The sequence below is a fragment of the Gymnogyps californianus genome, chromosome 3, assembly GCF_018139145.2.
Source record: "Gymnogyps californianus isolate 813 chromosome 3, ASM1813914v2, whole genome shotgun sequence".
Lineage (NCBI taxonomy): Eukaryota > Metazoa > Chordata > Aves > Accipitriformes > Cathartidae > Gymnogyps > Gymnogyps californianus.
In genome coordinates, this window is record NC_059473.1 from 52,683,945 (window position 1) to 52,811,665 (window position 127,721).

The 127,721-nt window shown below is 43.4% G+C and overlaps 4 protein-coding genes across 4 annotated transcripts; 1 reads left to right on the plus strand and 3 right to left on the minus strand.

Annotated features, from left to right (window-relative positions):
* The first annotated feature begins 7,206 nt into the window (after positions 1–7,206).
* On the plus strand, positions 7,207–21,075 carry LOC127014731 (solute carrier family 22 member 2-like). The gene is made up of 11 exons (XM_050894260.1): positions 7,207–7,653; positions 9,178–9,281; positions 12,582–12,736; positions 13,563–13,731; positions 14,563–14,677; positions 15,234–15,340; positions 15,507–15,721; positions 17,621–17,729; positions 18,415–18,527; positions 19,504–19,603; positions 21,009–21,075. Exons 1-11 carry the CDS (start codon positions 7,207–7,209, stop codon positions 21,073–21,075), a joined length of 1,701 nt encoding a protein of 566 aa, XP_050750217.1.
* A 4,623-nt stretch (positions 21,076–25,698) lies between these two features.
* Positions 25,699–36,109, minus strand: LOC127014725 (solute carrier family 22 member 2-like). Its single transcript, XM_050894253.1, has 11 exons — positions 35,699–36,109; positions 33,320–33,423; positions 32,086–32,240; positions 30,072–30,240; positions 29,021–29,135; positions 28,809–28,915; positions 28,482–28,696; positions 27,933–28,041; positions 27,443–27,555; positions 26,269–26,368; positions 25,699–25,765 (listed from the first exon to the last, which is right to left on the minus strand). Exons 1-11 carry the CDS (start codon positions 36,107–36,109, stop codon positions 25,699–25,701), a joined length of 1,665 nt encoding a protein of 554 aa, XP_050750210.1.
* A 3,329-nt stretch (positions 36,110–39,438) lies between these two features.
* Positions 39,439–99,128, minus strand: IGF2R (insulin like growth factor 2 receptor). Its single transcript, XM_050892964.1, has 48 exons — positions 98,998–99,128; positions 90,762–90,895; positions 84,628–84,752; positions 82,835–82,933; positions 82,289–82,418; positions 81,067–81,187; positions 79,066–79,180; positions 77,366–77,528; positions 77,031–77,211; positions 76,045–76,148; positions 75,479–75,643; positions 75,032–75,172; positions 74,537–74,683; positions 73,500–73,631; positions 72,943–73,090; positions 71,554–71,731; positions 70,856–70,971; positions 70,274–70,436; positions 68,512–68,691; positions 67,654–67,755; positions 66,820–66,921; positions 65,992–66,166; positions 64,438–64,605; positions 63,716–63,859; positions 62,841–63,019; positions 62,390–62,477; positions 60,691–60,897; positions 60,176–60,306; positions 59,361–59,458; positions 58,379–58,515; positions 57,564–57,754; positions 56,772–56,898; positions 56,281–56,403; positions 54,996–55,258; positions 53,118–53,330; positions 52,041–52,190; positions 50,759–50,920; positions 50,024–50,231; positions 49,478–49,624; positions 48,774–49,008; positions 47,661–47,797; positions 46,533–46,647; positions 46,142–46,288; positions 44,543–44,727; positions 43,858–44,044; positions 42,593–42,757; positions 41,904–41,973; positions 39,439–41,472 (listed from the first exon to the last, which is right to left on the minus strand). Exons 1-48 carry the CDS (start codon positions 99,126–99,128, stop codon positions 41,071–41,073), a joined length of 7,431 nt encoding a protein of 2,476 aa, XP_050748921.1. The 3' UTR covers positions 39,439–41,070.
* A 14,265-nt stretch (positions 99,129–113,393) lies between these two features.
* MAS1 (MAS1 proto-oncogene, G protein-coupled receptor) lies at positions 113,394–114,503 on the minus strand. The gene has a single exon (XM_050894850.1). It carries the CDS (start codon positions 114,501–114,503, stop codon positions 113,514–113,516), a length of 990 nt encoding a protein of 329 aa, XP_050750807.1. The 3' UTR covers positions 113,394–113,513.
* Positions 114,504–127,721: the final 13,218 nt, after the last annotated feature.

Below are 127,721 nucleotides of genomic sequence, written 5' to 3' on the forward strand. Positions count from 1 at the left end.
AGAGAGAGTGAGGGCTTCAATGAGTTTGGGCAGGGTAGGTCCGGCTGGGTAGGTAGACCTCAGCAGAGACTCCTTTCCAGGCTGGTCCCGGAGTGGATGTACTCTGCGGTGGTTCACACACAGGTGCTCTGCCGGGCTGATCTGCGCTGCCAACAGACTGCAAAGCTGTACCCAATGCAAAACAAATCTGACAGTTACCAAACAGGGAGAAAATACACTGCAGACTCCCAGACTCAGATCTTACCAAGAACATCCTGTGTGTGTAGGCGGGGGATTCTGCAATTGCCTGTCTCGTTAGACCACATTCACACCAGTGATCCTAACAGCTGCATGGTAATACACAAGGAGCAGGGCTGTCAGAAATTCAGAAAACCAGGTCTCATAGTGTTATATCACTTTTTATTCTATTAAGGCTGGCTTGAGACAACCCAGTGCTCCAGGTAACGGTATTTTGCTGCCTCAAGGATTGAATGGGATTTCAGCAGGGGTCAGGCCAAAGACAGAGGCTGCAGGAGGAGTTGAGGGGGTCTGCTGCAGGTGGAGGCAGGGCAGAGAGGTGAGTTTGGGGTCTTCGAAGAGGACCAATTGGTCTTGAAGGACAAGAGCAGTCTCTCCCCATGCCCTCCTGTTCCTCTCCATCTTCCCGGAGTCAGGACACTTTCCCCCAGTGCAGTCTTGTCTGACGAGACAGAGGGTCACCCTCTCCTTCACACAGCCACCCATCCCTCAAAGAAGCACCCCCTTCTCCACCCTCCAGTGGGACCCTGCTGGGTAGGTGCTGTCCCCACTGTGTAGAGGTGGAGAAAGCCACGGGCCAGGGCAGAGCTCCAGAAAGCAGGGATCTGGGACCCCCTGACGCTGGAAATAGTTCTGGCATGTGCTGCACCCTTGTCACTTTTGCTCTCCTCCCAGGCTGCTCAGGGCAGCAGTGCTGGGAGCAGAGCCTCGCAGAGGTGGGAAGGGGGCATCCCCTGCTCTGATCCCTGCAGGCAGGGCAGCCTCACCCCCTGCCACCACTTTTGCCCCTGCTCTGAGCTGGGGTGAGGTGCCAGGGGTGGCTCCATGCCTCACATCATGCTGTGCAGCTGTGATACCCCGTCTGAGCGCAGTAGTAAGTACGTGATTAATATGTGCAATCTAGGAATAAATTAAGCAATCGCACTCCCAAGACCTTACTGCAAAATTAAATGCTTGCAAATAACTATGTATTAAAGTCTTGCTGAACAGGGCCAGTTCTCAGCCTTTGGAGAAACGTCAGTGTCTTTTGGCTGTCCTGACAGCAAACCTGCTTGCTACTTGCCGGTTTGCTTTCTCATATGTTTTTTTTCTTCCCTTTCAAATTCACAGGCTTTCTTTGAGCTGTGCTTCACCTGAAACCTACTTAACTTGCCTCTTCCCTCTTATCCAAGGCACAGAGCAACTCCCACTCCTGCAGGGCTGCTGGTTCAAAAGGAGCATCTATATGCAGGAGAGAAGGAGTCAATGTGTTTAAACCACCCCAGGGGTGACTATGCCCAGGCTGAGAATGGTGAGATACTGCCTCAGCCCTTGCCAGGTAACTATGGGTGCAGTTACCCAGTACGTCATGACAGCGAAACCTACCTTCGTCACCAGCAGAAACATATGTTATGCCGCAGCCTCAGTCCCCAGGTTCACTCCATCCTCGCTTGTTTATCAAGTCCCTTGTGTAGGATCTAGCCTTGTAATACCTGTACTGTTTGCACTGCTTGTCTCATGTCGAGTCCTGCTACCCTTAAGCAGGTATCAGCAGTTCAACTACGCAAAAGAAATAACAAATCTAAGACTTAGACTGCAAGTCCTTTGGGGATGGGGCTTGTTCTTTCCAGCCATACATGGCTGCTCACCAGGAAGCTGAAGCCCTGGGACCCATGTGCTTCCCAGTCACATTGGTGGCTGTGACGGCAGGCTGGGTTGACATGAGGATAACGGCGGACGGCCTGTGCTGTGCCTATGCTGTACTGCCCCAGAGCTGGGAAGACTGGTCTGGCCAGGTCCAGCCTTGGCTCTGCTGCTGGATGTAGTCACCCTGTCCAGACAGCTCTGGGAGGAGTTTTGTGAACTGGATGGGTGGGTGGGCTTGGGAAAAATCTCTGATCAGCATTTAAAAAAACCTATGTGTTTTTTCTGAAGTGCCTAGCACAACCTCCAGGCTCTGTGCCAGTAGTTACAGGGCTGCCTGGACTCCTTTGCTCCCCTTGGTAACCTGTTATCACTGCCCCCTTTGATAAGAGCGGCTGTGCAATCCTGAAGTGCGTTGCGGGGTGACCTTGCCGTCTCCTTGGGAAGTCAGAGCAAAGCAGCAGGACCCTGGGGACCATGGCACAGGTTCACAACAAGCCAAGCTGCCCCAGGGCTGATTCCCTTTCCCTAGGCAGCGCGAGCATCCCTCGTCCGAGCCCAAGCAGCTCCTCACACAGCACTCTGGCAGGTCATGGACCCAAATGCCAGTGGCACAGCAGCTCAGCAGCGCTCCCGCCCTTGGCAAAAGCCATGCCACCTCATGACTGCAGAAACGAAACTTTCAGAGAACAAACTCCAGCAACACATCACACTCTGTGCCACAGCAAAAGCCGAGGAGTGAGGACTGTCCACTGAGCTGTCTTTGTCATCGAGGGAGATATTCCTAGGTTGCACAATACTAAGTGGTAATCAGTGTTCAATGAGGAAATGAGCTCAAGCTATGACTTTTGGATCTAGATACAAATAATCAAAAACTAGAGGGTTTTGCCAAATATAGTGTGATTATCATCTAAGAAAACTGTGTTAGTAGCATGTGAGCCAACCACAAAGTACACTTTGTTTCAGTTATAAAATACGTTCTCATGGTGCAAATAAATATCAAGTGCAAACACATGTTGTTTCAAATAACTTGAGCAGCCTAAAAACAAGGTGTGTAGGCTCCCTCTATAGTCAGCTCTTAGATACTAGCCCTCAGTGCTGATCTGAACAGCTGAGATCCCACAACGCAAAGCACTGGTGTATCACAGACTCTTTGGCAGCCAAATTTGCTTAAACATTTTTTGACAGGCACCTTTCTCCCAGTACGATTCACGAGAGATCAAGTGTTGTCTGGCCACCTGCAGTCAGCCCCACCATGAGCTCAGCAATTTATGCCCTGGTTAATTTGTCAGAAATGTGCCCATGTGTCAACACCTTGTCCAGATTAGCTGTGTACTGCGGGGTGCTCCAACTGCTCTGGGTGCACAGATCTGCTATTAACTACTGCTGTAGGCTCCTGCTATACATGTGGATATATATCTGGAGGTACCCATCCTTCTCCATTGACTGGACAGGCCTGGACAACAGATGTAGACAGCTAGCTCAGTCTAGATGCTCAGCTTTTACAAGGCTGACATTAGCCCAGGTGAAGCCCTACTAAAAGCTACAAGACAGCTGGTCTCCCCGTCACAACAAGGAGGACATCCTGCTTCTTCCCTCTCCTTTCCAGCTTCCCTCTTCTAGCAGCTCCCAGCCATGTGGTCCTGTTCCTTCCCTTGTGCTGATTCTTCCTCATCCCTTCACTGAGCCCCTACAACTGACTACTGCAGGATAAATCTACCCAGATATTTGCTAGGATCAGCTTCTGCCTACTGAGTGAGTTGACTCAATTCATGGAGTACAGGACCAACAAGTGCTAGAACAGGCTGTAGGAAAGGGGATGGGGAGTGGGACCTTCACACCAAGAAATCGGACTGGCTCAGCCTGTCTCACATACCTGTACCCCAATGCACAGGTAGTGCACCCCAGTGGGAGCATGACTCGCTGTTTGTTTGGATGTTTCCAGTGATTCTCCATCACATTCCTCTGAATCTAGTCTGTCCTGCTCACGTCCATGGTAGCACGTGGTTATGGCAGACGGCATCGTGCTCAAAGCTCTCTGTTAAACATCTATGTTCCTTTTATACTCACAGGAAACAGAGCTATGATAAGGTAAGCATGTACATAGGTACATGATAAGATACCTATACATAGGTAAGCACCTAAGCAAAATCATTACTAAATGACATGGATGAAAGAATGACTCATTAGAAGGAAATCAATGCAGAAATGTTTACTCATGCAAGAAGGCTTGTAGGAGAACACCTCAGGAGGCACCTGAATGGAAATGTCTGTCTGAGGCACCTCTAGTAAATCATTTCAGCCTAAACTCTCAAAGACCCGAAAACCAATATCTCTGAAGAGCTAGCCTGTTCGATCTCTCTGCCTCAGTTTCTCAGTCTTCAGGAGTGATTTCATGAGAAGATGCTTTCAGATCTTTGAATCAGGGCTATTGTTTAACAGCCAAGAGTTATATATACTATCATTATCAGTATGCATTGGTTTTATGGATGGATTAGATCTGTCTTGTATCTGTAATTTTTTTACAGCAGTGTTTTAAGCTTCGTTTTGTTCACATTTCACCCAACTCTGTGAGCACAAATCTAAAGCTCAGGAAGGTCAGAGTACAGGAATACTTACCCCAGCTTTTGGAAGGCTGACATGTTTTAAAGCAGGCATGGTAATGCTTCACTACTGTAAACTGAAGGGATTACTGATTATACGCAGTAAACCTGTCACAGCTGACACTGTTTCACGAACCTGCCATTACAGGGCAATATGGGTCTTCTGTTGGAGGCACAGATGCCCTCTGCTAACAGAGGCACTCGGGCTTTGCTTACTTTGCTCCTCTGGCTGCCTTACGCATTATATGCTGATTGAAGTCGTGCTGCATCTGTGCTAATAAATAAAATGGGCAGGCCCATTTTTTATTGCTGGAGGCATGGGGCATGGCATGGCTTACATCTGTATACATCGTCCGCAGTCAGGGTGATCTTTTCCCTCCTGCCTACCAGAAACAGCCTGTCCGGCATCACCACCCCAAACTTGCCTGGGTGTTGTGAGGACTGTGGTAACAGGCATCAGGCAAAACAGTACTAAGGAGGGTGGTAAAGATTAAGCAGTGTGGATATGGGACAGTGCTTGAGCCCATACACAGTCCTGTTTAGTTTCTCAGTACGGATGTCACCCTGGCAAGCTGTCACGCTGCCTCCGTTCACGTGCGCTCAGATCCACCAGCAGAACTGCATGCATGCTTACTCCCTGCTCTGTCCCCAGTGAAATGGAAAAAAACCCTGCTGCAAAACATCTTAAAGAGATCATGTGAACACACTCAAGTGTGTCCAGGTGACAAGAGTCGCATGCCCTTATGTTGGTGGGACAGACCGCTCAGTTTCCCTAAGAGTGGTGTCGCCATACACAGGATATTTGAGGGCAGCTCAGATGTCAATAATAAAAATGTCTGGACGTCATGCACCATGTGAAGCTACTCAGTGGTCACTCCCACTGTAGGACAATACTTTGCTTACTAGCAATACAAGAGAATAGTCAAGTGACACTGGAGGTTTTCCAAAAGAAGTAACATCAATCTGCCTCAAAAGCAGAGGTACAACCTTCTGCCAGCATAACTGGCATATGAAGACAATACTTGCATTGGTCTTCCTTCTCGGTCTCCCCAGCAAGGAACTACACCAGGCAGAATCAGGAAGGGGAGTAAAGCAGATTTCCAGGATGCTTTATGCACTTCTTGTTGCATTTAATTCAGTTTTGGCTGACCCAGGTTTTAGCTGTTAACAAATGCATCAAATATGTGTACTGCTGAGTAGTCTGTGTGCAGGTGGGCGCAAGGTTTAAAAGCTGCTAGTGCAGTGAGCTCCTTGAGCATTAACGGGGGAATAGCCCATTCCCTGCTTCTGATGTAAAACAGACCTGAACAGAGATAAGTAAACAGTTTAGTTGTAAACGGTCAAAGGTCTGGTCTTTTCTTAGCTGCGAAAGATGTTTATTGCAAAGTAGCAGTCCCATTTGTGATTCATGACAGTTCCTAGGTATGCTGGTCATTGTTATTATTAAAATATCACATCACTTATCAATCACCTCTGTTTTCCTCCAAGGTTCATCGTTTAGTTTTGTGCTTCATAGAACTCAGAGAGGTCACCGAGCACTCCTCAGGGAGAAATTAACTCAGTGACAGCAGCCTGCTCAGGGATTCCATTCAGAAGCACTAAACAAGCTACAAAGTCTTTACAGTCTGGCTTAGAAAGAGGGGTAATAAAACCTGTCTTCAGAAAATTTGCAGGCAGAAATCTTTGCCCATAGATGTTTTTTGTCCAAATCCACATTTTTGTTGTTCAGCTGCACTGAAGCTCTTCCAGTCCTCCATCATTGCTTACATTATTTGACAGAAGCTAATTGTTTACAGGGCAGGCAAACCGGGAACAACATGAAAGGACCTTATGCAACCGCAGCTATGGGAATACGACATAAATCATCCCCCTCAGTAAAAGAGGCTGAGGATGTCTCCGTTGCTTAAGCACACATTTACACATTAGCATTGTCTAATAAATTCACATGAAATAGCTGTAAAGTGTTCATGAGACAGGACTGTGGTTTATGGCAGCCTCTGCCCGCCGCCTCCCCAGGGTGCAGGGCAGGAGGCAGAGGGCAGGGTGGGCATGCGAGGGCTGGTGATGGGTCTCGGCACCACTCTCAGCCCCTTGGGTGTGGGGCAGCCGCGTGTGAACCCCTGCAAGTTTGGTCCGGGCACCTTGGACTCAGAAGTGCCAACTCGTACTGTGGCGGCTGGTCTGCTTCCTATTTGGGGCACAACACTATTCTTCAAGCTATTAGGTGTCTAAAAGAAATCTGCCCTGTTGTGTCTTCTCTGCATTGTCCTCTTCTACAGCCCCAAAGCAGCATGCAAGAGGTCATCTATATCCAGTGTAATTTTGAGTATAAAGTTCTTCAGTTGTATATATACAAGGGAGAGGACAACATTGCTTTCATAGTATTTATGGCCTTTGAAAATACGGGACAAAGGAATTATCACCTACCCCATACTGTGCACTGACAGACTCTCAGTGACAGACTGAAAGGGCCATAATCCAAGACATCAGCTATTGTATTTCAAGCGTGTCATATACAAAACAAAATAACAACAGAGGCCAAAACAAGAGAGCCAAAGTTTGTTTAGAAATGGCATTTGAGAAACAAAGGTGGTGATGCATGGCTTGACAATTGACAAACTTAATTAATTATTTGTTTGTGAGTTTTGAGCAAACACTTCGGCTGTTATTTAAGCATGCAGTGAAGGGCAAAGCCCTGGAAAGCAGCTGAGTTAGATATTTTAATGAGTTGCAACATACAAAGATGCCAACTCTGGATGACATTTTAGAGCAGATTGGAGAATTTGACTTCTTTCAGAAACAAGCCCTCTTTGTCTTATGCCTGTTTTCTGCTACCTTCGCTCCCATATACGTGGGGATTTTTTTCCTGGGATTCACCCCTGAGCACCATTGCCACAGTCCCGGGGTGGCTGAGCTGAGCCAGCGGTGTGGCTGGAGCCTGGAGGAGCAGCTGAATCACACGGTTCCTGAGTGGGGCAGCCACGGGGCCAGTTTCGGCAGCCGCTGCAGGAGGTACGAGGTGGACTGGAATGCGACGGGCATCAGCTGCACCGACCCCCTCGGCAGCCTTGTGGGCAACCAGAGCACCGTCCCCCTCGGCAGCCTTGTGGGCAACCAGAGCACCGTCCCCCTCGGTCCCTGCTGGGATGGCTGGGTCTACGACTCCCTGGGGACTTCTCTCGTGACTGAGGTAAGACACAGTTTGTCCAGCAAAATCACTCTTGCCTGCACACCTTGAAGCTAGAAGATGCTGGATTGGTAAAATTTGCTTTTGGTGCACAGCCTGAGCCTGACTGCTAATAAATACTGAGTATCAGGACTTGCTAGGGACTTACAGCAAAGATTTATATGGATAAATAATGGGAAATTATGGCTTTTCCTGAGAGGATAATACTGCAAGCTTGTCATCAATCAGACAACAGCTATTCTCATAATTCAGTATTTCAGTCACCAAATTGAGGGTAGCACCCCATAGCCCAAACTGAGGAACTGCACATTTGGGTGATAATCTGAACAGATGCTCATGTACAATGAACAAGAAATAGAACATGGGGTTAAATTTGTCAGATAATGAGTTAGCAACAGCAGCGTTCTTTTCTTCCAACTTACAGTATCTAAACCAGATAGTTTAGAAAGTGAAAAACTGTGCAAACCAGTAGTAACAGTCTAAAAGCCATGTGGAGACCTGAAGTATAGGAAGGACCTCAAGAGAGATCTCTTCTACTTCTCCTCCAGTCCCAAATCTGTATTAACTATACCTAAACCATGCCTAGCAGATGTTTCTGTAACCCGTTCTTAAAAAGCTGCGATGCAGGATACTTCACAGCTTCCTCGGGCAGGGTATTCATATTCCCTTGCTTTGCTATTGTCACCATTACAAAGCAACTCCACCTCACTTTCCCTTGGGACAGATGGGTTGGGGCAGAGAAGAGCACTCCCAGCCATCCTCCGCATCAGTTGAGGCAGGGAAACCGACCTGAGCTGTTTGGTATAGCCCCAGCAAACTTGTCCGGGTTAGAAAGAGATTAAATAAGCAGCCAAAGACATTCATGCTTCTTTCTGGGATGAAGTCTAGTTACACCTGAATGAGTATTTCCAGCTGTGGAGAAGTTAACATCAGTTTGCCCTCCTCCCCTCGCTGGGTGCAGGTTGGTAACCCGTTAATCGTAAATCAAAAGCAAGTTACAGAGTACCAGTTCACTGCAGAGAAAAGTCAACCAAATCCTGGGCGTTTTGCCAGTGCTAATGAAGAGTGGGACAGCCATCCCTTGGCTCCCCCCCTTGCAGGGCTCATGGCAGCCCCACCACCTCTCACACCCGGCACTGCTTTCACGCAGCCAGATAATACATGGTTAGAGACAGGCCTTGGCATCTGGGAAGGAAACGATGCTCCAAGTGTCCTCCAAATTTCAAGCAGATGGGTGGGGAGGAGAGGGTGAGATTTTTTCTGAACTTTTTAATTTGTTCATTCAAATTTTCTCTCCCTTTCTCACTCTCCTTATGTGTCATTGTGCAATCATTTTCCAGGGTGTAATTTTTCCACAAGGTTTGGGAAAATCTGGACAAGATGTATGGCAGATGTCAGCTTAAGAGATTAGAGGGTTTTTTTTCTGGAGCCTGTTTTCTGGTTATGTGTCATTAGTTTCCTTCCTCCTCGAACAGCCATGATTTGTGTTGAATGTTCCCGCGCTTCTAACTGTGGTTGCCCTTGCAGTTTAACCTGGTGTGTGAGGACTCCTGGAAGCTGGACCTCTTCCAGTCATGTGTGAATGTTGGGTTTTTTATTGGCTCCGTGAGCATTGGCTACATAGCAGACAGGTACGTAGCATGTAGACAGGTGTGAGAGGAACTGTTTCCTCTGGTTATCTGCTTTCTGCATGTTGCTGAACAACACTCACGATTCAAAGAGGAAATGAATGCAATTAAAACTTGAATTAAAAAGGCCCATGTGTCACTTACAAAGGAGTGGATGGTGGTTCCTAAGCCCCTGCTTTCAAAGGCTGTTGTGACCCAAGAATCCATGGAAATGCCATGGTGTTTCTCCACTTCTACAGCCTCTCGGTGGCTCCATGAGGAATTTGCACATTCACAAGTGAAGAGGTTTTGTTTTCTTTCACAGTGGCAAACTGCAATGCGAGCTCAGAGTTTGAGATGAGATTTTAACTCATGCACCAAGAACTATTTACCCATCTTTGTGATAATTTTGTTTCACATTAATTTTAACAGTATCCAGTGGCCATAAATCAGTTTCAAAATAGGATAGTTTTTCTCAGATACAGAAATAGAAGAAGTTGCTCCTTCCTAAATTTTTTTTGGTCCCTCTTTTTCTCTGTTGGCTCTGTCTGTAGCCAGATCTAGACCTTATTATCCCTCATCTCCTCTTTTCCATCACAAATGTCATTGTGCCATATATCTGCCCAGTTTTTTTAGGTTAGACTCTGAACAAATTTAATGCTTTGTAGCTGACCTTCCTGTGCATGTTTACCAAGTTTTTCAGCAAAATGGCAAGAGAAGCTGAGACTGGAATTTGAAGAGGTGAAGGTAACACGGGGTGAACAATCCTTCTGTAGAGTCAGTCTGTCTTGGAATAATGTTTTTTTTCTTTGTATTCTCAGAACATAGGAGAGCACCATGAGCAATAGCCTTTTCCTCCCATGCTGATCAGGCCTCAAAATCATCTCTGTTGGACAAATATTGCCACCGTTCCTTTCTTTTCACTCTCCTCCTCCTCCAAGGGGGAAGGTCTATGGGAAGGGGCACAGCCGTCCCTCATAGTACTTCTGCAGTGTCACAAAATAAGGATGGGACTGTGTGTCTCGCTGGTCCCTGCTCCCACATTTCATTGCAGGCAAATACATCATCGGTTAGGTTGTGCACACCACCTTTGTGGGGAAAGTGGCTACCACAGTCCTAGCTAACCCCAACCTGTCCCTCCACATGGACAAACCTGCTTGCAAAGAAGCTCACCTATGCATGGATTGGACAGACCGCTTTCCAGTCCTCCGTAAACCGTTGTCTTACTGCCAGTGAACCAGACCATGGTTTTTTTAAGCTTTCTGCTTAAACGGATTTTTCATCAGAAGATAGTGATTTATCAAAGTAACTCTTTCTGGACATATCTTGTGTGAGGCCACACCTTTGGCAAAAAGCTCTCTCAGATGAAAGACATCGAATGGCTACAGCAGTACCACAAAGATCCTACATCCTGTCTTCAGTCCTGGGCTGGAGTCCCCTGTTTGATTTGAAGGACAAAGGTTGACATGCTTATGTCAATCTTTGCTTTTCTTCACAGGCATTTTGAAAGATCTTGGTTTCTTTTTTGATTGGAAACATATGTCAGCCCCCCACCTCCTCTTTCCCTTAAACCCAAATTCTTGTTTTCTGGCTGATCTTCTAGTGAATTTGAAAGTATTCCATCCTTTTTCCCAGAACTGATGCTCAGATAATGATGCACAGCTTATGGGAGCAAAGGAGAGGATATGTAACATCCGCTCATCCAGGCATGATGGAACATGAAACAGCAGTGAGCAGATCCCGTGATCATCAGAGGCATCACTCTTCAGATCACCTTTTCAGCACAGAGGTGGATTAAGCAATCATGTTCACTAGCAAAGGCATTTCTTGGCAGCGTATAGCTGTGCGATCCAATAGAAACCGGAGCTCCCAAACCTACAGCCATTTATATCTGAAATGGTCTCTCTCTCTGTCAAAATGCTGAAGGATCTTTTTACCAAGGCTTGTTATCAAGCAAAAGTATGAAAAGACATGAGGGAGTAGGATATCATTGCTGTTAAGATAAAGCACATGCATGTCATAGCGTCAAGGGGTTTTCTATTGCTCTGCTCACTGCCATCCTGCCCCAGTTCACTGCGGTCTCTGCTCTGCCAGCACTCAAGAGCAATACAAAATCCCATACCCAGAGAGTGTTGTGCTTAGGGCAAAAAAAACCCCAGAAGCCTCAAATTTAGTGGAGGGAATGGGAAAAAGGCCCATGAATTCTGTTTCCTGGATTTGAGATATCCATCTTCTCGTCAGACAGCCTGAGTGCAGCTGGAGTGCTAGTTTTCCCGTGCATGAGATTGCTGCAACCTGGTGTACTCAGGACAACTCCTGCAAACATTTCAGGTGCTTCAGGGGAGGTTTCTTAAGCTCTTTCCAAATGTGCTTCTCTCTGAGGGATTAGACCTACTCATTTACTTGATCGGTCTCTGGGCACACATCCAAGCGCTGAATTTGACATTCAAGAGTCATAGGTGTCTTGGAAATGGCACCCCTGTGTCCCTAGAGAGCTCCCAAGGTCAGTGCTAACATGCAGCATTGCACCTCTGCCATTCAGAGCTGGAGCACTGGGAAAGGACCTTTGTGGGAGAGGGCTCCTCTCGTGGTCTGATGAGGCTCTTTTGGGCTGGACTTTAAGGCTAGTCAAAAATGTCTGTATGTCAGGCTCATGACAGGAGGAAAGTTTGAGCAAAGGGATCTGCTGATGTTATTGAGGAGAACAGAAGACGTCTATTTTGGCTGGCATTTATTATAATGTTATTTTTGTTAGTGGACATTGAATAATTTAATAGCTTTTATAAATCATTCTTCTAACTGAATATATATCTCTCAGCTAGAAAACAAATGCCTTTCCAGTGTTCCAGTAAGCTTGTTTCTTCTGGAAACAATTTATTTCTGACTATCAGTGAGTCACAGTGATACAGGGAATGACAAATAACAGGGAAGTACAAAACCCTCTTCAAGAAGAGCTCAACAGTCAGCCAAGGTTGATGAGAAAATAGGTAAAGGTCACAGTTATTGAACAAGATCCCCATTAAAAAGCTATTGCAGCTTTGAAAGATGGGCTGAAGAGCCATATCAGAGCATTTCTTGAACTCATTAGCTAAGTCATTAACCAGAAGTGAGCAACGACCTGAAAACACAGGACAGGGGAGTGCCCTGAGCTTCCATTGAGATGAAAAATGTTGCAAAGGGAAGAGCAGACACAGACTCCTACTCAAAATGAACACAGAAGAGGGGGATAGGGACCATCTCCAGCCTCTTCAAACCCTTTGGTTTGCCACCCTACCCTGCCAGCAGCTGAGCCTCTTTCTTCTCTTTTCTTCTTTCCCTCCGCAGGTTTGGCCGCAAACTCTGCCTCCTGGTCACAGTCCTCGTCAATGCGGTCTCAGGGGTTCTCATGGCCTTTGCACCGAGCTACACCTGGACAGTGATCTTCCGCCTGATACAGGGACTGGTCAGCAAGGGGTGCTGGCTGACAGGCTACGTCCTCAGTTACGGCAGCTTCCAGTTACACTTTCTGGGCAGGAACCCCCTGCTTAGCGGCAGGGCTGACCCCCGCTTGTGCCATCCAACTTTTAAGGAACCGTGTGTAAAAAGAGCAGGCAGTGGCACTGTGCTATTTACTGCCAAACTGCACCTCTTTGCTTAAATGCAGGTGTTTATGACTCAAGCCTGAACCAGCTCACAGACATAAATGAAGTAATTAGGAGGCAGCTCTGAAAACTAGGGAGCGTTCATGCCTAGAGAGGCACATACCAAAACGAAGGACAAGGTCTAGAGACAAGAACTAATTGAAAACGCTGTGAAGATGTATGACACTTTTCCGGGAAAGGCAGCAAGTGGTGCTGTGAGAGATAACACTTGTATTTCACAGCCTTGGTGCCAAAACGATTTTTGCTGTCCTGTTTCACATGCTTGGCGGGTAGGGAGGCTCTGTTCCCAAGCCGTGCAGGAGGAGGGAGATGGAGGCAAGCACGTGCCAGCTGTCTATTTCATTTTCCCATTTAGTTCTTAGCTAGAAGAAGTGGGGGGAAGAAAGCAACATTTGCCCCGTGTTAATGGGTGAGGGCCTGACACCCTCGAAGGCAGGGACAAAGTCCCCAGCTGACCGGCAGAGGAGGAAGGGTCAGGACTTGTCCTGTGATTTACACCAGGGACCCAGACCTGCTCTGCTTTCCCATCCAAACCCATGCTCACACAGCACACCACAAGGGCAAGGTTATGCACAGGGGCTCCACGTGGTTTTAGCTGGCAGGAGTTACATTCCCCCAGCTCTACAAACCAATTTATTTTCGTTCATACGACTTGTCTTTGCAGTTGCAGAATTTGTTGGCTCAAACTACCGGAGGGCAGCAGCCATCACTTACCAGCTTGCCTTCAGCCTGGGACTCCTCGTCCTCACCACCCTGGCTTACGTGCTTCCACACTGGAGGTGGCTCCAGCTCGCGGTCACACTGCCCAGTTTCTTCTTCCTGCTCTACTATTGGTAAGTGCCCGCTCTCACAGGTCGCAGCAACACCGAGCCAAAAACAGGGAACTGTAACTGGGAGTTGAGGCTTCTCTGTAGGGATCGGCCGTAGTGCTACACGTAGGATTTCTAAGACGACTTCGGATCAGATCTGGCATTTTTCTGTTGTTCTGTTCCTCCTGCCCAGGGGTTTAGTCTGAATCACCAAAGAGCAAGGGACTACCTGCAACATGTCGTAACGCTTCTGTGTTTGGAGTCCTTGCCACCCATCACAAACTAATGAGTCATTATTTCTCAAACAGTGCTTGAGCTACTGTGAGAAGTGAGTTTTTCTTATTGTTGATTAAAATTGCTTTTTTTTTTAATGCAATCAACAGACTTTTCTTGACTCTTTGCAAATAAATTGAGTGAAAATGTTCCTTAGAAAATTCCATAACCAGATCAGGGAACAGATTTGGGAGGGGGTTTTTGTTTGGGTTTTTTTGAAAGTTTATTTTTAACATGGAGAAGCTGTAGGATCAGGTTTACAGCTGTTCTTTTTTACATCCACAGATTATTAGACATTTCTAAAACATGTCAACAGAATTTATCTCAGACTAATGTTTTCAAACTATAATAAACTGGTTTTAGCCTTAAAAAAAAAAAATCAGGCTATGTTGTCATTCAAGTGGAGCACAAATCAGAGTGCAATCACTGACAGACACAGCTACCACAGAGTTCAATACCACCCTTGGATATTCAATACACCATAGGATCCTGGCCTGAGAAACTCAGTTCCATTTTCATTTTCTGTGTACCAGTAACATGCATTTTCTTTCCCTGTAGCTGTCATGCTTATATGTGTTGCAGGTGTCTGCCTGAGTCCCCCAGGTGGCTCATAGCTCAAAAGCGAAATGACAAAGCTATGGAAGTTATTAAGCGCATTGCCAAGGGAAATAAGAAGGAGCTACCTCTCTCTTTCCAGGTGACTGCACTGCATCTGCTGCATATATGCAAACCTCGGGGCAAATAATGTTATGAGTTTAGGATTGTTTTGGGTTTAGAGTAGGGAGCAGCTTGGCGACCAAAAGCACTGCAGTTGCCTAAAGGAAAGGCAAGTGAGTTTTCTTCTCTTTGACTGCCTAGGACCCTCGCAGAGCGTATTTGGGAAAAGAGGCTTGCAAAAACAGCCAGCAGACAAGAAAAATTCTTCTTGAAGTAGTATCAATCAACAGTAAACTCACCAAATCTCATGACTGAAAATTCCAGAACATGCTTATTCATTATTTTTTTAACTGCTGCTTCATGCCATGCAACAGCCTCATACACATGGCTGCACAGATATGAAGACTATCTATATAAATTTTCATGTTTCCTTTCCCCAAAACACTCTGGAGAAGTTATTTTGCCCTCAGTTACTTAACTGGCAAATGAAAACCCTCATCCTCCCATTAATCCAGAGGAAAATATTCATTGCAGTGCTCACTACCCTCTCCCCTGCCCACTGTAATCTCTTGTCCCTCTGTTGCTTGTGCTCCCAGAATCTCAGCTCCGAAGATAAAGATGGAGAAAAGCTAAAACCTTCATTTCTAGACCTGGTCAGGACACCTCAGATCAGAAAACACACGTTCGTTTTGATGTACAGTTGGTAAGGGAAGGCTTTTGCAGCCCAAATGGAGGTGTGTGATTCGGTGCTCTAAATCCTCATCATTGATTTAAGCCTGTTTTGCTGCCGACCAACTGCAAATCTCAGTTCTTTGCATGAACTCTCTCCCAAAGGGCTTGGCTTCATTTGCACCCTGTTCTCTGCCCAGGTTCACGAGCTCCGTCCTCTACCAGGGCCTCATCATGCACATGGGAGTAGCCGCTGGGAACATGTACCTGGATTTCCTCTATTCTGCTCTCGTCGAGTTCCCAGCCGCCTTCATCCTCATGCTAACACTGGATCGCATTGGCCGTCGCTACCCCTGGGCTGCGGGAAACGTGATGGCAGGTGGTGCTTGCCTCGTTGCGGCCTTAGTCCCAGACAGTGAGTCATGCAAACCTCTGTCAATGAATTCTCTCCCTGTCTCTTGGTTATTGCCCTGGAAAATGGAAAACAATCCTTGCTAACCTGGCCCATGTCAGTATTGTGATCCAATGAAGACAAATATCATAAAAGCTAATGTATGTCCCACCATCAGCATTTATACCAGCTAATGAGAGGCTGGAGAAATGGGGTGAATTAAATTTCCAAAATGGCATCAAATCAGATGGCAAGTCTGCAGGTGCTAGATCATGAGACATGCCGTGTTAAATCCACAATTTTTGTCTGGTCTAAAATTTGGATTTGAATGCACTATTCAGGGTTTTCATCCAAAAATCTCCATGATTTCTGTTTCTGAAAAGGAAAAATGTATGGGCACATGCACACACTTAAACACCATCCAGTTACAGTAAGTGCTTTCTGCATCTACACATCAACAGTGCTGCTGCCATAAATGTAGGATGTTGAGCAACCATGGTGACAGGCACTTGGCTTTTGTTTAGCTAAGCATTCTTTCCAGGACCATAGTCTCAAAGCAATGTGTCCCTTAAGGGCCACTGAATGAAACATGTTTCCTTTTTCTTTATGGACTACAAGAAGACTGAAACCACAGACATAACAGTGCCAAACAACTATCAGTTCACGGGGGGACAAGGACAAAACCACAAAACGTTACGGAAAAATGTCATAGGCAAAAACCCCAAAGTGTCCAGACAATGGAACTCATTTTAACAAGCGCCTGGGGAGTGCAGGGGCTATGCAAGGGACTGCTGGGCTTTCCTGGGGGAGCACAGGGGTGGGAGTCCCGCGGCCCCGCAGCTGCTGCCTGTGCCAGGGCATGGGGAGCAGCAGTGCCTGGGTGAGCGCCTTGCACCGGGGACAGGCACAGCCGGTGAAGACGCTGCTGCCAGCCCGGCTCAGCCCATGCTTTAACACCCTGCCGGGCTTGGCAGCAGCACCCTCCAGCAGAGACCCCAGCCTTCCCCACTTGCCTGTGTCGGCACCGCCAGCCCCGAGCTGAGCTAACTTCAAAGCCCATAGCCCAAAGCCCAACCCTCCAGAAAAGGGCTGTTTTTCACCCAGGCCAGCTCTGCGGTGGCAGTGGGGCAGGCAGAGCCCCAGCTGGGAGGCAGGGACAGCTCCGGACTCCCACAGCTGCAACTGCAGCAAACCACATGCAGCAGTGGCTGGTGTCTCAGCTCTGAAGAGGCTCTGCCAGCAGGGCTTACCAGCAGCTATGGGTCAGTAAAATACTGCCCTGAAAGTTCTGTGTGCACTAATAGCTGAAACAGCTGAAGCCATGATCTGAGGTCAGTTTGGGATGTAAAAGCCCACATGGCACGCAGAGGTGTCCTGGATGGACTCTACGTGCAGGGCTGGGACATTCATTTATTTGCAGCAGACATCTGTAGCTCCAGGTGTGAAAGCAATTGTAGAGCACACATCAAGAGACAGGGGGGCAACACAAACTTGTCCCAGCCTGAAAGCCGTCAGAAGCCTCTGTGCAAAAGTACGGAGTATCTTGCTAATAAGGCAGATTTCAACTACCAAACAATGCAGCTGCCCTCTGTTTAGTTTTATTGCAAGCAAGAAATGGCGTCTTGCATAAGGTTTCAGTTAATGCGCTGGATAACCCAAACTACTTTGTATCATTGATTTCTCCTCTCTGTGGCAGCAACCTAGCAAAGTCTCAGGTCTTGGTTATTTGCTTGAATCACAAGACAATTGCATTATAAATCCTTTATTCAGTAAAATGGAACACCATCATGTGCTGTCCTCTTGGCCTTTCATGACAGCAAACTTACTGTTTCCTTAAATTAAAACTTTAATGCTGTTTTATGTCAAGAGCAGAAAAAAACGTAGTTTTGTATTCCAGCCTTAATGTGCACAATGTCTTTCTAGCTCTCTTTTGGCTTAAAATGACTGCAGCTTGCTTGGGCAGGATGGGAATTACCATGTGCTACGAAATTATTTGCTTGGTAAATCCTGAGCTATATCCAACGTTTCTCAGGTAAGTGCACCATCTTCTGTTAGCTGGTAAAAGCACTGGGTGTTTCTCTGGAAGAGACCATGAGAGGCCAACCCAAGGCTGTGGATGCAGCTGAGGAGCCTGTGGCTCATGCACTGCCCTGGAAAAGGAGTTTGCATGTATAAAATACACCTTGCCAAGGTGGAGGAGAGCTGCTGGGTGGTGCAGCAGAAACCCACTGCCTTCCCTGGCCAAAGCCCCTTCCCCGCTTCTGAGCCCAGCACTGAGGCAGCAGGTTTCTGAGGGGATGTGTAAGAAACCTTCCCAAACACCCTCCAGGCTCCCCTTCCAGTGCAGTTTAGTGAACCAGGAGAAGTCAAATGCTCATTAACATCTCTCCTCCAATATAGGGCTAGTCTTAATGTCTTGCCTTGTCTAACTCTCTCCCTCCTCACCCATTTCATTTTGCAGTATTTCTCCACGGGAGAATGCTCTGCTTGTGCTCTCTTTTGATTATGTTCACCACGATAGGCGCCAGGCCTATCCCTGCTCCATCCCTCCTCCCATCAGCTGCAAATCCCCTGGGCAGGGTGCTGACCTGCTCTTCACACCCCACTCCCAGCTGCTGCGGGTCCTGCTGGGGCACTGGGGCGCAGAGCTGCGTGAGGCACCCCCAGGCAGCGCTGGTGACATCGTGTGTGTGCACGCATGTGTTCCTGCTTTGCAGGAACCTGGGAGTCCTCGTCTGCTCGTCCATGTGCGACCTTGGTGGGATCATAACACCCTTCCTTGTGTACAGACTAGCAGAGCTCTGGCACGAACTGCCCCTGGTCGTCTTTGGTAAGAGCTGTGAGACGCATTGGTTGGCCACAGTCTAGATGAATCAGTTGGGTGATCTATTTCTTGCCTTTTAAAAAAAATGCAGAGAGATGTATATACGTGTGTCTGTACACATATAAGGCACAGCTTGGTAAGTCTGTTTCATCTGGGTGTTTGGAAGTTGTGCCAAAGTCACCCCGTAGCCCTTTCTGCAGCGGAGGGGACCCCGTGTTTTTGGGACAGCTCTTTCAATCTTTTACTTCCTCCTGCTGAGCCCTTCCCAAGGGAGGAACATCTTTGGGTTCTGCCCCTCTCACCTGCACATGGTCATGGGACCATGTCCAAGCAGGATGGCCTCCTGTCTCCTTACAAAAAAGTCACACTCCACCTCTTGCTGGCACCTCAGGGGCTGAGTCTGTCAAGGATCCCATGGCAATTTAGGATGGCAAAGCAGCATGTCAGCCCTAATGTTAAGACTACCATCCTAAAAAAAGGGCTGCCTTGAATGTCTGCTACTGCACATATTCAGATCGGTGTGCCCACATGCACCATCTGCCCTGAGTATGGTCATAGCAGGCTCTAAAACTAATCAGAAGGTGAAATTGGCCAGGTGGGCTGGTAGCACCCTTTTGTGCTTGTCCTAATCTAGCCAAAAGTAGGGATGACAGCTAGCTAGTGTCACCCCAGTCCCATGCCAGCTGGACAACTAAAGCCAAAATCTGTTTCCTTTGTACTGTGTGCACAAAGCAAGGGAGCCAGACCACCTCTGGGTCTATGGCCCAGGACGGCTTTCCAGGCCTCAGATGCACCTCAGAAATATCTGCAATTACTGAAAAATGAGAATGACGTAGATAAAAAGCCAAGCTATTATCATTTTGAGGACCCCTTATTCAATTGTCAGGGTAGCTGTGTCTCAATGAGAATGAATTAGTGACTTGGAATCAAACTCAGGCGTGACCATTGCGTTACCTTTGTGATCCTTGTTCTGTGTTTGCAGCTGTGATTGGCTTAATTGACAGCGGCTTGGTTTTGCTCCTACCTGAGATGAAGGGAAAAACTCTGCCTGAGACCATTGAAGATGCTGAAAATTTGCACAGGTATGGCTTTAAGGACCCTCCCACAGAGGAGAGCAACTCTCCTTTACATCCGCAAAATCTGCTAAGAAAAAACAGTTATTGTACATCTCCAAGGATCTGTTGGGTTTTGTTATAGACGTATAAATACAGCGGATGACTGGTGGATAACTCATCCCTGGGTAGCAAGATCAGGCTCTGGGCTCTCCTGTATGATCTGACCAGAATCCACTAACACCGTACACAGGAGCCAGACAATAAGAGAAGGCATGGAGGGCAGTTTCACAGGCCATCTGAAAAGCATCAATCTGGGCTCCGGTCGCTCCTTAGGCAGCGCGTACAGCCACTCTGCCTTGAGAGGCGTCTGTCAGCATGGGGAAACACATCCTCCCTGCCACAGCCGGCCGCCACCAGCAGCCGAAGGTGGCTTTTGAGCAGGAGAGCACCTTGGCACAGCATCAGGAGCTTTTGGCAGCTCGTTCAGCCATCCTACCTGCCCAGGGAAGGTGAGGCAGAGGGGTGAAGGCACAGCTCCTCGGGGAAAGGCGAGCAGGTTGATGGCATGGAAACCCTACTCGAGCTGGCTGTTGTACCTGTGCAAAGTAAAGCCAGGGAACACAACCCTCAGCCACACCATCCTCCCAAAAACTTAGCGGTCCCGTCTAAGCATTGGTGGCTGCCAGCTGCACCCTGCATGTGCCCGGCAGTGCTCACCACCCCAGCCTCACCTCCCGTACACAGCTATGCCAGTGAGGGGACCGCTGATATCCCCGGAGATACTCACACCCGACGGGGACAAAGCTGGCTGAGGTGTGGTTTTAAATTTGGGGAAGCAGTGCAGGGAATGTCCTGTGGTTTCAGTGCTTTCTCCTTCTGGCACGACTCACACCTGCTGGAGCAACTCCCAGGGTGAGGGTAGAGCTCCATCGACACTGAAGGAGCCACTCGGATTTACTGAAGCTGATGCGGAGCCAAAAGACACTTGGTCTGGTAAAAAATTGGGTGTGGGAGGAAAAGGTCCCAGCCTGGCCAGAAAGGGATGGCAACATAGCACAGGGTAGAGCATGGAGAGGTTGCCTCTAGGAAAAGTTAGGAAGTCCATACATGCAACCACACACCCAGACGTTATGTTAAAAACCACCTAGAATAACAGTTTTTACAGTAGGAAACGCCAAAGTTAAAGTTACTAATGCTACTGTTGTGATAGGATTTCCAGACAGCAGCGCAGCTGCAAAGAGGCCACAGAAAGTCTCCAATTTACTCCTTATTCTACTGCTCTTCAAAATAATCTAACCTCATTTGAAAAATTGCCAAGGATGAGACATCCGTTAAACCTAGTTTTCAATGAATGTAAGCATATGGATTATTTGGTGGATCATGCTGTTAGTCACCAGAAGCATCATCTGTCTTTTCCCCTTTCCTTCCACAGGCAAGAGAGAAGCAAAGAAAAAATGATTTATCTCCACGTTCTGACTTCTGAAGCTGCCCCTAAGTAAGAATCATAGAATCATAGAATTGTTTAGGTTGGAAAAGACCTTTAAGATCATCGAGTCCAACCATAAACCTAACACTGCCAAGTCCACCACTAAACCATGTCCCTAAGTGCCACATCTACATGTCTTTTAAATACCTCCAGGGATGGTGACTCAGCCACTTCCCTGGGCAGCCTGTTCCAATGCTTGATAACCCTTTCGGTGACGAAATTTTTCCTAATATCCAATCTAAACCTCCCCTGGCACAACTTGAGGCCATTTTTTCTTGTCCTATTGCTTGTTACTTGGGAGAAGAAACCGACACCCACCTCGCTACAACCTCCTTTCAGGTAGTTGTAGAGAGCGATGAGGTCTCCCCTCAGCCTCCTTTTCTCCAGGCTAAACAACCCCAGTTCCCTCAGCCACTCCTCACAAGACTTGTGCTCTAGACCCTTCACCAGCTTCTTTGCCCTTCCTTGGACACACTCCAGCACCTCAAGGACCCGTTTTGCCCCGGATCTGCCTTTATTGGAGCAGGGAGGCAGAAGGGGGCTGGCAGAGCAGCCGTAGCAAGCCCAGCCCTCAACCCCACATGCAGGGGACGAGCCAGGCCAATGCAGTGATCTTTTCCCCATTGCACTCTCCCAGCTGCCAGCAGTCTGCGGCTTGGGGATTTCCTGAGCCAGAGGTCATCTGCCCACATTTCTGCTTCAGTCCCTTGTGGACCATCCTGCCACAAATTTTTCTGTTTGCCTTCTGAACACATTCATGCTTCTGGCATCCCAGAGCATCTGGCAGCAACAACTCATACGGCGTGAATGGGAAATTCATGGAGGAACTTTCTTCTGCTTGTTATAAAACTAAAAATCTCTTCGGGCTGCTCACTCACAGCTCATTTCTGTAGTGAGCTGGAGTGCATTCGTGAGCCCAACTCACCCCCTCCAAGCTACACCTGATTCTACATGAAAGCAAGCATGTAGAGAATAACTGATTTACTGTCACCATTCCCCCTACTCCCCTGAAAATCTTGGTACTGTTGGTTGGTCTATGGCTCCTGATGCCCAGCAAATCGGCCTCGTGAGACAGCTCCTGCTGCCCAGCAGCAAGCACCACTGCTACAAAGCCCTCTTCACAAGTGCAGGACATCCAGAAGCCCCTCTTCCCTTCCAGTTTACTCCTCTTCCAGACAAAAAAGTACAAAAAATAAGCGCTTCTAAGCCCAGACTGGCTTTCAAGCTTTGGCATCCCAGAATTTGACTGGATATCAGGCAAGCTGGAAAATGAAAAGGAAGGTGAAGAGGAGTTGGAGGCAGTGAAGCCTCAGGACATGGGGGACTGCGTGCAACTACAACATCATTAAGCATCAGTAACGGGGTGGGGGGAGAAAGCTCCATCACGGACACCCACTGGGAGTGGCATGAACAACAAGAGGACCCTGTGCCCTGCATATTAAAGCATATTCATGTTTGTGTTTATGCATGATTGTTTTCCTAATGCCACGAGTTTGGTTTTTTGCATGGCCAAACTCCAAAACAGCTGTAAGGGATAAGGACTGGGGGGGGGGGGGGGGAGGAGGGCGGGGGGGAGGGGCAGGGATGAGCCAGAAAAAGTTTATGGCTTTCTAAGTAGATCTCCCTCAATAACATGCTGGAAAATCACTGCTGTAGTGCTTTTGAAGGTTGAAGGGTCCTCTCCACAGCCCTTGGGAAGCACTTAAAATGTGATTCACATCATATTCATCAACTTGTGTCTATTCTCTGGATTTGGGTTTGTCTCCTGACCAGTCCCAGTTATGGGAAAAGGCCCAATTTCTTCATATTTTAAAACATTTACAGCATGTAGGATGACACAGTGCCGTACAGTAGGGATGGGATTGGAGCAAGTTGCAAATAAAATCTAGCACACTGATCACACAATAAACAGGGCAGCTGGAAACCACATGAGCTTTGTACTGCCCTGTAGGATGTGATTTTCTGCCAATTCATGAACACATGCACACAAGAACACCTTGACAAAACAACCATGTTAAGATTACAGCTTGCAGACAAGAAGCCTTAATGAGTCTCTGATACACCACAGAGCCTGTGGCCATGTTTGATGGGATAAAATTAGCACTGGAGTCTCCAAATAGCAGCTATGCTGACAGCAACAGCAGAGGACAAGAACAGTACTTAGAAAGTACTGCCCTGGACCACAACTGCAGCCAGGCTGTCCATCAGATGATGCCAGGGAGAACACCAGAAACTTTGTAAAAGTAAAGAGCAATTCTTTCCAAAATCCCGTTACTGAAGGTTGGTGGGTACCCTGAAACATGGAGATTTTATGTTCTTTTTAGGCACAGTCCTTATATAGTCCAGTTTTTTAGTAGTTGGGTGAGGGACAGTGTCTTCTTAAAAGGCCAGTCTCACTTTCATTAACCTGGACACAGCCCTGTCCAGGTGCTCCCTGGATTGCCTGGGCCAGCTCATGGTTGGGCCCTGAAGTGCTCCTTCCCAAGCTCCAGGGACAGCCCTGCCACTGAGCTGGTTACGCTCCAGCAGCCCCAGGAGCAAACAAGCTTCAGCTGCTATTAGGGGGAAGGGAAGCTGGCAAACTGTTGTTTTATCTTAGACAGCTTGTCTCATACCCTGGAGGAGATCCACTCCTACCACGCGCCCAGGACACAAAAGCTCTCTGCACTTTGAGAGCAACCATGTGCAGCTGGACCAGATTTGACATGTTTCATTGACTTCCCACCTCCAGGAAGTAATACATGAATGGACAAGGTCACCACCAAGGAAATCGATGAAGCACATTTGCCCTTGTGCTCATTAAGGTGCCACCAGAAGCAAACACCGACATAACTTGCAGGTGACTGCAAAGCAAAGGCACGCCAGAGCCTGCAACCTCTGCAGCTCCTGCTGTGGCAGTAGCAGTGCTTACGGAAGGAAATGCCAACGTGATAGGTAAGGGTCTTGAGAGTCAGGTTCTGCAGTTACTCATTTATTCATCCCATTATTTGCTTTGCTTGACTTCTTGCTGCCTCTCCCATTTCCTTCCTGCAGAGTTTTCAACAGGTTTCAAATCAATGAACTATGACAAAGACAGCTGTTCTGACAGATTTCTTTTGTTGCAGAGCGGAGACATCTCTGCAACCACAGCAGGACACCAGCTCCACAGGACACATAATTACATCCCCACTGTCCCTCTTGCCCATCTCAGGACCAGCTTGTTCCCCTCTGACCCTGAAGCAAATACTAGTTTTGCAACTGCCCGGGCCAAAGTCACGTCATTCCTGATCTGTCCCTACTCTTCCCAGAGCAACCTCGTCATGGCCCTGCTTTGCTGGACAACATGCTTCCCTGCCTTTGAGGCCCTCACAGCAACGCTGAACATTAACTGGGGCTCGGGCCAGTTGAAAGCAAGGGCAAGGTCACCATACTGCCACACTGGGAAGCAATCCTGGGGGAATTTCGCCCTGCATGCAAGAGTCCAGCAACACTTTGCTCAGCTGGGAGCTCTCCCCATCCAGATGATCACTAAAAGGCAGCAGTATCTTGTGCCCTGCTTACAGAATCCTTACTGAAAACTAACATTTCCCAGCAGTGCTAGGAACCAGGAACACAAACAGTGAAGGGGAGCCACAGTACTCTTGCACCTGTTTTCCTCTGCAACCACAAGTTTGTTACGGTTGCTCAATGGGATGGACTAGGAAATTTGTGAAAGGTGCTGGATATTTCCTGGCAGACCCAGTGTTGTCCCTAATGCTCCCTGAGGCACAGGACCCCTGGTGAAATCCCTGGTCAGAGTCCTGCAGGTCCCCAAGCCTGAGCCCAGCTCCCTCCAAACATGTAGAGATACAACTCTGTCCTTGCCCCAGTCTCATCCTAAGCTTCCAGTGGAACAGGACGCTGGTGGGCTCTCAGTTCCTCCCCTGGCAGCTGTGATGCTCTTCCCCTCTGACTGGAGTCTCAATATATTCTTTTTAATAAAATTCTGTATGTCTGTGTATGCACACATTTATAATGCTGTGGAGGCTTAGGAAAACAGTTTTGTACAAAAAAAAAAAAGTATAGATTATCTACTATGAAGATGGTATTTAAAAAGACAAGAAAATTTAGTGGTTACACATTGAAAACTGAACAAGGCTATTACCCTATGAGGGCTACTGTATAGGCATATAGACTCACGTAAACACCGTAACACACAAAGGATAGCAAAAAAAAAAAAAAAAAGTCTGTGCAAAGCTGCTGCGAGTTGTAACAAGATTGTACAAGATTTGTAGTCACCTCGGTTCCACAACAGAGGTAAATCTATTATATTGTGCTGCCCCTTCATCAGACAAAACAACAAAGTCAGACTCCATGAAGGCTTATAAAGTTTTGTTGGGATGGACCCCACCATCCCCAATTTAAGATCTGTCCCCATGTTGAGGTCCACAGCTGGTACAAAAATTTCCCAGCCCTAAAACATATTTATCTTATAGTGTACAAAGAGGGAAGCAGCTGTGTAGTAATAGGTACAATCCCATCAGAAACCCCCAAACATTGTAAATAAAGGATAGGCAGACAAAAAAAGAGGCAAGACTTTTGAGACAGTATTTATTCCAATTTGCCTTGCCATGCTAGTCCCCCTAAAGCAGACTGTCCAGGAAGAGTTACGCCTTCTTCAGTCATGTGCTACTTCTGACGTTTGGACATGGAGATAGATGTTTTTGGCCTTTGGAGCACTTTGCCTGCAAGAATAGCAAGATGTGAGCAGTAAACCATGAATGAAGATGTTCAGTGAGCACCTAACTTCAAGTTCTTCACTTGCTCTGCCTCTCCCCAAAGAAAATGAGCATCTAATCCTCAAATCCTCTAGGTCTGCTCTGGCTCCTCCGTAGACACTGGTGCTTCACTCACCACACGAGTAGCTGCTATCAAGACTGCCCTTTTTCTGTTCCACAGTTAGGTTTTTTTAAGCACAAATAATGTTTATAATAGTGTTGCAGCAGGTTTGAGAGACTAGTGCAGTTATTCACAGTAAAGGCCTATGCGCTTGTTTTCAGATGCCTAGGTAGACAAGTGTTAAAAAAAGAGTCCAAAATCTCTCCAGCTAGAGTCTGGGAATTAACTAGCAACTTCTTGGAAGCATAGGAGGCAGCCAAGTAATCCCCAGGCTTCCCCAAGGAGCTCTGGGCAGGGATTTTGCACAATTTCAAGTGAAAGCTGCTAGGAGTTCATCATCCTGACTCACCTGTGAAAGTTTTCAACATCTTCAACAGTCTCGGGCAAGACTCTTCCTTTAGTTTCAGGTAGAAGCAACACCAATCCACCCGCAATCAAACCAAGAACAGCTTCAAATCAAACAGATGCACAAAGAGCTTGTTAGCATGTATCAGTTTCCAGCACATACACCACTTTCTACTGCCTGACACAAAGGACTCGTAAATGGCATTTTATTTCGTTCTTCGTATAAGATGTGCACATCAAGGCTCTATATGCAAAAGTGTCATGCCGCCTCTGGAGGATGTGGCTGCCATGTGGAGACAGCAGTGAGCCAAGTTCAGTTGTGAGTTATGCACTGAACTAGGGCATCTCAGACTGGGCAGACAATTTTTCCTTTATAGAGGAAAGAACCCTTTCTAGTGTGAGACTATGCCCAGAAACGCATTCAATTTTTCTGCTATTCACATAAGATTAGAAAATACATACAGAATGTATTATCTCTTACACAATGTGATTAACTTCTCCACTGATAATTTCTTTTACCCACTTTGTACATGTTCGGCGTCTATGTTTTAAATCTACTAAGCACCCTCCTAAATGTCCTGTCAGTTAAAAACTGCATATTGCCATTCAAGACATTTTTCTATAAATAGTGTGCTGATCTAAAGATTCAGAAAAGTTTTGCAGACCCTGACCTAAGAGTTCAGGTCACTAGTCTGCAAACACTCATCTTGCATTTATTTACCAACCTCTTTCCAAATAGCTGGAGAATAGCCAGTTAACAGACTGTCGGAAAAGCTGAAGTGTAACAGCCACACTTGTACTCCATTAAATAGGCAATTATGTGAAATTCTAGGTTTTGGCTCCTGGACTGAGACAATATACCTCACAGAAGAACAGTAATTCATCAGATTTGAATCCATCAAATATTAATCTCATTTCTCAGCTCTTTGCCATCTGTCAAACCTGTATTCACCTCTGACTTCCTTTAAAATGCAAGGAACAATAATAAGGGCAAAGGAGACATGAATGCATAAACAAGCTCCGGGTTGTTATAAACTGAAGGCTATGGCTTGTATAGACAGGAAAGGGCTTCTGCTGAACTTGCAGCAACAGCCTCAGTGGCTTTTCTCTCCCTTTGAAACTTGGGCCCCACTGCTGCACCCCAGGAGTGGCCAGCAAGGAGGTAAGGTGGCACTTACTGAAGACTACCAGCGGCAGATCATGCCAGACTTCCACCAGTCTGTAGACAATGAATGGAACGATGACTCCACCAACATCGCACAAGGAGGAGCAGACCATCACCCCAAGGTTCCTGGTTCAACAGCAAAGGGATCATGTTAGCGTCAAAGTACTGCAGATGGAAGGGGATGGATCACAACTCTGACCCTTGCACAGGACAAATCCAAGCATTACGTGGGACTTCAGAACCCTCATCCACCCTGGATATCTCCGCTTTTCCCTTTATTTCAGTCACATGAGTTTTCACTTGCCTTAAAGTACATTTGTTTTCTTTATTAAGCTACCTTTTTAAAGCATTTTAATTGTGCTCCACCTACTTTATGTTCAGCAGTACTTGTGTAGCTCTGAAGCGTTTAAGGATAACTTAATTTAGCATAAAATGTAACATATGCATTGGCCTCAACTACATGTTTCCAGGCCAAATGCCAACGGAGAGGAGGATGCACCTACCTGATGTATGTTGGATACAGTTCAGTGTTCACAAAGCAAACCATTTCAAAAGCCATTGTGATTCCCATTCTCCCAATGCAAGCAGCAACCACTTTTAGCCAATGTATGTCTGCAGAGAAAATGCGTTCAATGCATTTAACCGTATCCCAGCGATTTAGCAGGTGTCAATTAATACACCAGTGTTATTTTAAGGGGCACCTCCGATCCCATGTCACTTGATGTTTTTAAGGGGCCTTGTTTCACCTGTGTGAATGAGGGAATGGGAACGGTCAGCCCCGCATGAGCTGTGGCACAGGGACCCTCCCAAAGAGGCACAGAGGACCCAGGTGCTTTGAGATTTATTATTAGCAGTCCTACTAATAGACCTCATTTCACTTCTGCAGCACAAGGAGCACCACTAAAAGTCAGGGAGGCAGCGCCCAACAGCGGGCGCGGGTTTGCGGACCTTTGGGGCTGGACCTCAGGGAAAGGGAGGGAGAGACGAGTGCTGTTCCCAGGGGGCAACGCCGGGGTGGGAAGCCACCGCGTGGCCTCACCCAGGTGACTCACCCTCTGGGATCAGGGCTGTGACAAGGCAGGCGGCCCCAGCCACCAGGTTTGCTGCAGCCCAGGGGTAGCGCCGCCCGACGCGGTCGATGGTGACGATGATGATGAAGGCGGCTGGGAACTCAACAAGCGCAGAGTAGAGGAAATCCAGGTACATGTTCCCAGCAGCTACTCCCATGTGCATGATGAGCCCCTGGTAGAGGACGGAGCTTGTGAACCTAGGCAGAGAAGAGCATCCCAGCTTTCTTAGTCAGAGAACAGAGGTCTATGTCCTGCTGGAGCATTCAAAACCAGAGCTTCAAAAACAGCTCTCCAACATTATCTTCTTACCAGTTGTACATCAAAATGAATGTGTTTTTTCTCATCTGTGGTGTCCTAACAAGGTCAATGAATGAAGGACTCTGCTTTCCACCATCTTCCTCTTCAAATTTAATATCCTGCGGAAGAGCCAGTACAAAGTACAGTAAGTTTCTGCTGGGAGGAACTGATGGAAGGGACTATCGTGATGCTTACTTACATGCACAAGCAAACCCTGAGCTCACCTCAAAACGGGAAGGCATCATTTTCCGATTTTTTTTAGCCATATCACTGACAATTTCCATAGCTTTGTCATTTTTTCCTTGAGATATCAGCCACCTGGGAGACTCTGGGAGGCACCTACAACACGAGTGGATGCTATTACATACCAAAACATAAAGTCCGCATAGTGCTCCCATGCACGGAGACTGTGGAGAGAGTGCTTTGGTTGAATAGAGGCAGGTGGGTTTTTTGTTTGGTTGGGTTTTGTGTGTTCCTCCCCAGCCCCTCATCAGGAAAAGTAGTATATCCCACTGCTGAAATGGGAAGAAGAGCAGTTGTGGTAGTGGCTTTAGTCAGAGATGAGTTTACTAAAGATAAATCATGGAAGGGCTTTGAGCGAGAGTAGTGCTATCATTTTATTCAGCCTGTTCACCACAAACGGGCTCCTCTTAGGGAGCCATTTTCCGGTTGTGCCATCACAGGTTAAGAAGAAGTAAACAAGCTAGAATTGGCTTACCAATTCACAAACATGGAAAAAGGAAGACAATGAATCTCTTTCTACTATTCCTAACTTCTCAACCCATCCAGACAATTTCTCAAATCCAAAGCACTCAAACTGAAAAATATCAATCAAAAAGAGGAGAGAATCCAAAATAAAGGTGAACCCATGTGCCTTCTTTTGGTTGGACCACAAAAAGCTCCAATTTTTCGTTAAATGAACAGGTAAACAACCTGTTACAGTTATGTTAACATTCAACAATCTCTCAATAACCATCTTTTCAGTGTAGAGTCCACTAAATATGTCAAGGCATTTCTTTTCCTTTATGAAATGCTTCATTGAAGATAATTTATGATATTAAAATCACTCTCCTCTAGTGTTTTTCAAAGTGGTCTTTCTTTTAAACAGAAGTCAGCTTCCTATTTCCCTCTCGTTTTTGCTGTGTACCTCCTCTTTGCACTAAGAGGTGCGCACAACCGAAAAGCAGTGCCAAATCTCCCTCAGTATCAAGCCTCGGGAAGCAGGAGAAGCTGGTTTTTGGGTCGTGGGCAGAGGTACAATGAAAGCCCATTTACCAGTAGTAGAGCAGGAAGAAGCAGCTCGGCAGGGTGACGGTGAGCTGCAGCCACCGCCAATGAGGGATGGCGTAAGCGATGGCATCAAAGACCAGGAGCCCAACAGAGAAGGCCGTCTGGTACAGGATGCCCACTGTCCTCCGGTACTTCGGACCGACGACTTCCGTCACTGCAAACACGCACAGAGACAGGTGAATGACAGCTCAGCCACAGCCGCTCAGCGCAGCAGTTACTTGCTCTGCAGGGACGCTGGAAGACCAATGCTGTGTTAACATCCTGAAGAAACTGCATCTCGCTCGAAGTATGTAAGAAAAGCTTGTACCACAGGATGGCCTACAGCTTCCCAGTCAGAATGGCTTCATGACTCATCTGCACTTTGCAACTGCACATGACAGGATAGACCCACAGGTTAAGTCTTGTTGATACAGAGCTAAAAGTAACTATTTCAGCAGGCAGGCACAAGCACACTCGCAATTTTGCGTCTGGTTTTGTGATTTCAAGAAAGCAGACCGATTAGAAAAAGAACAGAAAGCAGTTATTTAGCAACTGAAGGAAATGCTGTGGTTTGGAGTGATGGATTAGCTAATACTGCTTGGCCAAACGATGCACAAAGATATCTCCTCAGGCTCAGTAGGACTGAGCCAAAAGCAGCTGAAGGGTAGACAAGTGTCCCAGAAGAGCGTGACAGGAAGGTTGCTCTGTCCTTGTACCCTTCCCTGGGCATTCAGTATTGGCCACCCTTAGGGGGAAGATATAAATTTAAAGGGGCTTTGGAGCTGATTCTGGGTGACTTCTCTCTCATGAGAGAGTTTCAAGGAGAATCCAGAAGTAACGAGGTGTAACTGAGGGAGAATATCAGGATATGGCAAGTCATTGTCCTGATAGGGATTTTATGCTCTAAAATAGCATAAAGTTCCCCAGAAGAATTGATGAAGATTTCATTTGTGCCAGGAAAATATTTAAGAGGCCAAGAAAGCATCTAGAATATGCACAGGAAAGAACAATCATGTCTTGGCAGAAGACGGTCAGGACTGTGGGCTAGATGTTTTTATTTTATTTATATCAGACATCTGGATAACTGCATTAGCAAGATGCCTCCACTAAAAGACTTAACATTTTAGAGTGTTGACATTTACATTTTTATCACCATCACAGTGAACTGGATCACTCAGAGCTACTCTGTAGAGCCACCTGACATCCTAATCCAGATAAGGCTCTATTGGGAAGCATTTAAGATACTTAATTTGCTGCTTTGGTGATTGCTTGGTATTGGGTTTTTTTGACAAGCGCCTGAACTCCACACCAGAGAAATCCCAGGCAGCTCTACCAGCTGAGCTGGCCCCAACCCTGCTGCCACACAGCTGTGCTTCGCCGCCAGACATGATCAGTGCAAGGCGCAGGGAGAAGCACCAGCATAGCCTGGCTCCTCGCATTGCTTTGCAATCCCCCTGGGCTGGCCTCCGCTCAGACAAGTGCACAGATACCCAAACAGCTTGTCTTTTCCTCAGCAAGTACATGCTGTTCTTTGGTTATTTTTAGGCTGTAAAGCCTCTGTTTGGCCTTTAATGCTCTTTGTGTCATAAAAATGCCTGCAATTTTCCCCATCCTCTGCCTGCTTCTTTAATGGCCTCCTCTGTCATCACCCCATCTGTGACTGGGCTGGAGCGACTGCGGTCTGCCCTGGGACCGTCGCCTTCCCCAGCCGATGCCCGAGGGGAGGGAGAGGACCCTGGGGGCCCAGATCTGCAAAGGGGAGCTGCACCACAGGGGAAAGCCTATCTTGAGGTAACAGCCCTAATATACCACCGCTTGCTTGAGCTTTGAAGGCTACTGTCATTAGGGAGAAGCAACAGTGTTTTAAAAAATCCCAAGTAGTCAAAGAGGGAGAAAACTCCTTGATAAAAAGTGATGGGAGGCATTTTTAAAATGGCTTTTGTTCATTGTTTTGTTTGGGTTTTTTTTTCTCTTCATCTTCTGCAGCCAGTCTCGCTCCTGGGAAAAGGTCTGAACTCACCCAGGATGTAGCCTGCGGTCCAGCAGCCCTTGCTGACCAGCCCTTGCAAGAAGCGGAGGATGACTATCCACAGGTAGGTGGGCACGAAGACCAGAAGGATTCCACAGACAATGTTTGCAAGAATTGTATTTAAGAGGCAAAATTTACGGCCAAACCTGGATTGGAAGATAATACAAGTAAAGCAAAACACTAATCATGAAAACACAGGTGTTTTAAAGTAGTAAGAGCTTTGTGCATCTTTGGGAAAAAATCCAACTTTGCTATACAAGGGATAGATGCATAGTGACTTTTATTCTTAGCCCATTAATCACTTATCTGCTTTTCAATTCCCTGAAAAGTTACTGTACCAATTGCTCTGCAACTCCACAAAGGCTTTCAGGCTTCTCAGCATAAGAAAAATTTCCCAAGTTAAAGAGCAGCAATAGTCCCATATTTACATATATTTGGGCTGTGACTGTTATCTCTGAATTTCAGAATAGGCAGCTTAGTAATTTGGTTTTTATAATGGGGTGAAAAATAAGTATGGGTTAATATTATGATTCTGGTACGTCTGCATGCACCAGGGTAACAGATTTATATACCCCAATCTTAATCCCCAAAAATCTTATATGTATGGATCTTGCTGTGAGCGGGCTGCGTTTCACAGCTGGAGCAGCTCAGAGCCTGCTGTACTAACACTCTCTAGGCAGGAGGGGAACAAGGGGGAAAAAAGGCTTTCAAATATCGGCATTTGTTTCTTTTTAACTTTGGCCACCTGGGCAAGGGTGACTGTCTGCTGCCTCTGAACGGGGGTCCTAAGGATGCCAGGACACAGGGATTTCCAAACCGGCACTCCTGCTGTATCTATCTGGCAATCTCTGCAGCTACTATTTCAAAGTTTCTCCGAAGGAAGCAAGATGTTTCCAAGGCTCCAAACCAGCATTTCCTGGCTTTGGTTAACACCCCCAGGCTCTGGTGTGGCACGGTAGGGAGTTTTGGGCGTACGGTCCTAAAATAGTCCTCACGGGCTCTGCAGGACTCGCAGAGAGGGAGAGATTTGTGCAAATCACCAGGTATGACCTAAGAGACAGAGTACTCACTCCTAACACTGTGACTGAACATCCAGGTGGTTGACCTTATTTTGAGAAGAGCAGAGATGACACCAGTTGCACAACCTTTCTCTGCCTTTACCTAAGCTCAGCTGCTGAACACTGATAAGGGAGGTCAGAGGGTTTTACTGTTGGCCCACACGTACCTGTCAGCTATGTAGCCAATGTTTATGGAGCCAATAAAAAAACCAGCATTCACAGAAGACTGAAAGAGGTCCAGCTTCCAGGAGTCCTCACACACCAGGTTAAACTAAAAGAGCAACCACAGTTAGAAGCAAAATAGTGAAACGAGGAGCTGGCTCACATTCACAAGTCTCCTTCGCTTCAGTTAAAGCTTTAAACTTGTTTCTGGGTCAATGCCTGTTTTATCAGCACCCAGAAACCCTACTGACTTAATGAAGTGTCCAACATTAAAAACAGGATGAAGCCCTTGAGCAGTTTCCTGGTATTTCCCATTCATGTCTCATCTCTTGTTGCTGGAAAGAACATAACTATACATAACATAACATTACCTGTGAAGATCAGGACCCTAATTTGTGTTAGGCCTTGTTGATCAAATCAGCATGAACCTGATGATCACCCTGGGCTTTTCAAACAGCTTTTTTTGTGGCTGATGGTGAACGTTTCTAAGCAGTTCTGGTTGCCTCATGCCCTCACATGCCACAGCAGTCCCTGCAGACCCCTCAGGACTAAGGGTGATGCCTTCACTAAAGGTACCTTAGATGTTGAAGCCTACCTCATCCCACTTCCCATGGAGCACTGGCTCCCTGAAGGAGGGTGGGAGGAGGTTTCCGCATCTGCCCCTGAGGCCACAGCATTTTCTCTCTGCTCTGGCCTTTTGCTCAGGTGAACTCTCCTACAGCCTAACCTGCCAGGAGACCAGGCATTTTGCATCCAGGGCCAAGCTTTACACCACATGGGCACCCACATTTATTTGCCATCTAGCCTTACTTCTCCTTTCTTACTTAAGTAGATACATACACAGAAGCTACTGAAGAATGAGTTAATTTAAAAAGCTGTCCTAATGTGACTGAGAATCCCTTCCCATCCCGCTGGTAGCTAGGTTTATTTAAAGCTATGCATCTTTAGTCAACATAAAACCAGATATTCCTCCTGATGCTCTGTCAGGGTTCCCATGAGGGTATTCTTCCATGTGTCAATTTGTCCATCAAGTAAAGTAACACGCTTTACTCTGCACTATCCTTTCCTTCGCTTGGCTGCCAGAGCAAGGGACAACATAACAGAGCCCGAGAGCCTTCACAGAAACAGTCACATCCAGAAGCAAAACACATTGCCAAAATGTACAGAGAGACCTCTGACGTTTCTGGTTACCCTGCGAAGGAAGCAACCCGCGGGCCTGGCCTTGCATCACCTTCAGAAGAAAAGGGAAGACAACTGATGTGAGAGGGTGACTGCACAAATCCACACAGACTGCAAGTTTTCAGCTTCCCACAATCTCAAGAGATCATGGTGGGGGCATTGGACCACAGCATCTGCTCGAGCCTTTTGCAGTAAGATGTGCCTGCTGCGCTGCTGCTTTTTAGAAGTCCTGGCTCGCCCTCTGTTTGAGGGGTGCACGCCAGACTGTCTGAAAATATTTGGTGCCTCATTTCCTGACTTTAATATCACACAGTCCATACTTTGTGGAAAGAAGTACACTTACAGTACACTGTCTAAAATCTAGCTCCAACCTCTTACAAAACTATAAATGCTAAAGTTGCTGGAACACAGAATTTACCTGCTCTTGTGTTTGTGTTAGATGTATGGGGGGAAAAACCCTGACTTCCACCATCTCTAGAAATTTGGTGGAACTTTCTATGACGAAATCAAGTTTGTCATCCCAGATACTGATTTAAAGTTAAAGCACCTAAAACCCTAAAGTACTCTAAGTAGCTTAAATACCATTTTCAGTTTATTCACACATCTCTGAGAACACAAAACAGCCATTGGCTTTTCTGCAGTTTATTCCTGACTTAAGCTGTTTATTTGTGGGAGGCGATTACCTTTTCCCCCATCCATAGTCATTCAATCATATTTGAAACAAACTTTAAAAGACTTTCTTCATTTAAAAAAAGGGGGGGGGGGGCAGAAATCAAGACCTTCACATCTGGGCGCGGATCCCAGGAAGACTGGGAGGTCTGTGCAGTGCACCCACTTGGGGATCAGCCGGTTTTGTTTGCAGCGCTGCGAGCTGCTGCTCCCTCACAGGCACTGTTTACACACCTCCACCAATCGGACCTCTCATGTGACGGGACTTTCATTCAGAACTGGACTTTAGCTACCTGGGGATTTATTTGCTGAAATATGCTTTGCTCCCCAGCTGGAGATATAAACCTCCTGAGCAGCCAAGGCAATGGTTCACAGCAAGGACAGAGGGAAGACAACTTGCAAAGCATCCTGTGCAAGTTAGTAGCAAGAGGATCCCTCGTCCAGGTAAGCAGGCGTCATTTTAACACAGCCTCTCCCACGTCCCTCAGCTTGTCTGTAACTGAGGGGGCAAGGGAAGGGGGGTATTTTTTTTTTACCTCGGTCACGAGAGAGGTCCCCAGGGAGTCGTAGACCCAGCCGTCCCGGCAGGGACCGAGGGGGACAGGGCTCTGGTTGCCCACAAGGCTGCCGAGGGGGTCGGTGCAGCTGACGCCCGTCGCGTTCCAGTCCACCTCGTACCTCCTGCAGCGGCTGCCGAAACTGGCCCCGTGGCTGCCCCACTCAGGAACCGTGTGATTCAGCTGCTCCTCCAGGCTCCAGCCACACCGCTGGCTCAGCTCAGCCACCCCGGGACTGAAGCAGCGATGCTCGGGGATGAACCCAAAGAAGACGACACCCACATACACCGGGGTGAAGGCAGCAGAAAGCAAACACAGGACAAAGAAGGTTTGCTTCTGGAACCTGTCAAATTCTCCGACCTTCTCCAAAATGTCATCTAGGGTTGGCATTTTGGCATCAAAACCACCCCAAAAACCTCATCTAGGTCTTCTCTGCAGCACTGATACATTTGGTTGGCAGCAAAGCTATTTAAGTAACAAAGACATTTGACCAAAAGTCAAGACTAACTCCATAAATTATTAAACTACATGTTGCAAGCTTTATTTTTTAGGTTTCATTTGAAATCGGACCTTAATTCACCCAGGCAGAATTTGCATTTAACCCCTAATCAGAGCACATATGTTCCTTTTCTCCAGAAAAGCCGCTAACAGCCACAGCACTTCTGGTTTTTTTATTAGCCAAACCAGCTCCTCAAAGAAGAGGCATTTTAAGGAGCAAGTGTAGATGGAAAATTCTACCAACATGCAAGCAAATGAAAAGTTTAGTGTAGCAGTTGCTGGGCACCACATGTGAACAAGGCTTATCAGCCAGGTTCTATAAAGAATAGGTAAGTACACTATGAAGCGTCTCTACATGGAGCCACGTAACGATAAAGGAACAGCTTTCCCGCAAATTCCAGTATCGTGTATGTCTCACCCCTGCCACCACCCTCACTCTCCACACTCCTCCATTTCCAAGGAAAACCTACATCAGGGAACACAATTTTCACCTGACCATATTTTTGCAGTGATACAAAAGATAAAAAGCATTCACTAAGGCATTACGCACTGGGAATAGCTTTGGGAAGCCACAGTATAAAATATTTATGGCTAAAACAGCTATTTCTTACTGTAGAAGACCTGAAAGACTTTAGGTAGAATTCATTGTGGGGCACCCTCAAAAAAATCCAGTTAATATCAGGCTCCAATGATACTTCATGCTGTCTACGGCTAGACACTTGCTACTCTAACACCTTTTGCTGACAACAACTGCTTCCATCAGAAAGAAAAGCATAAGTGAAGGTAACATTTTAAAAATGGAAAAAAGTGAAAAATGGTCTGGAAAGTGAATTGCACGGTTTAGGCAACCAGGCAAAAAGACTGAAGACCTTCTCTCAATACACTCCAAAAAATAAACCAGCTTAGAAGGCCATTCTGGCCCGGGGACTGAAACAGAGTCAGTTCTTCACCTGGTCTCGCTGCCCATCAGCCACCAGAGCAACAGTGGCCTAACCAGCTGTGAAAGCTGCTTTGTGAACCGGCACTCCAAGACCATTCCCTGCATCACACAGATGTGCCCCCTCCTCTCCTACCTCCTCTTCTCAGGCAGGAATGGCTGAAGCAAGGTAACAAGAACTCCTCTCCTGCAGCCACTTACAGCTGTGTTACCCCAAGCCCAGCACAGCACCACCCCACACCAGACTTTCTCCTCCATGGCTGCAGGGGCTCCATATGGAGCTGGGGAGGGGGACGGGGGGACACAAATGCACAGCAGCCGCCACGCTCACAGCCAGCCCTCGCAGCCTTCCTCAGCGGGAGGATGTGTGCAGTCAGCTGAGGCCAAGGAAACCGAAATCAAAGCCTGCCTGGGAAGTGGGTGAAGTTTAAAGCCATTAGGCTGTATCTTAAAAACACACCCAAAAAAACTCACATCGCTTTTTTCCTAGCGGTTTTGTTTAACCAGTTGGTAATGGTGTGCATAAGTTCCAAGTGAACTAAAAAAGTTAGATCCAGACTGGGCCATTTTTCCTGATTTCCTACCACCCTCTCTGCAGTCCAGACAAGGGTTGGGTGGCACTGTGCCATGTGGGTGGGTGTCTTAGAGGCTCAGTTCCCGGGGAGTCGTGCTGTTGACTGGCAGGGTTTCTGCTCCTAGCCCAGCCATTTGTACGTACTCGTCTGGACCCCGCTATTCTCATAACACTTCCCTCCCTGTGGTTAAGCAGGGTATTCTACTGGAAAAATAGTCTGGTGAAGCAAGTCACGCATCCAGCTTTGAACAAGATAAGATTCAGTCAGCCGACCTACAAATGCCTAGATAAAAAGCAGGCAATAGTTCCAAGACTAGGCACTGAAGTCACTCACCGCTGTCAGCTGCATATTAGAAATATATCATTCATATTGCTCAGATAAGCACCCCCAGGCATAGTACCTCTGTTCTACCCAAGCCTCCTTATGCACAGTCACAACAAAGAGGCCATGCAGTGTTATGCCTTAAGACATGGGAAGTCATTTCATGCAGCAGTTCATGGATCAAACAACTCCAGCCTTGAAGACTTGGGGAAGAGAAGCAGCATTCTTCAACATCCATTGAGAGAACTGTTGCAATAATAACTGACAGTATGTGGTGGGTTGACCCTGGCTGGATGCCAGGTGCCCACCAAAGCTGCTCTGTCACTCCCCTCCTCAGCTGGACAGGGGAGAGAAAATACAACAAAAGGCTCATGGGTCAAGATAAGGACAGGGAGATCACTCAGCAATCACCGTCATGGGCAAAACAGACTCGACTTGGGAAAAAAAAATAATTTAATTTATTACCAGTCAAATCAGAGTAGGATAATGAGAAATAAAACCAAATCTTTAAAACACCTTCCCCCCACCCCTCCCTTCTTCCCGGGCTTAGCTTTACTCCCAAGTTCTCTACCTCCTCCCCCACAGCGGCGCAGGGGCACAGGGAATGGGGGCTGCGGTCAGTTCATCACACGTTGTCTCTGCCGCTCCTTCCTCCTCAGGGGGAGGACTCCTCACACTCTTCCCCTGCTCCAGCGTGGGATCCCTCCCACAGGAGACAGTCCTCCATGAACTTCTCCAATGCGAGTCCTTCCCACAGGCTGCAGTTCTTCACGAACTGCTCCAGCGTGGGTCCCTTCCACAGGGTGCAGTCCTTCAGGAGCAGACTGCTCCAGTGTGGGTCCCCTGCAGGGTCACAAGTCCTGCCAGCAAACCTGCTCCAGCATGGGCTCCTCTCTCTACGGGTCCACAGGTCCTGCCAGGAGCCTGCTCCAGCATGGGCTTCCCATGGGGTCACAGCCTCCTTCAGGCGCATCCACCTGCTCCAGTGTGGGGTCCTCCATGGGCTGCAGGTGGATATCTGCTCCACCGTGGACCTCCATGGGCTGCAGGGGGACAGCCTGCCTCACCATGGTCTTCACCACAGGCTGCACGGGAATCTCTGCTCTGGTGCCTGGAGTGCCTCCTCCCCCTCCTTCTTCACTGACCTTGGTGTCTGCAGAGTTGTTTCTCTCACATCTTCTCACTCTTCTCTCCGGCCGCAATTGCTACTCCCGTAACTTCTTTTCCCTTTCTTAAACATGCTATCCCAGGGGCACTACCACCATCACTGATGGGCTTGGCCTTGGCCAGTGGCAGGGCCATCTTGGAGCTGGCTGACATTGACTTTATTGGACATGGGGGAAGCTTCTAGCAGCTTCTCACAGAAGCCACCCTGTAGCCCCCCCCGCTACCAAAACCTTGCCACACAAATCCAATACACAGTATTAAAGATACACTGTCAAGCCTCTCATTCCCCCAAATTAGCCTAATGCTAAATACGAAAAATGCTGCTTTTAAGTATGACAAGATGCAGCTTTAGCTGAATTGATTTACAGCTTCATGGGTAACAATGTAAGAGGAAGAAAACCGGAGTCTGATAAAAGAAATAATACACCACTGGGGCTTACCTATATATTCTGATCTTTGTCATCAAACATCAGTTATCGTTTTGAGTGATGCGATTAAGATATTAGCAATCAAAGCAAAAAAGGGTATCACCAGGCTGATGAGCAGCATTACAGACTAGTGTAAAAAAGATTCCAGACTTGAGATGTGGGATTTGGAATACCCACTTCATATCTTTTATTGAAATTGCTGAATACTTTACACTATTTTGATTCAAAATGGAGTTTTTATAAAAAGAAACCATTGTTGAAACTGAGTAAGCCAGCCAAAAGGAACAATGAAAAGTTTCAAAAAAATTGTGACCAACGCATATACTTGTATGATGCTTTGAAACCCTATCATTGCCCATAATTTAATTTAGGAAACACTTGGAGAAGAGCAAGACTGCTAGAGGAAATTTGACTTGCATTCATTGCCAGCAACACTTCAAATCAATGACCGTGGCCAGGACCGCAGCATAAGAGCTAGAACTTAGGCTATCAGAAAACATTGGCCCAGATTTTTTTTCTTGTAATTAATACCAGAGAGAGACATTGTGCTGACTAGGGCTCCTCTAGTTGTTGGGCTTTTCTTGGTGATGACAAACTGGGCAGTGCAGATTGTATTACAGGAATTCTGCCTCTATGTCCTTGAAAACTGTGGTTCTCTGTGCAGTCGGCATAGTCCAGCCATAATCTAGGAAAAAAAAAAAAATCTTTGGGTGCTTGTCAGCTGCTTAGGCAAATACTGATGAAGTCAGTCATACGACCAGTACCAAAAAAAATATCATGCAAAGAACAGCAACCATTTCAGGCTAAAGCTATACAGAGTTGTACCTTTCAGTCAATACCTTTGAACCAATGATCTGTTTATATTAGAATGGATATTCAAATTTACAGGATAAATTAGACCAGTTCCAAAATTTACATCAAATCATCCCAACACACAAAAGTTATATTTTTCCTTGTCTTACGAAGGGTGAACCCATAGAATAATACCCTGCCGGCAGGAAGAACATGTTGCTATTAAGCAAACCTGAGTAGTGAGGATCAATAAATACAAGGAGTTAAAATGCTAGTAGTCGGATAACTTGAGTCTCAGGAGCCAGGGGCTTCATGAAGCCTTAATCCTTTCCTTTCAAAGGTTTCTCTTTTTTAAGCAAGCATTTAACATCTATGCTGAGGCTTAAAAGAAAAAAGTGTCCTGGCTAGAGAGAGTCAACATAACTCAGCCAACTGGATGTTAGAAATCCAGTCATTACTGAACAGATCATTGTAAACAACCAAGAAATCTTTCTCTTCTTCCCTTTTCAATGGTTTCTTGTTAAAGGCAAAATTCAGAAAAATCTTTCAGGCTGAAGTCCTCATATTTGGTTGAAAATGTTGTCCCGTTATACATAATCTCTCTATATTTTTGATTAGGCACAAGAGGGGTTATTAAACATTCAACAAGTCCTCATCACTATCATCATGAAACGATATTGTATTTGTAGAGTTCTGTGCCTGCTGCTGGCCTGGCTTGGCTTTTGCTTTCCTTTCCTTTCCCCCATTCAGCAAACAAGCTTTGTCATCACTTCCAAGACTGTGTGGCTTCTTTTGTGGGCGCTTGCTCTTGTCTAGTCCTCTTCCTGTCTGAATCTTTACATCTGGAATGGTTAACACTTCATCCTCACTGTCCAGGTCATCCACACGGAGAGAGGTAAAGGCTTCAGATGTAACAGACTTGGTAGTAACGTGACCATTCTCCTGCCCTCCTTTTGCTGTTCTTTGATTTGGTGCTGCGATTTCCTCCATAAGCCACTCTGTTTCATTCTCATTAGCTTCTTCTTCACTGTTTATCTGCAAGAAAAAAAAAAAAATGCAAGAGGAGACTGCGTATACCACTCTAGACGATGCCACACACTGATCTCCCCAATTGTCAGACCCCACACCACACATGGCCTTGGGTTTAACTTAGTCATAAGATAGTAATACTGCAATAGCATGCTGTTACTATCGCTTTTCACTACGTCCGAAACAGACTTTTCTCTTCCTGTACATTTACGTGTTATTTGGCTATTTAGGGACTGCATTTCCTCAACTCGATCTTCCTTTCCCATTTCACAATATAAACGTAGATCTCAGCTGCATGGCTTTCCTGAAGCCACATGGTATGTTTTCCATGCACTGAAGGAACTAGGAATTAAGGGGGTGTATTTATTTATTAAGAAAAGCTTCATATTAAGAGAACTTGACAAGAAACAAAACCTTTGATTTTGCCACTGTATTACCTTTGTGTACTTGTAGGAAACACCGGACGTTCTTCTGCAGCAGTTTGTTATCTTGTTTATTACAATCTCCCTAAAGAAGGGGAAGAATACTGCATTAGGGCGACTGTATCCCCCTTATTAGCCCTCACTTTTCTTCACTGGATTTTTAGCATCAACATACAGCATTTCTCCAAGCAAGCCGCAAGCTATCGCGTAGTGCGACTTGACTCTGAACCACTCTAATTAACAAAATTCAGTCCATGATGATGTACATCTTCCCCCTTATCACAGCTTCAGAGTGACTGTTCTGAAACACCTCTGGCCTTTATGTCTAAGGGCAAAAAACCCAAACTTGTCTGGAAAGCAGAGAATCAGCAGGACTTGCACTTGTTCCTTGCTGCTGTTCTATGGTTCCAGCTTGACACCATAAAAGGAGAGGGATATCAAATACTAACAATATTGTCAGATTGTTTTATCCTCCTTAATTAGCAGTTGTCCACAATAGAGACTAGCCCAATATAATTGTGTATTCCAGCCCTCTTTACATGGACCTTCAGACAGTAATGGGGAATTAGGAAAAAAATAGTGGTTTGACAGTTGATGCTGCCAACTGAAAAACAGAACTTAAATCTCTCAAGTTCACTACTTCCCTTTCACAGAGGAAACCAAGTCCTACCAAAAACTTCTAAAGCCCCCCAATCATTTCTTACCTCCTCTCTTTTTTGTAGAACAGCAAGATTATTAGGCATGCAGTGAGAACAACCAGGAGGACACTCAGCACAGCACCAACAGCCTGACTTCTTCTTGAAAGGCCTTTATGTACTTGGGCCTCCTGATCAGTCTGGCGCTCATTGCTTCCTGGATCATTGGTTGATCTAACAACATAAATTGGGAAGAAAAGGACAAGTAAGATCTATTGAGACCAGTTGCATCAAACTGGATTAGAAACGGCAGATTCAAAGAAGTTAAACACGCGACACCATCCTGTCAGTCCTACCTAACAGCTATAAAGAATTTAATTCAGGGGATTTCATTCGAAGTAAAAATCACTGAAAAAATAAAAATGTATGTACTGTGCCTACATCCTGGTATGCTTTCCAACAGTGTATAAAACTGATTACAGTCAAGACTGAAGCGCATGATTAGGCACTCTAGAGCTTACAGAGCAGCAGCTATCCACACAAAGCTGCTGTTTTAAAACCAAACCTGCACCTGAGCAAGCTGCAAAAGCTACAGCAATTATTTACCTTCCAGCTGACTATGGCACTACACAGACCTCAATAACTAATTGCCTGTTTAAACCAGAATAAACAGTTTCCCTGTGTTTTCAAGCTAGCAGCCAGAAAGTGAACAGTCCTAGAAGTAGTCGCTCCATTCTTCACAGTGAGGCTGCCTACATGTCAAGAATGCCAGTAAGCACCTAGATACAGTTACCCTGCTTTTAACACCGTCACCTCATTACTGCTTTTTGGATCTGTAGAGAAGCTGATCATAATTAATTGCAGAAATACCTCATTATTCCTCTAAGACCTGTAATGATTTTCACTCCTGCCTAAAGTAGGCAGATAGAGAGGAAGGCCAGTGTTCGCCATGGCTTTAAAGTTTTCCAAACAGTAAGGCAAGGAGGACAAAAAACCTTACCCAAATACTGGTTACTCCTCTCAGTAACATGAAACAGCATGTTCTGTTAGTTACAGTAGGTTTTACTTAGTGAGAACAACAACATCAATTCCACCATGCCTCTCCATTTCCCATGCAAACAAGCAGCTTTAGGTCCAGATCAACTTGGTAAGCTTTTCTTTAGTGGTCATATGCCAAACATTACATACATGAACACCAGTTCTATCTACCCATGAGTCTACTGCTTTTTTAGCTTTTCATTTTTTCCACAATCACTGTGATGAATAAATACAAAAAAGCCTTTAGCTGAGAAGTGCTGACAAGAGCTGCTTTCAGAAAATGGTTAACTACTCACATTAATGGACACACAGCAGATGTGTACCAGGTAAATAAATACTGGCAATCTGCTGTCTCATGAAGGAATTCAGGGATGCCTTCCTTTACTTGTGGACTGCAGTGGAAGAAAATGGTTGAAGACACAAACTTTGATTTATCTTTACCGCATCTGGAGTCTGATGAAAATATGACATCCAAGTCATCATCTACAACAAGAAGAAAACCTTATAGTTTACTACTTCCTTGAGAACACTCTATTAACAGTAGACCCTGGAAAGTTATGTATTTGTTCTACAGTAACAGCTTACACTTTGCAGTATCTGCAGGTGAGCTTATACTTTTATGTAGCTGATATCATCAGTTGCTATGGAACAGTGGGCTAAGCTCTTCACAAGAAAAAGTAGCTAGATAAAGGAGATCATTGCTTATGCAGCACAAGCACAAAGGAAAACAGGAGACCAAGTCTTGTATCTTGTATTGTTTCTACCAAAGTCTTTCAACAAGTGTTAAGCTTAAACCCTACTAAGGCCACATTTGCAACTGAGCTTACACAATAAGAAAAAAACAACCTAAATTCTGCTAGAAAGACTCTGGATACCTTTACAGAAATGAGTTAGCACAGATGTTGTGAAACAAGAACCATTCTCCAACGAAGCAATTCACACAGAGCATCAAGCAATTCTGGCTAGTGAGCAAGTACTTACCATCAACATAATATTTAGCTTTTCTGGCAGAACCAATTCTCCGAAAGCGACGTTCATTAGTTTTAACCTGGCAGATGTTTGCACCAGAGCATTCTGGGAAACTTGAGTTTCTTATACCAGAAAGTTGAATTTCATATACATATTTATCACCATTTGTCCGTATGTCACCAGAAGCTGCATACAACCTGAGGAAACAGAGGGCAGGTCTATCCTTAAGTCTAAACTCACAGATTTAGGTTATTCCCAAGACATAAGACCGGCAACAGTGGTAGCTGCTACCGCTGGTTGATTGCAGAGCAAGTTGGAGTGACTGATTCAGCAACTAGAAAAGATGCAGGACTGAGGCTTCCTCCCTGAACATTACAAACGAGGATTATATTTAGCATAAATATGATCTTTCTAAGAGAGAACAAAAAGCAAACTTTTCTAGTTATATTGCCCTCAATGGGTGTATGAACATGTAAATACCTCCAAAGGATTAAGATAAACCGGAGACAAAACCATGATTCAGCAGCTCATACAGAAGCTAGCCTACTGACCATAAGAACCACATTGTGTGCTCTGTAGCTATGATAAATAGCATAGCTTAGCTACCTTCTCCAGAAGGGTAACTAGTTCTACCTAAGTGTTACCTAAGTACTATTTACAATTGTATCCTTTCACGCTACTGGTCAGAGTGAGAATGCTCTGAGATTCATAGCTATTTGTTCTAGCCACCTGCCTGAAGGCTGAGCTTGCTCAAATATGACTTGCCTTTAATCTCATATTATACCAAGTTTTATTTTTGTCTGGACTTCCTCTTCTCCTTCATCCAGGCCTGTTTGATTTTTGGTTTTTCTCTGTGCGTGTAATGCTATCACCACATTTGCACAGCAGGTTTATTCACAACACTTCTGCTCAGTTACTCCAATCCTGCACACTAATGGTTTTTGCCCTGCAAGCAGAGTTTATTCTTCCCATAACACTAGTATGGCAGATTTCCTTCCATAACACTAGCGTTGACGTTAAATATAGTAGTTTATAAGAGATTCTGGACCAGAGTTACGTGCAATATGTAGTACAGTCAGCATAACTGCTGGTCTTGCCCTGCCTCTCCTGAGTTCAGTCATGCTTGACCATTCTGATTCCTCCAGAGCTGTTCTTCCTCACTTCTAAGGCTTCTGAAGCATGGATTCCTACTTCCATACGGATCATCTGAGCAGGAAAAAAGGTGCTATGTAAAAAGCCAAGGAGTACTCTAGGTGAAAAAAATCAAGTTCTCTGGCACTGAACTAATGTCTACACACTATGGAAGAGAGCAACCACCCACAATAAAGAGATCTAACATCAAGGTGAGTATGTGCAGGCTTTAGACTAGTCTTCAGTACACCTGGACATGCTCAAAGCTATAAGCCCAGCTGTGAGCTGCATGATTAATCAGGCCTTTAAGTCAGTCATTGGTACAAGGTGAATTCAGTGCTATTTCCACTTGACAGCTAAGAACTGTTAAGGCAACATAGAATATTCACACCAAGCTCTCTTTTCTTGCAGTACAGTTCTACAGGACTAAGGTGTTGGGGTTTTGTTGTTTCGGGGTTTTGTTTGGGTTTTTTTACTTACTTGTAATAAACATCCCCTAAAGAGAAGTTTTTCCCAGTTGCAGGATTAATAACTGTTCCATTCACCACTTCCACCTCCTGCTGCTTCACAGCACAAGCTGCACGTGTCTCCCAAGTGATGTAGTAAGCACAGTTTTCTTCATCAATCCTACCAAATAACAGACACAACTCATGATTCCAGGGAACAGTAACACGTGCTTAGTATCTTGAGAAAGGGAAGACACACAGATACTAACCCATGTGTGGGAATGTCCTGCCTAAGCATCATGCCAAGGATTAGTTTAGGGATTGTCCAACAGAACGGACAATCACTGTCCTGAGACTTACAGTTTACTAGAGTGGTACAAAGGAACAAACCATGAAGATCAGTGGTATGCTAATTTGTTACTCACCTCTGCAGCATGGGCATGCCAACTGTTTTTGCACACTTCAGTTCTATAATTGTTGTTACTTTCTTGTTTTTCCTACATTCCTGCCCACTGGAATAACTAATATACACTGTATCACCTAGAAGAGAAAAATGGTGAACCAAAGGTTTTTGTAAGCAGCTGTCAGAAATTCCCTTTGCTCATTCTCCAGACTTCATTCCTTTAGATTAACTTCCAGGATTTTTTTTCCCCTGCATAGACCATATATCAATGATAGCACTTCAGTAATTGAGGACTTCACACTGATGATCACAAGGAAAAAAAAAAAAAAAAAAAGAAAAAAAAAATCACTCCTCAAACACCTTTGTATTTACGTCGTACCGTGTGTTCAGGTCACCAGTATGGCCATAATGAGTGTTTACATTTAAGACGTCATTTTTTTTAAACATATGCAATACATCCCATTGTTTTTGTAGCTGGATGGAAAATTTCCCTCAGTTTCACAAACTCAGCAGCAATTTAAAAAAATATTCTTTAAACTGAAAACTTGAGTAAGGTTGAGATTTTTTTTATTCCTTTTCTTAAGAGTGAAGCCAGTTAGTCATCTTTCACATGCTGCTTTAATTGAAGAAGTTAGTGGACATAGAACAAGTCTTTCAAAATGGGATGAACAAAAATAATTCCCCCTCCCACAATTATAGAATCACAGACTGGTTGAGGTTGGAAGGGACCTCTGGAGGTCACCTAGTCCAAACCCCTTGCTCAAGCAGGGCCACCCGGAGCCAGCTGCCCAGGACCATATCCAGATGGCTTTTGAGTATCTCCAAGGTAGGAGACTCTACAACCGCTTTGGGCAGCCTGTGCCAGTGCTTGGTCACCCTCACAGTACAAAAGTGTTTCTTGATATTCAGATGGACAATTCACTTCTTACAGCTTTAATGACAGCACTGTTTATTTGCTTCAACGTCTTCTCATGGCTTAAACACCACTTTTAAGTTTGAGTGGTAGCATTTACTGTTTTTGTTTTTAAACAGAAGATTCACTGGTAAAGATATTTCAAAATAAAGGCTTCACCAAAATTTAAGAACCACTATAGCTAGGTTTTAAGATTTAACCATCTCTAGCTCTCTACAGGAACAAAAGTAACTCTACCTGTCACGTTCAGCTTCTGTGTATGAACAAGTCCAAGAACCTGAACGTCTCCATTGTTGCTTTTCCTGCAAATACTGGCTCTTTCAGGGCAGCCTGTGGGTCCCTCATGTACCCTCTGACAGAGATTCACATAGTACCTACAGAGAACATAGTAGACAAAACACCTTTAAAATTACTTTAGGCTAAACCGAAAGAGTGAGATATAAACTTTAGAATCCTCATGGGAAGCTAGCCAGGTTGAAAGAAATTAAATAATTAGCTGACAGAATAAAGCATGTACTAAGGTTTAGCAGATTACTTCTAACTATCATTTTCAAGTAAATGACTGTGCAAAAAAACCTGATCATTTACCAGATTAGTTCACTAGTTAGTTTTGACCTAGGTCAAAACTAGAAATTGGAACCGAGTCAAGAAATGCCCAACAGTTTTTTCAGCTATAAAGGTTATAGTACTATCCTAAATTCAGCATCTCTTCGGAGCTATAACAGTTAAGTTTTATTAGAACAGAGGAACCAGTAGCAAGGCGGTGAATGAAACAGTTTTGTTACCCCAGAGTTTATCATAAGTTTAGAATTAGATGCTCCCGTCCTTGCCAGTTCCTTTCTATTTGCTAACTGGAGGGGGGAGGCTGGAGAGGTTGATGATTTCCTGCCATTCATATTTTTCTCTAAGTTCATACTTAGAGGAATAGGGGGAAAAAGCCCTACTTAAACTTTTTGTCTAAAGTTACACACTTGAGTCAAAAGACAACTAAGTCATTAAGATTTTTGTTCAACACGATTAAGAATCAAAAAAATTGCATTTAAACTACAAAATTACTTTGTTAAGATAGCAGTTTAAATAGAAAGCCTTTAAAAAGCTTTTAGTTTAGACTTACTCATCCTTTAAAAAGGGTTACCAATAGAGGGAAGGGGTGAGGATTCGTCCTCTTCAGATAAAATTGGTTCCTTTCTGGTTTTTTGTCTAGATGCAGTGTTAAGCATCAACAGTTTTAAGACACTGCCAGCAGTTTAAACAGACTCTGAACAGGGACCAAACAGAAGTACTATGCCACATTACAACTTCAGCTGTATTGATTAGCAAACTGCTCCCTGGGAGTTGCTCATTACTCACGAGTTCCCATTGTGGAAAAAGATCCATGATCCTGTCAGGGAAGAGAGCATTCTCAAGTCATAAGTTCTGTGTTTTTGGACAAACTTGCACTCCATCTTCTTGGGAGGACAAACAGCCTGAGTCTTCCATTGAAATGTCACAGCACAGCCAAGTGTCTCACTCAGAAGGTATGGTCTCCCAACACCAGCATTTTCATCACATGTGAAGATAATGGTAGATTCTCTTCTTGCAGTTGCTATAAGGGGGAAGGTTGGGGGCGGGGGAAGGAGAAAATACTTTGCAAGAGGCTTTCAGGCATGTATGGATTTTAGTGTAGCAATTTTGCGGTATCAACAAAAATTTTAATCAGGTATTGTTTCAGATAGCAAAGAGGCACAAATGCTTTACCTAGCAATTTTATTCCCTAGGTTAGCTTTCATGCTTTTTAGAAAGCAGTGTTCCTTCCAAAACGACTGATCTCCATCAAAGCAGAGTCATCACTTATGACTTGAACGCTCATGATCTAAAGGCATGAACTTTTTATTTCAAAAGTATTTTGCTCACTCACTTGAGTAAAGTCAGGTTTGTCCCATAAATTCCGTGTCTTGCCACTCCTATCCCTTTACTTCCACTGTATTGCACCAGAGGTCTTTTGCCCAGCCTGATAATGGCTGACTCCCTGTGTTAGCTCAGATCCTTGCATATGAAGTATAGGAAGTTCTTACCTTTACCACAAAATCCCCACTTTCCATCTCCCTGGTAGTTTTCAGTTGTAGCACACCATGGCCTATTCTTTTCTTCTGTAATACATTCCTCATAGGTCTTCCCTTTGTACTTGAAGGGGAACACACACAGCTCTCCCTTTTCAGTCACTGAGAAGGAAAGGTATATCCTCTTAATAACATGCAGCAGAATAGCAGGCATATCCATATTCAGGACCATATCCAAAGCCTGTACTTCAATACTAAAGAAAAGTCATAGGCAGACAACAGAAATACTGAAACATTGAATCTAAACTCAATTAGAAAACTAGGATGTAGTGTACAGTTAGCTACAATCATCCCTGCAGCAAAGTTGCATTCTCTCTTCTAGGAGATACATGTTGATATTGCAGATTAGTACGGTGCATGTGATTTAACGAAACTACATGTTTCTATTAACGTATGCAAAATCCATGTTGCTTTCCTCCTATCGTAACAAAACCTCACATTTTAAGGGTAAAAAAAAGCTGACAAGTTTTCACATAAAGAATGGGTCTGCTTCAATCTCACCTGGAGGGCACCGATCACCTCCTGTATACTGCAAGATGACCGTTTCATCCTGGTGGCTATAGTCCATTTTCATTTCCTTTATGTTTCCAAAAGATGACACACCACTTTCAGATGTCAGACACACTGCCCCATCTTTGCATTTTCCCTGGGGCAAGTCTGCTGCCTTACTGCATACACCAACATGGTAACTGTTGGATCCAGAAAACACCTGTGTGGACATCCAGAAACATCACAAACAAGGCTGCCTCAGAGCCTACAGTCAATACTTACAAAGAACCACCCGAATGCTTTATAAACCAAGTCTCATGCAGTACTTGCATAATGCAGGAGGAAAATAAGATAACTAATTCTGCAAGTCTGGCCTTCCTTAATATGTCAAAACTGCAGATAAGGTACACCCACAGGACCAAGGATATACTCTGTCCAGCAGACTCGTCTTCATGTTCAGGATTCTGCCACAGGTAAAGATTTCTCCTTCCTTTCCCCATCAGTATATCCATGAATTTCCCTCTCAAAAACATTAACAACCTAATGTTATGCCCTCTAATACTATTCCCTCTGTCAGAGGCTAAACAAATATCAACACTGACCACAGCTGCAGCACATGCTTCAGTCTCCTCTCACATGCCAGAATGCTTAAAAAAAAACCCTGCTTCAGTTTTAAAATGTTGATAGCAATGGGCAATTTAAAAAAAAAATAATAAAAAAAAAAATCACAGCACCAGAAGGCATTACCTCAAATGATCTTTGAGAAAGGCTGGTCAGGTTAAAAGTATAGTGTAGCTGTTCATCAGTCACAGAGCAGCCTAAAGTTTTCACTTTATCAGGACAAACAACTGGAGTTTCCCACTCAAACACAAAATTGCAGTCAAGTTTCCTTATCATCTTTGGCTTGCCCTGTTACGGAAGAACACAGCAAGATACATTAGGCTTAATTTTTGGAGAGTTCGTTGTTCTTTCTGCATTCTGCCTCCCCCCTCCCCCCCCAACAGTTAACCTCAGTTATTACCAAGGCTACACTTTACTGACTGTAGGACAAACACCATGCCTTCATATTATAACCAGTACCAAAAAAGCTACAAGTGAAGTACATTCTACCTAGCTCCAGAAAACAATCGAAGCAGTAACTGAAGTACACAAGCTTTCTTATTAATTAGGGTTGAGATTTTGGTGTTCAGCTTAGTTGCAAGCAACAACAAAAAGTGTGAGAGCTGTCTCTCTCCATGGTAGAGAACATTAAGAAAGTTCACCGAGTTAAGGTTTAGAAAGAATGCTGTTTCCTTTGACATATTTTAAATAAAAATATGAGTATGGCCTGTGTAATATTCAGAGCTGCCTAGAGTTTCAGCTCATGCCCCATGTTGATGGAAAATGGTTCCACTGAGTATCTTCAACAAGCTCTAGTTCATCAAACATCATACCTAAGTGTTTCTCTACAGTTTGTTAAAGCATTCAAAGAATTGCAGAAGTGTTAGATTCACACCACCATGCAACCTCAATTTAGTGTTCAGGTGTCAACACAAAATAAAAACATAAGTATCTAAATGCAAATTTTTAAAGCTGTGTATGATTATGGAAAGGATTACAACATAGGGGAAACATTTCACAGTAACAGCTTTACAAACAGTTACGCTGGTTCTTGTGTTAGCTTGCAGTACAAGCTTTAGGACCTAGACAAGGTGCAATACAGCATTAAGTTTAATGCCAGCAATAAGTTATCGCTACATTACTTCAGTGGAATCTGATCCTTGAAACCATCAGAACCTGCTACTCTCAAGCCTAAAGTTCATGCACTCTATGAAATTTTACCTGATTAAGAATACACATACTAAGTATTTAAGTACTAAGTATTTAAGTAGTTAAGAATACAAATAACTAAGTATATTCCTTGTTGAAACCAGTCCATCCTTACATGCTAGAAAAATATCCTTGATTTAGTTTTAAACAAAGCTAACATTGGTTACTACCCACTTCCCATTGCACTCCAGTATCGACTTAAGCTTAATAGATGTCTTACCAGAGTAGTTCCTTGGCTGCAGTGAAATACAATAAGAGAAGTATAGTTCAATTTGTTGTTTATCTGGCAAGGAGCAGTGCTGTTGTAAGTGATGTAAACTTCATTTACTGCTTCATTTAACTTGGGAGGTTCAGTAACACGACCAATATCCTACACAAGCAAAAATATGTATTAAGAGACATATGGGACACACCTAGATTTCAGATTAGCCCAGCGATCCAGATCAATTCAGATTCATCTGTTTGGTTTACATGGGAGCACAACTATTGCACTTTTGAAAACTGCATTCTATACTCATAGAACAGTTGCTATATTTCAATCCTAACAAAACACAAGTTGAGCAGCTCAAAACACTCTTTGATTAAGCTTGACAAAAGCCAAGGAGGTTCTGCATCTTACAGGTAGCTTTTTTAAATCATTGTGCCAAATACCATCACATCACTTAAAAATAGTGTAGTATTAAGAATGGAGTAAGGTCCCTAGATCAGTGTGGAAGTTCATGGAAAACAATCTCAACTTTTTATGTGCATCTTCTACAGCTCACAAACAAGACCTGAAAAGGTAAGAACCTCCATCTCTCAAGGTAATAACACAGATAAGTTAAACAATATTCTGTCACAGGCTTGCTATTCATGCAGCTGTCAAGTTCTTAGATGTAAGTACTAAATGCATTTTGGAGCATACTAGGACATATCCTGCTTCATATTGCAACCGGCTATCATGGGATCAAGCACGCCATTTCTGTGCCACAGAATGGCAGACTAAGAGGCATTCTGCTTCCCAGTCTCTGTATTTGGCACACAGCACTACATGAAAAAATTCTCTGTAGTAATTTTTCATATTTGTCATGGTATGGAATCCTCTGACACTCAAAAAAATCACTGGGGTTCAGGACAGGAAAATACTTCTTTGTAGGGAAAAGCAATGAAAGGGAATTTTGCAGGGTAGATTTTAATTTTGTATTCCATTTCTTTAACCCATTGTCAAGCCTCTGGTTCAAATCAGGTCTCTAGGCAGGATACTGTTTTAAACTAGCAGGGAAATGCATGTTTCAGTAATTCCAGGCATAGTACTTACTATTGGTGATTCATTAACAGGAACCATGCAAACAGCCGCTCCAGGCGGGCAATTGACATCTTTGATAGGATTGAGAGGCTCACAAATATTGATGTAGAAGTCTGGAGAAACATCTGTTATATCTTCATCTACAAACGCCTCATAATACCCAGTGCGATGGATCAGAGGAGACAGGTCAATAACAGAACTGCCATTCAATACTGAGCACTTCACCTACAAGAAAGTATGTTTTATTGCTCTTATTCGTTTATTCCTTGCTTTGATTTATTGACAAACATCCTTGTCCTTCATAGGGCCAGAAGTGTGGCTGCATTTAAAAGTTTCAAATTTGATTTAAGTAAAACAGCATTTGCTACAATTTTTGTTTGTCTATAGATACTAAGCACCTACAAGCTGCACATGAAAAACTTCAATCATTTAAACATTCTTATGATATAAGAACAATACCAAGACGTAAAGCTCTGGCATGCATACTCCAGCATACATAGTCACTATGTCTTCATAAGATCAGTAGATCCTACAGTTCGTTCCTCTCCCCATCTCCCACACCTCATTGGACCGTCTCCAATAAACAAGCTTGGTTATAACAATGTAAAGTTATTGTATTGCAAGTTGATGGCTTGAGCACTGCGTTTCCTCAACCTATTTCATGCGTTCTTAAAGTGCATAACCTTACCAACGGCCTACCTGGAATTTGGGAAGCCTATTCTTGTTTAGATATTAGATAAGGAGCAACTAACAAAATTACCATTTAATTTCAGGACAAATAATCATTGCTACCTAGCTATCACCACACTAAAACAGTTAGGGTCACTGTAGATACACTCTGAAAAGTGATCAGAAATGCACAAATGATCACTGAACAGAGTTAATAGGCTAGAAAACACAATGTTTTTAGGCACTGTTGATTTGTATTGCAGCATGGTACATACTACTGAAGAGGAAACCAGAGCTATGTGTAGCAGAAATCTTACAAAAGAAGGATGGGACATGTGACAGTTCCTGTCAGGGAAAGGAAAACTGAAAAGTGCTTTTCCTAAATGGAAGCGAGAGCTATGGTAGTATTGACAGTGATGAGGAGGAAAAATGACTTGTCACAGAGAATGATCGTCCCACTAGAAGCAATCAAGGCAGCAAAAAGAATGATTAGGCAGATTGACAAAAGGTAACGTTCAGGTGTTAAGAAAAGATCTGAATTCACCCTATAGCTCATTTAGCTTTCTATTCCTATTGCTGGCTTTTACTCTGTGCACCCACTACTGGTAAAAGTTTAACTAGCTAAAATTAACTAAAGTAAGACTAGCTCAAAGTACTGTCTGGAACACCAGTTCATCTAGAGTTGACCAAATCACATTATTACAGCATGTGTTATACAGCAGAGGCAGATCCTAAATTCGTGCTATCAAGGTTTATCAGTTTTTGCACTGAGCAAATGGATCATACATTTGCCTGGCCTCTAGTCACTTGCTTAGAAACAAAGACTATCCCCATGTACAGAGATGCTGTCCATCCTCAACTCAACCTAAGCTCTGTTGGCCTGTTGCATTGGAGGATCTTAACCATCAATTCCCCAGAAGATGCCCTATAGTTTCCATTTGAGCTGTACAGAAAAGCACCTAGTTAGGTTCCACAGTGGGGTTATTCTGAAGTGTTAAAGTTTTTTACTTGGCTCACAATGTGGACCAGAAGTTTGGCAAGTATTGTTCATCCCTGCTGAAAAAGTCAGTAAGAAAAGCATTTGAGAATTTCTGTATGAACTTGGGTTCTGTACTACAGGAAGAGACCTTTCCCTCAAGGAATTTAAAACATACGCTGCTATTATGCCTAACCTCCCCAAAATGTAGTCCCACAAATGTTTTCCATAGCAGTAATTCTTACCTCTTCCTCACAAGCCAAGGAAGTATGCCAAGAGAAGTAACTAGTGCATGTCTGCTCGTCAAAAGACAGAAAAACAGGCCAGCTGTCATCTCCAACATCAGACTTGCATACAAAGCTAAAATAGCTTTTATGCTTCAGTTCAGGGTCTGCAGGGCAAGGATCTCCATCTTCATAGACAAGCTTTAACACCTGATCTTCATAAGTTAAAGTCTTACTCAGTTTTCCAGCATTAATTGGTTTTGGACCACCAGTGATGCAGACAGCTAAAGTAAAAAAGAAAAATGCACAAAACAGATCAAGTCTGATGTAACTGCCCTTCAAAATTGCACCTTGCAACACGAACAGCAGGAAATTTAAGATTTTAGTCTCACTTTAGTTTTCCTACAAAAGATAGGCTTTTTCACACCATCCGGAGTTGCCATTAAACTGAGCTGAACTGCACTGAAACAAAGACCAAATATTGTCTTTAATACTTCATTAACCAGCAGAATGTACTGCATCTATACACATTTAAGCAATCAGAGCACAGTGTTTGGTTACCACTTCTCTGAAAACCATGAGATTAACACAAAATGTCAGCCAGATTACATATAGTTTTATTAAGATGCCTCTTAAAAACCAAATCAATCCAGTATTTTCTTCTAACTACACAAAAATAATTTGTAATTCACAAGCGATACTCCTATTTTAGCATTTAAGATGCTTAAATATTATCTCATATTCAGTTTGACAGAAGAGCTAGCAATTCAACCTGCTAGTAAGCAGCTTAAAATACAAGTTAACTTCTACTGATGTTTCAGAAGCATTCAAAACAGAACAGAAAGCTAGAAAGAGGGTTGGCAAGGGTTTGAAGTGTGGACACAAGGCTCAGTGCAGATGTATTACAGCAATACTTCACCACAGAGCAATTTCTATGCTCAGCTCACTCTAGCTGGAAGCTTGTAACTTCTTCCTTTTCACAACAGCCAAGAGGTGCAGTAGAAGCATCTACAAGCCTGCCCTCATGTCCAAAAGAATACCTACCCATTCAGACCTAAAGGGATTGGACTGGAAGTGAGCCCACGTAAGTTTACGAATGGAGTTCGATAGGAATATATCGCTTCATTTCCTAAAACAGTTTTAGGATCTTTTCCTAGCCAATTCAGCCACACAGCTGTTCTCTTCACTCTTTAAACATCTGCAGTAAAACCTGCCCGTCACGTTTTACTGTAAACTTGAGCATAAGTATTTCCTTTGGGTACTCTATAGTCAGTGATTACAGTATCAGAGGGGATAAGATGCTTACCAGCTCCATTAGCACATGAACTTTTAGCTTCAGCACAAACGTTTAACTCAATTTTTCTGTTGTGTGAATCATTGATGGTATAGCCAGACTCTCGCTTTAGCGATGTCAAATCAAAGAGGTGGCCTGTAAGCAGATCAGGGAATAATTTAATCTTTTTTTCAGATTCAAAATCAAGACATTTCTTCATATTAAAAGCTTTCAGTAACTTAATTTAGTAGAAGGTCAACCAGCCTCTACTTGCCTGCTAGCTTAGAAAGGCAAACAGTTACTAATTCATGTTAATAATTACAGGTAAAACTAGTTTTGGGACTATAGACTATTTATGTTCCAAGGGACATTACAGTACTTTACGAGATATTTATACCCACCAATAAGCTTGTTAGTCACTATCCAGAGAATGCATCACACTGCCCTTTTCTAATGAAGTCCCTCAAGAACATAAACGCAGTAGTGCCGCTTCCACGTACAAAACCCTGAGGCCTCCTCCTTACCTGTTGCAGGATTGGTTACCCGGCAGTCATTTTGCACATTGCTTTTAAGAGGACATGCAGCAGCGGTGAACCATAAGAAGGTATATTCACAATCTTCAATGGCTGTTATAAGTTCTGGCTTTGATTCCTAAACATGAAACAGTGGAGAGAGCAACATCTCTACAGAGTGATACTATAAGATTTCATGCCACGGGGTTACCCCCGAAGTCTGTAGCTGAGCTCAATTCGAATGCCAGTCCTAGGACTTAACAGACCATCGTGGTCCAATGAATTAATCCAAGGACAGAGTATTTAACGGTGACTATTTCAAACACACAACAGTACAGAATCGTTATCAGGAGCAATAAAATTGATGAGAGGAGAGCTAAAGGCAGCCTAGCTGGGCAACAGAAAATCCAAAAGGTGAGGGTAAGACACCTCACCAAACAGAAGAGTACTTAATGGCAAGGCATACAGATGTGCAAGAGTTAAGAACTACACAACCAATAGCACTAGTTACTACTTGAAACACTTCCCAACCTGCAATACATTCATCTTCAAGACACAGACAGACAATTAGAAGCTATTACAGATGGTAAAATCTGTGCTAGCAGATTGTACAAAAAGATCTCTTAAAAACTGCTCAGCATCTAAAGGTCGAGTACTTATAAGCCAGTCTGCTTACAAGACTGGCTCCCATCCAACTACAGACAATTAGGGAATGGATAAGAACGGCCCACCATACTCCATGCACATACAGTGGTATGAACAACTCATGAAAACATAAAACCCCACCAGAAGGAGCCCACTTACAATTTTGCTTTCATCACACTTGAGGCGCAATATTGTTGTTTTCCTGCGAATTTTATCTGGACACTGCTCCCCGTTAATATATTTCAGAATAGAAATACCATTTTCCCACTGGGGACCATCAGCCACTTCCCCGAGACTTGTACATTTTGCACCCTCCATGAGGGAGGCAGCAGCATCAGAAGGACAGGAACCTATACACATGAACAGAAACTGCGTTATTACTCCAAATGTTATTGAGGCTTACTTGGCTGAAATAGAACTCCACTACTCTACTTTCAGGTATGTCACGGCTGATCTATCTCCAGACCACTGTCCAAACCATACTCATTGTGGTGTTTTTTCCCCCAAACTCACAAGTAGCAGCAACCACCTCACTTCACTCAAGGTCATGCAGAAAGTAGCAGCAGCTACTACTGGGGAAGTAGACTACTACACAGCGTGAAAGGCTAGAGTCTGTTACCTGGTCTTCCACAAAATGTGGAGTCAGTCAGAAGATGCCAGAGAAAATTCTGAAGTTAACATTTTGTGCGAAAAGATTATTTTAATCTTTAAGAGCTATAGCAGACTTTGGATAAGGATGGAAGAGCTAGAGTGCTGAAGTTATCAAGTGAAGATAAGAGCTGCTAGTGAATCTCATCTGCCAAGCAGATGGAAATCAGGCCCACAATCTACCCTTCCCTCTGGTGCTGAAATTACACCACTGTCTCCACATACTTTGCTTTGTGATTTTTTCACTCTGAACAACAGCCAGCAGCACTGTCCTACCACTTGCCTCCCCTAGCTACAGCGAGAATATATTTTTATCTTGCTCTTACGTGCAGCACCATATGGTACTAAGGGCTTGCAGACATTAATATAGTATTTCTGTGCAGAAGCAGATAGAGCAATTGCCTCCCAGTTCTCTCTATGACGTGTCAGAGATGAAAAGTCATAGAAGTTTCCTTCATCATCCCTGTAAGAAAGACAAAGGATTCAGATTAAGAGGCATTTTAAAAAAAAAAAAAAAATCAAGTAATTGTAAGTTACAGTTCTTAAGTTACTACAATAACTTTTAAACTAATAACTCTATAAGCAGAGTATCATACTGGAAAAGAAATCTGCACAGACTCATTGCTCTCTACAAACCTCAAATTCAGCACAGAGATATATTGCTGCACCAGCCATACCCACACTAACTGCACACAGCCCTCAGTCAAGGCAAGAGTAATTCTGACTTTTCACTGAAGCATGCAGGCTTTCAGTGCATGGCGAGCACAAACGCACAGTTACAGTGGACTGTTTTACTTAGGGTAAAACCGATCATGATGCCAGATGTTAAAACTCTGGGCCAATTATTAGCCACATTTGATCCCACTTATCAAATCTTAATGAGCTAATACTTGTTTGTGACAGAAATAGATGACATTTTTCCTGGAGCTTTGTTTGGTGGAAGTTCCAAACAGACAGCAGTTGTTTAAATTAGCTATAGTTAAATAATAACTAGACACTTGTAACAACCTAACATACTCAGAGTTTAACCATCAATAACTGCATACCCAACAGTTCACTTTGATACTGAGCTTATTCCCCAGAAGAAGCTCATAGAAAGTATTTTTCTTCAGTGAAATTAGTTTTAGGAAATACAAATTGCAGAAGTTACTTAAAATACATTGCATTTGCATTGAATGCCACATTAGCTGGTTACTGACTAAGTCAAAACACAATAGCTAAAGTGGCAGTATTGCACTGAGTTGCAATAAGGCTGTATTTGTTTCTGTCATCATACAGCTCCATTTTAAGTTTGTGGAAACAACTTACTTGTAGGAGCACTCAGTAGATTTAACAGGTGGGCAAGCATACTGAGTATGCCATTCAAACATGTAGGTGCAATCTGGAGTTTCCTTTAAAAATACAGGCTGAAAGAACAAAATACAAGAGGAATTTACTTTCTTATTTAGACACACTGAAGCCACCAAAATGTCTCAGTCTTGCTTCAGGAAGATCCAGGAACTTGTATTTACATACTATCTTAGAGCCACACTATGCCTCTGACCAGCTGAAAGCATGGCTTCTCCCAAACCCGAGTTTATCCACATGCACGATTCTGATAAAAGGGCAGTCATTAGGAGCTTCTGTCTCCTCCATGAAATAAGGGGAAGAGCAAAAGTAACTCTAGGCACCATTGTTTAAGAACAGGAAGGAAAGCACAAGTACAGAGAGAGATACTAAAAGCAAGTAACCAGCTTATTTCGGTCTGGCCATGTAATACCTGCTTTCCTGCGGATTCATCCTCCCACCTTTTATTTCTTACAAAGAAACTGCTGTTATGTCTGGGAGAACATCCCTTCCCAGCATCTCCAAGAGCTTTGCTAATGCCAGGCATCCCTTAAAAGGAACAACATGCCCTGACTTTCCTGGGGCTTGACAAAGGTACCTTCCTTAAATAGGAAATTCAAAACATTCCTCATTTTGTATTACCTTACAGGACCTTTCAATCTCCTGCCTAATCTTTAAATGATTAGGCAGTCCTTGAAGGAAGCTAGTTCGTGTTCTTCACCTTACCCTCCCACACATTAAGATGAGGGCAACTCTGGAAGACAGTGCATGCAGGAAGTATATGTTTTGAAACTAACCTCAGATGTAGTCTTGTCACAATAGAATAATATGGCAGTTGATCGTTCATATATTTTATGACATTTTTCTCCATTGGTGTAATTAATCATTATTAAACCATTTTTGAAAGTCAGTTTTTCTGTAAGCAAGCCTAGAAGCAAAAAGTTGAGAAAAGTAAACAGCTAATCCAGTAAATACATGACTGCAGTAGTGCCTCTGGCAGCAGGGTTCCATAGACAGCAATAACATGCACAATAAAGTACTGAAAGACAGACCTCAACCTTCCTCTAAAACTTGTGACCTAGTTATTGAATGAGTACTACTCCATTACAGTAGGATTGAGCTCATTCCTAATTGTGTGTCAAGATAACTACATACATGAGATTTTATGTGCACATGAAGCGAAAGTGGTAGGGTGCTTTATCTCATAAGATGTACAAGATTAGCAAGAACCCCTCTTGTACCACATAGTAGCTTCAACTACACCCTGGTTAATCTTCCCATTCTCTAAGTTCCTTCCAATCAAGTGCTATACCTGCTACTTTTCTGAAAGTATTGTCCGTCTTCTTTACTTGACACGATGACACAGTGTGAGCCTCTGGTTTGCAAGGTTCTGTTATTTCTCCACAAACTCTGAAGTAGTAGTCATACTCATCTGTACTCACTTTTATGTCTTTATTGGAAAGTGGCTTCAGGTTATAAACATGACCGTACCTTGGATCTTTCACCTGGCAATCCTCTCCTTTAAAGACAAGTTAAGAATTCAAAATACAATTTAATATCTATGAGCCATGCCAAATACACTTAGGACAATTAAGGCTTACTGGCACAAATAAGGCCACAAAAATGAGTAGCTGACACTTTAGGGCAGTGACACTGAAGAACCATTTTAGTCCAGCTAAGCAGCTCGTTTCAGGAAGTCACCAATATCTAGAACTATGAGACTAAGCTACAAATGGAACATTTCTTTCATAACTGCCACTAAAGCAAGATGCAAAAGTCACACTGTAGTTCAAGAACTACCTCAAAGTGGCCTCACAGGTTCTTCCTTCAGCCATGCTGAAGGTTAAGTACAGAACTAGAGACACTAAGTCCAGCACTTGCTTAATTATCTGGAAAGAACAGCAAGGTCACAAGGCTGAAGCAAAAGCCATCCTAGATGTCAGTTTTGCATCTTCTTTTAACAGCTATGAAGTTTGCCAAGTTAGGAAATAATTGATCATAGGAAATGTTAACTACAGCTTACGGGTCTACCAAGATGTATACAGAAAAGGTTTGGTAAAATTCTAGTTTCATGAGTCTTATCATCTGGTATACATCAGTAACTTTGCTGCTGATCAAGTCCTCAGTTTTAAAGTGACCCTTTGCTCAGTATTCTGAAGCTTTTAAAAAACCATCAGATTGTATAACATTATTATTATGCTCCTCTCAATCATCCGACAAGTTGGTACCAAGCTAAAGACAAGACGTCAGTTTCCCTTCCTTCAAAACCACAACTCATCACCAGCATCCTACACAGTAATTGCATGCTACAGAGCAGCAGCTTGTAAACATTCCTCTTATGCCACATGAGATCACTGGCAGTTTCAATAATGTCTAGGGCTGTTGCGACAGATCCTTTACAGGAAGTCTGGATGTTTTATAAGACATTATATACAAGTTACATACAAAGTCTGCAAGGGCAGAGAAGATATCTGCACATTCAACTTCCCATCTAAAAGCCAACCAAGTACCAGAACTAGAACCTGTGATTCCTTCTTGCATGTCCTGAAGTCAACTGTAAACTCTGATACTCTCTCCCTGGTCTCTCCCCCATTGTCTAACAAGGGTCAAGTTTACAGTATAGCTTCCAGTCTTCAGTGGGGGACAGGGAATGACTTGCCAGGCATAGGATCAACCGCGTTCTCATGCAACCTGATGCTTTTTTAAGACTTACAGGACACTAGCAAGTCTGCCTGTGATTTAACAAGGTAGTACTATGATTTGTCAGACACAGCATTATTACTTTATCTTCTTTCCCTAGATAGGGAAGTACATTTGCCTGTCATCCTAAGTTGTACTTTTAATGTTAGATGTGACTCTTAGTTGGCTTAAAGCTCAGAAGAGACATCCCTCCACAAGCCAGCACCTTTTACAGAAAGATTCACAGGGCAAGAAACAAACATAGCTTCACTAAGTATTTACTACTTGTACAGATTTGTTTGATATTTTAAAGCTCAAATAACTACACTTACCTTCTGCTTTGTGAACAGGACACGCTGCCAAGGTTCTCCAAACAAATACAAACTCACAGTCATCCTCCTGCTCAAACACTGGCGATCCCTACAGAAGAGAGCCATATGAAGGAGGCTTACTAACAATTACATTGCAAGTCTCAAAACATACATGCAGAATCCTTTTTTATTGCAGTTGCACAGTCCAAGATCTCTATTATCAAATTTCAGTACTTATTTTCAGCAAAGAGCTGCTTTTGGTGGCTCACAGGATTCCACGATAGAGTTCACTGTTGTGTTCTACAGGGTCAGGAAAGCAGTTGTAATGAGAGACAAGGGAAAAGCCTGTATACAAGATATTACTTTTTAGAACCAGCCTCACCATTCCAAGAGGAATAAACACAGTCTATTTTGTTATAGTAAGTCCAAGCTCTAAAAATCCTCATTAATAGCTATTGGCACAGAAAATTACCATTGTTTGGTCGCACTGGAAGATTATACGTGTAGAGTAACGTCGTTTATCTTTGCATGTGTCACCATTCAAGTAAATAATGCTTAATGACCCATCAGTAGCAGCCTGTGGGTTTATCTGAATGACTCCAAGGTTCCTGCTTTTATCAGCGTATTTCACACAAGATCCTATGGCACCACCTACAGGAAAAAGAAAAAGCCTGTATTTTAATTCAAAGTTTTGACAACTAGAGTTAACTTTATTGTAAAATAACATAATGGAGTAGCTTTAAGAGAGCTTTGAGCATTAAAGCAGACTATCTCAAACTCCTGAAGCAGAACACAACAGAAGTGTTTTCATAAACACAGTTAGAGACATTGTGTGCCTAAAGCCTTTGAGGAATAGAACAAGTTACTGCCCTGCATTCACTGAAATCTTTAAAACTGCACTAACTTATCTGCTCCCACAGACTGATAGAAGACTACAGCAACAGGTTAAATAAATCAAACTGGCTAGAAGTGCAATAAGACATGGCATAAGCTTCTCATTCTGGCCTCATTCAGTTAGGAGGCTTCAACAACATTTAACTTTCTTCTTAAAAAAAAAAAAAAAACAACAAAAAACAAGGATACTGACAAATACTGCCCTCAATGCATTTTTCTCAAATGCATTCCCACACATCTCAATGCAAGAGTCCTGATGAGCATTAAGACTGCTCTCAGTTTGAGAAAGTCTGTTTATTATACCCTTGACATATCTCACCCAGGTCTACGTAAGTCCAGTGATTGAAAGGGCAGGATTCAAGAAATCCTTCTAAAATAACCAGGGACGTTATTCTGCATATAAGGTCTTGCATCAGAAGTCACAAGTTAAGAAATGCTTGCCACTTGGCTTACCAGGGCATCCAGGCACATAGGGCAAAGGCTTGCAGACATTCAAGAAAAATGTTCGCTTCTTTGCTTCCTTTGAAGTGTCTATAGCAACCCATGGTTCACCCTCTTTGCTCAAGTCACTTAAGTCATACTCATTGCCAGCAGCATCTGAAAGACATGTCGTACATACAGTAAGCGGAAAGACCACCTATTAGATACTTACAGCAGTATTGGGTTTGAAATGATACAAGTTTCACTGATGAATACACATAATTCAAAGTAATTTTCAGAATCACTTTAGATATCCATTGAGATAAGGTACTGTTTCCATAAACAATGTCACTACACCAATGTAGAACAGAGTTCCCTTGACAGTTACTTCCCACATGTAACTTGTCCACAATTCACAGGTGTATTTTTCCAGAGGCCAATACTAAATTAACCCATTTTCTTCAGAGTTGGGATGAAGCAGCACCCAGTCATGATAAGGATTAAAGGTTTTCAAAGTAATTATCAGCCCTCTTGTGGATACCACTATGTTCCACATTAGCTTCTTGCCTGTCCTCGTAAGTTAAGCCTGCTTCAAACAACTTACCTCCTCTCCCTCTCTACAACTTCTATGAAGACTTCAAGTCTTGCAAATGTCTTCACAACAGTATTAAAGCCCTGCCTCCGCTGAAGTTTGCTGTTCAGTTATTCCTTCCAACATTTGTTGGACAGAGCCCACTCAAATTCTGGGTACTTACCCGTAACCTGGCAGTCTACAGGAGCAGGAGCACAGGCCAGAGCTGTGTGAAACTCAAAAAAAGTATCATGGATGTTCAGCACACTGTTTATCTCTTCATGCACAAACTTAAGCTCTCCAGGATACGAATCATTACAAATGAAAGTCACCGTGAATGTGTCTGATGTTCCTGTAAAACAAACACTTATCTGCTGCTGGTTCACTCGGAAATATTTGAATTTAAGTTCAAGCTAACACTTGACTTCAAAATTTTCTAACAGTTTCTTATTGCTAACTGCTTCAAGGAAAACACTACCTTATTGTTTATGGTTTTTTAACTGTAAATACACAAGCCTTCTTTAGAGACCTGTGCTAAATGGCCTAGCAGCCACAACTGTCTCTCCAAATGGGAGACCAGAATGCCTTGACACATTTCAAGAGTGTAATTACATTCACTGAACTGTGCTTCCTAGGCCTTTGACATGATATATTTGAAGAAACAGAAAACCTATAAAACATCAAGTCAGCTGTACCAGCAACCTCTAAATTACATCACACATAGCAAAGTTTTGGGTTTGGGGGTTTTGTTTGTTTGTTTTCAAGAAGTTCAGTGTAATGACTGCAGAACAAGTAATACTGATACTATTTAAGCAGCATATCTTAAGTTCAGTTTAGTCCTCCCTTCCACAACCCACAAGAAATGGTAGAATTATGGGGGGGGGGGCGGGGGGGGGTAGTAGTATTTGTCATCAATGTATCCTAGTGTTATCAAAATGGTAAAAGCTCTCAAAAGCAAAATACATGAGAGCTCAATCACTTGTTTCCCATTGCCTATTAGGTATGAAAACATCACGACTAGGAAAATAAGAGATATCACCATGGCAATTCATACAGAGGATGAACATTCAGGAGCACCTGAGGCTCCTGAATCCAAAATCCTGTTTTCCTAAAAACCTTTTGTTGTTAAGGTGTCATATGCCTTTCTATGAAAACTCAGTTTCAGTACAGCTGGAAAGCATGTAAAATCCAAGAGTTAGATATACATTTTTCATTAGTCTTATCTGCGAAACAGACTTAAATTAATGAAGTAGGTATACACGAGGTACTAGAGCACTTATTCAAGAAATTCCATTTAGGAGAGTATAAGCTTACTGAAAAATGACCTTTCAGATACGAAACAACTTTAGAGAGCATTATTCATGAAAGTGAAGCTTATAGCAATGACTTCACTTAGAAAAAGAGCCAGAGTTCATTTTGCTTGTTTTCTCAATTTGACTATCCATTTCTCCATGCGAGGAGCAATATTTTTCATCTACTCAGTAAGGGAAAAAATCCTGTACTGTATTTGGTCTGTTTCCAGGAGTTTTGAAATGCACATGTATTACTGAAAACTGAGCCATTACCATTCTGCATGATTTGATTTCTTCCTAAAATTTTCATATGAACTAGCTTGTTTAAGTGACTAACACCAAGCCCAGTAGGTTTTAGTACACGACCAAAGGGAGGAATGAAGGCCGTTCACAGAAAGTTTGTACAGCATCAGCATCCATCTCCACTGCGTATTTCCTGAACTCACCCAATTGCAGACGAAGAGGACCTCTGTAGGTAAGAGTTAGAAACCCTTCACTAGACAGATACAGGGTTTTGTCCAATTCCACCAGCCTCACCGATGTCATATTTTCTGCTTCACATCCAGCAGCTGTTTTGCCATTGATTTTACCACAATCTGGCATGGGTCCACAAATGTTTAGCTAGAAGTTTTGAAAACATGCAGGCGTACAGAGTATTAACTGCATCAGAAAAATTACGTCGACATAGCCATTTCTACATCAGTAGAACTCACTTGTCAAGAACTATTTCAAACAGCATGAAATGTCTGTCACTTCTAGACTGCAAGACGACCAACTATAATACAGGAACAATATCCTCAGTCTTCAGCTTACAGGGTCCACAAATTCTCCCCACTAGAAGCACAGGATGTGGTTTAGCAAGTTTATTCTTAGACTAAAAAACACTATGGTAGTATCTGTGGACAGCCTAGGACTACTGATACATGCAGATCGCATTAAGAACACTGGTAGGGACAGATTAAATCCCTTCCTAGGCTTCCATTTCTTCAGCACCAGCAGACAAACTGGTATTATGCAACAGAGTCCATAACTGGAAAACCATGCATAGCATCGAAAGTGTGGCTATGTTTGCTAAGAACCAGAAGTTCAATGCTTTTAAGACCACCTGAGATCAATCAAGTTATCTTCCATTCCTCCCCTCAAGCACAGTACTTTCCTGCCAACTCACATTTCATAAAAGGACTGAGTCAAAGCTCCGCTTGCTCACTAAGCAAGACTGGAAAAATGCAACAACAGCATCCATAAGCAACAGATTGTACAGTCAAAATCCTTACCAAGAACTTCTTCCCAATGCCAGTAGCCATATAGCCTTTTGCAGAAGCTAATGGCTGCAGATTGAACAGAAAGCCAGTGTTTGGATCTCGCACAGAGCAGGACTGAAAAAAAAAAAAATTACAACAGCATTATTTTCTCCTTCTGCATTTCTTTTGTTTAAGTTTTACCTCTAACATGTTTAAGGAGCCAAAGTAGTGATTTACACATATTCCTAGCTTGCGTACCAATCAGCAACTTAATTTGGACAACCGGAAAACAGCTCTGGCAGTGGCAACGCTTCTTTTTTTTTTTTTTTTTGGACTTTTTTGGACAACTTTTGCTCAGTTGTCCATTGACATCAGCCACATACCAACATATCAAAGTGCAGTTTAACAGATGACATCTATCAGGTTACCTAAGAGCAAGGAAATTTTAACTGAGGGTTATTTTCACACTAATGTGTTTACGTTTCAACCTGTAAGGTAGAAGCAACTGCGCAGCTCAGCGTAAAAAAAAAAAAGCCTCATTTGATGATCTGTACACAAACAAGGACAATATATATCCTTACATATAAATCAGTTTTACTAGCAATCTTGTAAGGAAATGAAACTTTCAGTGCCACAGCAAGTAAGTTGTTCTCAAGAGAGAGAGCACTTGAATACTTTGGTCAGAAGATACACGTTTCACGAACACTTCAAGAAAGCAATAAGATATCACGAGACTCCATTCACGATCAACTGCAGACTTCACTGTAGTTAGTTTTATCCAAGAGTCATTTAAACACAGCAACCAGGAGTGCTAGTAAAAAAATAGTATGTTGAGACTATGAATACAATTATCACCCTCTTTCTCACCTGAGAATCATCTTTTGTTTCCTTGATTGGACAAGCAGCCTCAGTTTCCCATAAGAATGTGGCCACACATTCCTGAATAGCTATAAACTGTGGGCTGCTACTCTGGAAACAGATTGCAGAGAGAAGACCAGAATAAGTGTAACAGCCAACACATTCCCATGTTTGAGATACCACTTTATGAGAAACTGTCAGGTTCTTCTAAAAGACTTCACTACAAATGCACACAATTCCCACCCCGCTCCCCTCTCCCCTATTTATTTTGAAGGTCACCGCTGAAAACTTTGTCTAGATAAACACTTAGCATGTCATTAAGCTTTAGCAAAGAACTGAATCTGACATCCAAATATTCAGATTAAATTCAATACTGAATCTAGACATGCATAACCAGACCTTGCCTCCATCAAAGCTTTGAAGAGTTTGGTGGTATAATGCATAGTCCACTACAAAAAAAACCCCACCAAAAATCAAGCAGTACAAAACTCTGTACTGCAGAACCTAAGCCTGAAGATGCACTTTATAATATTCTTCCTCTTAAGAGGGTCTGCAATGTTTGCATGTATAACTCCTCAGTCTTAAGTCCCCATGTATTTTTCATGCTAATCAGACTAGTCTGAAATAGCACTGTCCACTGAGACTGTTAGCTTTTAACTAGTTCTTGCTTATGATAAAATACTCAGTCTAAGACACATGCTTCTCTAGCATCTAAGTCAGCTTTGTTTTTACATCTCTATTTCAAGTCCTCAAGAAGTCTCCCTTGTCATCAATCTCCTACACACTATACATCTTCATGTAGCCTCACGTTATATGATGGAAAATCTACTATGATGAAGCAACAACTGAAAGATCATTTGTCCTTACAAGAGTGCCCCTGGAACAGATGAAGTGGATGGTGGTGGTATAAGTAGTTTTCTTTCCATCAGCATCGATGCACACAGAGCCATTTGCATAGGTTAGAAAAATGCGTCCGGGTCTTTCAACTACTAGTTCTTTGCTGGCAACACCAAGATTACTAATAGAGGTGACTTCAGAGTAAGAAACCTAGAAATAAAGAAAAGGATGTCAGCAATTGTAAACTTAAGTGAGGAGGTATTTTCTTCTTTTTGTCTGTATCTATAACTATCACAATCTTGTATACAGAAGGTTATCTTGAGAGCTTTGAAGATGACAAAGGTGTAGAGATCCCCCTACATTTCTTCCCCATTCTGTACTTAAGTTTCACATATTTAACAGACAAGCTCCACAAGCAGGCATGGTTTAGTTTTTTCTTGTTTTTATTTTTAGTATAATAAGGTGCCTGCAGTGCCTCACAACAGCCATCCTCATCTCACCAGCTACACAGCTTAGGAATTTAGGGAGGCCTATGCCTCATGCGCAGTAAGTAGAATTTAATTTGTACAGCTCTTTAAAACACAGTATGTGGAAGCCTCCAGACATTCTTAGAATTGACCTTATGGATCTGCCATACTTAGCAAAGCCTAAAAAGCACTAGCAGAAACTGAGCATTAGAACAACAGTAGGTGCTACTACCAAGGTCCAAATTAATCTTCACTTCTGCAAGATAACTGGTGTTTCCTATTTTTAAGAAACTATTTTAAGTTAGCAACAGCAACAAACAGAAGAATACACCTCCAAAGCAGCTCTGTCCGCAAAGACTTCCGCTTTTTTTTTTTTGGCTTTTTTTTTTTTTTTTAAACACAAACTCTGCATTTAGGTTGATCCAATGTGCTCACTTTTTACTCCAGTGTCTTCAGCAACGGAGTAATGAAGCCCTAATGTGTCTCCACATGTAAAGTAAGTAGCCTTACGCAACAAGGACTAACGCAAGCACAGGGAACTAGTAATATTTAGCTCAAGTGCCATGATGCTGATGTACATATTCAGTCACTCAGACATCCTGCTCAACAGTATGGACGGAAGGTGTTCTCTCCATTTTACAGAATGAATTAGGACAGGTTGGTGAGCCTCTAGTTCAACTTTCCCTACAGCTTTGAGCAGCACTGAAGCCAGGCCTTGGGCAAAGTGTCCATCCAGCCTGTGAGCACAAACAGTCCCATGATAAATTGTTACACTTCAGGGAAATATAGAAGTAGAAGCCCATAACCACCAATTCCTTTTTTTTTTTTTTGCTTAGCAACGTCTGCCTAATCTACTCCTCAAAGCCAAAGAGAGCTCAGAGGGGGGTGACAAAGAATCTTTAAACACATTTCTTCCACAGTTCAATCTAAAACAAGCCACAAGCAAGACAGAATATCCAGGAGAGCAGCCTGTTCCTAAAGCAATGCTAGCAGTCTCTGGGACCGCAGCAGTTTACAAAAAAAAAAAAAAAAAAAAAAAAAAAAAAAAAAGAGAGAGAGAGAGATGCAGTTTGTCTGCCTCTGCAACACAGGACAAAGAATCATGCATGTCAAATGCAACATTGGTACGTTTGTAAAAATCAAAGTCTTTGAAGAGGTGGACAGGAGGTCTACTATTCTGCAATGATTATTCCAACATTATAGATACACAGAATACCACTGTATTTTGGCACAAAGAAGCCAGAATTCATTTGCCTGTCTTGCATACCCCTTAATCTCACTCACTTGGCAAACCAGCTCTGAGCTGAGATGGAAAGGTTACTCACATGATCATGCCGATATTCCATCTGACAGACAGATGCTCGCCGGTCGCATCCTGGGACAGCAATCAGTGGTCGACAGACATTTATGTAGTACTTCTTGCGCTCACTTGGTCTTGAATTATCCACGGCATACCAGTTTTCACCTCTCTTCTCAGATTTTGCTAAGCTGAGCAGGAAGAGAAAGTTCTACTCTAAGAACACACATTCTTCATAGATTCTCTCTAGCTTTCTCTGTCAGTCTCAAGAAACAGAGCAACTGTAAGGCATTTCAGAATAACTTTTTCCCCTCATTTTTAAGTGTTACAATTAAAAAGAATACTCCTAGGAAGCAGAGCACAGTTGACAAAGTAATAAGTTTTTATTAAGCAAAACCATCCCAAAAAGTCAACTTACATCTTAGGAGGCAAGTCAAGATACTAGGGGGAAATATTGTCTTCATTTCAAGATACTTGCAGTTAAGATTGTCACAATAGATGAAGTTTCTAGTGCTGTCTACACAGGAAACCAGCTTCATCCAGTGCTAAACTATCAGTCAGAACATTAAACTAGAATAGCCAAGTTATGTTGTATATGTTATTTTCCTACCTTGACAAGTCATATTGGTCCATGGTGTTGGGATCAGTCACAACACATTCCAGGGGCATTTCAGGACAAGCATATTCAGTGTACCACCTGAAGTTGTAAGTATAGTTATCTTCTATCTAAAAAACAGCAGAATAGGTCAGTGAGGCTTTCCACACAGAATACTTTGTGACTCACAGCTACTCCTTTATATTTAAGCTTGTTATTTCCCCTTGGTTTTGGGATATACCTTCTCAGATTGATTTATGTAGGTCTATTTTGTTGTAGATCTTGTCATTTGCTGTGTCACCAAAAATACTCTTTCCAAAAATAACAGAACCAGAGCAACTAGAGCCATGTAACTGCTGTCTGCTGTGTTACGGGACACACAGTCCTACCACTTGTTACTTCTCAGCCAGTTTGGTTTTTTTCAGCTAGAAATGCAAGATGATCAAAAGCACTAGTAATTACATGGCCCAGAGACTAGAGAAGAGTGAAGTAAGAACCTGATCCAGGTGAACAGCTTACTGTTCAGTGGTCAAGACAAGCTTTATGGCTGCAACAAGAGGCAGATATACTAAGAGAAATAACTATTTCTCTTAGTCTGCTTTATAGATACTGGATATTTCCATCCATGAATCTCTGCTTGCACCACCCTAGCAGCAATTATTGTCAGGATTTTAGGATGGAGATCCTTCCCTTCTTCACACAGAACTTCTTACCTGATATTCAGGCTGACCTATTCCAGCCTGACGGTCACACAGGAAAGTTATAAGGGTAGATCGCTGTGTTTTCTTCTCATCATTGTATGCTGTACCGTTTTTGTAGGTCAACTGAATCAGACCATCATAATATGAAAGTTTGGAACTGGGCAGTCCAAGACTCCAAAATTGATCCTTACTAGAAAAGAAAAAGCGGGCTTTGAGACTGAAAAGAATGCAAAATTACTTCTCTCTTTAAGACAAGTCTAACAAGTAGTAAACACACAGGTAAGTTTGTAGAAGACACCATAAGACAAAAGAATTAAATAAGGTTGACTAGCTGTAAGTGAGCTAGGATGAATAGAATGCTGCCAAAAGGAAACTTAAAACATGAACAGGTGTCCTTCTTTGGAAGGAAAGGAAGTTGTACCTTGTTTAGGTATCTAGAAAAACTTTAACATGCCCTTCTCTAGAAAAGCAACAGAAATATCAAGTTCCCATTCTCCAGAGTAGAATTCAAACTGCAGACACCCTAATGCTGGGCTCAAACTGGTTCCATGCAAATACATATGGACAGTGAAGACCTAGCACTGCACAACAGCAAGTCTTCTCACTCGGGTAAGAAAACTGCCTTCACATGCTCTTAGCTCAGGACCAGCTTTGGTTCAGGAGGGTTTCTTTACTCTGACTTAACACTGGCTCTACCAGACCTAGTCTGACCACCTTCCCCTGAGGAACATTTTTAGTGTCTGCAGTGAGCTCTCCTTGGCTGGAGAGTAACTCAGATAGAGCCAACTGAAGTACAGCTGCATGTATTTGGCACCGTACCACATTTATGGCAACATGTTGACATGGAACCTGAAGTGTACAGATACCATCTCAGACATAGGTTGTAGAAGATAACAGCAATGATGCTGTCAGAGTAGCAGTACACACTGGGACTGTGCCTGCACAGCACTTTTAGTAACAGAAATACAGTGCAACACCCAAGCTCTGGGCTCCACCTCCGCATAAGGCAGCCACTACTCATCCCAAGCGCAGCAGTGCTTCTTTAGGCCAGCTCTTGGAATCCAGCTGACCCTGAATCCAAATTGTGGGTTGGCTTAATGCAGCTGCAGCAGTTAATCTACAGCTTACAGTCCCTACGGGAAACATAAGGGGGAGGAATGAACACCCTCATTCAATCTCAAAAAGCTAGCTGTAAGCAAGATTACAGGTGTGTGCACTTTGCTTGAAACAGCTGGCAGCATAATTACTGCACTACCAAACAATATTTTACATGCAAATTACCTGAATCTATTACAGGCAGCACAGTAATTATTTTACATGCAAATTGTTCAGTTACACACAGACAACACATCATGCAGCAAGAGATCTTCTATTATAGACAACAGAACTAGAGTTACTCACCTTTGTGTTACTTGGCATGCTGCTGATTTTGTGTGACACAACTCATCTGGCACACTGCCACAGATGTTTATGTAAAACAAGTATTCAGTAGTATTAACTATATAGTGCCCATTTTTCTTGGCCAGAGGTGATAAATCAAAAGAGAAGCCTAATCGGGAAGGAACAAACTTTATCAGTTTAATTTTTTCCTGCCATCTCTCACAGGTTTTGATTCTACCAGTCACACAGCTAGTTCACCTCCCCCCGAATAAGTCTCCTTCCATGTAATTATTGTTCCAGAAACAATATGGACATACTAAAAGCATGTTTTCTTATACAGAGAGATTTACTACAGTAAAATACACTACACCTATTTTCCTCTACACACACTAGGGGAATATTAAGCTCATGCTGTTCTGATCTTCCATACGCATGTGCTTAAAACTGCTGTGCTCTAATGTTGTGGGTGCTTAGACTTAGGCTGAACTCGCTTTGTTCTTGCGCATCAGAAGGACTCAGTGTTGTGACACAAGCTCTATCCCTCACGACCTTTCAATTTGCTGAACATAAATACATACCTGCCTGAGGATCAGAGACTTGACAATTATCTCCTTCAGTTTTAGACAGGACACACGCAGCAGCAGTATACCAATCAAATGCATATGAACATACACCCTCAGACATCAAGATTGGAGCACTTTCTAGATCACCTGGTATCACAAGAGCAATGTGTTACACATACAGTCAGGCTGCCAAAAGGAACTAGGAATTTAAGCCTAGGAACACTAACTCCTCCCCAATAGCAGACCAAGATTAACTGTTAAAGTACCTCTCCTCTGAAAATGAGGACTAAATAGAACCAAAAATTCCTTGCACAACTTCTTTGCATCCTCCTCCCCAGAATAAAAGTTTAGCCCAGAAGTGAAGATGCATTGCTCAGTCTGTTCCTGAGTACTATCACACTCTTCGAAAAAATGTTCGCTTTGATACACAAACCTGGTGTTTTGCTATAAAGCAACAGCTTTATTAGGAAGTAGTGCATAATCTGATCTTAACAGCCAGCACACTTGGAGGGTTCAGCTTCCTCAGGCTGAGGTAGAGGAATACAGGTTTTCTATTTCCCTGGGAGATGGTTAAACTAGTGGGCTATTATATGGAGATGAACAACATTAACAACTTCTGCAAATGCTTCTGCTTTTCATAAACTGCAAGCAGTTTAGACACAAAATATACTTATTGGAAGAGAAGGTTAAAGTATCTGATCTCAGTTCAGAACCAGTCTTTCCCATCAAGACAATCTGGGGAAATGCTTTGTATAGCTTCCAGGTATTTGTGGAGCTTTAAACACTTAAACATACTTTCATCATGTTTGGGAGTCTTAGTTCAAGAGACTTACTCAAGGGTCTTTAAAGAGTACTTGCGTAAAAGGTGAACAGAGCTAAATACTTGCAGTTACCTTGTTATCATCCTAGTAAACAAACCACAATGCTTCAGCTTTTACGTAGAAGGAAATAAAAGACAAAGGCACATGCTAATATTTAGCACTCATGTCTGGGCATATTAAATGACCTCCAGTTTTCAGCTGGATCAGAGAACAGGGTGTGGATATTCTCACCTGGTCTGCACACTAGAGTAATGACAGTTTTGATTTTTTTGTTAACACCACAGCTGTCTCCATTTGAATAGATAAGTTGAATATTTTCTCCAACCTTTTTAGGAGAAGATACAAATGTTCCAAGATTCTTACTCCTGTTTTGTTTATCTGTAAAGACAGTAAATACATCACTTTCATTTCCCTGGAAAGAAGTGAAGTTTACACTATTAAGATAATATTAACTAGCCAAATGGAAAGTCTTAATAAAGTATATCATTAGGAGTTTGTTTTTACCTCACCAAAACCATGCTACAAAGCCTGGAGTTCTTTAGTTAGAAAAGGCTACTTGCATCATTTCTTCCAGGGTCTTCAGGAGCACAAGAGAAACATGCCCCTAACTTCTGTTTCCTCAAATAACTGAAGGCACTCAGGGCAGTCAACTCCATTTGCAGAGGAAGTGCCAAGCCTTCAGAGCCTTCAAAAAAGAAACCCTCAAAAAAACCCAAAAAGACTCACCTACAGAGCAAATGGCAGCAGCATCTGGGCAGCTAGAAGCTCCTCCTCTCTTCCACACTTTATGGCAGACATTGATGTAATAATGCTTCCTCCCTACCTCCGAAAAGCTACTGTCCACAGCTTCCCAGTTCTCGGTTAACTCTGAAATACAGGGGATCGTTAAGAACAAGTCATCTGGCTTAATTGTTCTAGCCTCTCCATGCCAAAATGCCTGTTATCACAAAAAAGGACCCACATTTAAAACCACTTAAGATGACAGCAACCAAGGCAGTCACGGATACAGCTACTTTCATAAGGCACTCACTCCTTTTGGGACAAGGGAAGCGAATGCCCTAGAAATTCATTAAGAAAAGCAAAAGCTGATTCATGTTCAGCTAAAGAACTCCACTAGAGATGGCACGTAAACTTAGGACGAGAGTAACTGAAAGCTAGTTTTCATTGCCATACCTGAACTGCGGATCAGAGGTGACAAGTCATAGTGCTTTCTCTTATCAGCAACTCTGCAAAGGAGATCTTCTTTCTCTTTAACACACGCATATTTTGTATCCCAAGTAAAAAAATAGGTGCAGTCCACTTCACCAGTAAACACTGGAGTTCCTCTACCATCATTACCTTAACATTGAAGATGGATAAACAGATGTTAGGTTTCCAGTGGGGGAAGGGGAGACTTGAGGACTAGCAATGAGCAAGGAAGATAAAAATCCTTTTGCTGCACAAGACTTGTGTTTGTGGTTTGGTTTTGGTTTGTGGTTTTGTTTTTTTTTTTACTGTTGGCTAAGAAACAAGGCTCTTTTATACCTCAATATTCTTGATCATCAGTGTAAATTTAGAATAGCAGTGCTACTACACATCACAAAACAATCCTGCCAGCCATAGAAACTAGTGCTTACTCTAACAACATTTATTTGTTGTGTTGGCTATGGCTCAAAGTACGCATTCCTTTGAACATAACATCTACTAGCAAGCACAGCAGTCAAACCCTGAGCAGAGTCATCACAGCTCGTTAAACTCACCTGCTGTTTCATTGCACTCAAAGTTTATGACAGTCATTCTCTGAAAGCCGGAACTACATGCATCCCCATTCGGATAAATTAAAGTGAGATCCCCATCAGAGTATCTGAGTAAAAAGTCAGTTTTAGATAGAAACATGGGATCAGACACAATCACGCAGTGTTCTTCACATAACAGAAGCCACACTCTTGTTTATTTATTAGTTGTCTCACTCAAACAGAAAACAAATGCTTGTTCAACATTAATACTGACATTTCTACTGCAACAAAGGCTTGCATCCACTGATTTTTCTGGTTACTTTTCATGAATTTGTATAGAGTTTAAAGAATGCTTTAAAGCTATTCTAGCTGTGGTGGAATATCTGTTCCCGTTAGTTTATTGCATGGCTATTCTTGCAGGTGGAGGAAGTCATACTGCCGGGAAGATCACTCCAGTAAGTCTGTCGCATGCTTACAGACAGAATGGAAGATCATATCTAGGTGAATAATCTCTGCTTTGCAATCTCATGCAAACTTTTGTCCCTGTATGCCACTTGGGAATCCTGAAGTTCTCAAAAAAAAAAAAAAAAAAAAAAAAAAAAATCACAAAATCCTGGACCTCAGTAGTCTTGGATATGATTAATGCATGCTCTTGCAAAGGAAGCAGAGACGCCCTCTTGTTGAGGACAGCTTCTAAAACATCTGATCCTGTGCCACTTTACATGCAAAACTCAAGGAGGGCAAGAGGCAGCACAGCACAATCTGCAATTCTGACACCAAAGCCGGTGAACGTTTCTTCCCTGTCTAGGCAATGGCCTCTACCAACCTCATCTGCTCCTTCGTTTGCTAATGCTATCCTGGTATACTATTAAAGTTTTTATAGAAAAAACTGAGAAAAAATACTTTGATTTTGTATCAAGTATTGCTCACATGACAAATAAGGGCATCAAAGTAGGAAACAAAGATCAATCAATCAGACCAGTTAGCAGGGCTAAAGAGCCTTTACACACCTTAGGGTTTGGTTCTCAAATCTTCCTGCCACTTTTTGCTGGTTATTCAAAGATTTTACTTGGCAAGATGAAGTGTATCCTGTGCTGTCCTTGCAGTTACCTGCAGTGGTTCTCCCACACACATTCAAGTAATAGTAATATTCCTCTTTGTCATCTTTGGCTAAATATGGCGTGACATAATCTGAATGAATAACAAAAGGAAAATTGTTCTAACACACAGCAGAACAGATGTAAAAACCCAAATTTCTACAGAGGACATTTTTCCTGTCTCCAAACATGGAACCAGAAAACTGGCTAGTAACACCACAAACACAAGAGAAAAATAGCGACCTTACCTGGAAGTTGAGTAAGTGGTCTTAAATCAATGGAGATATCATGTTGCTCATTAGTCAGAAGACAGCTCTTACTCTCCAGGTAATCCCTGTGACAGGCATACTCAGTAACCCACTCAATTTCATACCGGCAATTTGTTTTTGCTGTGAGTTTGGGACCTGCACTCTGATACAGAAGTGAACAGAATTTAAATTACAAGTTGAGACTTACTTAAAATATAATCTTTAAAGCAACAGTATCACGTTCCTTTAGGGTCAGTAATGACTAACTTCACCTGTAAATTGCTTAAGAGGTGCAAACATTGTCTCTGGCCTCTCAGAAATAGGTGTTGAGAAGAAATAAAACAGCTCTTATTAATGATGTGGCAAACTATTAGAAGTCTAAACAGAGGTAAAGTATCAGGCATTAGCAGAAGGACAGCAGAAGTAACAGTACTTTAAAAAGTACTTTTCCTTAACATGTTGGCAAAAGCAAGAGATATGTGAGCCCAAATTGCTAAGCACAGCTTGGATTGTGTTCGCCTCAGAGGAGTCCTTAAAGAGGGGAGCAGAGATCAAGTATTCTCTGAAGACAAAGCAGCCTCTTAGACACTGGTGTTTCAGCAACTTTGATTCCCTCAGTCCAAATCAAGACTGAAAGACGTCTGAGAATTCTTTAGCCAACACTTCCGTCAGATGTGGTTTTTGTAGTGAAATATTTTTGCACCTCTGGGAGAAGGGGTAGTCTTGGTTTTCGTCACTTTAAAGTGAAACATTTAGAACTTCACTTTGTTTCATAAATCTGTATTTCTGCCATCCACTAAAACAACAGGTAGATATACAGGTAAGTATCAGATAAGTTACAGGCACAAATAACATTAGTAATACTACTCATACTACAAGTGTGCATAGCTGCAGTGAGGTATTACAAAGTGACAGTAGACAAAGGCCTATGGTTTGTTTCTGCAGCAATGAGGGTGAAGTATGGTACCTATCTAGGTCAGATGAAGGACAAAACATTAAACCAAAAATTAGCCAGACAAGTTCCTCCTTCACTAACCTGCAACCAAAAGCATCACAATATGAAATGGCAGAGCATTAGCAATAGCCACTCTAGCCCAATTCAAGGAGTGTGGGTTGCTGAGATTAGCCAGTATCACATCAAAGTGATCATCATACTGCATTGAAGCTAGGCTAAAACCATGTCCTGCAAAAACTGAGTTGCTGCTTAACGCTAAAGATTTTACTTTAAGTTAAAAGTTCAGCAGCCTGCTAAGTGACAGACTTTTGCCACGCAACAACACTTGCTAGCTATTTTTTTCCTGAGGAAGGCCAGATTAATAAAGAAACAAGTTACAGACAACAGCTATAAGCATGCCCAGCCTGACTGATGATGCAAGAGGCTCATTAGCAAGCAAAGCTCTGTGCCAAGGATTAACACTATACTAACTCTGTCCTATTCTCAGAGGAAAGCTCTGAACCCAGAAAAGGACAATCAAATTCACCAAGACAAGAAAGAACACACCCCTGGGGAAATTTTATTCAAGTTCTTGTTTATTTCTTAAGTTCTAGAAGACTTTTTGAAGAGTATATTTAGGATCTCACACTCTTCATAAGGTGCAAACCAGGAAAATTTCTGTTCTCTTCAGCCCTGAATAAAAATGAAAGATAATGCACACAAAAGTTAAAGACTAACCATTTAACACAAACTAAAACAAAGTTACCTCTTCTCCCCTCTTTGATGGGCAAACAAAAGTGATCGTCACTGCTGGGTTATGACCTAGGCAGAAGTCTGGCTTTTCTTCATCACTATATATTCTCTCATAACTCAATACCAGCCTATAAACAGAAAATGGCAAACCAAAAATACAATTAAGACACTGTGTACTGTACAGAAGAAGGATATTCTTGAACGAACATTCACTTTTTGCTAGATACCCAGGCAGAATATACCAAAGTAGCCCTGCTCCTGAAAGCAACTTTCATGGAGGTCTTTATTTCTTTAACCTTACAGTTAACTAAAATAAAGATTAAAACAGTCCCAGCAAAATTACTTAATACAGCATCCTCTTGCACCCCAGTTAAGGCTATGCTGAATGCCTTGTAACCCACATTGTAGCGAGAACTTAGCTCATAGTCACAACAATATTCTCAGCTTTGCTCTCAAACTGCTGGAAAGCAGATGTGATAAACACTCTCACAACTTTTGGAAGTAATAACCACTCATGTTTTACCACATTCCTATACTTTAACACCTTTGTATGTATAATCCCTTTCCATTCAGCCCCCAGAATTAGGAGCAAGATGAACTTATTAGGAAATTGACAGGAGCAAGGCAACTGGGACAGATCATATGAGGCAGGAGTAGAAGAATGAAACATGGTAACTATCCGACAGGGAGAGACAAAGTGCAAGATGACTTGGATGAGAGAACAAGAAGATCAACACAATTTCCCCACTAAGCATTACTGTTCTATGCAGTCTAACAGGCAGAAGACAACAGTTCGCAGAGGGTTGACAGTCTGGCTTCAGGTCAGCCACACCTCTAACTGGCTCTCTACATCGTAGGGCACAGATACACAATCATCTCACTCCCTTCTCAGGCCACCCTACTCTGAGCACATACAATGAATTTTCCTCAAGCAATGAAGAGTTCTTCAATCCTAGCAGGGATAAGATAAAGCTTTCTTGCCAGCGCTTTTATAGAGTACTAGTTGCACTTAAATATGAGAACAAGCTTGTGCTTCCTCAGATGTAAGCTTCTGCCTTGGTACAGAACACCTCAGCCTCTTGTTTCATGCTGGGGGAAAAGCCCTGCAACGAAGGACTAACAACTTCATTTGTAAACTAAAAGAAAACCCTCAAACTTATCACTGATAGGCCAGAACCTTTGGCCTCTCTGTTATTAATCTGGTTTATTCCACTCGTTTTCTTCATCTTGCATCTGAGATAAAAAGAGTACTGCAGAAGTCAACAGGGTACTATTGACCCTACAGACAAGGTAAGCAGGCTCAGATGACCTGAGCTCAGAAAGGTCAGCATGTTAAGTAAGTCCCCTGAGCCACATTGGGTTGTTTGGGTGGTTTTTTGGTGGGTTGGTTGGTTGGTTGTTTTAGGTTTCTGTTTGTTTGTTTCAAGCTACACTTCCAGCACAAAAGGCAGCAAACAGAACAGAGGCAGCATCAGAAAACAGTTTCTCCTAGTCCCAGCTCTGCCACCACCAAGAACAATAAGCCTTGCATTCTTTATCTATTTCTTCTATTAAGAACTCATTAATGCAAAAAATACAGAAGGGCAACATCTGGGCCTATTCTCAACTTGCACTCCTGGGCCCTAGAGTGAGCCACATACAGTGCATAAGCCCCCCCAGAGCCAAGTGCATTTACCCTGTGGGCCCTCAGACAGCAGGCAGAAGGGGTCAAATCTCACTATTCTGCTTGTGGGCAGAGCGCAGCAATCATCCCTCACTTCTGAGAGTTTTGCAATTCTGTAAAAAAGAGCCTCTCACAATGAAGAAGAACATTTGATCTGTTATGGCAGTACAACAGGATGCCTGAAAAAGATTCTGCCCTGCCAGTATTTTAAGAAATTTTTTCTGCCGGTGCTTCAAAATTGAAGTGTTATTGATGTTAAGTTTTAGAAGACTCATCTGTTACTAAGACTGCTTTTTCCAGCCCAGATGACTGAGAAGTGTTCACAGAAGTATCACCACAAAAATGACATACCTGTCTTTGTCATGAAGCTTCAGCTGTTCTTGTGGATGGCCAACATCATACGCCTGACCTTCATGTAACAAGCAAGCAGCACTGCCAGCAGGACAGTTTCTGGTCTCTCCACTTGAACTTCCTGTTATAGAATATAGAAAATAGAATACAGGACTCAGTTTCTAAGCCCTGCTCTACCTGAAGTATCTTGCCATTTTATCTGTGGGCTCACTTACCATTCATTGCTTTACCCTTTTCTAAAAATACCTTTAAAACGGGTTACATTAAAATGTGAAACTGACAAGACAAAACCTGAAGCGCTTGTGACAGTTCATGCTGCTCTGTTTTTGGACAGCAAATTCATCCTTCCTGCCAAAGTAGCTGCAGCTAGTTACCAGTTGCTAGTACAGCTGCTGGATGTGTAGGGCTTTGAGAACTTCTAGAAGTGTGCCAAGTATTTTTTTTTTCCCCCACAACACCAAAAGGATACCAAGTAATGGGTAACCCCTCCTCACAGGAAAGGTTTTTTCCCCTCCTTTGTTTCTTATAAAACATCTTATTCAAAGCTGTCAGCAAAAAAGTTTCAGACTAGTGGTATTTTTAAAACAACAGACCTGCCACTAAAACTAGAAATATTAAACCCTTGACAGGGGCACAAAATACATATTTAACTGCAGAGTGAAAAAACACAGTGGGAGTATACAGCTAAACTAGCCTTTTCAGCAAGTTCCAAATGAGTGATTCTGTGGGTTTAATTCGTTACATATATAGCTGCCAACTGACATGAAAGTGCTAGCTATGCACCATTACTTACCCAAGCACCTAAACACTATTTTAGATGCGTCTCAGGACATTCACTTGGAACTAAGCAACAGCCTGAACTGGAGCCCAAAGTAATAAATTTAGAGCACATGAAGTGCTATGAACCATCTTGGTCCTATTTGGCAGTAAACAGAAGCAGCTACAAGACAAGCTGAGCTCTTCCACTCAGTCCAGTTTAAGTCAACTTTTCTAACGGTACTTGCCCATCCAGAAGGGGTGTATCTCTGAACACCTCAATAGTTGGAGAGTAAAACTTGGCTTCACAGAAAGCAGCCTTCAAATCATCAAAAGTAGCTTGAAACAATACTGCAAGTCCTAAAATACTGATCTTTGGTTATAGGACAACCTCAACCTAGACACTGGAAAAGAACCACACTACTAGAAATTTATACACCGACAGGTGACAAGCAAGTATTCACACCTAAGTCCCTGCAGATGTTTATGAACAAGGAATCATCATCAGAATCATCCACCAAGTACTGTCCTGAAACTTGGATGAGAGGATTCAAGTCATGTTTCTTCAAATCTTCATCAAACACATAGCAAGGGACCTAGAACAACAACAAAAAATTACATGCAATCCATGCTACACAAGTAGGGAGAAGTTATGAACAGGCATATATAAAGCTAAGCCAATATGTGGAAAAGGTTTTTACTTCTGGAAGCTCAAATACTTAAAGCTAGACTTAAAGCTAGATACGCTGACTAAAATGAGGCATCCAAAGTTAGACTGTTCTGCTCTAGTTTTAGAAGAGTTTTACTATAAACAACCATCCAGATCACAAAAAAGATTGAAGAGTTATTTAAAATTCTTAGCTCCACTAACGTCCAACAGATGCTTTATATGCCTATGAAAAACTTAGGTTTATGGAGGTTGTTGGGATTCATTTGGGGTGGGGACAGGTGGTTAGAGTAAAAGTGCCAGATGTGTGAAGAGTAACTGCTGCGTGGATAGTACAGAGATTACCTCTTTCACAGGTTTAAATAAGTCTTTCTTGCAAGCCACAAAGGTCCTCCATTCAAAATAGTGCACACACTCTGTTGCTGTTACAAATTCAGGGGTACCCTATTTAAAGGAGAAAAAATAATTATTTGAAAAACAGACTTCAGTTTTATTTTACATCTGTAGACAGCAAGAAGTGCATTCAAGAGATTAAGAAAAACAGAATACAGCATGTCACAAAAGAAGGACATAGAGTTTCTTAATAGCACTTGTTAACAGCAAGTTTGTTATTTAACAGCTTTGTTGGTAAACTCAGGAAGATGCAGGGTGCCAAATCGTTCTCAGTCTCCATATGCACCAATTCTCAAATTAACATGTGCCAGTCCTAATATGCAGTAATTGTACTACATCTTTTAGAAGTGCTCACTATGCCAGTTGATATTGGCAGAAGCACCAGTCACATCTAGTTACTAGAAAGGAAAACACCAATACAAAAGTGTATAAATAGGTGAACAGCAAGGCAATGCATGGTTTACCAGTTCCTGGTCTTTTATCCTACAAAGACGACTGATTAGCAATTTCCTCTGCTACACAGAAAGAATACCTCTGATCTCAGCTACTTATTTTTATAAGCTCATGTTACACACATTTGTATCTATTTCAAGATGGGGGTTCTACCACAATTCAGGGCTGGATGCTCAACTGCATGTCTCTACTTCGAGAAAGACAACAATCAGATTCTTCCATTCTCCCTCCATCACCTCAGCTAGAAGTACTGTAGCATATTTAAACTGATTCCCTCCCCATTTAACCCTGCCATAAAAGTGCTGGAAACAAGTTGTTCCAGACACTATTACAAAATCCTTTTACTAGGTCACATGAAGAATAAATGTTAGAACTATCCTAACTAGAAGAAGTTTGAAGATAGTTATGATCTGGTGTTACAGCTGGAGTTGAGCAATAATTTTTAATTTAGTTTAAAGAGTCATCTGCTGAAACAGAACAGGAAGCATTTAAATCTTTGCTGCACTGGCACTTTGTTTGAATTGGCTAGATTTCCAAGAGGGGGTGTGCAACAGCATCATCAGTGCCAACAGTGGCACTAATAAGTACTTATCTCTGATACACAAATATGTAAACTGATCACAGTCTGTACAGAAGACCAAGCTGTGGTATCAGTTAAGTGTGTGGAAGGTGTAACTCCAAAAGCACATGGAGGTGAACTGCATGCACACACGTCCCTAGGAACCTTTCAGGGATCTCCATTCACACTTGAAGCAGATTGTCACGAACAACTACTTCCCCAGAAGCCCAGCTGGACGTGTAAGCACTGTTAGTTCAACGATGTACAGACAAAACCTAACGCTTACCATTGTCAGCTATGCTGATCCGTAACAGAGGTCAGTCATTTTCTTCAATGCTGTTCTATGAAACAGCCATGCTAGGTCCACAGCTTGGGCACAGCCAACATTTAAACAATAGCTCTCATTGTTACAGCACCCTGTTACACTGTTGACTCATTCCTCCCCATTACGCTATTAAAATACTACAGTGCAATCCCTGTGAAAACATTAGAGACCCAGAAGAACCCATGATCAGAGCTAAGCTGCAGATCTGCAATTATTTTCTACCAGGACTGAATTTTGAAAGCCACAGTAGATCATGACCTTAAGTTGGTACTAAAGCATAACTGGCCCTTCCTTAAGCTATGAAGGTCAGTAATTAGTACATCTATGAGTACAGCAAGTCTCCTTAAAAAGCAAGTTAGAAATACATGCCATTTCCATTGAAGATAAGAACAGGTGATTTAGACTTACCAGTGTTTTCCCACACAGGAAGTTAATGTTGCTTTGAATTTGGTGCTGACTGCCTTGCTGCGAGCAGTTATGTGTAGTGTTGAGTTCCAGAAGAGTTTTAGAAACTTTCTGCAAGCCTAAGTCACCTAGGGGTTTTTTTTAAAAAAAAAAAAAAAAAAAGGAAAAAAAGAAAAGAGGGGTTATCATAATACATAATACAGTGCCTTCACAGAAGCTCAGACAAGCTCTAATTTCAAGCACTGAGCAGCACAAGACATACCAGTCCACTTGAAGACAGTCTTTGAACAGAGTACAACTGAAGACCTTCCTTGCGGTTCTTGTGATTTAGAAGACTAGATCCAAGTTAAGATAGTGTTTGACATCTCTAACCACACTTCTACTTTCTCAAAGGTTTTTAGCAAACACTTTGAATCTTAAGAAGCCCAACAGCAGGTGCCACCACAAACTAGTCACTGCCTTAGGAACAAGGGCTAATGGACTCCATCAGAAAACCGTTACCAACTAGTTTCAAGTACTACAATTCACTCCTTCCTCCCACCAGCTGCTATTTATCAGCTTCTCAGCCTTTATGCCATTTATACAAATAGTGTCAGCACAATATGAGAGAGAGTCTATCATAGAATGGTTTGGCTTGGAAGGGACCTTTAAAGGCCATCTAGTCTAACCCCTCTGCAACTAGCAGGGACATCTTCAACTAAATCAGGTTGCTCAGAGCCCCATCCAACCTGACCTTGAATGTTTCCAGGCATGGGGCATCTACCACCTCTCTGGGCAACCTGTTCCAGTGTTTCACCACCCTCTTCATAAAAAATTTCTTCTTTACATCTAGTCTGAATCTACCCTCCTTTAGTTTAAAACCATTACCCCTTGTGCTATCGCTACAGGCCCTACTAAAAAGTCTGTCCCCATCTTTCTTATAAGCCCCCTTTAAGTATTGAAAGGCCGCAATAAGGTCTCACCAGAGCCTTCTCTTCTCCAAGCTAAACAACCCCAACTCTCTCAGCCCGTCCTCACAGGAGAGGTGTTCTAGCCCTCTGGTCATTTTTGTGGCCCTCCTCTGGACCCACTCCAACAGGTCCATGTCTTTTCTGTGCTGAAGGCTCCAGAGCTGGATGCAGTACTCCCGGTGGGGTCTCACCAGAGCGGAGTAGAGGGGCAGAATCGCCTCCCTCGACCTGCTGGCCATGCTTCTTTTGAAGCTGCCCAGGATACAGTTGGCTTTCTGGGCTGCATGCATACATTGCCAGCTCTACTTAAATTAAGTCTACTTAATGAAGAACCCACTAGTGCCTGGGCACAGCCACTGTACTGGCGCTGCCTGCAGACAGACAGAACCCAACACAGATCCACTGCCTCTGGATCCACTGCATCCAGTGCACATCCCCCTGCATCTCCCATCCCCTTTAGCACAGCTCATGTGCTGCATGAAGGCTGGGGTCAGTGCTATGTCACTGCGCATCTCTCTCCTCCCCAGCACCTGACATGAAAGGGAAAGGTGGAGCACACTTCAAGTCATGATGAGCACCAGCTCAGGCCACTGAAATGTTCCTGCTCAAACCTATTTTGGTTAGCATTAAACACCAAGCCCTTTTAGATCTAGCATGCTAACTCCAGCCTGTCCATTTTTGATAGGTACATTTTAATTCTGCAAAGAGTTTGGGTTGAACTATAGAGAATGCTATAAAATGCAAGTATTGATCAGCTTCCCCCTTTCCATTTTTGTTGATGTCTGCACTAGGGAGAAAGCAAGTCAAATGTGTAAGCACTGCAGATAACACATTTGCATAGATGCAAAGCTGCTTCATCTTAAAAACACACTTGCTGGAACTTTGTCCAGCCTGTTATCTCCTCACTCAAGGCATGCAAAACTACACTACACCCAAGTAATATAGTCTTGAGAGCAAAAGGAGCAGGAGTAAGCAAACTGGGCAGGAAGAGGGTACAAGAACCTCAAAAATATTCTGTTGAACTGCAGCAGAGAGAAAGCAACTATAGCCACCAAACTTGCAGGTAAGGCTGAAATGGTGGCAATCAGAATGGAAACTTGACGTTAACCCACACAGCATCCCCTCAGTAGCTCAGCGCTCTTCTATTCATGCTGCATATGCTCACACTAACTGCATTACAGGAAGGCACATTAGGACGCTCATACCTAAGCAGCCATTCACAGCATCCCCTGTATAACCAGAGCGACAAGTATTACAGACCGTTCAATAACCCTCTGCCTTCTCAAGGGAAGGTAAGAGTGGAGACATGTCAGCACAGAACGGCAGCATGCATGTGCGCAGGATATGTGCCAGGCTGAGAACCTGCAACAGTGAAGCACGTTACCACCGCCACGGTTCAGTGCCACCTTCCAGGCACCTGGAGGCTGTCAGTGGTTTCTGCCTTTCATATTTCCTGACACTCTTGTTATCAAAAGGCTATCTTCATGTTTTAAGACTTCCAGCACTGATGCTGGCAAAGGTGCCATGCAGCTCTCTCAAACCTAAGAGCTACATACTACTCTGAGAGCAAGAGTGCTACGTATTACATCATTGCTTAGAAGATGCTGGCAAAGTGTCCTCTTTTCTTCTCTACATTAGCAGAAGGAAGCCAAGGCAACTTTCTAGGCAAGAGCTGTGTATAGTAACAATATGCACACGATTAAAAACTCTCCTGTTATAAATGTATACAGTTATAAGCCCCAACTTAGCCGAGAACTTATGGCAGCACCATCTGAGGACTTACCTCAATGCTCTGTAAGCATTAGTTTTCTCTCAGCTCTAAGAATACACTACATTGCACTAAAGGCACTTGTGAGCTGACTCCAATTTCCTCAGTTAAAATGATATTCAAGAAAAATCAAGTTAAGCCAGCACATCTTGTTTACTACAGGCCAATACGCATGCTCTCTTCCCCCTTGCATGCTTAGAACTAGTTTGGGAACTTGCTGTAAGTTTTAGCAAGAATCTCTTCAGTGGCACATGACTCGTCCCATCCCTGCTCACAAAGTAAGTAGTCTCATGAACCATCCCCTCACACCATCAGCTTCCCATGAGCTTCCTTCCAGAGCACCAGTTCTGCAACCACCTTTACCGTAACATCAAGCTCCCTCTTTAATGATCGCTCATGTTTCTTCATGACTTTAGAGATGTGTTCCTTCCAAAGTAACACATTACAAATCAGCTAGTACAGCTCACAAAAATTAGCATCAGATACTTTGCATCGCACAGTTGTGCTAAATCAGTATCAAAGGCACTGTCCACAACACCTTTTGCTCATTGACTCCTTCATCTGTTCAGCTGTTTGGAAGGCAAAAGGCCATCATGGAAGACATCCAATCAGTTGTCCAGAAGAAGCGGGCATTTAGGTGGCAGCTATCATTTCATGTCCAGTCCTTCTACTGCAGCTGGACAAAGTGCACATTTCACCACTCAGGTTAACAAACAGTTACAGTAATATTTCCACTTTTAATTTTAGTAGTAGTCTAGCTAAATGGCACACGAGTCACTAGGTGTCACACTAAGTTAAATAAGTACCACGTCATTTCCATCCTCGCTGATGTTCAAGAACTAAGCATTTGCCTACACCTTGAAAACTTCTACGGTCAATCAATAAAGCTGAAGAGCTTTTTCTAGGAGAGGCCTTTGGGGTCTCAATGCCAACCCTGGCACATCACACTGACACACAGTTAATGTTGCCACAAGGCTTCCCTTGGATACAGGCTGATTACTGTCATAGAGCATACAGCCTTACCACCTATCAAAGCTGGGAGCAACAAACAGAACCAATCCTACAGCTGCCATCCCTTGCATAGCTGATATTTAAAAACAAAACTACTGTTTGCAGTGAAAATTTTTTTCTGAAAGAATGAAGAGATCTGATTAAGCCCATATTTCAAGAAAGCTTACAACTTAGCAAAGTTTCAGCTGACAAATTGCCCTTCCCCCAAATCAAAGCCCTTCAGCTGCACTCAGATTTGGCATACAAGTAATCTCATATCAGCTAGACTGCTTGAAAACAAGTATTTAGCTTAGCTGTTTTAGGTAACTGGAATCTACACTGGAAGTCTACATACGCCTAGACCTGGATCAAAGAGATTCTTCTTTTCTCATTAAGAGTGATTTTTTTTTTTTTTTGACAAGCAAGAAGCTTGATAACCCATTAGCATGATCTCAACTCAGTGTGATGGTGCTGAAGCTCCAGTGCAACTGGAGGCAGTACAATGAAGCATGGCAGGCATCACTAATCAGTCTCAGACTAACCATGAACAAGAACAAAACTTAGACAATTTGACCAATAAAACAAAGCAAAATTCAATGTCAATGTTAACTGCATTGCCTTGATTTCTTAATTTATTGCAGGGTGGTTAAAAACATATCTTACTTTAACAGGATTTGTGGCTTAACCCTTTCAAACAGCCTCTGCAAGACCAAGTTATGATTGGTGCCAAATCCTCTTCATCCAGTAGCAGTCAGGCAATAAGACACTCAAGATTTGCATACAGTGGAATATTTGATACTGCTCATGGTCATCACCCAGCTCTGTTCTCCCTTCCTCTTTCCACAAGAAGCGTGGAACAAAACCTACACAAGCCTCTAGGTCTCACACTTCCCTGGGGAGAACAGGCTTCCTCAAGCTCACTCAACCTGCCACATTCCAGTCTCACTCAAAAAAGCAGGTTAAAACAGATGCCCAGATGCTGCTTCCTTTTTTAATCCACAGGCAACTGAAGCCTCAACCGCACATGAGTTGAGACCCACATCAGCAGGAAACAAAATTCTTGCTGTACACTTTAGGAATGAAACACATTAACAGCATCAAGGGGTCTGAGATGTTATGCTCCTCAGAGTAGAAGATGCTACTACATGCAATTGCAGTTTGAACTCAAATGCAATCTAACTAGTCATCCCAGAAAACTCTGGAGCTTGGATATACTGCACTACATAAAAAAAAACATGCAGCCATGAACCGAGATATACTTTTATTCATGCACCCAGTGATTTTATAAGCCTGGGTCGCAACACTAGCAGTTTGTTTGAAAAGCACTGATTGACCACAGCCTGAAACCAAAGTATCTCTACAGTTAATGGAGAGGGGTGGGGAGAAAGGAGGCTGACTAGCTGCTGTGCATCTGCATACAGGCAGGAATCATCTTCCTCCTCATCATTTTCCAGCAGTTCAAGCTCAAACACTTTTACTGAAGACTCATAGCTTCTCATAAGAGCTGTCTGCCAATGGAAGGCAAGATTGGCAAACATGTTAAATTCAGACTTCAGCTCTGCAGGTACTAAGAGGCAGTCTGAATAGATACTACTTTTCAGAAAGCTATTGCTTTATTCTATTAGAAGTAACAGTCAACTATCAGAAAACCTCTTCATCAGTATTCATATATTATTGTTTCATTAGCTGAAGCACAGAAGTGACCCTGAAAGCGACAAGCATCCATGAAAATAAGCACACAAATACTGTTCAGAGCACAAGGTGTTTCTGACCAATGAAATCATGAGCAAGCATATGTATAGGAATACATCAATTTCATATTTAGATCAGCATGCAGAAGTCCACCACTCCTCAGAATACCAAGGACATCTGTGAACTACTGAAGCAGCCACCAGATTTGACAAGTGTAACTGAAAACAGAGGACTACATGTAATTGACTTCCTTTCTGTGTGTAACAACTTAAAGACGACATCCCAGAAGCTTAGCAATACTCCAAGATTGCATTACAGAGAGTAACCTGACTCTGAACAAAGAGCTGATGTTACATCAGGCTAGGCTGTGGTATAGTTTAGAGCTCTAACTCAAGCTTTATCCTGTGTTCAGTATCAAGCTTCAAACAAGGCTGTGCACAGTGCATATCCTGCCACAGGCAGATGCACTTATATCTACTTGAGATAGCCTTGCATAGTTTCACACTAGATTACAGTTAACTAGACCGTAAGGTAAGTTTCACTGTCCTGTGAAGCTATTATCTGCAATCAGATCATGTTTTCCCAAATCCCCCCAGTAAATCTACAACAGAAAAAAGCTTTACACTGTTCTGAGAAGAAAAAAATCTCTGCTAACATGTCAAAGTTTGCAATAGTTATAAGACCATCCATTAACATGTCTCTGAACTACTTATGAGGAAAGACACTTGTTTACTTACCTACGGACAGATACGTCTTCTTATTGATGTCATATGCACAGACTGCACTTGATCTTCCACACTCTTCAACACCATAACAGAAGTTTATTTTATAAAGCACATGCTTGTCCGCATCAATTGCTTCCCATGTGTAACTGCAAAGAAAAAAAAGCCTGTCAGTTGGTATTCATATTGTCTGCGCTGCCATCCTCTAGACACCAGTCCCTGAAATAACCAAGTTATAAAGCTAAGAGCACCACTAACTTGAGTCTTATATTTGTGTTCTAGATCTATAAATACCAGAAATAATTGTTATTGTGTCAGGGCCAAGAACAAAACAGATTTAACCACTTGAGGAGTATATATCAGGTCCATCTTTCCCTTTCTTGAACACCCAACTGCCCATTCTTCCCCATCAAATCTCTGTGAAGACCACTCTGACTAGGTATATCACAGGTGGTGAACCTTCTTCCTTGAGAACCTGATAAACTTCTCAAACACCTTTGGCAGGCTGCACACTACTGCACTTTAGCAATACCCAATAACAGTGGCAGAAGCGCTAAGTCTGAGTGGAATAGAGCAGCCAGTCTCCTCCTGCCTGTCAAGCAGCAGAGCCACCTAGCTTCAGGGTCAAAATTGGGGTTGAGATTCTCACAGCATTCAGGCTGAAAGATGCTAATAATGCTTATTAGGGCCTAGCTGCACCTTTATGCATTTTATAGATATATCTCTATCTCAATATTGAAAGGACAGTTTCTGAAGGGTGATGTCAGAAGCTGGAAAGCAAGCAGAGCTATCCACGAGAGACTCTGTGAAAGATCACACTAGCTAGCTACAGCCATATCAGAAAGTCAGCTGTCTAAACACTGATAAAGGAACATGAAGCTCTGGTTAAATACAATGGAGAAGAAATCAGAGTAATGGAAGAAAAAAATCAAATGCAGTGGAGTTCAGAGGTAGAGCAAGGATTCATGCAGTGAGATGTGGTCAGCCGCATGACACAGCACCACCCAGTTTCGAGGCAGGCCCAGGTCAGCTAGTTTGGAGTTAGCAGCTCTTCAGACAGCCTGGCTTACTAGCACAGTGCTCTGGCCAAGGTCTGTTAAAAAGGCACAGCTCAGCAAACATTTGCTGCCAGTGTGGCTCAGCTACACCTCTTCTGGCAGCAGCCTGCATCCTCTGGACGATATTGATTTTTGCAACATAAGAGATTCCCCAGCTTCCCTTCTATCTCAAGTGGAAACTTCAGTAGGATTTAATAGAGAGCCATCACATCAGAAAACTGAGGACAGCACAGTGACTTATTAGATATTCCTGTTATTTACAACTCACACAGGGCTTAGATGCATCTATCTGACCCATAGAAGCATTTGTCTTAATCTACAGATTAGTACCAAATCCAGCAAGGGAGCTCAACTCTGCTCTCTCAGCTATCAAGAAATTAGAAGTTTACCAGAAGCTTCACCCATAAGGTTTCTTTGCCTTAGTCTCTAGCTCATAGGTGTTGTACCACTTGACATTATCATACCCCAGATCCCCCCAGGAGGAGAACCCATTCTTTTTCCACTTCTGAAGCCCAATCCTTGGGTGAGGAAGGGGCAACAGCAGTTCAGCTGCTTTACTCTAGATTTTGAATCCTCCAAGAACTCCTCTCAAATCCAGTGCATCCCATCTCTAATCAAAGAGCCGGCAGTAAAATACCACACACTTTTCCGTTTAATTACTGACTACAGGGTTCTTGGCTTCCCTGTACTACAGCAGCCTTATTAATTTCAGTCTGCTAATGGCTGGAACAAGTTAGGGACAACTACAAGAGTTCTCTCTGCGAATGGAAAAAAAAAAATCTTTATATCCTAATCATATTGGGATATAAAGGCTCAAATATAATATAAGGCTCAAAAAAATAACTTACCAGGTACTGAGTCATACCTAAAATACCAATAAAATTACTTTTTAATCAGATTCAAGGACTGTTTCTCAATCCTAGACAAACACTTGCCATTATTCTTTCCTCATAAGCAGGCAGAGCTGACATTTTACAATCATACTGGTTAGTGCTCTGAGCCAGTTTCTTGCATTTCTGACGTGGATAAAGACAATCCCAATGCAGGATGATGATGAGAATTAAGCTACAGTACAGAATAACCAAAGTTCAGGAATGGGAGAAAGCTTACCAACACACAATCACACACACACAAAATTTAGAAGAACCTGACTCTACCTTCAAGGGCTCTGAAAACAGCAAGAGATTAAGACTAAAGCCGTTTTTACCTCCAGCAGAAAATGCATTTCAATCAAAACACAATTTCTTCACAATGAAGCCCCAGAAAGTTAGCATTTCACTGAAAAAATCCCAAAGGCTCCAGTATTCTTTTTTGACTTGTTTTGGAAGACAACAAAAAGGTAAGATATAATACTAAGGCACGAAGTTTTTGATCAAGCTAGAGTGTTCTTCAGTGTGGGGTTTGTTTGGGTTTTTTTTAGATAACTTGCAAATTAAAATCCGTTTGTGAACTGAATGAGAATCTAAGTCCTTCACACAACAGAATTATCACTCTGTGAAAGATTAGGGGTTTGCTTTCCCAGTTCCATGTTGTGCAACAGAGGAAATCAACATCTTCAAGTCTGTTCACCCACACACCAGAAGCAAAAGAGAAACAAGATGAGCAGCTTAGAGAACAGAAGCAAAGCAGTCAGTGAAGCCAGCCTTCCCCCCGCCCTTTCACAGGCCCCTGGACAGGGAAGGCTGAGGAGTCCTTGAAAACAGTCCACAGAAAGGAACTAAGAAATCCCACGTTTAATCATGTTCCAAACCACAACTTCAGCGGCACACAAAAATGAAAATCTAATGCAGTTTCAGAGCAGTATTACTTTCAAGGAAGTTCAAGAGACTTTTTTTTTTTTTTTTTTTTTAATGGGTGGGAGGAGCAGGGCAGGATTTATTCATTGGGAGTTAACAGCAGGCTGGATGTAGCCTAAGCAGCTGTTCTCATCAGAGAGATGCAAAATACACTTTCACAGTAAAAGCAAGAATTATTTCTCTCCCAAATAAGACTCCTGGCATTAAGTCAGTGCCTGGGAATAGTTTCAAGTTGCATGTGCTCTACTTTCCAAGAAGATACAAGCTGACGTCTCCGCTGCATCCCGTAATGGAAACAATCTGTTGGCAATCACATCACCCATCCTGACCATGGCTGAGGCACACGAACTAGCTTCCTCCAGCTGCTCAGCACTCACCTCCATGAGCACTGGCACCTCATGTAATTACCCCCTCGCCAGGGCCAGCCGAAGTTTTCTTGTTTGAAGGGCTTAAGCTACCCCAGATTCAATGCAGTTGAGCTAGTTTAGGGAGCTGTTATACCAACCGCTTTGAAAAGCAACAGCTGTGGTCAGGGGGTGGGGTGCGATGCACCCTCTATCCAGGGGGCTCAATACAGCCACTACCTCATGGATGACACCGTTCAAGCAGCCATTTCCGGTGCAGTTCACGATCTGGGCTCAAACATGGCATCTGCCTTGATTAAAACTGTCAAACAGTTATTTTTGCTGAAATCACATGACACCTGTTTCCAGATAAACCGAACCACGGACTATCTCACAGTTAGAGGCCTGAAACATACACCCACGTCAATCCCCCCAGGACAGGCTCTCCTCCTCTCCCCTCCCCTTCTCCTCCCCTGCATGTTGCTGGCCTCAGCGCCTGACACAAGCTGGACCTCTCTCAAAATTAACTCAGCAAAAACAACAGGTGTGTGCGCATGTGTGTGGAGAGGGGACTGAGCCCGGCCAGTTCCCGGTCTGGCTCACAGTGGTTTCTGGCCACGCACCAGCAGCGGCGGGCAGGGAGGCAGGCGGGCAGGGAGGCAGGCGGGCAGGGAGGCAGGCGGGCAGGGAGGCAGGCTCCCCTGCTGGAGGTAGCGCCAACCCAGGCCACTGTCGAAAGCAGGTGTGCAAGCAAGGTCCAACCGAGTTACTGGGAATAACCTTGCCTGTAGGTCAGCCTTTCCAGCTACCTAGCTTTGTTTTTAAGACACTGAAGCGACAGCATGAAAAAGAAAATTAAACGACTTTTCAGCAAGTCGTAAGATCAAAAGAGAGCTCTGCATTTTTTTGCCAAAGCAAAGCAGCAACTCATGGAAAGAATAACATGAGAAAGGGAAAAGGGATATGAGCATTAGCAAGTCTAGTTTACCTTGCAGATCAGTAGCTCAGGCACTGAAGTCAGACAAGGTACAGACAGCTAACGGCTGTCACAGCACGTGCGTCCCCATGCCAGAGCCACTTTGAGGTCTGAGCACTAGTGAACCACTTCAAATGCAACACAGCACCAGAAAGACTATTGCTACCATTCTCATAACCACGCTCAAGTTTTTGGTTCTCAAACTCTCACCCAAGGGATGATGGCTAGGAAGAAGAGTACACCCTGCTCCAAAGAGCTGTAAAGCATCGTCACAAAGAAACGTGTTCATGTGTTCGCTCTCTGGGGAATGCACTGAAGTGACTCATTTTGCTGAAGGGGTGTTACACAGACAACCCGGCACAGAGACAAGGCAACCTACAACCACAGAGTTGGAAAGCAGATCTGTATGTGATTATGCATCCACACAATTTTGTGCCCAGCAGCTCCTCAGCTATCAGAACACTGCAGAGATGAAACTAATACCTGAAGGTCTTTATGAGCAGGTTCAACCAGCATGATCACAGGTAGAGAAGCTCAGGAACAATTTCCAGGATGACCACTTCAAATTTGAAGCTGGCAGCTCAGATCCACTAGTTGCCACAAAAATCACTACTAGACATGGCTAACATTTTAGCACAAATAGGTATGGTAAAGAAACTTCTATGTCAAAGCAAGTTCTCCTTACAGAAAATGAGAGCTTGAATGGCACAAGGTACAAAGCCATTGCTATGCTTCAAGAGTTTTTTAATGTCCTACTTACGCTTAGCTCTGCTCCAGCTTACCTGTCACTTTTTCCAACCATCATGCACAGTGCATGTCTTCAGGCAAGTTTTCTTGCATATGCATCATACCTAATAGCCTTACAGTTACACCACAAGCTGTTCAGCATTCTCCATTCGAAAGACCTTTGGTCTTTCATGCTACACTGTAAACCACGTCTACTACATCATCTTACAGAACGTGTAAGAAAAGGGATAGCAATTTGAAGTTCAAGAACGCAAGAGCTATAGCGAGCTCACGTGCTGAGAAATCACTTTTAAGCCATTATAATGGCAGCTTCCCAGCCATGTGAAGCAACCATGCACATATGCAAATAAGTCCAGTAATGACTTATTTATGACATCTCCCACTTAAATATGTCAAAGCACTTAATAGAGCTGAGCAAGTTCACCTAAAGGTCACCGCTCTGTACTCAGCACATGCTTCTTCACCAAGGCTAAGCTGAATGCTAAACCCAGGGTTTCCAGCAGCACACAAGAGCACAGCTGTGGTTTCACGACAAAGGCTGAAAAGACCGTGTTTGAATGAACAAAACTGTACGTACAGTCAACTGTAGGAGTTGTGTTATTAAAAACTACAACATTAAATGTAAAGTAGACTTGACTTACAACCCCAAAATTGGAAATTCTGCATAATAGCAATCCTGTGATGTACAGCAGTTCAAGGAGTTTTCCTTCCACTCAGGAATCTAAAAGTTATAGAAGTTATGCACCAACTCCTATCTTTGCACAGTAGAAAAAAACATTACCTGTCATCAAATCATCTCTTATCCAGGGTAGATTATCACGCAAAACAGCAGGCAGAGGCGGCAGTTTGTATTTGCTGCTCTGCCATCACACTTCAAACATGTCCTGCAATTTTTTTAGAGGGGAAGGGAAGTTTTACGGTAATTTCCCCAATGTTACACGGAAGGTGAACCCAAACTGTCAAGCTTGCTTTTGTTTTTAAAGTAGATGGATCTAAAGAACGGTTCACGAAATTAACTCTAACTCCAGAATTTGTTTCTCCTGTGTTGTCACATGAAAGATGTAAGGGGAAAGAGACCGAACCGGCTAGTGACTTCCTATATCCAACTAGTTCCCTGTATTCTTTCCCAGGTGCTCATACTGCAGCAATCCTGGAGACACTTCTACACAGACGATAAAAAGAGAATTCTAATTGCAAGGCACATGACAGCAGAGTCAGCTGTCGGAGCACACAAGAACAAAGGAGAAAGCATGATGAAACCAGTCACTACAAGCCATGACATTTGACAAAGTTTCAGAGAAGGAAAGCTTTTCTTCTTTCCCCAGACTGTCCAAGCATACCAGCACTAAGGCTACACGAAACAAGCAATGAAAACCACTAACTCAAGTTTAAGTAGCCTTACGCCACAGTTCTTGCACAAAACAGTTCTGACCCTTTCCTCCCTGCAAGACAGCTGTCCTAGCCTGGGTATCACCCTACTCTTATTTAAAGGTGAGTCAGCACCTCTTCTAATCCCCAACATTTTCCTTCCTTGCCCACCTTTTCACATTCACACACCAGACACAGAGGCTGCTGCAGCTTCACCAGCCCTATTAGGCCACACTAAAGTCAGGACACTGTTTTCTGAACAGTTGTAAAACAAATCAAAACCTTGTCTTAAGGCACTGCAAAAACAGGTTGGTCAGGGACTTGTCTTGCACATCCATGTTGTATCTTTTGGCCGAGACATCAGCCAGTAGCGTGTTTGCGTTACCTAACTGCGTCATCCCTCACTTGGTAGCTTTTCTACAACTGTGCCTGAGATGACACTTCACCACCCATCTCCCTGGGGTCTTGCCACCTGTCAGACCGCAAGTTCTTGTTTTTTCCTTTACCCATTCTAGATCACTAGGCATAAGTCCTTCAAAGCAGTTTTTCCCACCATAGCACAACAGCAAGCACATGTTTCTGAAGCAGGCCATCTTAAAAGGAAAACTGCTGATTATGCTATCTATTCACAATTTATTTTTCACTTGCCAGTAACAAAAGGAAACTAGCTTAAGTAATTTGCATCCAAAAAGAGACTGCCTGTCTCTCAATGGCACTCCCAAATATTCCTCTACTCACAGACATGCAACAAAACCAAGACAGACATTGATAGGACTTAATGCTATTCTCAAAACAGGAACTGCTTGAGAATCCAGTCATTTAGGGTTGGTTTTTTTTAAAAAAATCTTTAGCATCAGAGGAGTTAAATTCCTTTCAGAAGCCACACAATAGTTTCTCATTTCTGTCTCAATTCTACAACTAGGGTGGTCATCTGACAAAACCATTTTTTGCCACCCTCATGGGTTAATCTTGCAAGCAAACCTACTTTTTCCCTTTTTCATCGTTTAACAGTATTATACCCCAGATTCCACCAGGAGGAGAGCCCCTTCCCTCCAGTGACCCAACCTCTGCCCTCAGTGCTACATTCACTGTGTCACATTGGTGCCTGCCCAGTGCCCTTGATTGAGATAATGTATTCCTGGAAGTACCACTGCATATTCTGGCTAGATAATGAAAAAATGAAGACTAGCAAGTTATTGTTGCCAGACTAAATTCATGGCTGCATGCACAGTAGGAACGTGCCAAAACATGAAGAATAGGGCCATTTCCACATAGCCGTTCTCATTTCTCAAAGCTTTCTTAACTCACCTGTAAGTCACTTCACAGCATTTGGCGATATCCTTAGTAAAAAGAAGGCTACCAAGTGATGCCCCTTCCAAACCACTTTGGGTTTTTTCACACTAGAACGGATACAGCGGCACAAACCAGCAGTCCTGACCGCAGGCGACTTGAACAGAGCAAGCCTCCTCATCTTCTCACCTGCAAACTTCCTCTATCTGCCGAGAGCCACACGACGAGGTCCCACAGGGAACCGCTCCGCGCCGCCAGCCCGCTGACACCCCTCAGGCCGCCCTCTGAAGAGACTCCCGCAGCTCCACGAACCTCCCGCCGCTGCGGCGCGTCCGCTACGGACCAAGCTCGGTCTTAAGCCTGGGAACACCTGCACGCCCAGCCGCGGCCGGCGCTTCCCCCAGCCATTTCCCGGCCTGACCCTCATCGTAACGGGCGACCAAAAGCCCTGCTCGGGCCCCCCGGGGACGGGGCCCGCCCCGCCGAGCCCCCGGGCTGAGCTCCCGCACTTCACACGCGGCTCCGCGGAGGGCAGGAGCGAGCACGGGCACCGGGAGACCCCCCTCGCCCCACACTCCACCGGTTACAGCCCTTGCCCGCGGGCAGGCCCTCTCCAGCCGCCACGTGTCCCGTCCCGTCCGTCCCGTCCCACCGCCCCCCCCCGCTGCCCACCTGCACAGGTCCCGGTAAGAGTCGCTCAGGGCCGCGGCGGCCCCGCCACCTCCCCCCGGCCGCAGGGGCAGCGACAGGAGGACGAGGAGGAGCGGGGCGAGCGCGGCGGCGCGGAGCCGGGGCGGCGCCATGTGGGGGGAGGGGGGCGCCGTGGGTGCCATGGGCGCGGGCCGGGCCGGGCCGGGCGGACGCGGCTGCCCCGGGAAGTCAGGCGGCGCCGGCGACCAGCGGCACGTCATGTGACCCCCGTCCGCCCATTCCCCGGTCATGTGACCGCCGTCATGTGCGGGCGCGGCGCTCACATGGTGCGCCCCTTCCCCTGCCGCGGAGTGGGTGGAGCCTGCCGCTGCCCCCCCACCTGCCGGCCCTGCACGTGCTGGGCGCGCCCACTGACCGCGTGCCGCCGCCCCGCGAGGGCGCGCGCGCGGGTGGGTGGCGGTTACGCGGCCGCAGCGCTGTGGCGCGGCCCGGCCAGTCAGTCAGTCAGTCAGGCAGCGGCCGGTCGGTCAGGGCCGGGGCGGGTGCGTAACGGCCGCCAGCGCCCACCACGGGCCTAGCTGCTGCCAGGCCGAGCTGCGTACCTCCTACCCGCTCACGGGAAACGGGCGGCCCGGGATGCCACCCCTCTGCATCCCCCGGTGTGGTGTGTGGGTGCTCGTAGCAGACCTGCTGCCTGCCTCAGCTGCCGCACGGGCAGCTCCGGGGACGGGTCATTCCTCTTCTGCAGCACCGGCCTCGGGAGAGGCAGACTGCCTGCCCAGCTGTGTGCTGTCAGGAGACTCAAGGCCTTGTGCTGTGCCGGCTGCTGGCTGGCTTTTGGGTGGGGTTAGGTGTGCAGAGGCTCACCCTGTGAAATGCACTCTGAGTGGCACGGTGGGCAAGTCAGAGAGATGCTGTTTGGAAAAAGTTAAATGGGGTTTTATACAAGTTACTCAAAATGTGCTGTGAAGTCTTAGGAGAGACCAGAAAACTAAACCCGTTAGGGATGGAGACTGAGGAAGCAATGACAGCAACGTGGTTGGTTGTATCGCAAGAATTACTACTACAGCAGGGAAGCTGGCGTGGTGTGGAAATTATCCCCCGTTTCAGACGGCGGGCAGGAGGGGAGGCTTGCATAAGGCAGCAGCCTCGTCAGAGGGAAGTGGAAGAGATACTGCCGTACCACCTCTGCCTCCTAGACTACTGAGAAGAGCCAGCTGGCCCAGAGCTTGTACAATAGATTATTGCCAGGATTTAGCAAATTTTAACGGGTGCTTAAGATTCAAAAGAGGGACTTGGCATTTAATTTTTATGAAACTGCAGTTAAAAAGCTCTCCCCACCTTTGAGAGTGGGAAGAGGCATAAAGGTGGAGGGAGTGAAAGACAAATAAAAATTACACTCATTAAACAGAAAACTGCCTTATTTGTGTGAAGAAATTCTGTTCACTAATTATGAATGCTTTCCAAAAGTCATTTGCACCAAGAAATGCAAAAGGCCTACAACTGACATAGTTTCTGTTTTTCTGCCCCTTTCCCTGGCATCCAAAGGAATAAGCACTGAAGATCTGCCTCGATGGCAGTTTAACCTGATTCCAGGCTGCTGTGATCTACTCTTTTTCTTCCTGCTTTCTCTCGGTTACATGTTCCACTTCCCTCCTTTTAAGTAGCATTAGTTCTGCAACAGGGCAGTCAGCTGGTTGTAGATGCTGATCCGGCTGAAAACTAACATACTGTTTTGGTTGTTCTAGGTGAGTTTTCAGCGGTATCAGTTGCCTGACTTTTGCCTAGCTCACTGCGTATCTGCACAAATACCGGCACCAGCTCAAGAAGGAGGAGAGGAAGGCGTAGCCGGCGCTGCGGGGGGAGGAGGCCCCAAGTAAGATCAGCTTTAGCTGCTGTGAGATTTCACTGGACCAGAGAAGCCAGAAGTCACAGCGCAAGTCAAGCCAGTGGCTCCCCGCTGCTACGTGTGGCCTCAGCCCCTGGTCCCCTCTGCCTGTCTGCGTGCACGCGATGTGCTGGTACTTGTGTAAAGCCACTCAATTCAACTCAACTCGTTAGTCCAACAGAAAAAAATCACCTGCTGAAAAAAAAAGGAATAGTTTTCTGCTGGCTCAGCAGTTGTAGCAGCTTAGTGAAGTGGTGAATCCTGGCACAAGGGCAGAGGAGCAAGAGGAATGTAAAGCAGAAAGAGGACTGCATTGGTTGGTCTGTTCAGCTGTGGTGGCAGCTTAGCTTTTAGAGTTAGCACAGCCTAACCTAATAGCAACGTCCTCAGCTGATGAAGAGAGGAAGACCTTCAGTCTTTATGCTGGAAAGAGAGTTGTGACATGAAACAATAATCAATCTATCTTTGTGCAGAATCTAAGAAAAAAAATTACTGAAAAGGACTGGGTAAATGCTGTTATCCTTGGCGGTTTTCTGTTACTATATGATGGATTATTGCCAATTCCTGCTCTTTTGTTTTAGCCTTCAGTGGATTCCTTAAAGCTCCAAATCTGATTGCCCAAGAATCCCAGTTGTCTGCTTTTAAGACTCTGTCTAGCCTGTATAGTTTAAAGATGAGCCTGATGACATGAACTCAAAGGCTCAAAAGAAGACAAAAGCAGTAGACAAAAGGAATACCAAGTTTATTGTTTCTGTGGTTATGTTTCTTAAGCTTTGCTGCTCTGCTGGCAGTACCAGCATCACTCACTCTAGACAGAGCAGTGCAAATACATAAGACCTACTGGTAAATTCTGTCTCTGCTTACCAAGTTGAATTAAAAATGTATTGACCAGGAAATTCACTGCAGACAGCAGTGCAGGCAGACATACTGTAGCTTCTGGTCTTATGAGCTACCTGAGTTTCTGCAAGTAGAGCTTTATTCCGGAAATTGTCTTTGTGTACATTTAAGCATGTGAATGACTCCATTGAAGACAATGTGACTGCTCGCCTTGCTAACATTAAGAATGCATATAAAGATCTGCAGTGTCAGGGCCTGGCAGTGTAGAAACGTTAATTTCAGTTATCTGATAAGAGCTAATTCCAAGTTGTTTACTGACAAAAGAATGAAGAAGTTAGTTACATTCTTCGTTCTGCGTACTGCTTTGTATGCGTAGGCCCCTATGTTTGCACAAGGCTCAGAGACTTCAGAGCAGTTTCTTTGCATACAGAGAACAGTATGTCAACAGCTGTCTAACGAGAAGGAAAGAAATTGAAACATCAGAAAAAAATCCCAGTTAGAAACGAAAAAACCAGAAATTCTACTTTCATCTGCAGTACTAATACATATGCATCAACCTAACAATGAATCAAAGTTGCAACACAGCAAGGATAGCTATGGAGCTGCATAAATACTGAAATATACATTGTAAATACCAATACCTTTAAAATAAAATTATAAAGTAAAAGTTTGCAGATTCCAATCCTGTGACTGTTTCCATCTCCTATATATTTTCCTTAACTTTTATAATCTGGGGGATTCAGTGGTTCTCTCAAGATCCATGGAATTTCTTCCATGTTTAAAACTAAGTACATGCATAAAAATTGGCAGGAGCTGTGTGTCAGTCATTTTTGTATCCTAAACTATGTTTTGCAAATGGGCAGGAATGTTTCTTTCTGAATATCATTTATAAATAATAATTTAAATATTTACCACCCGTGTTTAATGATATAGGCATCTCAGCTAACTGGATACCATGGGACAGTGTTAAAATATTCTGAAATGTAACCTCGTAATCTTACCTTTTCCTTTTCATCAGGAGAGGCTCAGCACGATGACTGCTAGTTACATTGCAGTAAATCCCAGTACACCTGAAACTCATGCTGAAACTTCCAAGTTATGGATGGTTTTCAGTAGGCAGGGTATCACGAGTAGGTGATGAATACATAGGTCCTCTAGGATTCTTCCTTGCAGCTTGCCAGGTGTCAGATGTCACATCATTTCACGTTCTTCTGATTCACAGTCTTGCTTCAGGTGGCCAGTGTCAGCTGTGCAGTGCAGGCTGGCTTAGAGGCAGCACGTTTCTACTGCTACTGTCTCAGTTCCCTTTAACGCTCATATCTGATCTCTGTCTTTTCAATAAATAGGAACAAAAACTCTGTCAGAATCCAGAGCTGTTTTTACATTTGATTGTGGGAAATTCTTTCTCCAGTGAGGTTTGGACAGTTTATTTCTAGCTGTCTGTAAGCTACACTAAATAAAATAATTATTTTTATACTTTGTGAAAACTTCATAAGGCTCTTCCATGGAGCCGTGCTGTTCTTCAGAAAGCACAGAGGCACCGCTCAGTGGGTTGTTCTCTCTTCTTTCCCTTTTTCTTGCTCGCTACACCTAAACTTTAGTCTTCCTAATCTTACACCCATTGCCGTTATTTCTGAATGCTCCTTGTTCTTTTTGCTGCTTGTTCAGTCTTTCACCATTTCTCTAATTCTTTCTACTCCTTTTCCTTCCTTTTCTGTTTCGCTTCTACTCTTCCCTGTTTCTTTCTCTCTAGCATTTTTCAAAGGCAAGCTCTTGATAAGAGTTACCTCCTAATTTGTTATGATGAGTTACCCTGCTTTATAACAATTTAAAATAAGACTGTTGAGGAAAACAGTGCCTGATGACCTTGTTTCACAGACTTAGGTTTAGGCTTCGCAAAGCACTTAGAGAGATAATTAATGACATTTCCTAATCTAGCTGATATTGTTTAATGAAACTGTAAAAGAATATCAACTTTGTCTAAACACGTTGACTTTATTTGAAATCTGTCTTGTTGGGAAAGTCCTTACATGCTGTACTCGGTGTGTGCGCTGAAAAGGGCACTGTTTCGTACTGTGGCTTAGATTAGAAGACGGCCATAGTCAAGGCCATTCTTGAGTCATTGCCTGAGCAAGTCTACAGCAGCTTTTCTGTATTCCTCCATCTCTTTTCACATCTTTGGTCTAGCTTTCAAGGAATATGAGTCTTGGCTATTTATGCTTGAGTCAGAACTCAGTATTTTATAATGATGAAGGATCTGATTCACCAGCTAGGGCCTAGGTTACTTGGTGGAGTTGCACCAAGTACAGCAAGAACTGTAAAATACAAACCACCAGAGTAAACCAATGGTACTTTCATTGGTAGTCAATGAAATTTCACTAGCACAAGTTTTTTATGTCAGAGGAGTATGATTTGATTTCTTTGCTAATCCTGTTTCATTTGAAGTACTTACTAGAAATTTAGCACAAACGATTTAACCTCAAAGCACCTTACCAAGGCAGTAAATGTAGAATGAAAGACTCTTCAGTGTTTTAAACCTTGTTACCCAGTCCTGGGCGTTTTTACTTCAATGTCACTCTTCACACTTTGCTCTGTTCTTCTGCCAGGAGCTTTTGTCTCTGCGGTCTCTTGTTGACATCCATCTTTCAGCTAGCGACCATCCTTTGGTTCTGTGACCTATGCCGATACTGGATGGGCAGGCAACGCAACCCTGCTCTTGCTGACCTCGCTGTGTTCCCCGAGAGCATTCTGTCAGACGAGCAGATATAAGTGTGGTGGTGGCAAACACAGCCCCCCACTTGCAAGGCAGGCTTTGGAAGTGAAAATGTCCCCAAATGTATTTGTTACTTCAGAATTATTTTCTGACAGTTGCCTCTATCCCCCTCATGACTTACAGGCTGTTACCTGTTGTCATTAACCATGTACTCCAAAAGTATCACCATCTCTTTCCAGATATGATAATCTATCATGTTTTACTCTCCAGTAACTTGATTTTTCCAATCAGTTTTTAACTTCTGGAGATGAAGTGTTTCTCTTTTCTGCATCTGGGACCTCATCTGTAACATAATTATCTCAATGTAAGTTGCAGCTCAGCACAGAAGGATGTGATAATGGGAAAAGATAACCTCCTGCTCCCTCACCTACAGTAGCTGAAAACAGTTGTGGTTCCTCTGCTGTGAGAAGTGCAAGCTAGTAAAAAATATGTGAAGACCACTTGCCATGGCAAAAACCTGCAGGTATCATCTCTGGTGGAGCTGAAGTCAATAAATGAAACTTCTTACATCTGGAAGACTTACTGCTCCATCATGTTGTATTTTTATTCTGAGACAATACGCAACTTTTCTTTTTCTAATTCAGGAGTTATTTCACCTAATTCATTAGTACTATGTGTGGCAATAAGTTGTCATCTGTTCCACCTTGATTGTCAGAAGGTAGCTGATAAATTTCTGTTTTGCTTCATTTTTCCTGGCTCTATGTAGTGTGACTTCTTTCCCTTGTAACTGAAGGACACTAAAATGAAAATGCCATCTTCAGCATCACACTTAAAAATTAACACACTTCATACACAGCAGAGAAATCACCAAATCGGTTTTGTTTAAAGCATCAAGGCTCAACCTACATTTTCTTTCTTCATATTCCTCTCAGGGGAAAGAAGCTATGCAAACATTTCTTGCATATGCGCTATTTGTGGACTAAAATATGTGGTATACTTTATTCAGTTGATTCTTCTATCACCCTGTCTTGCTAGAATATATTTATATATTCTGTCCATGTGTACACACTTGTTTTCATAGCCACATTCATAAATATGTTTAGGCCTATATTAAATGTCTTCTAGATATGCATTTTATTTCCATTACATTTGTCTGTAAAACATTTTAAGATATCTGAAGTAGAAGAATAAGAAATAAGGTTACATATAAAACTCATTTAGAAGAAAAGTAACAATCTGTTTCTTTAATAATAGATACCACATTTCCCCGTATGTTTTATATTCACAAGTTGCTGAAGGAGATAGGGTAGAGAAAAATAAATATCAGTAGCAATGTATATATGAAGGCCCAGTTAAGCCATTACAAGATTAATGCCAAATAACAATATTGTATAAATGGTTCAATTAAAGATTCACATTAGATGATAATAATAGATTGCACATGTAGATCACAAGACAAGAAAGGGATCTCCAAACTGCACTGTTTTGAATCTGTAATATCTCCACTTGAGTCAGTGGAAGTAATCCAGATTTTCCTTACCTTTTTTCAGTCAGAACCTGAGTTAAATGAACAGAACACATGTAAATATGATAGTGAATGTGCTAAGAAATACGCATCAGATGGACATGGAATGACAACTGTCTTGAAGAGTTTTCTGGCATTTTCTCATGTACTGACACGAAATTTAAAGATTTGGTAAATGTTACCACGGGGAAGTAAATCTTACAGTTCACCCTTACTGAAGTGAATAAAAACCGTGGTGGAAAATTTACTGTGATAAATATTGATATTTCCAGACAGTTATTCCCTTAGCAGCTGAAATAAAGTAATATTGGGAAATACCATGTATGTTTTCTCCCAAAATAGGATGGAAGGTTTGTGCACAAGAGAGAAAATAGTTTTCTCTGTATATTATTTGCCTTAACTTTCACCTTCACAGTGTTCTAATGTGCACTCAAACCTCAGAGCATGCGCTCTGAAACAGGTGTTGGAGGAGCTGCTGCTTTCTGACATGCTAGCACTAATTTGTCTTTGAAGCCTGTGGTAAAACTACTTGGAGGGATTTTCTGCATCTTTTCTCCTTGTGGCTCCACACAAAGCAATAATGAGGAGACCGACGCTGTGTTTGATGATGGGTAGCAGTACTGAAAGCTTGTTCAGTCCTCTTGGCAGCGTTTTGTTATCCTAATGCTATAGGAGGTACATGATCTCACAAGCATGGCCAAGAGAAGAAGGTAATGGCTGCAGTGACTCTGAGCAGACAATACAGGAGGCATCCGATCTCTGCAGAATTTTACAAGTCTTATGCTAAGGATCAAACTGGAGGGAAGTATGAGTGGAGTACCCAGTAGGAAACTCGGGATGGATAGAAAGATGAGAGATGTGTGGCATATATTCTGCTGTGACTGCCCAAGGACTTAAAATAGGTGTGCTGTAGGCTTAAAGTCTTCTGCTATAGGGATGACAAGGGAGAACCCACAGGATGGCACACGCAGTGGCTGAATGATGCTTTGGGAGGTGACATCAAATCCAGACGGGGAAAACTACAGATAAAAGTTTCTCAACACTGAAGGCTGCTAAGAAACAGAGGCCAGTGTTGTGCTCAAAAAGATAGATGCTAACAGATAAATGAACCAAGAGACAGCTGATAATAAAGAATATAGTTAGCGAATAGAGCTGTATTTACAGAGGACCTCAGCCATGTCAAGGTTAGCAATAGCGACATTGTTCATTGCTCCAACACTGGTCTGACTGGCCCAGCCTGTCCCCTGGCTAGAGGCAGGTCCCTTCCAGGCCAAGCCCAGGGAAAAAATTATCAAAATTAGCCAAAACAAAAATTGCTGGTTGTATATATTTATTTTCACCAAAATAATTACACTTTGCTGTAGTATGTAATTGAGTATCTTCAGTGAGTTTAGAGTATGTGTTCATCTGAAAATCTTCACTTGCAATAAAGAACTTTTTTCCCTATAAATAATATTAAAAAGTTATATCTGAAACACATATATCACTCTTTGAGTCAAAAAATAAATCCAGATAGACCAAAGACAACATAGAACATAAACCACCCTCCTCCAATGCATTTAAGCAAATGTTTTTGTCTTCTGAGATAGAACAGTGACACCAGGGTGTTCACTCCATCTTCTGCACATAGCTATTAAAAGTTTTACATCTCTTTGTAGACTCTTTATACACAAAAATACTTGCTTCTTTAAATATTTTAATTTATTCTTTACCTTGACAATCTGTTACCTTTTATCATTAAAATTACTATTTATTTGCTATAATGTCCAATTGTCAAAACAAAATTAGTTGCTTAGTGTCACTTCTTGCTTAGTGGTGTTAGAATGATAGACTCCAAGTAAGAATTCAGTTCTCCTACCCTTGAGGACAATCCTTCAGGGTGACCATGAAATACTAAGGTACAAACTATAGAGGAAAGATAAGTAGACAGTGTTAGTGGTGGAATAATTACAGCAAATTGGAGAAAGTTTAGGATAAAAATCACTATAACAAATTAACATGTTAGTCTAGAGTTCAAACCTATGGACTAAAGTTCCAGTTGGAATAAGAAAAATATATTTTTTCTGTTTTCTGTATCACTGACTGCCCAGCCATCTCTGAGGGAGATCAGAGATGCTGTGAAGGCAGAGCACAGGGCAGTAATGCGAGGCGGGGGCTACCCCATGGTAGGGTCACTGTCATGTCAGAGCATGGGGCCAAGGCGACTGTTTCACATAGCCAACGACTCTCCATGGAGCAGCTGGCGCAGGGGCTGGTGAGGAGAAAAGCATCCCCTGACTTGACTAAGTAGCATATAGGACCTGGTTCAAAACGCCACTGTCAAAACGTTGCTGCACAGTAGCTACTATAATACATCCAGATCCTTGCAGGAGTAACAAAATTGTGGACAATTGCACGCAATGTCAAGAAAGGAGCTCCTTAAAAGTGAGGAGATGTTTTCTTAAAGAAAGAACTTGAAGGGGAAATAGCTGTTGCGAGGTACAGCAGAAATCTCTTCGATCACAAGTGGCACAGACAGGCTGGTCGGAGCAGATTGTTCATGGGTTTTTTCCAATACAGGAATTAGGGCATTGAAAGATCTAGGAAGTGGCAGCTCAAAACAACCTAAAGGAGGATATTTTTCAGGACACATTTAATTAAGCTGTGAAACAGTGTTGAAGACATAAAAAACTTGTATGGCCTCCAGTGGAGGTCAGATGTATTTGTTGAAGAGAAATCCATTGAAAGTTACCAAATACAAAGATTTCTGGACCACGAAGTTTCTGAGCTGGTAACTGTTGAAGGCTTGGAGAGGATGAGAAGGAAGTGTGATACGTGTTTGCCCTGTTTCTTCTCCTCTGTAGGCATCTGCTTGTGAGCACTGCTGGAGATAGGATTTGGGGCCAGATGGACACTGCCACGTCCACTCCCTCTCCTTTCCTACCCTCCATATTTTTGAAACAACTGAAGCAAAGATTCTAGAAATATTTTCTATACCAGCAGCAGGTCCACACTGTGTATTTAATGAGGCAAGAGTCCAGTTTGGAAAAAAAATAGGTTGTAATCTTATAATTAAAAATTGAATGATTATATGCAAGGCAGAAGTATTGGAATCACGCAGGCTACCTCATCTCAGTACCTCTTCTCTGGATTCAGAGTTTTGCACCTACAATACTTTTCTTTGAATGTGGATCCTGGTGCTTCATCTTTTAGGCTTGTAGGAGTCAACTGGAAAAGCAAAATAATTCCATGTGGACATCACATAAGTGCCCGGGCAACCAAATGGAAAGCAAACTGGCCTTCCTGTTGTGTAGGTAGCTAGAAGCCCTGAGCGGTGGATTTTAATAAATGATATCTGCAGGGAGTTAGGAAGAGAAGCAGCAAAGTACACACATGGCATGCAGCGTATTATGGCAGCTACACACAAGCTCACACCGATTTTCTGCTTTTCCTTGACTTAGGTACCACCTGAGAATACCCTCTGCTGACCGGTGTCATCACTGCAACATCAGCAGGCCATGAATGCCACTGCTTGAACTAAAGGAGTAACTGAAAGTCGCAGGCAGCAGCTGTCCTTTCTGCTGGAAACCAGGCAGTGCTGGGGAAGGAGAGGTGGGCACACAGCTAGCTTTCACCCTGATACCCACTGGGGGTACCAAAGGGGTGCACACCCCACCACCAGGACCAGAGTACACATTCCAGGTGTAGCATAACAGGCTAAGGGCTGTGGGTATTTGCAGGTCAAGAAAGCAGTGCAGGGAAAGAACTGCAGAATGTAGAGGATGAAAGTCAGCTGAGGATTCAAACAGTCTCTCTGGGCACTGTCTCATCAGGCATCCCTGATGCGGGGAACTCAAGGAGTCATATGCGGTCCCTTATACTGAACCTCTCTGCTCACAAAACCCAGTGTGTGGATCACCGTCCCCCTGAGACTGGCAGAGCGGGAGGACTTGGGAAGGAGTCTCCCCCAGGTGCATACAGAGCCAAGCATCACAGGCTCCTGGAGGATGAAATTACCTAGGACCTTGCTGGAGATCTATCTAGGACTTTTTGGAGGACCCTCCTATCCTCTCCCCAGAAAGTGACCTGAGGCATTATACCAGGAAATGCTGTGCGCTTGTAGATTGTTCTCATGCTAGGAAAGGGAGCAAGGTTCTACGTCAGCAACCGGTACCACTGGGAAGTATTTCATCTTCCCTTAGAGGATTTCCCAGGCTAAGCTCCAGGCTAGAAGTAAACTGGGCAGTATGTTCTTCCTCACCCCTCTGCCCTTGCTGTCACGAGGATCATTCACAAAGTCTGTGAGTTATAGAGGAAAGCTGCTGTGTAAACTCATCGCATCATTTTGGACCTGAACCCGTACAGCAACCTGCCCCATGTCATCCTCTCCAACCAGGGGGTAGCTACGACAGCAAAAAAACTCTGTGCAGTGCCAAGGGAAGTGACTTCCCTCCCTGCATTTTTGAACACGCTTTTATATCCCACAACATTCATTAGTATCATGTAGAACAGGGGTGTGGTAAAGAGAGTTTTAATAAAGTAAGCACTATACTGGGCATTTCTTCCCTGAATAATTCCTTGTCTTGACTGCACAGCAAAATTGAGTCCTTATTGCCCTGAACATTACAAGAGATAACCAAGAGATAGCGGCTATTCTGAAGTGTCTGTATTGTAAATGTGAAGGCACAACACTGGAAACAAAATCATATAATCCTCATTTTGTAGGCAGGAAAGGGAGGGACAGAAAAATTAGATGCCAAGATGCATTAAAACAGAACCCATGTCTCTAAACTCCATGGCTAGTACTTTACCCACAAGACAATCTTTCCTGTTCTGCACCACTGCAAAGTGCTTATTAACACCACCTGATCCACACAGGGTTATTTCACCCTCTCCCACAGATGCAAATAATTTTTAAAAACGCAAGCTGGTGGAGAATCACATTATTGTTGTGCAACAAATGAAGTGTCACATTTTCCCTGCTTTTTTTTAAATCATGGAATAATGTGCTTATCAGTTCCCCTTGTACTGCAGCCTGTCTGCACAGAGAAGAGTCATCAGGTGCTGTGATAAAGAAGAAAGAACATCCCTAAGATATTTTTATCTGTGGACTGGGAAACATTAATCATTTTTCAGCTGCTAGCTGTTCATTCTTATTCATCCTTCTGGATGTTCATCTCATGCTGAATGTTAATTTTGTCTGCTCTGTGAACTGATCTATGGACAGTTGTCCAAATTCTGAAACATTTGAGGGCATGGCCAGACACAGGTGAAAAGGAGTAAGAAGCTAAAAGTACTAGAGCACCTATTCAGCTCACAAGCATCCAAATTGCCCTGCTGCATATTATTGCCTCTTCAGATCTACTGCCCTGGCTGCATGCATAGTGATCCTTAACCCAAACCTGTCATAATAATCTGGGTATGTTTAGGCACTGTAAATATGCCTTGTCTCACCTGAATCACTTTGGGAGAACTGGGTTATATGTGTGATTACAGTGGAAGCATGTTTTGAACATGCTTCCTGCAACTTTGCCCCTCTCTCTGGTTCTCCACGTGATTATTGTAAAGGGTCTTGAGGTAAGGGTAGGGAATGACTTTAGAGAAGAGCCTGGGTTTTTTCTGGGCTAGATCTACCCTAGTATTCAATTTTATGGCGTTTATCAGTATTGACAAATTCCCCCACAGTCCCCCAGCCCGCAGCAGGTGCATGCATGCACATGCCACATGTATGTGGGCATCACACACACTCATTCCCCCTGACCCTCCCCAGGCATCCACAGACCTGCTTGCCGTATCCTGCACTCGCCATCGGCAACGGGGAGCTGCTCTGCTGATTTGTCGTTCCAGCAGTACAGTAGATCACTGCCCTAAGAGAGAAGCAGGCTGCACTCATCTACCACCTGAATCAATAGAGGTGACTAGCGTGGGACTAGAGTTTCAAAGACAAAAACTGGCACAAGTAGAGGAGCTGTCATAGACAAAGGTTTTGATGGAGCAAGGGAATTAGGAAGATACAAGGGTAAGCTCTTCCTTTTCCTGAGTCTCTTCAGCGATATGACACACTGCAACACTTTAATGTAAGGAGAAAGGGGCACATGTGTAGAAGGAATATTTATCCTTCTGAGAGCTCTTCTCTGTGTGAATTCCCATCCAATCCTCAGTCTTAACCTACCATCTTCCTTATTCCAGGACTGGCAATCTTTCAACAAAGGAGGGGTAGGTTGTATTTTTCTTTCCCCAGTTAGCTATTAAGTGTGCCAATGGAAACTTGGCGGGAAGCTGAAGATGCTGCTTCTGCCTGTGGCAGGACGTCTCAGTTCCTGCTGAATTTGGAGCTCGGTGGGGGCCAGAAGCAAATGCATCTCCCAGACGTCTCTTTGAAAGTGCCACAGCTCTCTGACTGCCCAGACCTCCCATATTCTGTGTCTGTGTGATAAACCTGACCTAGCCCCATCCCCTCCTTCCTGTTGTCTTCCTCTGCGCTCTGCAGCTTGGCTATAGTTGGGCAAGTGGCCCTGGGAATTAAACTCCACAAAATAGCAGCCCCGGTAGCCTGGCATACAACAGAAGGAGGCAGTCAGCTGGAATGGTGTGGCTGGGCTGCAGCCCCAGTCGTGCATTGTGTGAGGCACCTTTCTTTTTTTCTGTTTATCCAAAACTGATTGTTATAAAACAGAGAGACCACATGGGGAATATATATTCTCCAGAGAACAGCTAAATACTAAGTAAGTGGCTGGGACAGCAAGTGTTGGGACTGACTTTCTCATAGACTCTTTGAATAACTAAACCTACAGGAACACTGACATTTTGGGGATAAGCCAGCCCCACCCTTCATAATTAGGGCAAAAGCCCTCTGTGAGTTGACAACATCCCTATGTTGCCAGCTACTCCTGTGTGTCAGGTACCAAATTATCCAAGGGCCCAGAGAAATGTTGATGTCACTCGAAATTACTCAACGTATACTTTGAAAACAGACTCTGAAGTAGCCCCTTAGCCACAAAGGAACTTGACCATTTAACGTATACTTAAATGTTTTGCTAGACCAAAGCTACACCGTACATTTTTGGGTATGTATGGGGACTTACTCTCATACGTGGATTTCTTCCTCTGTTTCCCCCAGGGAGCAGCTCTTTTGCGCACTTAAACAAGCTGGAAACAGTTGAAACTAAATCCCAGTATGTAACGTGAATCCTGCGTTTAGTGGGTTTGACTTTTAAAAATGCGAATACACACAGGCCCTGATGACTTCAATGGCATTTATGGGTGCTCAGTGCTTGTATAAATGTCACACTATTTATAACATATTTCTGTGTCCTTTTTTTATATTCTCTGTTGGCCTGTCTCTTTTCCACTGTGGTATCTTTGATTGACATAGTCACATCAGGATGTAGCATGTGTTTGAATAATTAAGAAAATACAAATAAAAGTTATCTTTATTCTAGTCCATATTTTTCCATTGCTCAACCACCAAAGATAACAGTACCATTTCACCACTGCTTTTTACATTCTATGGAAGAAAAATACTTTTAGTTTTGCAGTGGTTTATTAAACCTTCCAAGTCCAATTATTTGCCCCTAGAGTTTCCCCCCTAAGCTTTAGAAAATTGTTTCAGCTATATCCAAACTCATGCCAACTTCCTGGCTTCTTGGCCGCAACCCATCAGCGAGCGCTCTACTAAGAACCACTTTGAGGCTCTCCTTGAACCTCTTCTTCTTGCTGCTTCCTACGAAGAAGTAAACAAGGGGATTGATGCTACTGTTAACGGTTGAGAGAACAACGGTGACATGGTTCTGCTGGCTGAGCAAAGACGACCAGTGGTGGTAATTCAGAAGATACAACAGCCTCATAGGCATGGCAAAGATGAGGAAGACAATGACTGTGGCCACAATGATGATGTAGAGCTTTGACGAATGAGGTCTCAGGGAGTTACGATGAATCCTGATAACCAAGATCAGGCTGGACAGAATCATTAGAGGAATGAAGATCATGAAAGTCAGGATCCATGTGAAGATGAGCAGTGCTTGGCAATGGTTGCCATCGTCGAATTGCTCCTTCGCTGAATCATCTTTGCATGTTAAGTATTCAGCTACTGTCATCAGAAAAGACAGAGTCCACAGAATTGCACACACAATTGCCGATTGGTGCTGTGACCGGTGGCATCGGTACCAGATGGGGTAAACAATAGACAGACACCTCTCAATACTGATGGCTGTCAGGAGATAGAGACCAGTATTATATCCAAGAAGGAAGACAATAGATAGTGTGGTGGTTATATAATAGTAAAAACCGTATGCGAATCCAAAACCAGCAATGTACTCAATTGACAGAATAAATGTACAAAGCAGTAAGGAGATATCAGCAATGGACAGGTGTGTGATGTACGCAGTGAATGGGTTTCTTTTGATCTGGAAGCAGAGGCACCAGAGGACAATTCCATTTTCACAAAAACCCAGGAAGGAGATGATCATAATTACCCAAAGTGGGGTCAATATCTCCCAGACCCTTTCCTGTGTAGAAATGTTTCTGTGCATTGAGATGTTCTCTGTGCCTTCGCTGGGATGAAACGTTATGTTTGACTCATCCATGGGGAAAGCTCAAGTTTGGATAGCACAGCTCTTCCTTCTGTAAATATGTATAAAAATATACTGTGAGCATTGTGTGCTCCTCCCCTCCCCCTTTTCTTTCTGTTTTGTGGACCCTCAATTTCTGGTCATATCTGAAAGCCTTAGCAAAAGGAAAACCAGCTTTGATGTACTGATGTTAGCTGAAACCCAGCTGGAACTACTCTTGGCAGTGTTAAAGATTGCTAAGCCCATCATGCTAGCAGAAATCCTGAGCTTTCTTCTCTATGGGGTTCAGCATATAAGTGCTAAACCACAGCTAAAGAGATACTCTCAAAGAGCTCTTGGACAAGCAATGTCTCCATCACATTGCAAAGTTTCATGATATAGTGGTCACAGATAGCATTGGTGGGTCTTGTTAGAGCCCTGGATTGTTCCCAGACAGGTCTGTTCAGCTCCCGCTGAAGCTAATGACATTAATTTTAAGTTAAACATATGTATTTCAAGTGAATTTGGCTCATAAGTTTTTTGGTTTTAGAAAAAATTGATACCAACGTCACTTTTCCAGGAAGGGCTTTAATTAAGTAAGTAAAAATAATATGTAGTTACTCAGCATTGTATTCCCTCCAAGTACAGAGGTGGAGGGAAGGCGAAATGCAACTGTTTTGAGACAGTCATTTTTTACCAGCTTTAAGTGTCATTTTTCATAGCATAACATAATTTAACCATGTTTACACACTCTGAACACTTAGCACAACTGCAAATATCCTGCAAACATTACAAATCCAACCCATCACAAGGAGAAGTAGTTGTTAGGTTCCCTGCCATTGTTATAATGGTTTTAACTGTTGCTTTGCTGAGTTACGGAACAAGTCTTCCTTTTGTATGTCTCCTTTTATCTCATAACAGAGAATTAGCAGCATTGGCTTCAGCTGATTTTCATACAAATATTTCATGCCCCTTTCCCTGTTAGTTTCCCGGCTGCCCCTGTGATGATACAGAGTCACATAAGGACCCTTGCTGATTTACTGATGTTAACAGGGACTAACTGTTGACAATAAACTTGCCCAGCTGACTTGGTTCATCCATATAAGCAGCCTTGTTCATTAACATAATGAGAATTTACCCATATCCTCAAGCAGTTAAGAACATCAAATGCAAGATAAAGAAGTTTTACTGGGGCAACTTTTGCAATGATTATTTAAACAGAACCATTCACCCCAGTCATAAATTTTCTCTCATGAGCCCTGGGTTTCCTGGGTTCAAAACAGCTTCTTAAGACAGGATATCACAGTCTAAAAAGAGCATTCAGGAAACAACCTGGGAAGCCTCAGGGCTTGCTGGCATTTAAACCTGCACAAAAATGTTAATCATGATCCCACCCGCATGTTGACCATGCCACCGTCTGAAACACAGTCAGAGGGAACAAACAACATAGCTGGAAATGTGGTAGAGAAGTGAGTTTGAATACAAGTAAATGCAGTGACCAGAATGAGTGGCAAGCCTCCCAAAAGCAGTGTTCTGCAAAAACTGCAGAGGGAAGGTGCTGAAACACTGTGCTGCTGGAAGTGTAGTAAAGCTTCACAGGAGAAAAGGAGAGAAGCTATCTACTTCAAGAGTTAAAACAAATAGGAAAGGAAAAAAAGAATGAAAAGACTCAAGTATGAAAAAAAGACTCAAAGTATGAAAAGACTCAAGAAAGTTCTTGATTCTTATCTCTGTATAAATGGAGTATTTCTCTCTGGAGAGTAAAACAAAGAGGAAAAGTTCTGGACTTACTAAGGTCATTCCCACATGAGAGCATTCAGAGATGAGAATGGGAAGAATCCTCTCCTTCCAGATACATCCATGGTCTGTTGAGATTTCCGTGAAGTTGTTGAAGGACTTCCTTGAAGAAGCTGAAGGTTACCTTCTCCAACCATTTGCCTTTGGTAAGAGGGGGAGCAAATAGTGACTCTGACCATGACTCCCTCAAAAAGAAGTGTGCAGTTCTCCCATTGCTCCAAAAGTCTGAGGCATGCCAAATAAAGGGCCCCAGGCTCATCATCTGAGGCTGTGCTTCAAATGGCATCACTCAGTAACTGGCAAGTCATCTAGCTGAAAGCCTGGGAGTTAACTCTTGTGGGAACTGAATGGCAGTATATGGAAAGTTGTCCTGAGCTGCTACAATACCAAGAGACATAGTTTAAACAAACAAACGTGAAGTGAGTAGGAAATCTATTTGGGGATGAAAAGATCTGAAGGAAAAATCTCATTTTAGAACTGTGCCACCACATACCATCTAAAATAATACAAGTTGATCTGTAAATTTGTCTTATATTTTTTAATATGAGAAAACAAGAAAGTGAGAAGGACAGAGAGGGAGAAAGAAAGAGAGAAAGGAAGAGAAAAAGGATAGAAGGTGAGAAAAAAGAAAGAGAAGGAAAGAGAGAAAGGAAAGAAAGAAAAAGAGGAAGGAAGCAGGGAGGGAGGGAGGGAGGGAAGGAAGGAAGGAAAACTAATTCACAGAATAAAGAAAATAGACAGAAAGAAACCACAGAGCAAAGAAAATAGCCACATCGTTGTGTTAGTCTCATACATCCATTCCTCTTGGTAAAAACTATATCTTGAGATTATTCTACCAAAAAAACCCCAGTAATGCAAATCAGAAATCTGTTGTTGAGATTTAAACAGTCTCCCCTGAAAAGTTCAAACAGGCCTAGGAGCAGATAAACTCTTTGAAAAGTCCCCTGAGGATGTCCCCTGCTTTTGCCCCAAGTATTAGGTTGTTTTTATATTCAGATATTAGCAGAACAAACATTCTTAGCCAAAAAAGGAGAGAGTTTGCTTGGTCTTCTCCTTTAGATGTTTCACTAAAACTACCAAATCCCCAAATGGGAAAAACTACTAACTAATGTGAGAAATAAATGACCCCAAAGAGAGGGTCAGAATAAAGTTAGGAAAGAAACAGAGTGAAATAAAGCAACTTCTAATTGCTTTTTGTTGGCTTAAGTTGTAATCTACCTTACATTCAACAGCTATGGGACCAAAAATTTCAAGCTACCTCTGAAAAAGAAAAAAACCTGTTCCTTTCCCATAAAATGAAATATGCATACGAGTAATGAGAAGGGTCATTGTAGGAATACATTAACATTTCCAGATTGACCAGGTACCTGGGTTCATAGCCCACTCAATCTGCTGCGCAAACGCAATCCAAAATCAGGGGTGCCCTGGCCTCCGTGTCTCCACAGGGCGGGTGGTTTGTGATACCTCTCTCACACGCACACAGCACCTCCTTCACGACTGGTCCCTGGGGCACCATCAGTCATCATCTGCATGGCCAGGGCAGCAGAGTGAAACCTGGTCTTGAGGGGAATAGGTCACAAACACAGCTGATCCTTGGTGACTTGAGGAGTAACAGGAAGGTTGAATAGCCCAGGGTGACTCCACGCCTGCTGACCGTTGGAGTGTTTATATCAGATGCTGCCAAGGGATGGAGTGGCTATTTCTGAATCAGTTCAACTATTCAGATATTGAACAAGGGGGCTACAACAACAAAGCACGGAACCCCAACAGATCTTGGGACTAGAAATTAGTATCAGCAACAAAGACATGATGGACAATATGGATACTCTGTTAATTTCAATATCTAAACTGAATATGCACCAAGATGTGACGTGAATGATAATTTATCCTAAAACTTTTCACTCAGACATTAACCTGGTGGGACAGAGCAGCTTTGAAGTGGATGTAAATTGAATGTACTAACACTTTCAAATATCCTGTATGTACGAAGCTAGCAGTGTTACCACTTTATCATTTTGCTTTGAGCCTTTGAATAATTTCATGTTCTTATGTCTCCAATTCCTGGAAACAGAAAGCAACCTGAAAAGAACTCGCCATTCATTCATTAAACACAAGCCAACAACCTAGGATTTATAAACCAAATTAGAGGGGTTTATGTGGTTGATACAAGTACCAGTATATAAAAGAGCCTCTGTGTACCTGGGAGTCAGATCTCCTAATTATACACTTACACAAGCCATAACAAAAAACCCTAAGGGATGAGCTTTGGCAGCACTTTCAGGCAGTGCAATTTTTCCTGATGGTCATTCAGTCATTACCACTTTCCAGCTGAAATTCATTCCATAATTATTCAGCTCAAACAAAGGTTAGGAGTTGGGCTTAAGTTTCAGGAGTGTGGACTGAAGTGCTGGGCTCAAACAACTAACAGAGGGCTGAGGGGCACACTGAAAAACAGAGGGGTTGTAAGATGACCAAAGCCCAAACAGAGGGCTCTAGGGTGCCATGGAGAGCAAACAGAGGGCCCTGGGGCACACTGGAGACAAATGCATGGGTCTTAAGTGTCATAAGTGTCTTAAGATCCATTAAGGCTCACAGATACTAGAAGAGCCAGAATGACTTACGGTTACTCCTCAATAGGTGATATGAGAATATCGTTAAAGTAGGAGTTAGGCTTAGGATAAACCTTAGGGTTAAGGTTACCCTAACCCAAAACCCACCACAGAACTTGCTAGACATATTTTATCCTACTCATATCAGCCATGATCCTAGCGTATGCCCAGTTCCCTAAAGGGTGGTAATTGGTGGATTGTGTTTTATAGGCAACAGGCATGAGAGCTGGATTTATTGTTGGCTTCTGCAAAGCAAGGTGAAAGTATGTGTCACCAGCTAGTTTTGAGGCCAGCAGGGATCATCAGTTCATAGTTAAAAGTAAGGTTATTGTAGGAGTTAAGATTCAAGAAAACAGAAGATAAAGACTAAGATGACTGAGTCCAGAATCAGCGTTAGGATGAAGACTCCTTGGTGGCTGCTCATTTGTTATAAGGCCAGTTGTAAAATCCTGTTAATGGCAATCATAGAATTGTGTTTTTATGAGAACAGTATGGAATGGCAGGCTCAAAAAGCAAGGATTACCGCTTAATCCTGAAATCCTACTGAGAGATTTTTGACAACTAAAGTTGGTAGAGGTAAATTAATCATATTTTTTTCTGGGTGGTTAAGACTCACTGCATGTTGTTTATGAAAGTGGATTTAGGGTCTGTGGCAGAGGGCCTGAAAAATAGGTGTACTCTGAGAACCTGTGAAGAACCTTATCTAAGGTAAGAATAAAGTGGCTAGTGAGAGATGGGCAGTTTATGGTTACTGTTGGGACCATACAGGCCCCTCAAATAGTTTGGTAAAGCTATTTTCAGATTACTTTTCTATTCTTTTTCAGAGATGTTTTTGGATGATTCATGCATTTTAGATTCTGCTCTGAAATGGCTGATGAGAAAAGGGTAGTCCATAGCGGATAGAAAGCTAGGCGTCGATGGGCCCAAAAGCAGTGTGCAGGGCTCTGGAAATCTCTGGAAGCAAAAAGTGAGATGTCTGGCCCATTACCGTGTTGCCCAGACTGATGGCAGGTTAGAGGAATTGTTCACAGTGTAACTTCGTGGACTGACTGTCACGTGAGCATGGGAGGATTTGGAGATGTTCCTGCTCATGACTTGAGCCGCACCTTCTTTTTTCCCACCTGCACAGCTCCGGGTGGCATGCCAGGGCTCGGCACTCGGGGGCCATGCCACACGGCAGGAGGAGCAGAGCTCCAGCTCCGCAGCGCCTGGGTGAGGTGTGTGCTGCCCGGCACGTTTCTGCCAGGGGGAGGACAACTCCAGGCTGGCTCCACTTGTGCAACCCCACAACCAGAGGGGAAAATCGGCCAGTTTGGGTACAGAAGCTGTACAGATGCATTCGTACGATACCAAGCGGCCACGTTTACCCACCTGGGTGCAGCACACGTGGTGTTCTGGATCTGAGCTCGTACCTCTGTGTCCTGTCACAGTGCTGGTGAGGAAGCAGCCAGAGAGCAATTGCAGGGAGTTTCCCAAATCAGAGAGGGGTGGGGAGCAGAGGGAGAGTACCAGGAAGTGAGGAGCAATTAGTGATGCTGTGAGCTTGGGAGAAACTAATATAAAATAACAAGGTTTCCTGTTGCCCATCTTTCTGTGTTTTTTGGGGGGGAAAGGAAAAAAATATGAAATTTTAAAAGTTACAAAAAGTGAATGGAAAAGGTATTCTTGGGCTAGGAAAATACATATCTTTACTAAAACCCACAAGTGTTCACCTCTCAAAGAATCTCCATAACATATTTCTGTATCTATTGGTTTAGAAGAAGTGTCCTTTGCAAGTGGAAATGTGTTCCTGCTCTCTGCCTGCCTCCCACCAAGTCATGGAGAGGGGGAACCTGGGCCTTAATGAAGTACAGAGCAGCCGTCGTCTTTTTTCACAAACCAGCCTCACTTCTTTCTGTATTCTGATCCACTCTTGGTTACGCTTTGCCTGTCTGAGTCTTTGGCCATTAGCATTCAGTCTCCTGCAAAGCCTCACCAACATTTTGTTCCCTATCTCCATCTTCATGAGAAATCACCATGAGTCCTTCACAAAACCTTGCTTATTCAGACAGCTCCTATCTTCAGCCACACTGAATGTGAGAAGGTCTCCTCTACCCTTTGGCTTCAGAGGCTCTTCAATGGTCTGTAGACCTACGCTTTAGTCCTAACACGTGTAGCAGGTGGCAGCTCTTACCTTGGGGACAGTGGGGTCTGCCCCAGTGGAAATCTACCCCTGCTAAAATCATTCTGAGTCTTATTTCCCTCTTGGGCCAGTCACCAATGGTACAAACGCTAGCACCAAACCCAGCATCATCACACATCAGAAGAGAAAATACACTGCACCTGCCTGCTGGCAGCCCCACCAGCTGCCAAGCATTAGGGCCACCACTGCTGTGTAGTGTAAGACAATACAGGAAACAGTATTTTCATTCTACATTTTCATTTCATATATGTAAGACAATACAGGAAACCATTGGGGAGAGAATAGGATAAGACTGGAAGTAATAACTTGGCATATATGATTAACTAGTATAGGCAGTTTAGACCATTTTAGCTTTAGTTGTGCAAAGCAGAAGTTACAGGATTAGAAAATATGAGAGACGCATGACAGAGATGAGTCAGAGCTTTCCATGATAAAAGGTTGGAAGAAAAAGTTTAAGTGCCAAGTAGCCAGTAAACTTAGCTTTTACTTTGTTTAGGTTGAGATAAGATTGTGTGGATATATCCAGTTACCTCATATAGACTAAGACATTTTGTATTAATGATAAAGATAATAAAAGAAGGGTCTAGTACCATGGTGCTCTGTCCTTCAACCTGTGTTGTTTCTGGAGGTTCCCATCAACAGATGTCCAAATCCTTCTTGAAACAGAGTTGCTAGTCAGACTAAGTTATGTCAAGTGCCTGCCCTAGTAAGAAAGACTGCCCTTAAATAATCTTTACTCCTGATTGTACTAATCTGTCTCTTCTTTCTTTTACCTCTCTTTTTATTTTATTCTGTATCACATATTCATCATTTACATGCATTTCCAACCTATCACAGAAGTTAGCCATTATTCTTTATTTGCTCTCTGCACTGCAGGAGTAGGTGGTTAAGTAAAATCCTTGATGCCTGTTACTGTGAAACCTTAGTCTCTTTGGTTGAGTTCACTGAACACTCAAGATTTTTCAGCTGCAGTCTGGTGGTCCACCTAGCTCCCTGCACTCTGCTCCTACACACAAGAGAAATAACTACGGTGCTGAGGATCCCTTGTATTGGAAAATCATTTAAAAGCATGATAACTGCTGTATGGAGGCACCAGTACTTCAAAAAATCAAGGTGGATGACATAGGAATTGTTGACAGCCTTGTCTGAACACTCTTTGGACTCAGCCAGGATAGGTCTGTGACTCCTTAGGGCAACACCTTTACATGTCATCGAATGGCATGCTTGCAAACGTAACTACTGTGTATGGATGTAATTAGATAATAAGCAGTAAACAACAAGAGCTTTGTAGTGACATGACTGAAGGAGCTGTGTATTGCTATATGATGCTGGGATTTAATAAAGGAATTTCCATCTGAACTGTGAAAGTGGTCTAAAAGTCCATGAATTAATTCAGTATTTTAAAATCAAAATTTCATTGTGGATATCACATTGTGGTTCTACAGGGAAACTGTAGCCCAGTTTTTTCGTGTCTCATTTCTCCTTTACTGGATTGAACCTCCCACAGTGCACCATGGAAGAGGACTTTGTAATACAATCCTCTTTTCTCTTGCTGTCCCATTGGGAGCCTGACTGACAGAGACGAACCAGAGCACAGTGCATCAAAACACTTCAGAAAGAAAATACTTCTTTCTACTTCAGGATTTTTCCCAAATGTTGAATTTTTAAAATGAAGAATCTCAAGTAGCCAAACATTTTCCTTTGAGTAAAGTTTTTCTATTCTTTTTAAACCACTTCTAATACTAGTCTCTTTTCAAAGTCAAAATATAGACTCAGAGATAATTTGTATTTTTCAAGGTGATCCAGCTTGAACTCAAGTGCAAAACAAGCTCATGCAGTAGGTTTACTGCATAAAGTCAGAAGGTCACTGAATGAAAACACTGAACTGTCTGTCTCTTCTATCAAGTGCATATACCTGGAGTGGATCTAGAATCCTAAAATATAAAAACAAGCCATTATATTTTCTGCTAAAGGATATTTTTAAAGTGTAGCAAGAGTACAAAACAATGATTCTGAGAGTAGAAATCATGAGGCCTGTGTTTACTCTGTCTCAGACTTCCTCGTCCTCATCAAAATTCCTCCTCTGCAAGATGGGAGTAACGTGGGAGCACTGGGAGGATAACTTCAAATCTGTGAGATGCTTAGCTAGCATAGTAATATAAATATTAAAAATACAAGGAATTCACCTACTACTTCAACTTCACTAACACAATAAGAACCGAGTTTGATTCTATTACAGTAAAAACACATGGTCTTGGCTTTTTTTATTTTTCCACCTTTTCCAACTTTCTCCTTTATACCTGTGACAGAAATGGGACAATATGCTCAGCTGTGGTAAGTCATCACAAAGCCATGGAAATCAGTGTCAGTAAACCAGGTAACAATTCAGCCCCTGCACATGAACAAAGGCTGCTCTTCAGGACTCCAGGTTCAGGATTTCTAGCTCCCACAGTGATGTGGTGGTACATCTTGCTAAAGCTTCAGCATGAACATCTATATTAATTGTGTCATCAGTTTGCTTCCAGAAACAGTATTGACTTGTCCTCTTCTATTCATAGGTTGGTTTGGTAACAGCATTTGCTCTGCAGAGTTGAGATAACACAAAATAAGTTAGGTAGTGAACAACAACCAACTGAATTGCAGCTGGAGATAAAGAAACTGGAGTTCTGCATTTTTTAGGAATTCCACTTCTTATTCTGCATCAAAACGTTAGGTTCCCTCTTCCTCTGAGGTGGAGAGGTTAAAGACACCACCGCATTCTCCCTCCCCCTAATAGGGACTTCCAGCAACTAAAATGTGTTCAGACTCACTTGAAGTCTCAGTCTTTTGTTAATAAAAAATATTTTCCTCAGAATTTGTGTGCTCCAGGGACTATTGCTGCTCCAAGAACTATTGCTGCCTCTATTTCCTACTGAACACATTTCCTAGGACTATGGTTTTTTCTTCCTTGTCATGCTTTCCCTTTATCTTTTGATGTCAAGGACACACGATTTTTCTTGCCCTATGAGCAACACACCAGCATTTCTGTGTGGCTCTTGGCCATGCAATATGTGCCGCTGGCCACAGTGGAGCCAGCCGCAAGAAGGGCTTCAGGGCATGTCCCCGGTGGGCAGTCGTGTCTGCTTGTGCACCCATGGTGGGATGGAGTGGGGCTGAGCTGGCTGTGCAGAGGACAGCCAGGGGGGTAGCACAGAAATGTTCAGGTTACCACCAGCCCCCTAGCCAACACAGTCCCAGTAAAAACCATGGGATATAGCCCTGGCAAGGAAGCACTTAACTGCACTTTAACTGCTCATGGGACACTTAGGTTAAGAAGCTAGAAGGTTGGCAGCTCTGTATCATCTGTCCTGTTTCTCTGCCTCACTGTCCTATATTTTTTTCTCCCAGTTCCTGGCCTAATCTTTTAATACCTTGTTGTGGTTTACATACACCCATGTTCGCACTGATAGGAATATACATTCCCATTTAGGAGCAGAGTTTACAAGCATGACTCAAGGCACACTTAATACCCATAACAGATTGAGTTTTCTCCACCTACGTTGTCATGCGGACTATTCTGCTGTGGTACAAAGAATTCAGACTCTGATCTGAGATATATTCTCAGCAAAGCTATTTCCTTAGTACTCCTCCAAATATGGATTGATGGAAGGAGATAACGAGGTGTCAGTCACAGAGCTAGACAGCGCCTCCTCATCAGGCTGAATGTACCGATACTCCAGATGACTGTATAGTATATATTATGCGTAATATTTATACACATACACATATCTTGCCAAAATTAAACTTACTACTCTCCCGGGTGAAGAAAGGCTTAGTTTCTGGTGTTGGCTTTTTGGGGACAGGGTGGGGGGAGGAAGAATCAGTAAGAGACTAGAATATAATTGGTGGTATAGAAACCATATTAGTCAGAATTAAAAAAGCAGGTGAAGAGATTAGTAAAATAACTAGATGGACTGTATCTTTTTCTTTCACTGGAAAGTTTTGGAGACATTGTGATGGCTGAAGACCAAAACCAGAGCTGTCTTTTGACACTGCGTAGAGATCGACTGCCATCCTTCAGAGCTGTCAGGTGACTCCAGGGATAGAGTCCTGAAACAGGCGCCGGAGGGGTGACAGGCTGCCCCCTCCTTTTCAAATAAATGATACACTGGAATTATAAGGGGGGAGCAGAACTGCAAAAGCACAAAGCAAGGAAATGGTCTCAAAGCAGCCAGCTGCCGGCAGGTTACCACTGTTCTGGGCCAGCAGTGCCCCGTTGGCCCTGCAGACAAGGCGCAGACGTCCAGCGCCAGCGCAGAGCTGCCGTGGCATCCTCGGTGTGTGCTGCCTGCCCTGCCTGCTACTGCCGCGTCTTGCCTTGGTGCCAGGGACCGTGCAGATGAATGAATTTCTGAAGCTGGTGCTAAAGGGTCTACCAGTAGTCATACCCCTGCACAGTGATGATGAAGGAGGTCATGGCACTCACCCCCTCCTGCCTCCATACACTGGCGATGATCTGTGTGTGATGGGGAGCTCCAGGAGAGCTGTGAAGACAGTGGCCGGTTACCCCGAGAGCCACACGCAGCACCATGGCAGGAAGACGCGGCAATGGGGTTCATCCCTCATGTAGCAGACGAGTCACTGGAGTCCATCCATGTCTCTTGGATCGTGACCGTCGGTTTGATGACTGAGCTGTGACAGAGGAGGCAATATGGGAGGATGCTGGCCAGGACCTGTAAACATGCATTTTTTGTTCCTATCACCTGTGATACTCTCCATGTGCATCTACTAGTCCTGTTTTGGCAGAGTTAAACTACAGTACAGAATTTGTGAGCCCAAGAACAGGGAATGAGCCCCAGGCTATAGGGTGCTTCCTGATCCCAGCTAACTAGTTTTACAGGGGTTTCTTGCATCTTCTCAGCTACTTAAGCAAGCTGGTATGTGTACCTGAAGATGGCATCAAGGTGGAGCCTCTGAATACAAGGCTTTGTATGGTATACAAACTATTCTGAAAGGCAAGCTCAATTTAGCATGGCGTGAGCGTGTGGCTTAAATCACATCACCTAAATTCAAGCCTGTGTTCAGGCACTGTATTCACAAGGCTTAAATGCTTCAGTCTTCACATTTTCATCAGCTGGGAAGAAACAGCTGAGGGGGTGGCACTGTCTGTCCCATAATTGCAAATGCAAATCTTTCTCGTGATGATCATTAAACTGTAGGTGCGGGTTTCCTGAAGGCATGTCGTGCCAGGCAAAACAAGGCCAGGCTTTTCAAGCATTCATCCCCTTGTGTCAGTGGTGAAACAGACTTCCCTGGTGGAAACATGTGATTGAGTAAGCCTAATTATACCTTCTGGTTTCCAAGAACAGGCCTTTATGTTAATGCAACAGGAGATGCATTCTCTGCCCTAATTCACAGCCGAGAGCACTCCCTGACTGTAGTAACTGGCACGATCTTCCAGAGTGGCAATACTCATATTTTCACTTGTTCCTCACATATCTCAAATATACTCTTGTATCACAAGCAGATCAGCCCCTTGTATCGCTCTCAGACATGGCTGTTGTAGCACCATGAGGCGAATTACATGTTTGTGCTTTGAAAACCGTTTCTTTCCATAGAAAACATTGCATAAGAGTCAAAATCCTTCTGGAATAGGCACAGGTGGCCCCTCCCTTCTAGGGTCATTTCTTTCTCATATGCCAAAGCCAAGCTGTTTCTCTCAGATGAGGATTTGGAAACGCTTCTGGGGAAAGGAGGGGAAGCATTTCCTTTTTGGGCCTGTGCCCTGGTCCCTTCTACTCTTGGATAACTTCACAATGTGATGGACGTAGAAGCCAGAGATGCCCTCCTGGGGTTACGCAAAGGCCTGGGCTGCCAAATCGTCTGTTTGACAGCTGATTTGAAAACAAACAGACCTTAAAATAGTATTTCTGCCATTGCATTGGCTTCAAACTTTCAGCCCTGCGTTGAATTGGACCAAGCAAAAGGAGCAGAATAAGCAGCGCTAAAATGACTGTTATGCCTCCTTTGTCCTGCATATTACTCCAATGTCCACGGCTTTTTTTTTTTAATTTCCTCTCTTCTTTCTTTATGCCAGTTTCTTGATTATTTTTTTTGCTCTGGCCTTTCTCTCATCACCTACATGCTCTGCAGCTCTCCCTTGAGATGTTAACTTCCTTCTTGTGACCACTTGAAGTGCCAGACAAGGCTTGAGAGATTGGGAAAAGGAAAAGAGAAGAATGATGGAAAGGAAAAAACCTCTAACAAAAAAAGCCATGTGGCTTTTTCCTTTACTTCAGTGCAGACAGAGCCCTCAAAGCACGGGTAAAACTAGTGTGGAGAGCATGCATCTTCAGTATCTCCCTGTGACATCCCATCATTGCATTTCTACCCAGCAGGTCTCCACACTCAGTCTAATCATAACCTGCTTCATGCCCTTCTCCTGTCACACCACCAGCAATAAAAGCTCTTCTCTCTCTACACACTCATTCCAAAATCACCCACTGGCCTTCACCCCCTCTTACAGTGTGCTCCTTCTACCTCAGACAGATGATTTATTTTTGTCCGATTGTTTACATGAAGTCTTTATTTGGTACAGGTCTTCCAGGACACAGACATACACATGGAACAGGGAATCTCAGAAGTTTCTTTGCTTTCCTAATTTAGGCAGAAAAGAAAACCTTCTCT

Bases quoted from the DNA above. Each gene is read 5' to 3' on its own strand.
- LOC127014731 (XM_050894260.1), top strand. From the start codon at position 7,207: ATGCCAACTCTGGATGACATTTTAGAGCAGATTGGAGAATTTGACTTC. The intron at 9,282-12,581 runs GTACGTAGCATG...TTCCCTCCGCAG, and splicing joins ATTGGCTACATAGCAGACAG to GTTTGGCCGCAAACTCTGCC. The intron at 14,678-15,233 runs GTGACTGCACTG...TTGTGCTCCCAG, and splicing joins AGCTACCTCTCTCTTTCCAG to AATCTCAGCTCCGAAGATAA.
- LOC127014725 (XM_050894253.1), bottom strand. From the start codon at position 36,109: ATGCCAACCCTAGATGACATTTTGGAGAAGGTCGGAGAATTTGACAGG. The intron at 28,042-28,481 runs GTGAGTCACCTG...TTTTCTCTGCAG, and splicing joins CACAGCCCTGATCCCAGAGG to ACATACATTGGCTAAAAGTG. The intron at 25,766-26,268 runs GTGAGTCAGGAT...CTATTCTTGCAG, and splicing joins GATGTTGAAAACTTTCACAG to GCAAAGTGCTCCAAAGGCCA.
- IGF2R (XM_050892964.1), bottom strand. From the start codon at position 99,128: ATGGCGCCGCCCCGGCTCCGCGCCGCCGCGCTCGCCCCGCTCCTCCTC. The intron at 84,753-90,761 runs GTAAGTAAACAA...AAAAACCCCTAG, and splicing joins GAAGACGTATCTGTCCGTAG to GTGACTTAGGCTTGCAGAAA. The intron at 66,167-66,819 runs GTAAGGATTTTG...CAAAACTTCTAG, and splicing joins GCATTGGGAAGAAGTTCTTG to CTAAACATTTGTGGACCCAT.
- MAS1 (XM_050894850.1), bottom strand. From the start codon at position 114,503: ATGGATGAGTCAAACATAACGTTTCATCCCAGCGAAGGCACAGAGAAC.